Source organism: Camelus dromedarius, chromosome 4 (genome assembly GCF_036321535.1).
Source record: "Camelus dromedarius isolate mCamDro1 chromosome 4, mCamDro1.pat, whole genome shotgun sequence".
NCBI classification, from domain to species: domain Eukaryota; kingdom Metazoa; phylum Chordata; class Mammalia; order Artiodactyla; family Camelidae; genus Camelus; species Camelus dromedarius.
The window spans coordinates 84,331,835-84,476,013 of NC_087439.1; the positions used below are offsets into that span (position 1 = coordinate 84,331,835).

The 144,179-nt window shown below is 42.1% G+C and overlaps 2 protein-coding genes and 1 long non-coding RNA gene across 4 annotated transcripts; 1 reads left to right on the top strand and 2 right to left on the bottom strand.

Moving 5' to 3' along the window:
* Nucleotides 1–28,096: 28,096 nt before the first annotated feature.
* On the bottom strand, nucleotides 28,097–117,954 carry PAX3 (paired box 3). 2 transcript variants are annotated; one of them, XM_064485419.1, is made up of 10 exons: nucleotides 117,870–117,954; nucleotides 116,350–116,585; nucleotides 114,886–115,015; nucleotides 113,593–113,727; nucleotides 56,533–56,738; nucleotides 47,567–47,732; nucleotides 46,479–46,693; nucleotides 28,848–29,094; nucleotides 28,323–28,353; nucleotides 28,097–28,163 (listed from the first exon to the last, which is right to left on the bottom strand). In XM_064485419.1, exons 1-10 carry the CDS (start codon nucleotides 117,952–117,954, stop codon nucleotides 28,097–28,099), a joined length of 1,518 nt encoding a protein of 505 aa, XP_064341489.1. The 2 variants fall into 2 exon arrangements, with proteins under 2 accessions (XP_064341489.1, XP_064341490.1); XM_064485420.1 differs by lacking the exon at nucleotides 28,097–28,163 and having other exon boundaries at nucleotides 28,319–28,353; nucleotides 114,886–115,012.
* Nucleotides 117,955–136,130: 18,176 nt separating this feature from the next.
* Nucleotides 136,131–139,139, bottom strand: RNF228 (ring finger protein 228). Its single transcript, XM_064485205.1, has one exon. The coding sequence runs from the start codon at nucleotides 139,126–139,128 to the stop codon at nucleotides 138,136–138,138; it is 993 nt and encodes a 330-aa protein (XP_064341275.1). The 5' UTR covers nucleotides 139,129–139,139; the 3' UTR covers nucleotides 136,131–138,135.
* Nucleotides 139,140–139,194: 55 nt separating this feature from the next.
* LOC135321165 (uncharacterized) lies at nucleotides 139,195–140,697 on the top strand. Its single transcript, XR_010380701.1, has 2 exons — nucleotides 139,195–139,861; nucleotides 140,518–140,697. It is a non-coding gene; the product is annotated as an uncharacterized LOC135321165 (long non-coding RNA).
* The last annotated feature ends 3,482 nt before the right edge of the window (nucleotides 140,698–144,179 follow it).

The window sequence follows — 144,179 nt, forward strand, 5'->3', positions numbered from 1 at the left end:
ACCTCACAGCATTCTGGGAAGATGGCTTAAGTGGCAGTAGCAGTTTTTGGATCTTCCTGAATCCCTACACAAAAACTAAGAGAGCAACTAGAAAGCAAAATCAAAAGCCCACGGATATTTGCAATAAAACCCAGTGACAAGAATGAATGGATAGGCAAATCATGATATGTATATACAATGGAATATCACTCACCCATAAAAAGTGATGAGGGACAGATACAGGCTACAAAGTAGATGGACCTTGAAAACACGATGCTAGCTGAAAGAAGCCAGGCAAAAAAGGTCACATACTTTATGATTCCATTCACATGAAATGTCCAAAATAGGTCAGTTTATAGAGAGAAAGCAGAGTGTGGTTGCCAGAGGCTAGCACCCAAGGGGAATAGGGAATGATTGCTTAGTGGCTGTGGGGTTTTCTTCTGGAGTGGTGCAAATGTCTTGGAAGCAGCTGGTGGTGATGGTCGCCCAACATGGTGAGTGTAGTAAGTGACACTGTACACTTCTAAATGGTTAACTTTATGTTATATGAATCTCACCTCAATTAAAAGCAAAATGAAACTAAGTAACAAAACAGTCCTACACCCCAAAATATAAGTGGGTGGGGCCAAACTGCCAACAGCCTCTAGGTCTGTGTGTTACTGTTGTCTGAATGGATGAAAGCAAGGGGGAAGCACTAGGGCATCTGGCAAACGTGAGATGAAGAAAATACCACAAGAGTAGAGACAGATATTCTCCGGGAAATGTGGAGAGTCCGTTTGAAATCCACGGCTGGAAGGGGTCATGAAAACAAGGAGCTGTCCGAGGAGTCCTGAAGAGGCAGAGGCAGCGTAGCTCCTGTGAACTCTCACAACTGGCCCCCAGGTTACCATCTGGGACAGAGGTCCAGCCTGAAGAGAAACTACCAGAAGAAAATCAGAACTGAGCAGAACAGGGGAAACAGAGATGAAGGAAAGAGGTGGTTCAGATAAAGCGGGGCCAAGAGGAAGAACAGCCAGGAAATCTCAGAAAACAAGCCGCCAGGTTATTTATCATGTGAAAAACAAAGGGAGAGTTTTGCAAAGATGGAAAGCTCTCTGAACTCAGTTTTTATCAGGAAAACTAAACTCATGTAAAAATGAGTAACTGAAAAGATTAAGGTCAAATCTCATACAAAAGTGCCACAAGGGCGGTAACATGCAGCTTGACAGAAAGACGTGCTCAAAAACCAGATCAACACTGTAATGGACTGTTTCAAAATGAGTTGGAAGATATTACAAAAACAACCAAGACATAAATCAGCATTAGAAAAACTCAAAAGTTATGTTACAGAATTCAAAGGAAGAGTTAGAAATAAAGGGGAAAAATCATCTTGAACGAGCAGGACCTCTTACGTCTCCAAACATTCTATTTCCGGTAGAGGGAAGACGGAGAAAGTGATGTCCAGTGGTAGCACTTCCAGCTTAGAAGCTCTGTTTGGTTAGAGTAACACAAGTCAAAAAACATGTAGATATTTCCTAATATTACCCAAGCAGCCATGGAGGTGATGGAATTAGGCCGTGTCAAAATTTTCTTGGCACCATAGTAGGAAGAGGTTATACCAGCGAGGGTGGGGTCAGCCTCCTCTGAGACACACAGCTGTACAGGATTGACTAAATACCCAAGTAATATCCAAGTTCCATTAGGAAGGAAAGTGGAAATAGATGCTGGGGAGGCCATTAGCAGTGTAACTAGCTAGCAACCGACAAGTGCACCACATAGATAAATCCTCCATCTGTGAACTTTGTTTCTTAAAAGACTCAGTTATTGACCACAGACACTTAGGAGACATGTGAGGAAAAAAAACGTTTTACTCACTCCCTGTTAGGTCCCTGTCCGTACAAGTTTCCTTCATCCACAACTGGTTCAGCAGATCTCCCACCCCAATCACTCCCATCTCCTCCCATATGTCCATTCCTTGGCCCCTGGGATGTCTCGTCCAGAAATCAAGGAGAATTTAAGGACTATATTGCAAAGCCCAAGTTTAGTCAGCCTTATCATTCATCTGCCATTCTCTGAAACCACACAAGCTTCCTTTCTCCACAAGTCCTAATGAGCCAGGCATAAGACCCTGTAACTAATAGTTAAAAAAAAAAAAAATACAAGCTTTGGAGGTAAACAAGTATGGGTTCAAAATCTAGGTCAGCTTTACTTACCATGGGTGTAACATTGCACAACTTTCTTTTTCATTGAATTATAATTACCATAGATGTTATATTAGTTTCAGGTGTACAACATAGTGATTTGATGTTTTTATACATTATGAAATGAGCAACATGATAAGTCTAATTGCCATCTGTCATCACACAAAGTCACTGCAACTTTACTGACTCTATTCCCTTTTCACACGCTACAGCTCCGTGACTTATTTTAACTGGAACCTGGCACATCTTAATCCCTGTCCCCTATTTCTTCCATCCCCCCACAACCACCAGTTTGTTGTTGATGAGTCTGTGTCTGTCCTGTTTTGTTTGTTTTGTTTGTTTTGGTTTTTAGTGAAATCATGCAGTATTTGTCTTTTTCTGTCTGACTTATTTTAGTTAGCATAATTATCCTTCGGATCCATCCATGTTGTTGCAAATGGCAAGATTTGATTCTTTCTTATGGCTGAGCAATATTATATACATATAATATTAATATTATATACGTATAATATTATAATACATATAATATATGTATAATATTACTATTTTAGATAGATGATAGATAGAGACTGACTTAGGTTGCTTCCATATCTTGGCTATTGTAAATAATGTTACAGTGAACATAGGCATACATGTATCTTTTTGAATTGGTGTTTTCATTTTCTTCAGATAAATAGCCAGAAGTGGGATTGCCAATAATATGGTAGTTCTATTTTTAATTTTATGAGGAACCTCCATATTCTTTTCCGTAGTGGCTGTAACCAATTTGCGTTTTTACCAACAGAGCACAAGGGCTTCCTTTTTCCCACGTTCTTGCCAACACTCATTATTTCTTATCTTTTTGATGATAGCCATTCTTACAAGCATGAAGTGATATCTTATTGTGATTTTAATTTGAATTTTCCTGATGATTAGCGATGTTGAGTATCTTTTAATGTGCCTATTGGCCATCTGTATGTCTTCTTTAGAAAAATGTCTATTCAAGTCCTCTGCTCATTTTTAAATGTTTTTTTTGTTTGTTTGTTTTTGATATTGAGTTATATGAGTTCTTTATATATTTCGGATATCAACCTCCTGTCAAATATATCATTTGCAAATAACTTCTCTCATTCAGTAGGTTGCTTTTCATTATATAGACAGTTTTCTTTGCTGTGCAAAGCTTCTCAATTTGATGTAGCCCCATTTGCTTATCTGCTTTTGTTTCATTTGCCTCAAAGGACATATCCAAAAAAAATATTGCTAAGACTGATGTCAAAGAGCTTGCTGTCTGTGTAGGAGTTTCATGGTTTCAAGTCTTACATTTAAGTCTTCAATTCATTTTTGTATACGGTATAAGAAAGTGGTTCAGTTTCATCCTTTTGCATGTAACTATCCAGTTTTCCCAACACCATTTGTTGAAGAGGCCGTCTTTCCCTTATTGCATATTCTTGCACTTTTTGTTAGATTAATTGACCATAACAGCATGGGTTTGCTTTTGGTCTCTCTATTCTGTTGCATTGATCTATGGGTCTGTTTTTGTGCCAGTACCAGCCTGTTTTGATTGCTGTAGCTTTGTAATATAGTTTGTCTCGAGGAGCATGATACATCCTGCTTTGTTCTTCTTTCTCAAGAATCTACAGATTGCTTTGTATATTATGGGCATTTTAACAATATTAATTCTTCTTATCCAAGAGCACTGCGTACCTTTCCATTTATTTGTGTCATCTGCAATTTATTTTATCAGTATCTTATAGTTTCCAGTGTGCACGTCTTTAATCTCCTTGGTTAAATTTATTCCTAGGTATTTTTTACACAATTGTAAGTGGAAATTTTTTTCATTTCTCTTTCTAATAGTTTGTTATTAGTGTAGAGAAATGTAACAGATTTCTGTATACTAGTTCTTATCCTGCAACTTTACTAAATTCATTTATTAATTCTAATAGTTTTTTGGTAGTGTCTTTAGGGTTTTTTTTTTTTTTTTGTATTTAATATGACACTGGAAAAATGTCTTAAGATTGGAGATGATAGTATCTACCTCCTGGAATTGTTTTGATGATTAAATAAAATAAAGCAAGTGGTGTGTTTACCAAAATGCCTGCCACAAAGGAAGCATTTGATAAAAGTTAGGTTTCTTTATCAGTTCTTCTAAGAATTTAATTTGTGCTAATAAAATCATCATGCTGCTTTTTCAAAGTATAACCACCCCTTCATGCATCACTAGCTAAAGTTTTGGGGATTTTTTTTTTTTAGTGCAATAGTAATGACTTAATAAATTTATTGGGAATGTTTCTCCTAAATTAGTACTTGGCTATTTATCCATCACTCCTCATCTTAATTTTATCCATCTATTTTATTTCTTTCTCCCCTAAATGAGTTTATCACATCCAAAAAAATGAAAATTTAAATTATAATATGCCAAAGGTGCAATACATTATAGTTTATTGCAATAAAAGAATGAACAACAATTTCATGATCTAAAATGATGCTTATTAGTGAGGATGATTTCACATCTTAGTTGTCTATGGCTGAAGTTCGCACTAAGATTAAACAAAACTGAATTTCGAATCAAGAAGAGAACTGATCCATGGAGGAGTGATGGAGCAGAGCTGCATTTAGAATTATAGCCTGTGCACAACCTGCACAGCTATGTGGGCAGCCATGTGTCCAAGATACATCATTTCTCTCCTGGACCATTTCAGCAGCTTCCTGGCTCCACTCTTGCCTTCCTAGAGTCTATTCACACAACAGCCAGAGTAATCCTTTTAAAACAATCATTAAAACCCTCCAACATCTTCCCCTCATGCTTAGAATGGAATTCGATGTTCCTACCATAACCAGCAAGGGCTTGCATTTCTCCCTCTCCCATACGCACGTCCCTGACTCTCTCCCTTTTCACTTTTCTCCAGTTGAAGTTGTCTTCCAATATGCCCAGCTCTTCCCCCTTTACATTGCTTTCACGCTTTCTGAGCCCTTCACTTAGAATCTTCTTCCCCCAGGTCATCACATAACTAACTCTATCTTGTCATTCAAGTCTGCCCAAATATCACCTGCCCAGACACACTGGGTCTAACTTCCTACCTAAAACAGCATCCCTGACCCTAATCTCTTGTGCTGCTTTATTTTTCTCCTTACCATTATAACTTGACCTGGCATTTATTTATTGTCTGTCTCCTCCCCTAGGAGGTAATCTCCATGAAGATCCCCAGCTCCTAGATGTGTGCCTGTCACATAGTGGGCACTCAATTAATGAATTTATATACTGGTGAAATTTGGCCACAACACAATCATTTGTAGACAGTGGGAACCATCCTTATTTACTAATAATGTTTGCAATGTAATGTTTGTTAATACAGGTGATGTTGTTATTCTTATAACACTTTTAAGAGTGCCACTGAAATTTCTGATGCTCAAAACAAACACGAGGGGTCTCTAAATCAATCTACAATGTCAAAGAAATTATTGACAGAAAGAGTTAGACAATCTGATACATTGTAAATAAATACACATTAAATATACTGTGCTTTTGCATTAACTTGTTAAGTATTTTAAAATTTACCTGTTTCACATTCATGGGTATAGCCTGTGGAAATAAATAATCATTAACGGCCATCAATGGAAATCAGAGAAACATTCATGTTATAAGTTTATGAATGTTTTCAAGTTATGGGGAAAAATGTCAGCTTTCAACTCCTAGCTTTCCAGTAAAGGATATAAAACAGCAGTGTAATTATGTTCTGCAGATGTTGTGCTAATAATTTTCCCATTGCATATGAACTCAACTGGGAGGTGGGTGTGGGTGGCGAGGAGGGAATTGACATATTCCCATATTCAGTAGTGTTAGTTCATAAAGAAGGGTAAAACGTGTTCTGCTCTACTGCATGTACTCCCGGAGTTAATTCCCAGTGAAAGCAAAAACCCACGATCTTTATAGCCAGATAATATCATAAGTGACAAATTCCTTCAAACTATTCACCAGACTTGATTTGAACAGTTTTTGCTTCTTTTTCTTCCCATAACTTGAAAGAACACAATCCAAAAAAAAGATCCATTACTGATGTTCTCAGATAAATTAGTGGCATGTTCATACTGACTTATAAAAAGAAAAAAAAAAGCCATTGTAAGTTATGCTGCTTCTTAAAAGTTCTTTGGCAAATAAATCAGCTTTTTAGAAAGTCGGTCTTTTTTCTTTTGCTTCAGATATATCATCTGCGTTTAGGCAATAATTTGGCTTATCAGGCTGGAATTAGCTGAATAAGGTGTCTACATCCTCCCTGAGATAGGAACCTTCTACAAGTATTTAGCACAGTATCCTTGTTTCAGTGTTCAAAGAATACTTTCGTCTTCAAAGTAATACTTCTCCGCCATGGAAGGGTCACATTTTTGTTTCAGTGCTCATTCTCATTGAACTCCTGGTAAAGATCTTTCTTTGAAATGGCTTTCTTGGAAGGACTATAACCCAAAAAGACAGTTAATGCCAGGAAAGAGTAAAACAACATGACAAAGAAAATGAAGAAATAGGCATTGTCATATGGTTTGGATTTTGGATTTTTTTTTTCTCTTCTGTAGCATTTTTTACTTTGCTTTCCAGTTTTCTTTCCAGTAGTTGAAAAAACACTGAGAGATGCAAGAATCCATTTCTCTTGATTCACACTGTAAACTTTTTGAAGGATGGAAAAAGGACTTCAGCTTGAGATCAAGCTAGTATCCTGTTTATTTCCTCCTTTGTAAGGCAGCAACTTCCCTACCTGCTGAATTCTGGCTACTTGATCATGGATGGTTTGCCCTAAAGCCCTAAGCACACACAGAAAAATCTCATTTTTAAAACTGAAACTAAAATGCACTTACAGACTGAATACAAATGTGAATTCATTGCAAGTTTAATTAAAACAAGTTTTAACATTAAAGTAACATGCAGACTTGACTACCGCCCCCCCCCCTTTTTTGTTGTTGTTCCAGGAAAAATAAATTGAAGTGGAAAAGGACACATTGGTTTTCTACATAGTATTTTCAAACAAAAATCTGAACATACCTTTCATTTCATTTATGTGTCCTTGGGGAAAAAGAAAGAAATAGAAAAAGCAGATTCCAAAATCTTCAGAATACACTCAAAATTTAATCTTTTCACTTCGATTCCCAAACAAACAAGACCATATTCTAACTTCACTCCCCAGAAAAGGAAATGCTTTCATAAATTTCTCAAGAAATGAAATCATTAGCAGTCCTGAGCAAGGAAACTGCATGGGGACATTTCAGATGTCTTTTTGGTGGAGTCTGTCCCCTTGGTTGATAGGAGTGACCTGGACTTCTGTGGACACTAACTTCCTATTGTGTTTTACCAGCACAGCCACCTAAAGTAAATTGTTGTTTTACAAAGTCGTGAAACCCTATCTCAGCTACAAACATGCTCAAACACACACAAACCTTCCATCTCTGAACAAACGACAATCCCAGCTGTTTCTGCCTGGGATCCGAACTCTCGCGGCCAAGCATGCCCCCTTTGAAGTGGAGAGCACTTCTGCCGACCTGCATTTTGCAAATTTTGCACTGTTTCTCTAAGCCTGACCCCTGAACTGATTGTCTGATGACTAATTCACATGCTAAGCTTGTGGTATATCAGTATCACTGGCCGGCCTGCATTTGTCATTAGGGGTTTGTAGTAAAAAGAAAGATGAAAGAGAAAGGTGTAACATTAGACCAGCAGCCAAACATCTTATGAGTGTGTTTTGAAAATGTAACTTATAAGAGAAATAGGCAACTCATTTTAAATGAGTCTTTTCAAGTTAGGTAGAAGGCCTACATATTTTTATTTTTAACTTCCCTAACATTCATTCCTTTCCAAAATTTTGGCTCCTCTTAAAAGTGTACTTTATGCATGAACAATATCACTGCTATGTGAGTTTCAAAACAGTGTAAGAAAGTAAAGATTAATTCAAAAGTGTCTGCATCTGAAACTAAACTGCCCTTCTGCTGCCATCATCGTCACCAAAGTAGTCTAACAGGAATTAAAGAAAAGGATGTATTTGGATGCTTCTGACTGAAAAAGCTAAGTAGCCTGTTAAATCAATTACCAATTTTTCTGATTTGTTAAGATAACCTTTTGTCTTACCATGTATATGCAGAAAATGAAAAATCTAATGTATTTTAATTTAACTTTTCATCACAAAAAATAATAATTTCATTGAACATCACTTTCCCACAAGATTTATGTTTTGCTAATACTGTGAAAGATAGTCTTTTGGGACAACTTGGCAAATGCTGCAATGAAATTCTTTAAAGAAAGAGTAGGGCCTCAAACTGTGGATAATGGCTCTTTGAACAGACTCTAAAGGCCCATTTCCATAGACTGGACCAATTCTTTTAAAGAAATACATAACGAGAAGTCAAATAAAAGGGGTGGGGCAAAATGAGAAGATTAAAAAGAAAGTAAAAGATTAAAAGAGAGAAAGAATATAAGGAAAATTCAAAAGGAAAAAAAGATCAAAAAGAGGATTAACCATGTTACTTGTTGTTTTTCAGAAATTAAAAAAGTATGGAGGATAAGGAATTTGTTTCCTTTTGGCCCAAGAAAAATGCCAATTATGGTAGCTAAACTGCCCGGATCACATATCAGCATGCTTTGGAAATGTGAGAAATGGATGGGAAATATAAACATGGAGCAATAGCTTGCAGTTATGTTATGAATTAAGCCAGAAAAATATCAAGATTTAGTCACTGAATAAGCTGCCAAGGTTAATTTTCCCTGATGAACTTGAGCAAGATCAGAATAGAAGCGATAGCACTGTAGTTGCATGTTGTGTGCACACCCCCACCGCTCTCCAGAATTAAATTCTTCATTTTCTCATGGAGGGAAAAAAAGAAAAAAAAAAAAAAAAAACCCTCTGGCTAAGAGAATATAGCCAACAATAATGAAGTCATGAAACCCCCTTTCATTTATTGATTTTTATTTGATCAGTGTCCTAGGTTCTGAGTTGAGATCTCTGATACAGTGAAGCCGGGTAGCCAACACTGCCATGTAGAGTCATTTAATAATGGTCTTTATATATTATTGCCTTTTGGCTTTTTTATTATATCATTTTGGAATTGATCATTCAAATTCGCTTTAAAATAGAGAGATTGTTTCAGGTTGTATATGTTAATCAGTTTGATAAAATTAATTTGAACATCCTAAAATAGAATATTCACTTTATTGTTGACTATGTGTATGTGTCAGACTGTTTAACTTATTTCATTCCTGGTGAATTTATAGCCATTTTTTTCATTATGTTTCTTCTGGTCCACACATTTACTTTGAGTTTGGTTTTTTTTAGTTGTTTTTGCCTTTATTTCAGTTAAACCTAAAACTAAGGATTTTTTAAACCACAAATTTGTTTAATTGCCAATATTAATTGCTTGAAACTTGAAATTAAGAAAATTAAATAACTTAGAAGCTCTAAAAGACCAAGCCAAGAAATAGCAAATCGTGAAAGAAAAGCTAAGATGAAGAGAAAAAAAAAGTTGTTCCATTATACTAATGTCAAACGAATTCTAATAAAAATACAGATTTAAATTCCATATTATATGGTGGAATTATCTTTAAAAAATGTTTATGGTATGTTGGTACTCTAATGATATATTTACTGTATTCTTTCTCACACACTCAGGGGTACATACACCAGCAACACAACTGAATGGGACTTTGAAGAGCATTTAGTAGCCACACTTTTCCTCTCCTCTGTTATGAACCATATAAAATTTTTCCTAAGTCCCTTACATGTTTAGTTTTATTCAAAGTCCTCTGAAAGGTAAGTAGTACAGAATACAATCTAAAAAAGCACATGAATTTTATATTAATTGCCCCTTTTGTCAGTGGTCAAAGGAGCAGGCTACTTCTGAGGCGGGGTCACTATGCACAAACAACTTAGGTCAGGAGCCACAACAGCTACTTCACCCCATGCTGTCATCGTCTTGTGTGCACTTTGGTGGGACGGTTGGGGGTGGGAGTCATGATCAAACTAGGGCCAGGAGGGTGCTAGGTTACTGCAGGGGTGGGACGTTAACTGGACATAAAGTAGCTTACCACAAAAATCTCACTTCCGGAAACCCACTCTATAGAAGCAAACATGGAAGGAGATATAAATAGAATTTGGAGCTAGAGATGGTAAAGATATATACATACGTTTACTGCAGTATATCTGCTCGCAGAAAGAAACCTGAATGTTGGTCCTTCCATCAGAAAATGGTATAATGAATTATGACAGATCCTCTGCAGTATTATGTGGAAACATAAAAAATAAAACACAGTAATGTGCAAAAAAACAAAAACAACTCCACATGTGCAAATATGGATTTATGCATTTGTATAAGCAAAAGGAATAAGTAGACAGCTACTGTTAGTATTGGGAGTCTGGAGCAAGAGATGCAGATTCTTAACTTTTTATTTATGTGCCTCTTTCTAGATTGATTATAAGAAGTATACAATTTTATATACATATACTAATAAAGGGCCATAAGGAGAAAAATAGATGAGTTTTACCCCATACCCATTTTTTTTGATCCTTTGTGCTAGAGTCTAATTTTTTGAACCAACCTTTAGGCCTCTGAAGATGACAAAGAAAAATTGGGGGAGGGTTTCTAAGTAGATAAAGGAAACAGAAGTGCTACAATATCTGGATGATCGATGTTTCAGGAAGCGTCAACACCAAGTACAAAGGCCCTGAGGTAGTGGGTGTTTAGAATGCTAAGAAATGGCAAGGAAGCCCTGGTGATTAAGGTTGAGTAAACCAGAGGATCAGAACAAAGACATTGTAAAGGGATCTAGGAGCCAGATTATAAAATAGGATTTTCAATTTTTTTTTTTACTGAAATTCAAAGTGAGGAAAACACTTTATCATCACAAACCAACACATGCCTACATACATGTACACACACACACACACAGATCATAAACTACAGTTTGAAAAAACACTGACTGAATTTTATTCCAATGTGAGAAAACGTCATTAGAAGATTTTACATACATTTAAAAGAATCACTGTGGCTGCTGTGTGGAAAACAGACTTGGGTAGGGTGGCAAGAATGGAAGTGAAGATTGCATTTGGAGGGTACTGAGGTAGTGATCCAGGTAAGAGAGAGCAATGACTATGCTAGAATATTTGAAACAGAAGTATTATGAGATGACTGGATTTAAGATACATACTTTAAAGCTACTGTAATGTACTGTTAATTTGGATGTGCAGCATGAGAGAAAAAGAAGAGTCAAAATGACCCCCAGTTTAGGGGCACAATCAACTGGCTGAATAGGAAAGCCATTTACTTAGATGAGGAGTAGTATGATGGAATCAGACTGGGACTGAAGGGGAGTAAAGAATTCTACTTCAGATACATTAAGTTTGCAGTGAATGACCACGTGGCTTGTTTTGGCTAATGAAATATGAGCGGAAGTGAAATGTGTCACTCTGGTAAATATGTAAATTTGGGTGTCATCACTATCTAGATGGCTAGCTAGTAATGCCATGAAACAAAATGAAATCTTTGAGGGCAGGATTTTGCAAATTGTGAATTTTGGCCATGAAATTAATGTAGGGGTCAGAACCAGAACTCTTTTAATGAAATTAATAGAATAGAACAGGATAGGATAAAACAAGATAGACTTGAATTAAATCACATCGTATAGAATAGAGTAGAATAGAATCGAATAGATCCAAGGACACCACATGCACACTTGGCAAACAATGATGGCCATTGTGACGAGCAGTGTAAGACAGACAGTTTGCAAGAAAAAATGTAGTGAATGCATGGATCAGCGAGTAATACTTCATCCTTTGCTCAACTGCATCTTATTTAATGTTCCAGTAGGTGATGATTTGCCATAACAGGATACTCAACATTGCACGTATTTTCAGTTAGGACATAGGAAGCTGACAGGGAAAACCCTGAGGTCTAAACCTAGCGCTAGACCGTCATATCTCTTTCTTTATGACAGTTTATAACTTACATGAGGTATATAATATTAAAAGGACTGAAAGTCTCAGTCATGACCACCCCTTCCACGGTTATTTTTGTGTGTACTCAAGGATCTTAACGGTGGTGTCATTTTCTGTCTTTATGTCCAAGCCTTTATTCATACTTGTGTGCCTTGGAAATTTAAGATCATAAAATTAACAAACTCCAGCTTCCTTTCTGTTCTTAAAAATTCGAGTTTTACACAACAGAAAAGAAAAAAAGAATGAATCTCCATGGCATCTGCACATTTGAGTGCTCCCTAACTGTTACCCACTATTATAGTAAGAGTCAATATGAATAATCCCTTAAACTCAAGTTCAGCGACTTGAAACACTCACCCACAAATTTTTATTGAACAGCCATTAGGTTGCAGGAAAATCATCCCATGTATTGCTCATGTCAGCACTGTAAGGAATGTGTTAATATCTTCATTTCATAGCTGAGAAAACCAAGACTCATGAGGTCTGATGAGTACCTATTGGGATTCGGGATTGCCAATCAGATCTTTCTGAAGCCAGGCCAGGCTGGTTCTTATTAACAGATATAAAATGTGTCTTGTCTGGGTGGGCAGACGTTTTAAGAGCCAATGCCCAGTTCATCCATTCCTTTCTTCTGTCCCAGCCTTGCTGAAAGCATGTGCAAAGATAAAACCTCCATCAGCCAGAGTCTCTGAGTGACCCTGATGAGCAGAGCTCACTGGACATGCAGAGAGAGTGAGAAATAAATCTTCATTGTCCTAAGACACTAAGATTTGAGCTTGTTTGTTATGGCAGCATTGCCCAGCCTGCCCTGGCTGATACAACATCGAAAAGAAATGCTAATCTAAAGAAAAACATAAACCTGGTAATTACTTGATAACTTTTTAGTATTTTAGATGTTTAAGAGAAAAAAAAAGATGTGTTTTAAAATATAAATCAAGAGGGGAGGGTATAGCTCAGTGGTAGAGTGTGTGTATAGCATGCATGAGGTCCTGGGTTCAATCCCCAGGATCTCCATTAAAAATAAATAAACCTAATTCCTTCCTCCTTCTCCCAGAAAGAAAAGAAAAGAAAAGCAAAATAGAATATAAATCAGTTCACTCATTAAATTAGGCAAGTATTTATTGAGGACCAAATATATCCCAGGCCATTATAGTCACAGAAGTACCATTGAGTAAGAAAGACAAGCTCCCCACTGTCACAATTAACACAAATAAGTGAGCAAGGAGATATCAGGTAATGACGCACCCTCTGATGAAAATAAAGCCATATAATGTATTGGGAGGGTGACTAGTTTGGGACGTCAAAGAGGCATCTGGGAAGAAATCACTTCAGCCGATGATTGCATTATGATAATAGTTCTAAAACCACAAGGAAGCTTTTTTTCTAAACTTCCTTGTAGTCTCCAAATTTTCTCTATATTTCATATTGAAGCAGAATAACAATTGAAATAAATAAATAATAAAAACAGTTAATAAATAATGTAACAGTGAATAAAACGATGGGGTAATAGAGCCCTCAGTTAGAAAACCCAGGAAATCAAGGCTTCATTGGGAAAGTGAGGGACCATATTCAGTTACACCTGCAGATGGAACCGATCGAGTCCTAAGTGGATGCAGAAGCAAACGTTGGCACCTCTCTAAGCAGAGGAGGCCACCCATTGAAAAATGTATCCCATTAAACATCAATCCAGATAGCAGTAAAAGGGGTGAAATGTGTACACACGTAAAAACAATTGAAAACATATTTGCCTAATTATATAGACAAAGATATCAAGATGAGTGCTGAAAGGGGATGAAAACCTAGGAGACACGGAATCTCTGCTGTAATGGAACCCAAGTCCAGAGCTGGCCACATGGCCTCGGGGACAAATGCCACCAATTACCAAAACATTAAAGAGTTAATAAAGCCTGTGAAGTGTTTCCAAAGAAAGGAGGATCTGAAAGAAGGAAGCCACAATTCCGCTTTCATCAGCAATTACTCTTTCATATTTTTGTATCAAGCCAACTTTATTAAATCATTCTGCAAAGGTCAAGCGGGATGTGACTTTCCTAGACTATTTTCATATTTCATGACACAGACTGAGTAACTGGATAATATACACTGCATTTCCAAAGACTGGAAGACATTTGCGCCCAAGTGCTGATTTCCTGTGGTGTGATATTAGTCACTTAGACAATGGAGTTTTATACGATGCTATGAGTGTGTAGTAACTCAGCCAGTTCCTTTTTCGTGCATGAAGATTTTCCAGTTACCAGCTGTCAGAAATGCAATGTAACTGCTTATCACTAGAAAAAGAAATTAGTTCCAATCCATCTCTGCGGCAATAGGGCATCATAAGCTCAGGTTGCTGTGGTCGGTACTTTTTCTTAAATGAAATAAATTATTTAAAAGGCATAAAATCCAATTAACTGCTAGGATAATAATTTATGAGACAGCAAAATTCTCTTCCTCAAGATGTCTTCTTTTCCTAAATATTGGGGCAATCCTTCAGGCTCTGAAAGGCTGACCAGTCCAAAAGAGGACCACAATATTTAAATCTTTAACGATCATTTTGAAAGTGAAAAGGAAATAGCAGAGCATTATATTTATGTGATAACTTTTATCCAAAAAGTTTTTAAACTTTTTACAAATATCTCATTTTTCTTTCAGCATCCCTAACAAGTGAGGCAGGCATTGCCTGGCATTATCATCCTCAGAAGAGGTTAAGAAAACCAAAACATTACCAGTGGTTAGGTTTGGGTTGTGGCTCTTTAAATGTTTTTTGTTTTTTTTTTTTTTTAATTTTAGGCTTTTCTTTTGTTTCTAATTTTTCCTTAATGGGCCTTTAGTATTTTTACAATGAAAACAGAATTTTTAACGTTCTGAAGTAAATACTAACAGACATTGCTACCCCATAAAGCAAGGATTAATATCTTTGTTCTGCCTTATTTTCACCAAACTATGGGCCTCCATGCCACACACATTTCTCCATTGAGAACTAGAGTACTGGATATTTTACACCCAGTAGGGAAGGAAAGAAAATTAACCTTTCTTGAGAGTTCACAATATGCACCAGACGTGTGTTCTGACACATAAAATGAACTTAGCTAGTCTCACCATCTTATGAGCTATTACTCAGTTTTGAAAATGGCGGCTCAAAGGAGCTACTGCCTGGAGGGCATAAGTAAACAATAAGAGGAGAGCGAATCAGGATCCAAATCCACATCTGAGTGATTTCATAGCCAGACTCTCTCCAGTACAACCCATGCAGGTCAAGTCTCATTATGTTAGCTCCCAACGTTTCCTGTTTTGCCTCCCTCCAACACATCCTCCACGGAGGATGGAAATTAGATAATGCCCCTCCTCCAAAATGGAAAGTCCTGAGTCTCTTCCCATTGCATATACAGCATCAAATCCACCTTCCTCACTGTGGCCTCCAGGGGACCAAGCATGACCCAGCCCAGGCCAGCCTCATCTTTTGCCACAGTCCACCTCTGCATACCAGATGCAAGGACCTACCTTCAGTACCTCAAACAAGCAAAGCTCTTTCTCAAATCCAGGCCATCACACATGCTAGTCCCTCTGCTTAGAAAACTTCTCCACTCACCTCCCAAGGCTCATTTCTTTTCATTCCATGCCAGGCCTTCCCTGAAGACTAAGTAGGTCTCATTAATCTCTCTTTTCATCTTATTCTTTTCCTGCCCAACACTCAGCATAATTTCTAATTATATGTTTACATCTTTACTCATTTATATCTATCTTCCCTGCATGAGCTTCAGAAGCCAGGAACCAAGTCTGTTTGTTGAACAAAACATCAAAGACACTAAAACAATTCTTGGCTAGCAGAAGATTCTCAAAAAGCATTTTCCAAATGAGTGAATAAAACAGTTAGAGCCCAGGTCTCAATGACTCCCAGGTCACATTCTAATTATTAACATTATTTTGCGTATTTGCCTCACTCTCATCTTCAAGGGTGTGTCGGTGGTATTAGTGGAAAGCAATTCTTCCTTGTCTCCCCACTATGTCCTGGATTTCAGTGGGTTCATCTGGCTCGGGTACATGACTGTGACACAACTGAACAAAGTTGGGGCTTTTCCAGCAAAGAAGACAGATGGGAATCACCATTTGCATCATCAAACAGTAGACCACCTCCTGCCCTGGATCATGAGGTTAAAAGCCCACAGACTTGTGCCTGCAAAACTCTTCTCACAATTTCCTCCCTATGTATACACACCCCTATAAAATCCAAACCAAAAATAACTAGAAATGGTCCTATCCAGGACCTTCCTGATATCCCCAGTAACTGCTCCCCCAGTGCCATCACACGCTGTAGGAATCAGTCTCGCAGTGAGACATGCCTCTGTGTATAAGCGCAGGAGGTGGGGGCATTGGAGACCACAGTCTCAGACTGACCCTTACTGGTGCTTCCTTTGCATCTTAGAAACATACTTTAGAATGAAACATCACCCTAATAAATAAGCCATCAACAGTAAGGATTCTTTGGAGCAGAAGTCAGCTTATCATTTTCCTGTTTGCAGCTTCAGTTTCATTATTTTGAGAACTCTCAGTGGTAAGAGAGAGTCATTTGAAAACTATGACCATATATGGCAATAAAAAAGAAACTGTGAATACATCTGCTCAATAAATTAAGTTCACATAAAAGGGTTATTTGTGGCTTCTCCTTTTATGGTCATTCAAAATTATCCCTCCATTATTTTAATGACTGGATGGGTTAATGTGCAAGTTTAAAAACCAGGAGCATATTTTATAACCTGTATATTATAATTAATGTGATTAAATAATAATATCAATTGCTAACATTTAGTGACTGTTTACCATCAGCCAGGCATATGCGAGATAACATTTAATTTATCTAACATTTAATTGGACCTCAATAGGGTCCAGCAAAGAAGCTATCACCATTTCTCTTTCTTTACAGAGTTTGAAATTATTTTAGAGAAATTAGATCAGCTCATGAAAAAATTTAGTTTGCCCACTGAGAATTTAAAACCTAGGTTTGGAGTCCTTAAAATCTATAGCATTAGGCTCCACTGCCTTCAGAAGACTACTTTGAGTGACATGTCATTTTTAAGGACACAAAGATGCAAAGGAGTAGGAGGAGGGTTGTCTCAGAGGAATGTCCCCTATACTTTGTAACCCTGACAAGCACAGTAGCTTGGGGTTCATTTTCATTGTATCTGTGGAATCCCCAGGCAGAGATGAGGTCATCTGTTCTCTGGTGTACAGTGGATCCCATCTCGGTTCTTGTCCCAAACACCAAAAAGCAGCTCTCCAAAATGATCTTTCCACCAATGTGTATCAGGTTGTGTTTCTCTCTACTTTAAAACCCTAATCTAGCAGCTTCATATGTATTTAGGAGGAAACTCTTACAATGACCTTCAAAGCTCTGCAAGATTCAGCCCCTTCCATTCTCTCCAGTGAACTTTTCACCACTCTCTCTTAGCTGGTGATGCTGCAAATCCCCCTAAAAGAATCGATCCAATCTCCAGTACACTCAGTCCCTATGCCTGAGCCATGAAGCACAGCTAAAAAAAATCATCCCGCCGTCTCCTAGATGCTCAAGGCTGCTCCACGTCCTCTCTGCGTCCCAAGATTGATCCCTCACTGCTCCACTGATGCCGTTTTAAATGTTTACCTCCTCCCGCTGTGCTCAGCTTCAGAGAAAACAGAGGCAGCAGAGGTGAACTCCTGCAACTTTGTGGACTCCTCATCCACTGCCAATATGTCCATGTTCTCCCTTACTTCCCTGATTTAAGTAGAAAAATGTTTTAAAAGCTTCTCTTGTTTCCTGGATAAGCCAGTCCCTCTCAATGCACACTGCATCTTATTCATTGCCTTCCTACTTTGCAAGGACTTGCTTTCTTCCATCATCGTCCATACCTGACCTCTTTCTTCTACATCTTCAGCATCTCACTGGGCAAAAGTTTTGCCATGCGGCTGTAGGCATGGTGCTTAAACTTTCTGAGTATCAGACAGTGTTACCACATTTTTGAGTTGCTGTAAGGATTTTTAAACATTACATTTTTGCCAAAGCTCAAAAAAATAACTAGTACACTTATGATTTCCTAAGTTACTAATCAGTGGTATCCCTTCGCCTTTAGAATAAAATACAGAGGCATTAACATGATATTACGCAAGGCACTTGGACTGGGCCCTGGCTCCCTCTCAAGCTCATTATTTCATCATATGGACAATTGACATTATGTTTATCAATAAGCTTCAGATGCAGCTTAGACCTCCCTTTCTTCCATTCTCATTGCTCCCCTCTACTCTCCAGCATCTACATCTGCATAATAATTCTGGAACTGCAAATACTGTATGACTTGAATGACTATGTTCATTATACTTTCCACCAGCCAGCTGGCAATATCTTAAAAACCAGTTCTGTATTATACTAGAGGAATAGCCAGTGATTCACAATGCCTTGTAAATAAAACCTAGAAAGCCAGTAGCTCTTACAAGTTTAAATAATATGAGCAGAGGTCTAACAGACAACGATGCTAAGCATTTTGTGGGTATTTAAGTACCCACTGAGGACGTATTCTAACTGAAGCATGGTATTGTGGAGACATAACTAAATAGAACCAGGAAACCTGAGTTGCATTCCTGACTCTACCTTTAGCAGCTGAATGTGAAACTTTGGACAATCACTTGACCTTTCTGTTGCTTAACATCCCTGTTGTAAAATGAGGACTGTATTCCTGGTCTGCCTTCTTCTTGAAGATATTGGGAAGATCAATATAATATATATATATATATGAATATTCCTTGAAACTCTAAAGTGTTATACAGACCATCGCAGATATGTAACTCCCACTCCTCAAACTCTTTGATAGCCACAATTAAAGAGAACGACTACAAATATAGAAATATGTACGGTGACATTTTCCTACAAACAATTCTTAAGATGGTGTCTTATTTCCAATGTTAAATTTGACTGTAAGAACAAAAAAAAAAGGGAAAGAGGTAACGTCAGATAAGAAGCCAAAACAAACAAATAAACAAAGTGCTTAAATCTTGCAAAAAAACAAACAGATTTAAGGAATTTACTTATTAGCATTTTCTTTATTGTACACTATAGGCAGAGCAGAAGTCTGAGCACAAAAGAGAAATAGAACACATAGAAATCTCTGTGACTCAGTCTCAATCATGCCAACAACCAAAAGTTGTGAAAATTACAGTGGATACATGGAGAAATGAGACAACTAAGTAAGAGCTGGCATACACAGTGATCTTTCTTCCTTTCTAAAATTCCATTTTACTGTCTAAAAAATGTTGTTTTAAATGTCACTCTAGACTGAATGTGTCCCGCCAGAATCCAGTTGTCGATGTGATGGTATTTGGAGGTGGGAGCTTTCGGGAGATGATTAGGTCGTGAGGGTGGAGCCCTCGTGAGTGGGATTCCTGCCCTCATAAAAGAGAGCCCTGAGAGCTGCCTTCCTCCTGCCGTCATGTGAGAACACAGTGAGAAGATAACCACCTGTGAACCAAGAAGCAGGCTCTTGCCTGACACGGAATCTGCCAGTGTCTTGATCTTGGACTTACCAGCCTTCAGAAACGTAAGAAATAAATTTCTGTTGTTTATAAGCCACCCAGTCTATGACATTCTGTTATAGCAGCTTGAACTGACTGAGATAAAGGTAATTGAATGATCATGAAAATACATTGGTTTACTTGACTAAAGACTGGAAAAGAATACGTAAGGCTGAAAAAACGTCCCTGATGTTGTCAGAACAAAGTGTCTGTCACACTCTCTCTAGAGTTGGACTATCGTCTTTAATTTTTCTAACTGAAGCAAAATTGAATTGACAGACAATTTCTTAAGAAATTTAGCTTTATTATCAAATATGTATAGTAACTTTACCAACAAATGAAATGTTGCCAAGTATAAATTTCTAGTTCTTTTTAAAAAAAAAAAATTCATGTTCCTCTGAATTACAATTGCCATACAACTTTGTTCATTTTCAAATGATTCCTTTTGTGATCTCAAAGACCTGATTTTATTAAGTAGGCTTGTTATACTAACATAATCACATTTACACCATAATTTTCTTAGAAAATCCTTTCTTTACTTTTAATACAAAAGTATACTGAAATTTAGCTATCATCAACTGGACTTACAAACTATATTATAAATTCATCCATAGATTAGGGGCTTCTTAAAGTATAAATTGTGATTTATTTTGTCTTTTTAATTACCCCCCCAACCATGGGAAATAGAGCAGATGCAATGAACTCACTGAAGCCCTAGATACCCTCCCTATTTCTTCCACTTGTGAGGCACCACCTATATTACATTATCTGCAAACTATAAAGACTAAAACACACAATTACAGAATTTAATATTTAAATTAATAACTGAAAATAAGTTAATCTATTATATTTAAGGTATGAAGGACTATTCATGTACTGCATAATGGCCAAGTATAAACAATAAGCAAAAATTTGATTCCATTCAATAAACAGATCAAGTAGGTTGACAATTAGCAAAATAAAGTCAGAAATATAAGAATAACTAAGACACTGCCCTCATTTTCCCGAAACTTAAACTATGGAGGAGATAGACAAGTTTAAAACAGTTGTGAAACTGTTTATGGGGGCAAGTTCGATGCTCCAGATCTCTTGCTATGGAAACTATAAAAGAACATTCTCACGTACTTTTTTATGCCCAGCTTCTTAGAATGCAAATACCCATCCTGCTTCACCCCAAGAAGTCCAGCCTTCGACTAGAGTCCTCTCATCCGAACTACCCTGAGGATTCTTGGTAAATGATTGTATCTCGTGTAAGTCTCACTTTGCCACCTCAGTCAACCCCCTGACCTTGGGTGACTGCTGTGCATGACACCTCGAGCCTCCCCACCTCAGCCTTCCTCAAGTAGCATCTGCTCACGTTGCATCACTTCTCCCCAACTTGGGCATGGATCCTCCTCTTATTTCCCAAAGATGATCGCTAAGGCCTGTCTTTTCTAAAGGGTGGGAGATAGGAGGAAGAGAATGCAAAACAGAAAACTTAACCCTAAGGTACAATTTGTGGACCCTCCCAAGCCCCTCCCCACCCTTTTCCAACCTACTCTCGATGTAGGGAGATGCTATGTGGACCCACATGCTTGACTTTCTGTGCCCTCTGGCTTCTGGGGGGGGGGGGCAGCCAACAGAAGCCCCAGGAGGAAGTTGGGAGAGGAGAGGAACGTGAAGCCAGAACACTTTTCCCTTGGCTCCCTCCCTTGCAGTTGCTTCTGGACGTCTGGACATCCCTTCATCAGAGCCAACTGCTCTCTGTGAGTCTCTCCCTCCAGGTTCCAGTGAGCTCTCCCTCTCCACTGCATAGCAGCTCTGCTACTCTCCCCAGGTTTCTGTATGATCCATCGGGATTCCCCTACACCCCCAACTTTGTAAATAGTCTCTTTATTAACAACCATTCTCTAAATTTCCAAAGTCAAGTGTGGTATCTGCTTTCTGTTGACCCTGACTGATACAGACCATGCTTGTCTGAGAGGACAGCAACCACGGACCCAAGTGCTTCCACCAGGGCTCTCAGCCTGCCACTGTGCTCTGGGGAAGAGTTTACTTCCCTTGAGCAGGTCCCTATTCTTCCAAGCCCAGAAAGAAGTAATTGAATTCTTACAAGTAAATAAAATAGGCAAACATAAAACTCCACCTACAAAGGTAGACTTTGACATCCTTCTGAAAACAGCTCAGCTTCCATCACATGTACATACATCTATAAAGTCTTTACTCTTGATCTCAGAGTAGGGTATTTGCTTTCCCTTTATAAAATGAAGAGACCCATTGGAGTGTGTTTGGGAAAGAAGGAGTAGGGGTTCTGTTTGCTCCAAGGAAGAATTTAAACTTGGAGCTTAAGAAAAGAGAAAGAAAGGCTCTTTTTCCCACTATTGCCTATCAAGGTTAGGCAAAGATATCTTGAGATCCATCCTCGGCCAAGCTTCCAATTACACACATTTGGATAATTAGCAAGAATGGATCATTCCTGCCAGCCTGTAATGAAGGCACTGCAACTACCAGGCTTCCAGCAAAGAGCTCTCCACTGATGAAAATGCAGCTGGGCCAGTAAGAATCGGCATCACACCCTTACCAAGCTTTTGGGGGCCAGCTTAGGCAGGCGATTATCATGGCAGGTAAACGTTCCTTCTCCCACTAGATTCTTAACAGGCCCCTAATGTTGAAAGTCTCTCAATCCATTTTTATGGAAAAAAGAATTGCCCTATTTTGCCTAATCTCAGATTCTCTAGGCCCTATAAGCTAGAGATTTCCAGAAGGTTCTAGCTGTGGTTCTGTCTTACTGGAGATTCAGATTCCAGCCCTATCTGACCTCCCTGGCTTCTTTTGTCTGGCAACCCCACAGCCGACATCATATGAAAATGGAGCTGACACGTCCTTTGCTGCTGCCTCTGCCCTGTAACTTTCTCTTTATCCTTAGAGATTCAGCTCCAGAGTCTCTCCCCTGAAAAGTGTTCTAATGCAGGTGGAGTAATGTATGCTTTCCTTGGGTTCCCATACTAACTCTTCCTTACACATTACTTTGTGTTCCAAGTCTTTGTTTAATGATTCAGAGCTGGTGGTCTTTTGACACCCAGAACTGTCTCATTCCCCATTATAGTCCCACCACCCAGCACACAGTAGGACCTCAATAAGTATCCAACACATTCATTAATTAGGAAATAAAAAACACTGTCTCTACCCCTCACTCTACAAGTAGAGAAAGAAGCTGACATTTGTGTGGGTTATTTTCAAGATTCAGAAACTGTATGAGTGTTCAGCTTCATGGAGCTGGGTGAGCCATCTTAGCAGGATCAAAAGGTTTTCAATGCCATGATTAAAACTCTCCTGAATGGCCTAGAATTACAAGAGCCTTAGGGAACCAGATGTCAACACACTTCTTGGGGAAAAGCCCGAGCGTTACTGACTTTGTGGTGGGGTTTTACAGACCTCCAGCTGCAGGCATGATGGGCTCATAGCACAGTGCCAGCCAAAGAGTAATTGCACAGCTCAGCCTCACGTGGCACCACTGGCCTCCTGCCTCTCCACACTACCCCCTCTGGCTCAAGATGAGGCCATTGTGTCTCCATATGCCAAAATGGCTTTCTCCTCTCAGCCGTGCTGTTGTGTATGACTCTGACCACTGCTTCAGGTCTCCGATAACTCATCCGTTAGTTTTCTGGTCAAGAGGGACCGAGGTTTCAAGGCAGCCAAAGTCTTCTTTCTGAGTTCTTGCCTCATAAATCTTCCTTGCACACATCCCTGTGGATTCTGAGTCCAGTGGTCAAGGCCCAGGCACTAACCTTTTATTTATATAATTCCTCAGATTACTACACAGCCAGGGCTAAGAACCAGTGCTCTAAGCAATAAACCAACTGATTATTTCCCTTTTCCATTCTAATCCTCTTCGAATCTAAAAAAATCACCACCATGGGCACCTGCATCAGTCGGAAACATCAGAAATACAGCTTCTCAGGGATTTGCGAGGCCCTCTGTTAGCCCGCACACTCTTGTCCTAAGACTCTGCACCAATGCCATGTGCCTTTGCTTTTACGTGGGCCAAAAGGCCTGGCCCCTATACCTCAGGGGCTATAATAATATCAAACCTATGCACCCCTATTCACACACCCTTGAGGTTGAGACCCTTCTTCAGAAGATCGTGTTAGGATGGTATAAGAGGGCCATTCACTTATTTGTTCATGTGTTTAACTAGCAGGTGCCGAGTCCTCATTACAGGTCAGGCATGGCACTAGGCCCTGGGGCTACAGGGGTCAGCAGTGTCAAAGAGTGGATCTATGAAGAAGATAGAACTAGCCTACATCACTGGCATTTGGCAAGAAGCCTAAACCAAGCCCTCTTTCCTCCTATCCTCTCATGTATCACCTAACAGTGATTTTGGATCCATGAGTGCTTGTCCAGGGCTGAGGCTGGCCTGTGGATCTCTTTGTATAAATGTCACTTGCCTTTGTTCTGCTCCTTGAGGTCTGACGCCAGCTCTCCTTATCCATAAATGATTAAACACCAAAAATCATTTACTCAGAATGGTTGAGGTCCAAGTCCCCATCCTCAAAATGGATGTCCTTCTACAGAGATCTTGGTTCTGGTTCCATGCAACAATTATGCAGTTTCAGGATTGATTCTTCCACAGCATGTCCACAAAAAGGGCATGAATTAATCCGTCTCCCTCCCCCATTTCAGTCTCTTTCTAAACTCACAACCGTGAGCCAGTGACCTGGTCCATGTCGCTGGTTCCATATGCCAACATTAATGAACATCTCGTCTAATGTAAGGACGTTCCCTAAATATCCAAGTGTGTGTGAAAGTGCATTTCAAAATTGGGCTAATTAAAAGCCTAAAGCAATATGTTTGTTTCCATCACAGATGTAAAATATATCTATCTCTGGGAAATTGCTGCCAAGGAATGACCCGTCCGCTGGCATCAGTATATCCACGATTTAATAATTTTAAACTCTAAATTTCAGTTTTTATATTTAAAGCTTTCGAATTAAATTCTGTAACTACATGGACAGAGGGGAAGCCCTTCGCACACAGTCAGGTTTGAACTCAGTTGAATGCCAAGATGTCAAAGTCCTGAGGGCTGCCTGTCCCAGTGGGCGAGAGCAGGGATCCCGACTGCTGGGGTTAGGACTGGGGGATGTCAGATCCCCATTTCCCTGGAGATGGATTAGACCAAAAAAAAATGTCAAAGAAAAAGTGATCTACAGAGACTGTCAACGTAAGAAATATGAGCAGAGCAACAGATTTCAGAGACATGCAGAAATGAGAGAAGGGTATAAAGTACATCAAAAAGAGAGATGAGCCACACACGGCAAGCTCTGAGATCAGGAGGGAAGGGAAAGTGATACGTAAGATCATTTTCTATTGAATAATCCCGCATCCTGATAGCATGTCTCTCGTGTATCGGGAGTGAATGATTTTTTTTCTTCTAAATGCCTGTTTTCAACCTGAGTTTGGCATGAGAATAGACTGACATAATGAAGTAAGTACTGCAAACAGTGAAATCATAATGAGTTCTGCCCTCAGGTTGGGCAGAAGTCAGAGCCTGCTTCTGCTGTTTCTGACCATGTGTGACTTTGGCCAAACCAATGAACAACTCTGGACCTCAGTCCATTTTTCTGTAAATTGGGGCTAATAATGCCCCCCTCACAAGGATTTTGTGAAGATTAAGCGAGATAACAAAAGTAAGTGTTCAGTAAGGATTACCTTCCTTTCCTCTTGTGTTGTTTTTGGGATAGATAATTGTCAGAAAAGGGGCGATATATTTGGAAGGATGAATGTGCGTGCTAAAAAGACCTTAAAGCATTTAAAGAATTTGGACATTTTTATCTACTGCATGTCTACTCCTTGTCATTTTTAAAAGATGAACTCACATGGTTCAGATCAGCACCAACCAACAGAACTTTCTGCAACAATGGGAATGTTCTTAATCACTGCCCAGTATGGTAGCTTCTGGCCACATGTGGTTATTGCATACTGGGGATGTGACTAGTTCAACTGACTTTTTAATTTTATTTGTTTTACTTTTATTTACTTATTTACTTTTAATTACTTTTAATTTAAATAGCCATACAGCTGGGCAGCACCCCTTTAGATCTTTCTGATTATAAGTTTCTCTCATACCAGTCTGGCCTTGGGGAAGCAGAGAGTGTGATTTTAAGCTCATAGGCTCTGAACTTGGACAGCCTGGGTGTCCCAAATCCCAGGTCTGCCATTGGGCGATCTCACATAGAATACTCATGGCATCACCTGCCTCATGTAAGATGTTGGGAGGAATAAATAAGTTAATACAAATAAGAGCTTCAAAGAGTATTATGATCATTTCCCCAATAAAAAGAGCCCTCATGCTTTCTTGTAGCCATATATTTACTTCTCTGCCTTGCCTACTAGGTTGTAAGTACTGCTATAACACCAGAGCCAAGCACCACACCCTGTGCATTTAGATTCTCATTAACTAAGTGTTTAGAGGGCGAGGGTACAGCTCAAGCTCTAGAATGCATGCTTAGCATGCACAAGGTCCTGGGTTCAATCCCCAGTACCTCCTCTAAAAATAAATAAATAAACCTAATTACCTCCCCCTTCAAAAAAATTAATAAATAAAATGTTTTAAAGAATTTTAAAATAAATCAAATAAAATAAATAAGTGTTAAAGGAAAGGAGGGAGGGGAAAGAAGAGGGGAGGGGAAAAGATGGAAGAGAAGAAAGGAGGGAGGGAGGAAAAATGGATAAAATAGGCAGCAATGTTTTTTTCAATGACGATTCAAGAAAGTTTCTAAAACAAAATAAAACATAAGAACTTTCAGTAAAAATCTCAGTGGATATGACTGTTGGCAATGAAGACGGAATTAAGTACTCTGTGGGAAAACACACTTCCACGTGCCAGTGAAGGGCGCTGATAGCTCTAAGAGAACCAAGGAGAGAGGAAGGTGAGCTTGAGGGGCTTTTCTAGACTCCACATCCGTGAAAATACAAACTTCAGTCCTTCAAGTATGTCCACCCAAGCTGCTTCGAGAGAACACAGTTGTGGGTCGTGTAACCTTATTCGTCCATGTGACAGTCTGATCGAAAAGGCACTAGAAGTGAAGCAGATAGTTTGTTGGTTCCCCATTTCCAAGTTTTTATTAATACTGCATTCACCAGTTCCCCCAAAAAAGCAGTGTTGCGCAAGTTTTCATAACTGTTTATTCATTATAAATAGTAAATATTTACTGCACTTTTTACATGAATGACATTTTTACAACACATTGTTGTTGGTTGAGGCTGCAGCACAGATAGCTCTTCTCTTGATCCATCACCCTCTAAGACCAACGCAGGAACTCAACTCAGGACTATGTCTAGTCTCACTAACTCACTACATCATAGTTCTTAGCTCTAAAAGGAATGTATTTGTGTCTACCTCGTTCATGATTCCAAGAATAGAAAGAAATAAATAACACTGCCTTTCACCTTCTTGTTCCTCTTAACATCTCAAAAAAAATTTATTGACATTCTAAAATGTCACCACACAAACGTATGTAAACCTCAGTTCCTATAATCTTTTAATGTCGGATATTATTGTATAATTTAAAACTGCATGAGAGCCACGTGGACATTTCTGTGGTTGCCCTGCCTTTCATAGAAAAGAGAAGAATGTAAACGTAGTCATTTTAAAAGCATTTTTCTAGAACATGGTCTCTAATCAAAAGGAGCAAGCCGGGTGTTGGTTGTCCAGCAAATGGCAAAGATCACTGTTCTTCATTCACTCATTCTCCCACAGTGAATCATGGGCTGCGAAAATAAAGCACCTGCAAAAATAAGTTCTGATTCTGTTTCCATAGCCCTGGCCATTGCCAAAGCTCCGTGAGGTACACAGTATTGCACACTGATAAGCAGCTGTGGGAATGCAAATCACTTCTTCACCACACCCTACCCCCTGCCCAGGTTGGCTTCCAAATGAAAATAAATTGGGCAAATGTCACACACCTCTCCCACACTGAGAAAGGAAACAAGCTTTTCTTCCCGTTCCCCCACATCCTGTTAACAAGACGTGTCCACCCAGGACCTGTAATTGACAAGTGAATTACAAATGAGGATAAGATAACAAATAATTTATTGGGGAGGTCCTTTACATCTAGTCTAACTTCCTAAAAACGGTGGCATTTATTTTTATATCCATTTCCAGTGTGTAGAAGTCAAGGATTCCTCCGATCCTGCTTCACGGAGTGAGCAGTTTTAAAGTTGTGGACGTGTCAGCGTTGGACATCAAACACATTTTACTTTCAAATTTCCTCTGACTGTATTTCAGAACAGTCTGCTTGCCCAAACCAGTCGCGATAAATCACACGTGTACGCGCGCACATACACACACACACACACACACACACACACACACACACACACACAAATGGAATGTTTTAGCTCCTTGATCATCAGTACTAAAGAGTTGGGATATTTGATATGTAGCCATGTTAAATCATTGCCTTAAAATGTTGCATTTGTCTTTTATTGTTCCGGGTCTTCCTTTTCTCCACTGCTTTTGTCCAACACGTTCAAAAGAATTTGAAACCAACTACTGGAGAAAGAAAATCAATCACTCTCCTTTGTCTCCTGATGAGACTGCCCCCCAAGAGGGTGATTTTTTTTTTTTTTTCTGAGCAAATTCTTCATGTCTAGGCTGTGGAGACTGGAAACAGGGCCAGTTTTAGCTCCAACTGGACGGTTCACTTACGCGATATCTGGCTTGAGATAATGAAAGGCACCTGTAAGAAAACACAGGCAGCTTTTCAGGTCAGGCTGGGACAATTCCCAGCAAGGGGCAAAATCAGCTACAGGCTGACAATGTCATATTTAATACCGGGGTATCAAAGGATCGAGACTAATATTTTTATTCCTGAGACAAGTTTGACAGAACTCTGTGTCTTTGGGATTATACCCCATATGATCCTTGAGCTGACCTCATTAAGAACATGTGTTTCTAATGCCAGGGGTTATTTCATTTGGGCCAACCCTTGTGTTTTACCTAGTGGCAATCAGCTTTCACGTCTCAGCAATTAATAACCGCAAGATGTTGTTGACATCAGTTAAGAAAATAATTATACAAGGAAGCCCTTGCTGGAGCAACCAGCTGGCTCTGCTGCACAACTGATACCGGGATGGAAGGCTTAATCTTGCTGCCACCTCCCCATTCTCAAGGAAGAGTTCAAAGCCTTCACCCTTCCAGGACAAACTACCCCCTAGAAAGTCCAAGGCTTACTTTGTCCATACTGGCCATATTGGTAGCCTGTAACTGGGTCCATGCTGTAGCCCGTGGTGCTGTAGGTGGGTGGACAATAAGACTGAGATGTCGGGAGACTGTCCAAGCTCTTCATATGGTCTAGTCTCTGACTGCAGCTGGCCGACACCGTGGTGGTAGGTTCCAGACCCCCAGTGAGAGGCGAGAGCGCATAGTCGGTCTGGGGCTGATGGGGTACCCCGCCGTGGTTGGTCAGGAGTCCCATTACCTAAAACAAACAGGCAGATTGGGAAGAAGTGAGAAATGCAAGGAGGACCAGACCCTAGCCTGCAGCCAACAGGATAAATGGAAAAGGCCAAGTTTCATTTCTTTGGAAGTCTGTTAAAGAGCTGTCCCAGAGATGGTGACATCAATCCAAATTGGCAGAGATATTACACCACACCCAATGATAACATCTGACTGCCGTTTCAGGAAAAAAAGGAGAGGGGGAAAGGGGAAGGATGGAAGGGGAGGAAGGGAAAAGAAAAAGAAGGAAGGAGAGAGGGTAGGAGAGAGATTACACTGTGTCACAAGTGATAAAATCAGACTGGAAATTCAAAGAAGGGGAAAGAAAGGAAGGATGCAGGGACACAGGGACAGAAGGACAAAGGGACGGAGAAATTGTATCTCTTTGTAATGAATAATGTTTAACCAAATATTACGACTGGAAGTTTTACGTGTCATTTTTTAAAATTCAACTCAGTTTATTTATTTTATTTTTTTACTGAAGTATTGTTGGTTCACAATGTGTTAATTTCTGGTGATTCAGTTATACGTATATATCTTCCTTTTCATGTTCTTTTTCATTATAGACACTACACACGTCATTTTAAACAGGCATTTGGTTGTTTTTTTTTTTTTCAAGTTGAATGAGGCCAAATCAAATTCTTTTTGTGTGTTTTGAGATCTCTGCCTTTTTTCATAGAGCTCCCTCTCAAGAAAATTCCTCTCCCTGTCTTGGCCATCCTTCAGTAATTAGAAGTAAGTACTCCTTCCCTGATATTCCCTTGCTTTTTCCTCACCCCTCCCATCATGTAATCAGTGCTTGGTCACCTACTTTGAATTGTGAGACTTCGGAGGGGAGTAACTTACAGACCTTTAAATCTCCCACACCTGACAGAGTGCTTGGCACATAGTAGGTACTGAATGAATGGATGGATGGTAAATGAGTCTCCGAGGAACTGCCTCCATGACTTAATCCTTTCACTTCTCTAAACTAACATTTCCATAGATAAGAAGTGTTTTTTTAAAGAGCCTGAAATGCAAACATGTTCTAAAATAGTCCACTCGGTTTTTTAAATAGCTCTGGAGAGTAAGAGAACTTTAAAAAAAAAAAAAAAACAAAGCTGTACTAACAGAACAACTTTCCGATTAGCACGGTGACGAGTTTAACAAACTCCAGCTCGCTGACCCTTACAACACCTTGTGATGGAAGCAAGTGGATAATTAATTTTGCAGCTGGAAAACTGCCACCCAAGAGAGGAAGTGATTTTTCTCAACTTTATCCAAGTCAGTGGCAGGGCTCAAAAAGCAACTGCAGGAGAAACTGAAGAGGTGGGTGAAGAGCCTCCAGAAAATGTCACCTGCTTACAAATTATTTCAGTGCAGGGGCCACCATTGCACATGTCCATCCTTATCCTGCTGTATTTTAGGAAGTCTGAGGCATATGGAGATTAAAGGGTACAAATTACAAGCGGAGAGGGCAGGAATGAAACTCAACCCTGACTGTAGGCCTTGTGTCACCCACCAAGGTAACTCAGACCACAGAATCCTGGGTGGAGGGGTACCAGCAAGGCAAGAGGGAGGGGTGAATCTTGCATTCCAGAAATTAGATTCCAAAACCAATGAGGCCACAATCTCCTTTGGGAAAGGTATGCATAATCCTCATAGCTAAACAAAATCTTCTTGAAATAAACTTTAAATTGATCCATCTTCAATTAGCCCCAAAAAACAAAAAAAAAGCAGGGGAGGGGACAAAAGAGAAGCTGTTCACCACCTTCTATGAATTACCCTTTCTTGGTCCATTTTAACAAGCCACGGACTCCTTCACCTTTCCCCGGTCCCTGTTCCCATTTCCTTGCCTCCCTTTCACTTGAAGTCCTGCATGTGTGAGCACATGGGAAGGGGGCCAGGGTGCAGAAAGCAACACAGTCATATTCAAATTTTTAAAGGTATTTCAAGGGATCTAAATTTTCTTGAGCTTGAGTTTTTTTTTTTAAATCTCTAAAAATTACTCATATTCCAAAAAAACCACTATGTTTCAGAGCATAGTTTTGTTTTATTGGGGATTTGGGGAAAATGAAAGCCATAGAATAAGGTAAGAATCAATAGTCACAGCTCCAGGAGGATGGAAAGTCACTGGAACATGGGGCTCTCACACGTTGCTGCTTACAGTAAGTTAATCACTTTATTTTCTCATTTTAAAAATCTGAACCCAAAATGGATTTAAATTTTTTTCTGAATGTTCTTCCATCTATATATATATTTTTTGCCATTCTTTGAGTTCATATAGATGATTTTACAGTACATATTTGGAAAATTCATAAACTTCAATAGATATACTAATTTATTAAATATTTTATTTCAGCCCAAATTACTAATATCTAACTCTTTAAAAAAGATGTTGTTCAGTGCCAAATACACTCCTTTCAAGTCAGGGGTACCTCTCTGTGTACTGGCCTGATGAGCAAGAATGGATAAGGAAAATAAAAATAATAAAAATGTGATTTTTTTTTTAATGAAAGGGGAATTAAGACACAGGGCACAAATATTGTACTGTGTAAATAATCTGTACTAAGCGAAAAATTAGCACTTAGGAAAAGCAGCTCTGTAACTGTATCAATTCAGAGAAGAAAAATATCCAGTGTCCTGGATAGAAAGGAAATATATTTTTAATTAATGTGTCCTTCATGAAGATACTTACCTGAAACTCTGTTAATGCTATGTCACTTTAAGGGAGCAATGGAACACTCCATATAAAGTTACAGTTGTAGAATCAAAGCAGAATCTTATTTAAAACGTGCACACTCTCCCATGAGCTATAGGTACATTTTTGTGATAAACTCATTCTAACCCTCTGTCAGACACTTCTTGTTTGCATGACTCTGAAGGCAGCAATGACTTTGTCCGTGGAAGGGAGAGAACTTGAAGATCCTAAAACAGAAAAAGTGAGTCCTTCCTTGAAGCAAAATTCAGTTTATCATGTTTATGTAGCAACTTTTCGCAGTTGCTGAATTAGAAAATACCTTAGGACAGAAAGACCTTGAAATATATCTACTGGAGGATGGAAAAGACATAGTATTATCCGCCAAGGTCATATTCTAGGGCAAGAGAAAGATGACTCCTTAAAGGAGCCAGGGCACAGTGTCCTGAAGACCCGGTTAGGAAGGATGGCTGCTGTGTGAATGGAACAAGGATGCCTGTTGGATCTTCCTGTCACCATTAATACTGTCACACACCAGAAGTTAGTGACAGCTCCTGCTTTAGCAGTAGCCCTTGACTCAGCAGCCCGATACTTGCAGAGGCTAAGGTCAGGAAATCAAGAGGACCAGAGACCCACTAGCCTCGGTCCCTTTGACTTCCCATACAGAGCCCAAGAGACAGTAATCGTGACTTCTTTCTCAAGAATTGTGTAAGGATGGGGAAAGAGGCACTAATACTTTCCTACATTTGGTCTGAAATGAAAATTAATAAATAGTGATAACTAACAGCAAGTGCTGATAAGGATGCAGAGAAACTGAATAACTCATACATTACTAGTAGGAATGTACCATCATACAGTCACTTTGGATAACAGTTTAATGGTTTCTTAAAAAACAGCCATGCTATTGTTATTCCATTCAGCAACGTACTCCTGGGGATTTGTCTCATAGAAATAAAAACTTATTGTTCATGCAAAAAAGAAACTCAGTTTATTTCAATGATTCACACTGATAAAATCTGAGAAATGTACAACATTTTAACAACTTGTAATTTAAAAATTAAAAAGTAAAACTGTGTTGAAAAAGAAAAATAACTATCAATACAACAGGCATTATTTTCCCCTAACAATTTAAAACCTCAACTCTCTATGGGAGGGTCCCATTACACTTCTCTGTATGTTTCTTTAAAAGCTATTTTGCTATTTCATGTGGTTCAAGATGAGCTATGGAAATTTCTTTTTGCTGCACAAAGAAGTTGCTAAACAAAACTTCTTAGAACTCCCCCAATATGGTCATGGAATGTCTTCCAGTCATATTTTCTTTTTAAGAATATTGTCGGGATTTCTTTCATACATGCTATTCCTACAGCAATTGTAATTCAAAGCCTAAAATAAAATCCTCATTGGTTGCAAAGTAGGGTCTTTTTCCTCATAAACCATTAGTAATCTATTTCTATTACAGGGTTAATGTTTTTGCCTGATTTTATTTTATTTTATTTTTTTAAATTTGAGGTAGGAGGAAACATAATTGCCTGGTTTTCACAATTTCAAAGGAAAAGAAAGAAACTCAGGGCTACTTAGATCTGTCTACTGAACACCAACCACATTCTTATTAAATGTCAGATAAGTCCAGGAGCTGCAATGAACAGGAAACGTTTCCCTTTTATAAAGATCTCTGTTCTGTCCCCTTGGGAAGGGAAGTGGGAGATTTTCTTTTTACTTTTAGTTGAGTACAACTCTTAGATGAGGCATCTGAAAAAATATATATATTAAGTATATCGCTAAATTGTTACCTCCAAAAACATTTCCCAGACATCATTTCTAAACTGTTTTAAAAACAAATTCAACCCTTAGAATCATCAGCTGGGACTTCAGCCGGTTCCCCCATCATTCCCATTATTAGAGATGTTTTTTGAAGGTCTTCTGAAGCTCATTCTCAAGTTTCAGAATTCCAAATAGGTTGTTTATATCTTGATTGGAAGATTATATGGTTCAGGAAAAACTGACTACAATTGCTTCATGCCATATTTCTCTTGAATTAATTTTTCCTATTATAAGATTAAATATAAAAGATAAAAGAAAAAAACTATGAGCCAAATTAAGATTTACATTTAAAACAATGTGTCTGGAAAATATTTGCCTTGGCGTAAGTGTTATGGTTTTGCCGTCAGTCGAAAAGTGCTCAGAGCTGATCAGAAATCTAAAATAATTTAGCAGATTATGCTGTATGTCTAGGTGCTTCTTTTTTCTCCTTAGCAGGAATCCTGGTTCGTGTCTTTACTTTCTTTTTTGCTTTTAAGTAACTGAATGCTCTTCTTCTGACTTAGCAATAATGCACATTGAGTTGTATTTTAGAAAACCATTGTGAATTATAGCTTTGTATGATACAGAAGGGTTTTGGGTTTTTTTTTTTATTTTGGGTTTTGGTTTTTGGTTTTGGGGTTTTTTTGTTGTTTTTGCTTCTACCCTTTTCTCCAAAAGTCTAATGATTATAAACTTAAAATTTGGATATAGCTTATTTCCAGAACCAAACAAAAATATTCAAATATTTATCCAAATTTTTTTGCCAACATAGGTGGTACTGGAGTCATCTAATGGTTAAATTTCAGCAACTGTGTCTTTGAGGCTAAAATGCCTAAAATTGAACAGTGGAGACTTTCCTGAAAATGTCGTCTTCAGATTCAAGTGCCTTAGGAATTATCCTGCAGTTGATTAGCATCTAAATAATTAGATTTTTGCCCTGCCTGTTTGAAAGCTGTAAGAGGGAAGTTGCCTGAAGGCAGAAGTTTCTCTTAAGGTAAGAATGGTGAACTTCTCACCCACGCTCATGGCTGCTGAGTTATGGGAAAGGCATAGGGGACCCTTACCTAACCAGACAGAAAACCAGTGCATGTACAATGTCTGGCTAAATATATCCTTATTTTTTATTTTAATCCTTTGCTAACGTTTTACAAGTACCTAAGTTCCACACATGATGAAAAAGTATGAGTGCCAGACAAGTGTGGTTCATATGGTGCATGTATTTTCAAGTTCTGTTTTTAAAGAGCACAGTGGGTTCTGTCTCAGCTAAACTCTAAGTGTGACGTGTGCTTTCATCTCCAGCTCTGTGACAGTTAGAGAGTGACTTTTACTCTGTCAATTCTTTAGAATACCTATTTATCAATAGATCTAAGCTGTTAAATGGAGAGCAATATTCTTTAGAGACTGATGACTGAAATATAAATTGAGGCAAAAAATTAGCATAGAAATGGCTTGTAAGAGGCATATATACGTATATACATACATATAGCGCTTCCTTCTAAACAACGATGAACAATCACATTGTGTCCACCTATTATCAATAAAACAAAGCCCATTATGAAAAAGCTCATTTCACCTAAATGAAAAAGTACGCCAGTTAATACAGTTGGCATATGACTATGTTAGACCCACCATGGGCTGTAATAAAATTCTCATATGTTTTAATTCATTTACGCATGCCTGCATTTAATATGCTTTGTGACCATGTCTACAATTAATATGATTTATGAGAAAAGAACATGTGCGATACTGGGGGGGAGGGTGTAGCATACGTATTTTTTTCTTCTATGAATGAAAAATACAGCAAAACAGCTCAAGGAAAATTGTTGGCCGTTAGCATATTAAGACGGACTGACAGAGCCCTGAGTAAACTTGGGGGAGTTAATGATATCCTCTTATCTGACCCTGACACATTTGCAGCATGTAATTTACAGAAGCTCTGTCCAGGGAATCTTGACAAATGCTCCTAACGATGTCAGGGCAATGTTCCATTCTAATGTAAAACAGATGTGGGTCAGATACCCTCATTCATCACTTAACACAGAGAGTCTCCAACTCCTTCTGGAAGGAATGACATTACCTGCTGTTAACTCTTCTCATTTCAGGAAATTTCTCACAGCCACAGTAGCCCTCTAAAGTGTAAGCACTCAAACCTACCATCGTTTCAAAAACCTGTCTAAAAACACGACTGTGGAAAATTAAATGTATATCTTGGTTTAATTTCATGATGACTTCATGTTTGCTAAATATTAATTGACAATTTGGGGCCTAGGATTCCAAATATAAAAAAGGAAAAGCTCTACACTTGGGCATCCCATTGTACTTCAATGAGATGAGATTTAAAACTTTATCCCTAATTGCCCATAAGCTAAGCCTGTATTCAAGGAAATGCAGACCTAATTCACCCTAATTACGATTTGGCAAAGGCAGACCTTGCTGAAACTTAACTGCCTACCTCTGTCTGAGATTCACAAAGAACCTTACAATAGCCTAGCTGTCCATAATGCCTCAATAAAAGGGCCTCAGTGCTGCCCCTCTGAAGCAGGGGGATGCTGGGCTACACTGCGTCTTCATTCCCCTGAAGCTTTCCCTTCCAACCTAATACTCTAACCATGTGGAGGGCAGACATTCCAGCTCACTAAGGGAGGAAAAAGTTGCCCAGCTCAACAATGAAATTTCTTCTTTCTTCCAGACCATGTGTGATATAGGATAATATTCCTGTGGCTCCCCAAAGTCCATGTCATAAGACTCCATCGACCAAACACCTGAAGATTTTGGAAGAGAAACTTCCCTAGCCTTCTCTTCATGGGAAGGAAGGTATGTTCTCAGGACAGAGACAAGAGCCAACTGAAAAGATCAAGTGATACTGATTTAATGAGTAGATACAGGAAAACTGTTCCTATTAACCACAGGAAAGCAGAGCACAGCCTTACAAAAGTCTGAGAATGAACTTCCCCTTCAGGAAATGTTTTCTGGCTGGTCTCACAGGTTTCGTGTTAGGGCACAGTAAGCCCTCGTTTAAGGTGCATGGAAACTTGTAACAGCTCCACGGATATGGGACAACATCTGAGAATCGTCTCCCAAGAACCAGAAGCCACTATTCTGCTAAGCAAAAATCCTGCCTACTTTATTCCCCCACCCTTCCCGATTCCAAGGACATTGGACCAATAAAGATGCTCTGTTGCTTTTCCACCTAAACATGTACTTATCTGGGGGCAGTGGCTCTGTCTCCTAATGCATAAGGAGCCCGAAGTAGGCTGGCAATCTACAGAGCCCACAGTGAGGTCATGTATATAGTTCTTTAAGCTACAGAAATTAAATCTGCTCCTACAGATCTTGACAAAACAAAGTCTTCATAATTTACTGATAAAAAGAATACTCCCCAATCAGTTAATTCAAAATTACTTAGTTAGATTTCCCCTCATTTTCTAAAACCTTTCTAGTGCCCATGTTGTTTTGGCTACTTCTGTCTTTTGCTGGTAAGAGAGGAGCACAGCTTATTAGATTCTCCTGCCTTTGAGGAAAGGATCTAATATCATAGAAGCGGGGCTGTCGACCTTTCTAATGTGTTTGTGTCAATATTGTATTTCAATAAATCAAAACAAGAGTAAGAATAGGAAACAACAGGACAACCTCGTCCCCTCCCCACGCTTAGCCCCATGGAATGAAGAACAGTTGCCTCTTGTTTTCATTGTAGTGGGGTCTCATGTGCCTGTTGTCTGAATTAGTCAAGCAAAACCAGTTTTTGTACATTTCTTTCTGGGGACTGTCATATCCCAGGTGCGTTACAATTACTGCAGTCTGAATGGGCACAAATACGAGTCCCTAGGTCTTTAAAATGTCTAAGTAGAATACCTGGAAATACTTCAGTCCACCAAGAAACTGCCTTTCCCTTGATATTATTCAGTTTCCACATTTGCCATCTTTGTCAGGGACAAACAGAAGTATGGCGCTTTTTTGTCAGAGGCCCATGCAAAATTTTAAAGTAAACAATAATAAAAGCCCTGATACAACAGAATTATTACTTTATCAAAAAGCATTTAATTTTTTTGAGCACTGTTTCTCAGCACAGCTCTATAGGACGATTATTTTGGAATAGCTTCCAAGTTTAACAAGAGGATGAAACAGAAGCTGAGACAGTTTAAGCAACTTACCTGAAGACTTACAGTTGGTGAGCGGCTGTTAAGTATCGGGGTCTAGTGCTTTTGACTCTGGGGCTCCTTCTCAGATCAGTAAGTTAAATCTAAACTGCAGTCAGTTCACTAAACAGGAATGCCCTCTTTTTTTAATTCCCTTTTTCTGCCTTATCTACACATTATTAAACGTTTATAGCTTCTGTAAAATTACTCTTTTTCTTGCTAAGGTTGAATACGGAGGGTTGACAATGTACTGAAGCAGAAGGTAACATCAGACACTAAATAGAAGGAATATTCACCAGTGAAAAAGAAAATCAAAAGAACCATTCTAGAAATGGACAAATCATGAGTTGGGACTCTGCTCATTTTTTCATTCAGTACTTTCTAGGAAATGTTCCTCAAAACTTGGTAGTCTGATCCTCAACAAAAGGGATCCATGGTTAAATTAGAGGACATTGAATTAAGCAAACATGTTTCTATACTGCAAGACTTGTCAGAGCCTTTAGTAGGTTAGTGTGCACTGAGATTCTGAAAGATAAAGGAATATAATTTGTAGCGTTTACCGAATTGTTGATTCAAAATCCTTTTTTCCCCCAAACCGCTATTGCAAAGAGCCCACATTGGGGAACAAGCCTTTATTAGGAGACACTGTTTGGTTTCTGCGTGTTTGAAGATGCTTATGACCTAGTATCATGCCTGTAGATGCTCACAGTCAAGGGGGGAATGGGTGTGTTGTAACATAATACAGTGTAGTATGTGTTTAACAAGGTATAAACACTCTAATGTGGCATCAACAGAGACTAAAACAAATTCTGCCTAGAAACATCATGGAAGGGTTGACAATTAACTAGAAATTTTCCCACAGAATCATACAAATTGAGGATCAGCTTAATAGAGAGTTTGTTAATCTGCAATTGTTTAATTAGATTTTTTTTAATGCCAGCTGCCCCAAAATGAGACATCAGTATTGGGGGAGGGGGGAAGATGGTTATTTCTTTAAATAATACCTGTGCCCTTCATTAGTTCATTGCTGAGGACTGCCTACCCAGTTATCTCACAGCTAAGAAATATTCCCTACGAGGTAGAAATACAACCCTCTGATTCAACAAAATGCAAAGTCTCAAAGGGTCTCCCAATTTATCTTTTCCATTGATCACTGGAGAAAATGCAACCACTAATCTCAGAAACTCTAGTTGACTGAACGCTAGCTAAATGTCAAGAATAAATTTTTAAATATTATACTACACATTGAAAAATATACACCTCTGATGAAACCCAGACTGTTTTACAGAGACAGAGTCTTTAAAAAAAAATAACACAAAAAATAGTACACAACTAATGGCCGAATCCAGTCTTCTGTGTCTGCAGTACAAAGCACACATTCAGCTTCTAATTGAATAAATATGCAAGTATTCAGATTTCTGTAGATACTGCCATCTTGCAAATGCAGTAATAAATTAAAAACTTTACAGTGCATCCCGACCACATGTAAAAGGTTGATTCAGACCATTGGCCTCACACTAGACCCCAGCATGGCTTTCCTGTGTTTTACTGACTACAAAGAAAAACTTTTTATTCTAGTAGCTTAGTTATAGACTAAGCAATCACGCTCAATTTTTTTTTCTCCTCAGTGACTAAAGAAATTCAAATGGGCCCCAAAACCATGGGGTTATTACATTTGATGTGTCCAATGTACAGGAGAAAGTAGCTGGTGGAATTTCTATTCAAATCAATTCATCAGACACCAATAAAATTCAATTCACCAAGAAAGGTTTTCTTGTGGCTCATTTCAGTGACGTGATGTAAGATTCAGTCACTGGAGGCTGCTGCTTCCTCCCTTTCTTTAAAAAGGACAGTTTGGCCAAGAACTTGTTTCTCTCACAATTCTCCAAATCTGTAACTGACTCAAGAGGCTGCAGCTAGAGCTGACATAAACCAGGGCTCTCCTTGGACTCTGTAAGGGTGGCAACCACAGCCTTCGGAGAAAAACCAAAGGCACTAGGTCAATTACAGCCTGCACTGATTCAACAAATGGATTAGCAGCAGTGTTTTCACCACTGAGCAGAACATCTTGAAAGCTTAATATGGCAGAATGGAAACACGCAAAGGGCCAAGTGGCTATTCTGGTATAGCTGAAAAGGGCTTATTTATGATCATAAACATCCTTGAGCCTTCATAAACATGTGACGCTTCTGCAGCCCTGGTTTGGAGCTTATGAACTGCTTTGGAAATGAAACAGAAAGGGGCTGAAACTTTGTGGAGAGGCTGCCACTTTTGTATGGAATGTCTCTCTGTCTAAGCTTTGTTTGACACCCAACCAATATCTTTAATCAAAAGCACTCCTTTTTCTTCTGCAGATGAATTTCTGGAAAGTGTAAAGGAAGGAAGTGCCTCTGTGGGGAAATGAGTTGGTGACAGGCCACCTGCTTGTCTGGTTCTTCATGGCAATAAAGGTAGGCTGAGGGCTCCGGATCTGCAGCCTGTGTGTCAAATGGACCAAACCAAGGTCCTGGCATCAAGAGCTTCTGGATGTGTCCCCCAAATCTCCAGAAAAATAGCTGCCCTGAAACAGGAACTGGCCCTACCACCAGGGGCAATCTTACTGCTTTCACATGTATCAACAGAACAAGAGAAGGCGAAGGAACTGCTGTGCCACAGTGAAAAGGATGTTCTCCCTACGTGACACAGAGAGTACCCATCACAGCCAAACTTAATGACTGTACCCCATCCACATAACAAACTCATCTGCAGTAAGCCCTTACACCTTCGATGGACAAAAGATCCTTCATCGCGCCTTGCAGCTAAGGAATTTGAGATAATGGTGAACACTGTGGTCCAAAAACATGACAAGTAAAATCAAAAGCAGTCTGGAGTTCTGTGTACACATATTAACACTTAAATGCTTCTCCCTAATAAGTTTCAGGATTAACAAATGTTTGTCAAAAGAAACTGTGCTGAGCAATTGAAATCAAATTTGAAATGGAACCACGACAGCCTAATACATATATGCATGAAATGGAGAAGCAGCCTAATGAGCGTAGCTGACACCAAATATGCAATTTACATACATTACACACTAATAATCTCAACTCCAATATTATTCTTTAAAAGCAACTGGATGGGTGGCACAGTTAGAGGTTTTCTTTTGTAAAATGTGAAAAAGAACAAAAGTTGATCCTGGTGTCGTCCACCATTAACCACCATCTCATTAGTCTGAAGCTCTATCTGCTCTTTCTTGGGTCTAGTTCAGAGATAGTATCTCATCCCCACAAAGCTGTGATGATTCAACCAGACTTAACAGATGAATGGTCAATAAACTTGATGAGATCTGCAGACCTACTCTTTGTTCCTAAGGTGCTGAGTGCTGAGCAAACACTCAAGCATGTTTAAGCCTGGTACACAAATCTTTACGAGAATTTTTTCTTCCCTCAATAGATTATCCATGAAACAAGACAGGTGTACTGGTTATTCAATTACATCTTACCCAAGACCTGGACAAAATTGGAAATGAGGCCTCTGAGCATAGATCTTACCATGGGGATTTATTAATAACAGTTAAACGTTGTCTAAAACAAAACTTTTTTTGTAACTTAAGCCTATTTTCTTATTTTATCATTGGTTTCACTCGTAAACCAGAAATGAAAATCTGCCCATCTGCTCTAAACATAAAATGTGTTCATAATAATCCAGATTTATACCAAATGTATTTTTAAGTATTGCTGAATTGAGAGAGTACTCAAAATTTATAGCCTCTGAGGTTGCAAAGAGGACTTCCTCTTTTTAAGGAGAAAAATGCTTAAAATGAATGTAGGAAAGGCTCAGAAAGCTTCTTGGATATCAAATGTCTCCATAGGAAAAAAATGTCAATGATATAAGAGTAAATGAATCAAAACCATATGGATCAAATTTTCCCTAAAATACACAGTTGAAAAATTAAGGAGGAAAAGTGCTTGGCAAAATGTGTTTTAGGTTTTACCAAACCCAAAACATTTGAAGAATCATTTGCAATGGTTGATGAACCCTAAATGCAGCCAAGTTGGCCCATTTTTGTCCTAGAAACCATGTAACACACTGATACTGTATTTCACTCAAGAAATCATTAGAAGCTGTCACCCAAAACTGTGGAGTTTGTAGAAATGGGGATGGGGGGTTGAAATGATAAAAGTTTGTTCATTTAATTGGCCTTGTTTTGGGGGTTTGGCTCTGTGTGTTTTGGAGGTGGAGGAGCAGCGAGTGTCATGTTTCTTGCAAAAGAAGGTTAATTAGAAGAACATGGGCTGAATGTTAATTAGTCTCATGTCTTAAGCACATGTTAGTATTGCCTTGGCGCTCTGTATTCCAAGGCGGCATTCCTTTTTCTCTCCTGCACATGCAGGAAGGTGCTGGGAACATACTAGTTGGATTTGGAGGCAAAATACATGATCTCTATTTCCCTGGGTTCTTTCTGTAGTGCCCCCACACCAAGAAAATGCAGCCTTTCAAAAGACGGCTGCTGCTGCAGAGTGGAGCCAGTTGAATGGTTTTCTTCTCGGAAGGTGTTTTGTTATTCGTTATAAAAGCCCCATCTCCTAAAAGGGTTATATAATTCAAAAATCTTAGCAATTCAGAGACGTTGAGAAAATTAGAAAATTTTCAAGGAAATTAGCCCATCCCCGTCTCACCCATCACTAAAAAGAATCTTAAGTTCCCTGACAGATCCAGCCTTTGAGGAAGGGTTGAAGCCGAGACCTGCATTTGTGAAGGCTTTCCACTGTTCCTGCAGGAAAATCAAGTTGAATATCAATATTGGAGCCATGGAAAACTTTCTTCGACGTTATGCTTCTTCCGCAAGTGAAATGTGTAATTTGGTTTATTAAAGAACTAGTAACAACTGAAAGAAAGATAGACTTGTCTTCTAACTCTGCAAGGGACTCTGTGTCACATTGGCCTCAGCTGTTCCATAAATAAAATGGAACTATTCCCCGAATACAGTTGCTAATTCCCTGAGAACAAGATACACGATTAAGTAGTAAGAAGATGGTTTTAGCAACTTGAGGAAAGATATGACCACAGTTTCTAAAATTTTTCATCAGTATCGGAAATTTAGACTGTCACAAATGCATGTCAGTCTACTGCAACTCTAATTTGACCAGCTGGACAGGTGTAACCTGCCTGAGCCAATGGCTCACACCCGTCCCTCCGAGGCAGAGAACTTCTCTGAGAAAAGGCCGGAGGGCATCTAAGAAACACCATTTGACTAACAGCTCTGATTTCAAGCTTTACAAGAATCTTTGCTCGAAGGATATGTCAGAGTACCCAAGGAGATTCAACTAAATCCCACACACAAACAAAGAAAACAGTTCGCTTATCATAATGGTGTCTATTAATTCCTTGACAAGAAACTAGGAAACCAATTCGACAAGAGTCCACACACATTCTGACTCATGATTTCCAAGTCTGAATGGCAAATGATACATCAATCTCCACACTAGGAAAAATAAAATAAAATAAAATAAAATAAAATAAAATAAAATAAAATAAAATAAAATACACGGATGTTTTCAACATGTCAAATAGCGTCGACTAAAGAGATCTACAATGAATTGATTATCATAACCCAAAACCCTTTAGATCCAGGTCAGTTTAAACAAACATGTAGGGAAAGATCTATGATGAAATGGAAAGGCAGGGAAAAGGCAAAAGGCAAAGTTACATATACTTAGTGTCTCAATTACATATTTTTTTTTTAAAGCATCAGACCCAAAGAGAGTTTAAAGGCAATATGCAAAAACATTAACAGTGGCTGCCCCGGGGAATTTTTTTCTACTCTAGAGATACCTTTTTAAGTTCTTTTATTTTTCCATTTCCTACAATAACTATGAAGTACTTTGTATTACTGGGGAAAGTTAAAAGATTGATAAGAAAACTCTGTAAAGCAAAAAAAAAACCATGTAAAGAGTGTACTAGCAAAAAGAATTAATTAACCTGAATCTGAAAGTTTAGAAAACTTAGTCTCTACAAAATGATTTTAAAATACGACTAAAGCCCCATGTCTCTATTTTTCATGAAACATGTCTCCTCTTCAACCAGCTGAGTTCTGTCACAAATGAGATTCTAGACTAGAAGCCGGGAATCCTCCGTCTAGTCCCAGTTCTCTCGCTGTCAGCGCGGTGGCCTCCAGTGGGCCGCCAGCTCTCTGAGACTCAGCTCAATTGTCTGCACATTAGGCCTCCAGGTGGAGGCAGAGGACATGAGCGAGGCAGAGGAGAGGAGGACGTAGTTGTAGGATTAATCCCATTTTTGATGTCACATGATCCGATATATTAATAAGCACTTCTGTATAATAAGCAAGAAGACTAAGGCACCACCATTTCATTACTCTCTTCCCTAGTTAACAGGTAAACTAGCTGTTAGATGTGGACTCTCTTCTTCAAATTTCATCACAATATTTTTAACAAAGCCAAACAATCAAAAGCAGAGAGTAGTCCCAGCTGCCCCAACCCTGCTTAAACAGAGGCGCTCCCAAGAGGCGGTAAATCCTAAAGGCTACAGAAATCTGAGTTCTAATTCCCAGTTCTCCTAATTTTCCCACTCGGTCGTTTTGTAAATATGTTTGGCAAGATACTGATTCACTCAGTATTTTGTTCTCCAACTTTGCCTAGGGAAATAAGGAGGAACCTCATGTTATCTGTCTCCTTTCTAACTGGGGGTGCTGCAAGAACTAAGACAACATGGGTTCCAACATGGGTTCCTAGCAATAGTTTGAAGAGGAAATATACGGTAGAAATACAAAATGTCCTGGATATTTGCAAAGTAATAAGTAAGGAGTTAACATAATATGTCAGAGCACAGTAAAGAAATACAGAAGTTGCCTGTGGAATTTTCCATTGCTTGATATTGGAATGATTCCCGCCCTACCACCAACACTGGAATCATAGCCAGGCTTCTTGAAATCAAGGATAACAGTTTCAAGGTCAAGTGCTCGTACTTCCACTTATATACAACGATATAACACACTTATTATAACATACAAGAGCAGGCACCTCTAATACAAAAAACTAGCAGCCTCACTTAGAGAATACAGATTCGTGCCATTATTTTTATTATGACTGAACACAGAAACGCCAAGAGAATCCTGGGTCTGTCTTACCTTGCAGAAGTGGTTAGAGCTGAATTTTACTTTTATTAAAACTTCCAACCAAGTCATGTTCATAAAAAGCTTTTCTGTGGCCCCAAACCACGTATGTTTAAAACCGCAGAGATAACCAGTTCTGATGTTAGTTCTAAACTGTGGGAGAAGCTTCTACACTACAAATCCAGGCATTTTAAAGAAGAATCTATTAATAAAAAGTCCATGATTTTCATGCAAAATCACATTCACAAATGCCAGCACTTGGAAATTAAATGTACTAAAGTCCTGCAGGAAGCACGTCCATTGTTTTCATGTTGTTATTTTTCAGTTGAGGTTTAAAGCCACCTCTTTTTTTTTTTTTTTTCAGTCCCAGGATGTGCCATAGGAATCTATGAAACTTAATTACATTTACTGTTACAAAAAAAGGATTTATGAACTTTTGCCTTTAGGCAGAAATGTTTATTTCATTGCCTTTGCTATTCATTCTTTTCAACTCCAATGGCTTTGAACTTTTCAGCTGCTCAGAGTTATCACCGCTGTGCAGAGCCCAGGAACTCCACTCCAAAGACACAAACCACAAGTTGAAGAAAACGAAGAAGGCAAAGATATATGAGTCGTTATTTTGGCCACCCTTTGTGCCATTAAAATCTCATTTTCTGCCTATTAGAATGCCCTCTTGGTGCTCAGGCAGCGGTGATAGTCAGTGATTAGTGTGTAATTGAGTATAATTGTCTTTTCACTTTTCATTTGTGTCATTCTGAGCTCCTCTCTGTTTTTCTAACCACCAAGAGGAAAAAGGGGGTTAAGAAAAGATAAAGCTGTTAAAACTCTCACTCTCAGCCCTGAAGAGATTCTTGATTGCAATTATAGATTGCAACCCTTCGTGACATTTCTCCAAATTTAGCGGGCAGCTCTCCTCACCACCTGGGCCAAGTGCCCTCTAATAAAATCAAGTGATCTGTATTTAAACAACTGCTAATAATGTCAACCTCAGACAGATGCCACATGTAGGAAATTTAACCAACCCTCTGACATGCAATTATCAAGGCAATTTATTAATATAATCTCTCAAGAAAAGCTCATAGTCCAATGCAAATTAGAAAAACAATTACAACATTCAAATATCTATATATTCCCAAAGAGTGGTAATTCTCCTAATTTGTGCATTTATCACTCATTTATCCCAGAGTTCTGTAGGCATCAGCTAGGTCTCTCTCCACACAGCTTGTTAGCTTCCTCTCCGAATGTTGTATAAAAGCTTTGGTGTTTTCTTATTAGGTGTTCTTGCTCACAACCCTATCAGCTGACCAAATACCACTTTAAAAAAAAAGAAAAGGTGTGTGACTTTCTTACCCAAAGCCCAGAACTAAGACTGGAGATGATGAATGCCTTGACGACTAAGTATAAACATAAAATCTCCGTGATTACATTAAAAAAGTCACTGGGATTTTAAGTCTAAGCTACAACTTTTGATACAGCCTGTGGGAAGGGTGGAGAGAAAGGAAACCAGAAAACTGAAATCATGTGGCTTGTATAAAGAATACATTATGGTTTAAATTTGGCAATTCATTATATGACCGCCTCAGGGAATTGACTATTTGGTTCTGGTATACAGCAAATCGTCTGTCTGAAAACACGGGACTGACCTGAGGTGAAAGGCCATTGCCAATGGCGGGGTTCATGGGGTTGGAGGGCCCGGAAGGAGGCACAAAGCTGTCTGTATAGCTGGAAAATCCATGCCTGGTGCTGGGGAGGCAGTAGGCAGAGCTGCTGTCCGGGTTGGAAGGAATAGTGCTTTGGTGTACGGTGCTTGGAGGAAGCGGTTGAGGTCTGTGAACGGTGCTGCTGGGATCAGACACGGCTGCAAGGAAGAAGATTGTCAGCCATAAAGTCCCTTTGGAGGCCAGCAGAGAAAGTTCAGTGCAAAAGTTCACAGCCCCCAAGCCATCAGCAGTATCTACTGGTCAACCAAACGTAAATTTCAAACTGCATCTCTTGATGTGTGGGTATAGAGCCATTCATAACAAATACAGCCACATCTCTGCACATATGTGCAAGTACATAATTTATTTATATACTTTCATGGCACACTCACCTGGAACAGGAATTCAAAAATCACATGAATAGCGTGAACCAACCTATTTTGGTGATGAATGTTACTAATCAACACGAGAATTAACCAGTGTAATAACTGCGAGTCTCAAGTTTCTTAGCAAATATACTTCCAAAGCATAGGATAGTTTTGAATGCCTAGAATGCGATCTTTCATAATCCAAAATAATTTAGTCTTATCACTTATCCCATTCACCTGTATGCAATAACAGAGAGTGACTTTATCAAAGCTTACTTTCCCTCTATTTCTACTGCAGTTAGGAGCCATCATAGAGCTTCAGTTAATTGCAGACTGGAGCACAAATGTAGAGGTGAAGTTTTAACAAACAAAAAGCAAATTGCATATTTATTTAGGAAGGTTGTTTTGTTTTATTTCATTGTTTTGTTTCATTTTAAAATATTGAAACAGTGTTATATTACAACACAGTTTACCTAGAGAGATTCAGGCTTGTCATGGAACAAACTATGTTTCTGAAATGTGACAGGTACTTTCAGGACAACCTGATGTAATGCAATTAACATACAAACAGACACAATGATATCCCGATGTCACTGCATAAAAGAAGCAGCAGGGAAAGCAACTGGGAGTTACATTTTAACCCCTGACACCCTTCCTCCATACCTTGTGGAATAGCTGTGGGCTGGTAAGAGGTCTCTGACAGCTGGTATGTTGGCAGGGTAGGCATGGCCGTGGGAGGGAATCCCCCCGGAATGAGATGGTTGAAAGCCATCAGCTGATTGGCTCCAGCCTGCTTCCTCCATCTTGCACGGCGGTTGCTAAACCAGACCTATGGATTTAATTTAGAATTTGAGGATTTCATTGATGAAATAATAGTACATTCTTAATGAGTTTTTCATGCTAAAACAGATTAAAGGCCCCTTACTGACAGGGCAGATAGATGCAAGAGCCCGCCACTTTCTGGGCTGCATTGTCAGGGGAGAAAGGAGAGTTAAATGTCAGGGGTCAGCAGAGGGACTTCAGGGGCTTTCCTTGGTCCTACAGAGCCCCTGCAGAGCATGGGCAGGGATGGCTGAGCAGGAATGGGGACAACAGGAACTCCGCGTTATCACCATCAGTACCCCCCCTCCTCCCTGTACTACAGCATGCTGGGGAGGATCCAGGAGCTCTGTAGGCCCCCACGTAACATATGTCCTAATTCAGCCTTGCCTGTTACACTGAACTTTGTATGTTATAGTCTTGTCAGTGTCCCTGTATTTCTAGGGATATCATTGGCATCGCTCCTGGAGAGTCATATAAATTGACCCAGAGGATAAACAGAGCCATTTACCATCCCTTCCAAAGTGTGAGACTTTGTACTGATCTCAGTGGAAATACATGCTGAAGAGGTAAGTATTTCAAGAAATGAAAGTATTTTATCCATGAAGATCCCTTAAATAATGTTAATTATTTCTTTTAACAACAGCTGTAAGCACCTTTCTTTTTATCAGAGGGATGAAGAGGTGGATAAGACAGCACCCTGTGCCCTTGTAGCTTACAGTCTTGTCCTCAAGGAGTTCACAGAGTAGTCAAGGTAGCCAAAACAACGGCTCACGAGAGGTAGAAGCTCCGTGTTTGAAAATTCAGAGAATCAGGAAAAGTGGAGAGTGGAGACAGAGCTTCAACTAACTTTAAAGTTTGGATATGACTTAGAAAAGGGGTCCCTCCAGTTGGAAGTGATAATGCAAGAAACCAGCATGTCTAAGAAAAGATGAGACTTGATTTCCTTATGGAACAGGGTTAGCAATTGTACAACGTAACTGTAACTTTAAAAATCACAATGCTTTAGAAAGAGTGGGGGAAGGAAAATCTCTCTTCTGGAGCAAGAAAGCCCAGTTCAACAAATGCTTTGCCAGGGCATCTGCTTAAAGTTTTGCTATTTATTCAAGCATTTGTCTGAAAAGGAGTTTGGTCTTCTCTAGCTATGCTGCAAGAACTGGTGAGGGAAGTTGTGTGAACTTCCTCAGAACGCTAACATTTAATACTCCTTAAGTTTCCAACAGGAAAAGAAGGTAAGTCAATATTTTCCCATGTTGATGCCTAATTGAATTAGAGTTTTACTTAACTTAATAAATTGCCACCTGGGATAATAGAACCATGAACAGCACTCAATTTCAGGTCTGCATCAATTGTGTTTTCTCACTGGAAGTCTAAGCGTCTGTTAGCATGACTCCCAGAGTCACCAGGGTAAGAAAACTGTTTTCAGAGAAGTGCTTGGAACAAGCTGGTTAGCCTGAGGAGCTGAGGGTGAGAAATTAGGGTAAATTCATGCCTGAGTACACTGGACCATACCATGCCCTGTGAGCATATTTTATAGTATAAAACCTTGAGATTAATGAGGCACACCTGGCTCAGGTGAAGGGGTCCCCCACACTTATCTAAACCAACCTGTGTGCGGTACATCTTCTGCTTTAAGTACTAGGCTGGAAGGAGAGTTGAATTTCCAAAAGTGCTAAAGTGACTTCATTCATTCAGACTTACTGTCCTCAAAATCTACTGATGAGATTCTTTATGAAGAATTTAGAAGCTTGCACTTCTGAAATTATCAGAGCACGCTGCCAGTCTCTCTGTGCCAGCTCCCTGCTGTAGCCTTCAGATAAATAAAGCAAATTTGGTTTTATCCAGTGGGTGGGCTTTGCCTGGTTGCTCCATCAGTCTCAACCTACTGTTGATTCACATTCATGCTAATTCCTCCATAACCCAGTTTTGAAAATCAAAAATGTCTTTGCTCAAATAATAAATTAGGAAAAAAGCTATCGTTAACTTTCTACAAATCCCTTCAAAAGATTCAATCCAAAAGGCTAGAGGGATAAAGGTTTTTCCGTTTTGTTTTCATTTTTCCAAAGTGATACAAATAAATATTGAAGACATTGAGTAAACCCACCAGGCATTGGATTTAAAAGTTCTTCTATTTGTGATACAATATGTATTATAACTACAATAGGAGATGAAGAGAAATAATTGGGGAGCGAATCTTCACTGGAAAACAAACCTTCAACAGGAGGTTCAAGAGTTTCCCAAAGGAAAGAATATAAATGTTGTTTAAATTTAGGCTAAATAAATGCAGAGGGCTATAAACCAGGGCTTGCTGAAGACTGGGCTGCCTGTCTCTGGCCATTTAATCACTTTCTTCTATCATCTTGCTGCTATCAGTCTCTGGGTTTCCCAGAACCAGCTGAAACTGCCAAAAGAAACACTAGAGGAAAAACACACTGAAGTCACGAATTGGAAAGTGTTTGAAACTCATAAAGCACAACACACCTTCTACGTTGAACAGAGAAAAGTGCCCTTGAAATAATCTTCATGTGAAAAACCCAAACTGGCCAAGCACAATGATCCTGGGATGTGGTTATCACCCCACCTTTGACTGAAAGACAAATCCTTGGCACTCAGAAGTCTTGCCTAACCCTTCCAATACTGCATCACGATCTCCTAACAGACAGCAATCTACTGAGTGACACGTGCACATGTACAACACTGAAAAGTTCATCTAAAATGGATGGAAGCCATTTATGACTCGGTTGTTACAATGACTGGAAACGTCTCTTTGAAGCTTTGAAAAAAAGTATCAATAGCAACAGAGACAAACAGGCTTTTGATCTAGAGGAGAATATGTGTTCCACCAATTTCCTAGCCAGTAGGGCAGGAAACAAACAAGCTGTACAAAGTCTGCTCTATACCTGTTAAGTGTCATTTTCCAACCTCTAATTCAGTGTGATTTCACTCTCCTCGTGCAGCATTACCTGGCCCTCCACATCACACTTGGCGTGGTAAGGAGGTAGGGGCAGGGGACATACATTGGTGAATAACTACTATTAGACAGTTAATTGCTTATAATTGCCTGTATAATATCACTCTACATCAAAACCTTCCCTCACGGCAAGTTCTTGTCTCGTCTGATGAACTGCAGCCTGATTCATCTTCGTCTGCTCCCCGGATCTTTCCCTGCTTGTATATCTGTCTTCAGAGCCCTTCCACAAAGCCATATCCATGCCTTTCAGAAACGATCTTTAGATCCATTCTGGAGTAACACAATATCCAGTTGTTGTTTTTTTTAATGCAAAATTGAAATTGATTGAAAGACCCCCATAAACATCCTGATACCTAGGAGGGGAAGATAATGAATCACAAAAGAATAGGTTTTCATAACTTTTCTCTTCGGTAGTAAAATAAGTAACCAATTTGTCCAGACTCTCAACAATACACGTTGGAAAAAACTTAGTATTTTAAAAGATAACAGTAGTACTTTTCACATGGAAGCAATGTAGACCAGGCAAAAATTGAATCCCACCTTCCCCCCGTCCCTCATTAACTCTGTGACCTTGAATAATTTGCTTAATATCAGTGGGCCTCTGCTTTCTCATCTGCTAAATGGGAGAAATAAAAAATTTGTTTACAAGATTGAATGAGACAATATGATCAATTAAATGAGACAATACAATCAAAGCTTTTAAAAGAATATCTAAGAGGTATTGTGTTCAATAAACGTTAGTTATTAAGTAAAAAATGTCACATTGACACCTCTGCCTGAGAAATCCAAGAATTAAAGCCTTGCTTTGTTTTCTGGGCTCTGTGGTCCACAGCCAAAGCCTTTTGTGCCCATGAGCAAACAGGAAAGTGCCCAAACAACACCTCGAATAATTGAAAGCAGTTTGGCTTGAATGGAGGCTCAGGTCCAAATTGCTTCCAAGTTTCCTGGATTAGTGCTAAGTGTCCCAGGGCGTAAGCCTAATTTTGCCCATCAATAAATTACTGGTTCACATTTTTGGTGTGGTCCTCTAAGGCGATCTAACCTACATTATTCCAGATGGTTTATTTCAAATGAGATTTGAAAAATAGGAAGAGAATGTAATACTTAATCCTTAGAAAGAGAATTCACAACAAGATTATAAAAACGTTTCCTTAAATACTAGAGCTGATACTAAAGCGCCAATTACAGTACTTTCCAAGTAGGTAAATTCGGGACAAGCTGCCTGTTTCCGGGCCCTTCTTGCTCACTCCACCCCCTCTCTCCTATATCACACCCACCCAGCCCTCCTACCTTTCCTGCTACGGGCCTTGACCACTGTATGGAGCGCAGGTTGGGGAGAGGATAGGCCAGTTTGACGAGGAGAAATGTCATGCTTCCGTGAATGTCAGAGGATCATGACCTACATGCAGGCAGGCATAACCAACTACATTTCGATACATCCCAAAAGCAAAGTTCTAAAGAGAATTGTAGGGGTGACCATATTTTTCCTTCGTTATAGAGTTCAGGGCCAAATATTCCATACCTATCTTAACTTCTGAACTATACAGATCTGTTAGATGACTTTAAACCACCATTGGGCTTCCCTGAGAATCCCAAATTACTGATGCCAGAAGGCGGCTGAGAGATCGTACACCCCAGGTGTTTTAAACTGAAGGAAAGAACACGGGAAGGTGATATTTGAAAATATGATGAGAACTAGGGGCCCTCTTCCTAGTTAAGACTTGGTAACACACACACACACACACACACACAGAGGCAAAGGCACAATGTTTGTCTACACATCTCAAGTTTCCCAGATCTCCTGAAGTCCATCCACGATTATCCTGGTAGTCCACAGACCCAGACTGAGATCATCTGAGATCATCTGATCCAGATGCCACATTTTAAATGAAAATTAAAAAAAAAAAACCTGAAGCTCAGCAGGATTACAACAGAATTAAGTGACTTGTTCAGCAAAACACCTTTGGCAAAGCTGAGACCAAAACCCACATCTTTTGACCCCTAGTTAAATGTTTTTCCAACAAGCAACTCTCTCTCCTGTCTTCCACTGCCTTGATGGTAAAACAGAACAATGCTCGCCTGCTTCATGGAGTTCTTGGAATATTTACTAAAGCTTTTACACATCATAAATGTTTGCAAGTCATTCTTCCCCACAAAATTTTAGTGCTTGCCATTATTTGCATAATAACAGCTATTCAGGAGGTGAATTAGGCAAATTAGCCTTTGCTGTACAACAGTTCTTAGATTGTGTGCTCAGATTTAGCTCTGATAAATGTAACGTAGCTACCGTCCAAATTTGTATCCAATACCAACAAAGGCCTAAGCTATTAAAGCTGTAGTCTCAAGTCTACCCAGAAGTGTTTAGAGTTTATTTTTTCCTTAGAGGGGAAAAAAAAAGAAATGTAGCTATGTTTGGTTTTTTGGTTTTTTCGTTTTGGGGTTTTTTTTTTTTTTTTTTTTTTGGTTTCATGTTGGGTTTTCCCAGGTGCCCCAAATTAAACGAACTCACACTCTCTGGCTATCACTCAAACTGAGTTGACTCAGCTACTGCTTTCTCAGATCCTTCTAAAAACTAAAGGATTTTGTTCTGGCATTTTAATCAGTGATTAACTACTCCCTTCTTTTTCCCGCTGGGTTAAGTAAAAGATCCATATGCCGGGTGTTGTAGGGAATTTGTTTGGCTGTAGATCATAGCTGTGGTGCAAGATGTGATGTGTCTCAAGGGAACTAATGAAGCCATAAGGAATGTAAAGAGTCACCGGGTTAAAGCCACATTAGGACAGCTGCTAGGTTAATGAGGGCCCTGCTTTAGAGAGGAGGTCACTGTATAGAAAAATATGAACCACTGTTTATTGGTTTGATCCCATGTCCTCTGGAAGTTAATGGGCCATTCTTATTCCCCTTTGACATTCACTGAACCAGATGCGAGTGCCGGGCACTGTACAAGCTGCATGCAGTTGAGATTAATTATGCCCACCACCCCCCGCCGCCAGTCCTCGTCTTTGGCCAAAGCAACAATGAGATAGAGCAACACTAGACACTCTTTTCAGTTTTCCACCACTTTCTTTGTTTGATTTCTTTACAGCCAATGTTTATGTCTTAAGGACAGACACAGTATGTGGGCTTGGCCAGCCAGGGAGCATAGAGACCAAATCCCGGAACAGAGTGGGCACTCAGTAAAGGTTTGCTGAAAGAAAGGAAGAATGAATGGACCTCACTTCACTTTTAAACCAGGTGATCACGGAACTACAATAAAGGCAAATAGATTCAATGTATGTTATATTTGTAGCATTATGTAGCATTATTGTTATATGTATTATAATATGTACACTCTGTATATTTTTACAGAATAATATATTTTTTATATATATATAGCATCATGATCTGTGGTTAGTGGTGGTCATTTCTGGGAAGGAGCACTATACTCCAATATAATAGAGGGATTGAATGGTTCCAGCTATAAAACATCCACAAGAAACCCTGGCGTACCTGTGACTCTGCACTCACCCTTTCACCCTTCTCTAGCTCACACAAGTAGCTGCCTCCATCCCACCTCTGAATACCTTTCATGGCATCTCTCTCCTTTCTATCCCACTGCCACTAACCTATTTCATGCCCACAGCCTCCACTGCCCTTTGCATAAGTTTAGCCCCCTCGCCTGAAACCCAGGCTCTCCACAGAATGTATATAAGCACTCGAGGTTTTGCTATTATCTATGCACCATCCCTAAAGCCCACAGAGTGCCTGGTACGTAACAAGTATTCCCAAAAGGAATGAATCACATGGATCAGCACACTTCCATGTGCCTATCTGATAGAGTCACGTTCTCCTCATAATGATAACCAACGTCTAAAATAAGTACCAAACACACACACACACACACACAAAATACAAAGAAAGCAAATTAAATAGATCACATGTTAAAATCTAGATTTCCAATTGTATTTCTTCCTGCCACTCTACCACTCCCTGTCCTCCGATCAAATTGAACTGTTCACTGTTTCCTCAATGTGACTTGAGCAAAAATGAAAGATCATCTGACAACTCTGTGCTTTTGCTTATTATTCTGTATTACTAACTCTCCCACCCTCCCTGTGCAATGAATATCTATCTGCCTGGACTCAACAGTCCATCTTGACTCGCCCTTCTTCATGAGTCACTCTTGTTTACTCCAAGAAGGTCTCACCCTTCCCCAAGTTAGACACTAGCTCCTTGAGAAACTTGCCTTAATTCATCCTCACATTCCTTGGCTTTCCTAGCACTGTGATGATCTGATACAAAGTCAAATTGAATAAAACAATCCCTCTGCCTTGGCTTTGCAGACTGGAAGAGAATATTCCAACACAGTCTGCGACAGGAAGGGTAATTAGATGCATATGAGAATGTGTTGAGCAGTCTAGAGACCACATCAGCTGACTAGTTCATTGCTGAGTTCCCAGCCTCACCCTGCAGAAGTCAGTATCTGGGACTAACAGACATTCCCAGACAAGGTAACTTCTCTCCTGGGCCAGTGAGGAGTTCCAATTTACCCTGAGGCTTGTGTAATCTCTCCAACTGCGCTTTTCTACCTTGAGGAGAAAGTTCATTTTTCTACCACTCAATACAAACATAGGACACCAAAGCACCCTTCTTTAGAGGGTTCAGGGCACTTGTAACAGTGAAAAGATAATTTTCAATGTTTTAAAATAATACAGTTACCTGAAGGGGGAGGATAAAACTCAAGTGGTAGGGCACATGCTCAGCATGTGCACAGTCCTGGGTTCAATCCCCGATACCTCCCCCAAAAGTAAATAAATAAACCCAATTACCTCCATCTCTAAATAAACAAACAAATAAATAAATAAAACAATATAAAATAATACAGTTACCTGAAACGCTTCCAGACTTAAAGGAAGGGATTTTTACCTTGTACCACTTTGCATATCTTCATAACTGAAAGGCTATATATAGAGGGGAAATTTATGGCACCCAATTGCCTCAATCACTTACTAGCTATGTGACTTTGGGTAATTACTTGAATAGTCTGAGTCTCAGTTTCCTCATCTGTAAATTGGAGGTGTTAATCATACCAACCTAGGGTTTTAATGATGAGTAAATGGGTTGATTCATGAACAGCACTTAGAACAGAGCCTGGCACTAAGTAACCAATCAAAAGTTTGCTTTAATCTGCATGCCACCCCCAAAGTCCATTTAGTGCCTGCTATATAACAAGAATCCCTGAAATGATGAATGAAAAATGTGAATTGACACACTTCTCTGTGTTATATCCAATATAATTACATTCTCCTTGTAATGATAACCAAAGTCTAAAATAAGAATGTACATTTTCATAAACACACACACACACACAAAATACTAGGAATACAGAGGAAGCTAATTAAATAGATCACATTTTTAAATCTATACATATAGAATACTTGTATCAAACGACATAACGGATAAGAAGCCAGCTATCCTGTCAATAAATTTAATTCAACTGACCAACCTACTAAGAGGAGAAAGAGAACGATTTTCTGACTGGCTAGCAAAGTAAAATGTTGCTGTATGCCACAGACGTATCTAAAACAAAAGAGGTTGGTAGAGGTGGGGGCAGTTGGACCACACAAATGCAAATAAAAAGAAAAAAGAGGCCATGATATGGTTATCATGACAAGGCAAAATATAAAGGAACGAAATTGGAGGGAAAGGAGGAACTTTATAATGTGAGGGGGCTCTAATTCTTAATGAAGGACCATCCCTACTATATTTACTTTCTTATTTTGAATTATGCTTTCGAGGAGAAGACACTCTTGCTTCCTGTCTGGATGTAAGCAGAATACGGGTGTCTGGACGTCTGTACCTGCACTCGGGCCTCGGTGAGCTTTGCCCTCTGGGCCAGCTCCTCCCTGGTGTAAATGTCAGGATAGTGAGTTCTCTCAAAAGCCCGTTCCAGCTCTTCAAGCTGTTCTGCTGTGAAGGTGGTTCGGCTCCTTCGCTGTTTCCTCTTTAGTGGCAAATCGGGTTCAGAGTCGATGTCAGAGCCTTCATCGGACTGGGGTGCTGAGGCTAAAAGCACAGGAGAAAAAAAAAAAGTGATTAATTGGAATCAAAAAACAACTCTGACCAAACTATAATGACTCAAATCCTCATTTAAAGTGAATTGCCAAAGTCCTCCCAGGGACACCAAGCCCCTCCGTGCACTGTAACATTATTAAATGGTATTTCATCTCTGCCTCGACTCCCATCCCCAAGCCCCCCCAGGCAGAAGTGTTTGCTCTCTGCGTCTGTCATTCTAAGCCCATTATGGGCTCTTAGAAAACAGGGGCAAACCTTACTCCCTTCCTCTGGCCCTTGTCCTTAGCATTTGATGGGTACACTTTTTTTGTCTAATGAATGAATCATATTTAGTTTGGTTCCTGATAAATTTTCACCAACTTTTACACCAGGAGGAAATCCGTTAAAAATGATTTTTTAAATAAATATTACAAAACTGACTTAGTATCTAAAAAGGCAATAATACTAAGCCATCGCAGGATTCTTATAATACTTCCTGTAATGTATTTGTATATATTCTTATAATATAATTGTAGACTGTACAGCTCCTATAAGAAAATCCACATTATGTCTACTATCTCATTACCAAACAGTAGGAAATGAGTGAAGGAGAGTTTAGATATTGTTAATGCAAATCTCAAGAACAGACTCAAGAAGAAGCAAGCATAGTTGAGTAAACTGTTTCTAAAGAGAAGTTCCGAGTCTGGGTCTCTGCTGAACAGGTGGGCAGCTGCCCAGGACTGCTGCCTAATTTGAGGAACTCAGTGCAAAATGAAAAGGCACTGTGTTCAAAAGTTATTACGAATTTCAACATGGCAACAACAGAGCATAAAAGCAAGCACAGGGCCTGGGCGACTGCACAGGTCACATGTCCCTGAAGCCAGCCTGGCTGCAGCTCCCTCTCCACCAAAGCTTAAATTTGCCTACATTTGCATGTAGCATCAGGGAAGGAAGCCTTCCAAATTTAGTACGGAAGTGCCTGCAAAAGGGAAAGAGGAGCTGGAAACTTAATGATGCAGTTTGGTGTCTGTGAGTTGTGACTGTAACAGAGCACTTATTGGCCAATAGTGGACTCTGCGGTTTGAGGATGCAGCCAGACACAGGGCTCTCAGTTGGAAAGCAGCCCTCTCGCAGAGGCCCTGGACCTCGGGGCAGCAGCAGAGGGCCGACGGCGGGCTATCAGCCACAGACTCAGCATAACACGGGGGCCTGAGCAGCCTTGCTCCTGACCACCTCCAGATGCTCTCAGAAAACTCTCTAAATAACTGGGGGAATCCTCTGGGGAAGAAGACAAGGTATGCTGTCCACAAGTGAGGAAAGAAAGCCAGAAAATTGTAGATTATTAATGTCAATGTCAAGGTAACTCATTTGCACCCTCAGGCAGGTAGGACCTGGGGAAATGCAGGGGCCACTAGAAGCAATGTTAAAATGCAGTATTACCTGCTCTACTAATTCTCTTTTCTCTTGAACTCAAGCCTAACTCTGCCTTATAGAAATATATAATTTCCTTCTACTTCAGTATAAGTTATAAGCTGCTCCAGTGTACATCCAAAATAGCCCATAAATATAATTTAAGTTTTCTAATATTTTAATACTTCTACATTTTATTCACATTCAAATACTGTGAAATCATGAGAGTGTATTAGTAATATACATGACAAATTAAAGAAAACCAATATTTGTGCATAACAGCAAAAGGAAACTGTAATATATAATGCGTCTACTGTTATGTTAGCCATTATGCTTGGTTTTTCAATTATGTTATCTAATTTAATATAAAATGGTCTAACTTAATATAAATCTTATTTTAGGATATTTTAATATTAAAGAAAGTAAAATAGACTTTCTTTAAGTATAGGAATATTTTACAGGAGTATTAACATGCTAAGAAATATGTCATGCATGGCATTATAAACTTCAAAAGCAGCCAATACAACTTACATGTGTACACCTTGAATAAATGTGAACCAAATTAAAAGAGCAATAATTTGTGCATAATTGTGGGGGAGTGGTTCTCAAATGTCTGGAGCATCAGAATCACTGAAAATGCTTGTTAAAACCCGGGTGACTGTCCCCACTTCTGATTCCACAGGTCTTGGGTGGGTTCTGAGAATTTGTGTTTCTAACACACTCCCTGGTGATTGATGCTGATTTTACTGACCCTAGACAGACACTTTGAGAACCATCTCTATAGAATATTCCAGATGAATTATTCATTTCCCCCTCAAAATTCCCAAGTATATAAAATATTTCCTGCCACAATTGATCTAAAAAAAAAAAAATACTTCCACCTTTATATTTTTTCAATGATAAATAATATACTCTCCAAGAAACAAATTACTCATTCCCCTAAGAAGAAAATTAATTTCCATAAAATGTTTTCCTTCTGTGCTTCCAGCTTCCATTGCCCTGACTTTTCCATCTAATCTGAATTCAGGTGAAAAACTCAACAGCATTTAAGAGCTAGCCAAAAGCTTCCTCTGCCTATGAGAACCTTAAATATTTGTTTGCATTTTCTCCTACGATGATCCCATTAGGAGAACAGTATTGGAAATTTTCATGTTTCCTTTGGGAGTCTCTGGGGCTATTAAATCCTCCCAAGTAAATATGATGTGCCATGCACTGTCAGGTCAATTAATCAAAATCATCTTTGGTTTCTGGAGAAAAGGCGCTGCTTTGATGTACAAGTACCAGCCAGCGTCGATTCTGAGGGTCAAGACAACTATGTTTCACCTGAACAACTAGCATCCCCTAGAATATAAGCTCAAGACCCTTCCTCTGCCTGGTTCATTGCAGGAGCCACTGCTGGAACATAATAGGTGTTCTATAAACACATGTTGATTGAAGAGAAGAACAGGGTAAATTTTAAGTTTTGAACTAACGCTGACTTCCCTGCCACCATTTTACATCTTTTAAATGGAAATTCTGCTCTTTTGAGCCACCCAGCATCCATTCAAATGATCTTTGAGTGGGGTTGGGCCCCCGGGAGGTGAGAGGGTCTGTGAATCCTTAAAAATGACTTGGAAATTATTGCAAGTATTTTCATGCTTGCATTTTTCTAGGGAATAATTATCAACTATTTCAAAGACTATTTTGATTAAAAAAAAAAAGATGAACCATCAACAGCCAATAATTAAAAAAAAAAAAGACTCAGAATATCTAAGAGTTCAATAGGACAGTTTTTACCACCAAAAATAAAATTTTCTTTAACAAGCCAGCAAATCACTACTTTTATTTCTAGACTGTTTATTCAAAAGCAATCCAAAGTTTGCCACTAACTAGAAAAACCTCCAAATAGCATCATTTCAAATGACACTGAGGAAACCATTTGCCTGATTTTTCTACTGGAAAATTATCTGAACCAACTGATCATTTTTAGCAATATGAAGCCACAATCTTACAAGTTAATCCTGACTTTTCCGCCTCTGTAAACTCCAAAAGGATGTGGGCTTTAAGATATAGTAAGTCAGCAACTCAAGATTAACCTACCAGTTGGAAATACTAGCTCTTTCTAAAGATGGGAATACCACCATTTCTTACACCGTTCAATAGAATTAAATTTTATTATTTACACAAAACATGATTCTCAATAATGTCCTGAATTTGAATCATTCAGTTTTTACCAAAAACAGGTTTAAAACTTAAATCCCAGTTTAATAGCACAGCCTAAATCATTCCATTGAAGTTCTTCTATTTCACATATTTAACTTGATAGCAGAACAAGTTAGATACAAGACACCAAGTATCTAATCTTGCTAAATATTACACCAAGTGAAAACAAGGCCTTTTTCAGATAGTGTGACAGAAAGAAATTGTGTTATTTTTTCTGTGTAGAGTATTTCAGCCATGACTTGGAAACTACAAGCTGTGTGAGCAAGACAGTTATCTAAATGTTAATAAATTGCCAGGATATGTATGTGACTAGATGAAATGTAATTTCTTCAGGCTATTTCTAGTCTGGCCTTAATACTAAAGGGAGACTTTCATACATTTAAGTTGCTCAGTCACTTTCTACATATGCCTTTGCAAAGTTTGCTTTATTATTCATTAAATAGAGATATTTCCCCCAATTTGAAATTCCAGAATAGTTCTCATAAGAAAATTCATATCAATACATAATACATGGTCTTTTAAGTGGAAATTGTATTGTTTTAAATGTCATTAAAATTTTCAGAGTTTAGCCCAATCCATATTTGACTTTGAAAATTTTGACTCTCTTACCAAGACCCCTTCACAATGCATTCTCTGACTTACACGTTACTATAACTCAATGTCGCCAATGAACCTGGCGCAGACCTTACTAAGAGGATGAGAATTTCTCTCCCTTCCTTATGTAGCTACACAAAAACCTGTGAAATAAATACTTACCCCATTGTACAGAAAAAGGAAACAGACTCAGAGAGGTTATTCACGTCACACAGCTGGGAAGCTAGGTTTTGACCCAAGTCTGTGGGACTTCAGAGGACTCTCTTCTAGCCTGGAGTGTCCTAAATAGGTGTTGAGTTCCTTACACACACGCACACACACACACACACACACACACACACAGAGCCCTTTTGAAGAAGAATACCAGAAACAGACCAACACAAGAATTTCAATGTAAATCATTTACGTACTATTCTCATTTGTCCCAAGTTTTCAAAACTTCTTAGAATGAAATGTAATTTACAGAAGTACAACAATTTAATCGCTATTACACGCCAAATCAATTTTCCATTTCAATTTAATTCAACAAATATTGATTGAATATGAATGCTTCATATATTCAAGGTATAGTTTTCAACAACAAGAAAGCACTAAGAAACGAATCACTTTCCTGCAGCACTGAATGGATTTGTCTAAGAAATCAGAATAGTCTGACCATTTGCAGTCTCCATTAAGAACCATCACAGACGCTGGGTCGTAAGATCCAGGGTGAACCTGGAGATTACTACGGATCACAAGCAATCTAACTGACCACTCAGTTTATATCTTTATTAAAGTCGTTTTTGGTATTAAAGGTGCCTTAGTGAAAGGATATGAAAAGCTGTAAAGAAACCTCAAATTCCTTTCAGACTAAAATGCAGGAATAAATAACTTGAAATCTGTTGGAATAGTCAAAAGGTTTTCAGCAAAAATGTCCAAGTGATCACAGGAAGATATCACTTCTCACCAAGTGCCTGAGCGTTTCAAGTCTGTGCTTTATTCTTATTTCAAAAAGAAGTTTGTTGCTTCTTTTTCTAGCTCAAGTAAATTGTAGGTCTTAGGAGCAAAATTTTTAGTTATCCCAATGATTTCACGTTAACTCACAAAATCAGCCTTTGGAAAATGGACATTTTTCAGCTTAAAAAAAAAAAAAAGATCAAGCATAGACAACAATCATACCCACAGGATTACAAAGTCTTCCTTCGGAAACAAATCAAACTGGGAGGAGAAGGTAAAAATATTACCACCAGCGGACCAACCATGAAGTTTAATTAAAGAAGGAATTACAGAATTAGAGAGTATGTCTTTGTCCGTTAACCCCTCGTGACCTCTTCAGTAGCCTCGGGAAATATTTCATCCTAGTTAACTCTATTATACATGCGATCTTACCCCAATTTTATAGGGATTTAGTCACGTGGAATTCTATAATTATTGGTTTCCAGACCAGTATAATTCAGAGACAGGAGACAGGCAAAAAATGGAAAAACGAAAAAATTCACAAGCACACATTTGGCACACTGTCTTTCTTCTCAGCAAGACCTTTTCATTTGAATAATTAAAGAATCAAAACATGACAACCATTTAAAGTCTGTGTTTGCCCCAGATACAGCACAATGCGGTTTACAGGCGCGGGAGGAGGTGGGGGGAGTCCCTCCCTGCGGGCCTGGAGGCTGAACTTCCTTGGTCATCAGTCATTTATTCTAAGATGACCTCAGACCCAATCAGATGGTCCTTCCGTCTGTACTGATCTTTCTGAGCTAAACCTGTCCGCGTTGGTACTCAAAGCTGTGTTCCACTGATAAAAGAACAAGATAAAAATAGAAATCGTTCCTGAGGGCCCCACGAGGCGGTTTCACCCTGGGTCTGACAGTGGAAGGGTATTTCAGAAGTATATTATATCCACGAGGTCTTCAGAGGGTCAGCGGGAAGTTGGATGCCCTTACTTGGCTAATTGTAGAGTGTCTCCTGGGTTTGTGAGTTTTGCCATTCAACATGAAGTGGACAATGGGACAACTAACTGGTTTCTGATCTGAAGTGGCCCTTTTAAGCTGAGAGAGATGCGAATGACCTCTCCCGTGTTTACTGGGGGGAAAGCAAGGAGGAGTCTGATAGTCCCTCACAGACCCCGAGTAAATGACAAATGACATTTTCCCTTTGTGATCTTTGGGATTTTTGTTGACTTATTTGGAGGCTTTTGTTGGATCCCAAGAAATGGCCTGTGGCCGAGGCCTATTCTACCGATTTCCACGCTCCATCTGTGGAATCCATCAACGGAGCGTTTACCCTCATTCAGGGCTCTGACACCTGCCTGGCGGGGAGCAGCAGACACAAAGGAAGCCGAGTGGATGAGAAAGGGGAGGTTGGCTGTTTTTTTTTTTTTTTTCAGGGGAGGGAGGAGGGGGAGGTTGAAATGGATGCACAGTAGGGGTTAATCCAAGCCAGTTGAGAGACTTCAGCACCTGGAAGCTTCTCTTCCACATTAACTCACAAGCTAAGGAGTAATCGGCGACATTATTTTTTCAATGTTTTTAAATTGTGAATATGTCGAGAAGAAAAGAAAGAGAGAGAGAGAGAGACACCACTGAAAGGAACAAACCAAAAATTTACAACAGAATCCTAAGGTATATCTACAAAGCGTGTCTGACTTAACAAATGATCAAGCCATCAATTGAACTTCCCAACGTTCATAACTCAGTGGGAGAATTTGAGTGATTGTGACTGTGTTCATTGATATCCTAGGAGAGACGTTTTATAACCTGATCGGTGGCTTACTGGAAGGTGAGAGGGTCTTGTTCTGTTTTTATTGCCTCTACAACTTCTCTCCCAAATATGCCAGCCCGAGAATCTTTAGAAAGTGCAAAAAAAAAAAAAAAAAAAAAAAAAAAAAAAAAAGCAGGACCGTTTATGGCAAGACTATTCTGGGTTTTCTCTCAGAAAGGCTCTTTTAAGAACTCTAAATCTAATTAAGACCCTCCAGCCATTCACCTCCTCTTGTTCCTGCCCAGCAGTCCCCCCCATTTGGAGGCTGCAGAAATGTAACGCTATTCCCCTCCCCTCTGACCCAAGTCCTTCCCTCGGAAGCCGCCTTCTCACAGCACGGGGTCATTAGAAGGAAAATAAGCTCCTGCCAGGTTGGTGCTAATCAAAATAGCACAAATAAACCCTGACACTCAACAACTCCCTGAGTCCCTGCTGCCCTGGGAGGAGAGTACAGATTGGTTATGAATATGGCCAGCCACGGGGGCAGTCCAGGAGGGCCCGCGTGTGCTCCAGGGCCCTGGAGTGACTTTAAATGCACAACGTGGACCATTGGGGGTTTATTTAAGATAAGAGCTGACGAGCAGAGGCTGGCAGGACAGGCAAGCTGTCTCCAAGGCATTGAGCTGCCTGGGCCAACAGACACCCTGGATCCTAAGGTTCCAATAACTTTGAATCTCATGTGTGTGCTGGGTTTCTATCCACGTTGCTTTGAGGAAAGTTACTTGGGGTGGGGTTCTCTCCCAACAGCCACTACCTCACTGTTAGTCATGTAAAAGGCCCCCTTTGTAACAACACAGCTAGAAAGAAAGGCTTATTTCTCCTTCGTTCATTTCAGCCCCGCTGGTGATTATTTTTAGGAGCTGTATATGTTAATGTGTTTAAGTAAAAACATGCTGTGTCCCTTCTCTTCCTCTGACACAAATAATATTTTGCTCAAGGGAGCCAACAAAATCCCAAACTACTGTTTCAGCCAGCACCTCCTTCCAAAAGCATAAAGTGAAGAAGGAATCACTGCTAGTTCTGGGGACCCTGCCAGTCACCCAGATTAACCCAGTGGTTTCTTCAACCCTTTGCGACTTCAATGTATGTAACAAGAATTCCTTTTCACAATGAATCTCTCTCATCCAGCAAAGATCCAGTCACACTTCCCCACCCTACCTACCCCTGCAAGGGATTCTATTTGCAATTTTTGTTTGTTTGTTTTAAATGGTTTTTTAAACTCCTTGGTAACTGCCGCCAGAGCATTTCAAAGAAAAAAAGAGCCGAAAGCCCCCAGAAAAATGTGTTGCTATTCAATTAGGAAAACTGATTAGTTAACTAATTAATCAGCTAACAGCGTTCTAAGAATAGTCTCCCCTGATAAGAACTTTCCTCCCTCAAGAGCTTTAAAGTCAGTCATAATTAAAATTAAGAGCCAGAGCTCTCCCTCTCGGTGCTTAAGTCTCCATGTTTCTAAAAGAAGTAAGCTAGGTTCTGGTGTCCTGGGATTGGATCGCAGGGAGCAAAGAAAGGTAATTTGCACACTGAAGGGGAACAGGAAAACAGTAGTTCTCGTGAAAGGAAAAGGGCCAAGTGACTTTTATTTACAATTGCCAAGAGAGAGGCCATTATTGACCATATGGGCCACAATTGCCCTCTTATCACGGGCTGGCCATCATGTCCTTTGGGAGCTGTTAATGAACTGGGTAATTGAGCTGCTGACATGTGTTACCAAAACAAAACAATAGGAAGAAGAGACAAATGAACATTTTATTTGCCAATCAGAGTAGGTTCAGCTTTTCACAGAGCTGCAGCTAAGTAACTGACTGAATACATAAAACAGTGCATTGAAAGCAAGCAGATGCAGACACAATAATGTTAACTGACAGCTTATGGCCCATCTGTGCTTAACATTTTGCTAAAGAAATTACTTGACTTGCTAAAGAGACAAATCACACAGCTGCCCCGAGTGCTGCATTATAAGAGATAAATCATTAGCTAAACTATTTCATGCTTAAAATGACAATGCTTATTAACAGTTACGTTGGGATATTTTGTCAGCACAGCTTGACATAGTTGTTTCTTGCTAAAAATGTGACAACTCATAGATAGTCAATGGAATTGAGTTAGGGGGAAGAAAATCAGAACACAGCAAACAATTCTAAAGAAAAAGAATTTTTAATGTCTCAGGATTAAATATGCATTTCTAAGACGCTGTGAATGGGAAAAAAAGAATAAATCCAATGAAATAGAATATAAGAGCACGTTCCATATGGTAATTTATGCCTTTCTTCCATTTACACCTTATCTATCCAGCATTGCAGAATATTAGAAATGCTCTCATTCTAGGTTGCTTACCATTAATAGCACCAATGATATCAGTTTAAGAAATTATTGTGTCAAGCCACTTTATTTTCACCTTCGTTTCCTCCTTTGGAAAAATATTTCTTTAAATGGGGAAAGAAAAACCATGTTGCAAAACACCCACTTTATGAGGAAATTTAGCTTAGTTTTTTGTTACTGCATCTGAATTGAAACCACATTTTTTGGTCCAAGTGTCGTTCATCCACTGCCACGTAGAGCAACGTAATTCTGAAATCATTTCTGTGTCAACTGGTTAACTAGAGGCAGAACATGGACCTCTCAAAGCCCATCTTGTGATAGTTACCTCAACATTCTAGGCAAAATTAACTCAGTAATAATGATATAAGATAGCTTGCCAAGCCCTGCTTTCTTTATGTGCATTTTCTTTCATCGATACCAAAACCCTGCTTTGATATTGTCATCCCCATCTTACAGATGAGAAAAAAATAAGGTCTCAAGGGTGAGGTAACCTACCTGAACCATGAGAACTAAAAGAGGCTGCCCAAGTATAAGATCATATATTTCAAATACACAGCTTTATTAGCATTGTTATTTGAGGAGTAGGTTGTTGCAACCATTGATAGGAGTTGAAAAAAAAGAAAAAAACCTGTGGCCAGTATCGTCACATTTTTTTTTTATTCCTGGCCACAGTCAATCCTGTAAACCAGTTGTGAAAACATGACCATAAAGAATGAGTGGTATTTTCCACAGTAGTTGGTGTATGTGAAATTATGTTATGTACAGTTACTAAGAATTCTGGCTATGAAACCTAACCTTAGCCAAATTTACAGAGCTTTAAATAAGACACAATTAGACTCGTGAACAATTGACAAAGACATAGAACCACCCTGTCGTAATCTTTATTTTCCCCTATTGAATATTTGTGCTATTGTGTGCATCGGTCATTTAAAAGTCAACAAATAAACTAAGGCAGAATATGTAAAAAAGGTGACAAGTTACATAGAGAGTCTTTCAGAGGGTAGAAAACAAAAGAATGCTTTTGCCACCCTTATTAAGACAAGACAACCCAAGGACACACAAAACCTAAACAGCTTTAGCCACAACTAAACTTTGTCAGGATTAGCATGACCGGAGATGTTTGAAAAAGAGAAGAAAGGCAGTTTTAAGTAGGAAGTTAAATACTACACTTTTTGTGCCAGAAACCTACCAAAGGAAGTAAGAAGATAAATGACAAACAGACCAGAAATAGAGGGCAAAACATTTACAGAATTGCAGAATCATCAGAAGAAACTCGAGGCCCCTCCCTAGTTGAAGCTCAGAGAGAGCAAGTGAGGTTGCCCCCAGTCACACATCTTTCGGTAAACACTCACCGAACGCCTGAGGTGTGGCTGACGCTGCCCTTGGCACCAGGGATACAAATATAAATAATGTTTGGAGCTTAAACTCAGAAAGTAAAACTTAATCAACTAACTTCCCCTCCAGTGCTCTTTCCACTGAGTCAAGCTGAAGTATGTAACAGAAGGAAATCCAACCCTGCCCTGCAGGAACAGAAAGATTAAATGGTTTCTCAAGGCTGAAAAGCCTAGATACATTATTTAGTAAACAACAGAGCCATAGATTCTGTGAGCCTGTGATCCTTAATACAGAGATCAAATATGCTTTAACTGACACCGCCCATATGGCATTTCGAGGTTGTTTCTTTGCTTTTGGTTTTCTACTGGGTTCCATAAGGAAGAAAAGGGGCTGCACAGGAAGCTTGTTTTGAAAATCCAAATCTTATCTGGGTCAATTATTGCTTGTTGGAAGATAGAGAGGGGTAATACCTGAGCACAAATGAAAGAGGAACCATTTCCTGGAGGCAAGAGAGAAGTCTGAGCTGAATTCTCGCTGGCAAATGAATTAGGAGCAACATCAAGGCCATCAGAAATCACGCATGGATGCCTACCGTGCAAGGAGGGCTTTTTGCTAGAGGCTGGGAGGAAAGGAATAATGAAGGAGAGAGGACGATTTCTCTCCTTCACCCCGTAAAGGTATGATGCTCACGTCTGGAAGGCTGGTTTCCAGAATAGTGTCTTCTCCCACCAGAGGACTCCAGGAGGAATTGGCAAACCAGTCAAGGTGACTAAGCAGGTGATACGAGTGACTTGTCACTGTCCTTAGTTAGATAGGGACAGCTGCTTTTTGAAACTTTCTTTTCTTCTCTTTGCCTCTAAGCAACAGTCAGTCACCACTGAACTCAGAAGAAGTGATACCAAAGGTCTGGGCAAACAAGGCTGTGAGTCATGGTAGAAGGAGACCTCGGAGACAAGCCAGTCTGTTTCAAATGCCCACCTGGCCCCTCCTCTCTGATTTGGAGCAAGCTGCTTAACACTGAACCAGTTCTTCCATTAGTAAAATGTGGTTTAAAACACCTGCTTCAAAGGCGGGTTTTAAGGGAAAAAAGAGTTTGTAAAGCAAACAAGAGCTCCCAGTGTATGATATGTCCTCCAAAAACGTAGCCCTCTGCATCCTTCCGCCTTCATCGTATCCAACTTCACCAAGCATTTTAAAAAATAAATAAATAACGTGAGAAAACTGCTCTCCATGTTCTAAGACTGAGAGAGAAAAATGGTCACCAAAGCTTTGAAGATGTTTGTAGAACTTCCCAAAATTGTGAAATAAGAGCGTTATCCAATCTCCCATCTGCTACCTCCTCTGAAGATCCTGCCTGTAATCAGCCAGTATATATGTATCCACTTAAAGGGGATTGGTCCATTTCCAATTCCCTTAAAAATCTAAAATATAGGCCTGGATACTCTGCGCCTCCTGGTCCAGGACACATGTCTCTGCTGTGGGATTAATGATTAAGGTTGGTATGAAGTAAATAAATTCTGTGCACCCAGATACCTCAGGGCTTAAATAAGAAGGCTGAGCTTAACAAAAATCAGGCAAACTGCCTAAAAGAAATTAAGTATACTTGGCCTCTCCGTTTTGCCAACATTCGTTTTGGTTTCCATGGGAAAGAACTTGGAGTATGTGTGCTTGGAGGCAAATTCTCATCTTCACTTGTGTTTACTGATATGAATCTATATCAGCAAAATGAAGTATAGTGTTGAGCAATTTACTGTCTGCTCATTTTGATTAACGTCCACAGTCAATGTGAATAGGTCAGGCACCCAACTCCAAAATGTAAATAAATAAAAATCAAGAACTCCCTCAAAAGCAAGCTTCTCCATGAATTGTTGGGCAGTTGCCTTGCCTCTCCACATTGCCTTTTCAGGAACTATCTTGCAGAGCTGGAGGGAAATGAATAAGGAAGTGCTAGGTAGGAAAGAGTAAAAGGGAGGGGAAGAGAAAAGAGGAGAACAGAAGAGAAGCAGCTCAATGTTCCTCCCTAGCAAAGAGGAATAATAACGCAGTAAGCGATTTCCGAGTCAGTGGGCTGATCCCAGGCACTCCTTTCTCCAAAAGGCTCTGATGACAAGTCTTTTTGACTTAGGAAAGCCTACTCCGAGGGACTGGGGAGGGTCGGGGGTGAGGGTCCAAAAATATGTCCTGATCCTTGGCAGCGTTTAATAAACTAAGGACCCTCCTGGATGCAGACCAAAGACAGTCCTACTCATCCTTCCCTCCCACACCAGCCAGTAATTTTGACTGGAAATCACCCCATCAACATGTCAGGACAATGCCAACACCTAAAGAATATGCTGCCAATTTAATGCAAAGTCAAGCCCTAGTCTTCACCACCCAGTCATACATTTATTCCTAAGAAGAGTTTCTTGGACAAAATAAGTTTCTTATTTTGTTTTGCATTTTTGACTTTACATTATAAAAGTATATTACATTATAAAATAAAATTGGAGCAATGTCTAAAAGTAAAAAATAATGATAGTCCCAGAATCCAGAACAGTAGCTGTTGGTTTTAAATTAGGGACTAGATTATATAAATGGATGGGTGGATGAATGCATGGATGGATGGATGGATGGATGCATGGATGAAGAGAGACAGATAGATTTGCCAAACTCCTTTACTGGGTTTCTTTCCATTTGTTTGTTCTGCATAGTTTATTAACAAAACGTAAGTTTTTTAAAACTTTCTTGATTAGATACACTTTTAAAAAGTAAATAAAATTCTTTCCTCCAGCAAGTAGTCAAATGAATTTATCTTTGTTGTTTTGGTAATAAGAACAAAATTGTTTGGTTGGTAGTATTTTTGATATGTGAAAATTTCACTTGGGTTCTGAGATTATGTAGGGTGCTGACAATTTGCTCATCTCCCCTTGTAGATACATTTGAATGTACAGATAGAAGCACTTGTCCATCTCTATATATGAGGACCAAGATAAACGACATGCACTCACATTGCATTCATTTTAGGCAGGTATATAATTCATTCAAACGAGCACTGAAGCCACTCTCCCACATGTCTCTCTCCACTCCCACAATAAATAAGCCACAGTTCAAAAAACAAAAGCTTGTCAAAGGCCTGAGGCATCAGAGGTGGTTGCCTTCCTGACCATTCCTCCCAAATCCTCACACCGTGATGCAATTAAGTAAGAAGGGGCCCTTAAAAACTCTTCCTTCTTCCTAGTAGAAGAAGCCAGATCAGGATCAGTGTGTGAACATCTGAGCATAAGACTGGGCATAAAGAGAGACAGTGGCTAGAGAAGAAAACCCGCTGAAGCACAGGAAGACGACATCCCAGGTAACTAACAATGTACATTGCAGGGGCAGAATTAGGGATATATCACTGTTTAAAATATTTTTCCACTACTTGCTAGAGATGGTCATGTTTTATGTTAAATGTGCTGCTTAAGCTCACAGGGAAAAAAAAAAGAAAGTGACAGTGAATATATGTATGTTCCTGTATAACTGAAAAATTGTGCTCTACTCTGGAATTTGACACAATGACTCTACAATGACTATAGCTATACTATAGCTCTACAATGACTATAGCTCAATAAAAAAATGTAAAAAACAAATGTGCTGCTTAGCATAGAATTTTAAAAGCTAGAAATCACTTTAAAGATCATCAGACCACACTTTAACTTACAGATAAAAATAATAATAATTCTAACAAATGGATGAAGTGGTACTTCTATCATCACCTGGCTTGTTAATGGCAGAGTCAAATCTCAAAACTAAATTCTAAATTCTGGTTCTTTCCTCTTTATCACACTCATAACTTTCTGTGCATCTGTGGGTGAACTGACTTCTGTTTTCCAATCAACTGTGTAACTAGAGTCCTCCTCCCAGACCCACTGAATCCAAAACTTAATGAAATGAGATGAAGCACTTTGGGCTCAAATTGGCCTTGGAGAGGAAAAAAAATTAACGTGTAGCATCTCAACCATTTTATGTACATTTGACGTAATGTGGTGCTGTTTTTATTTCCGATTTTTTAAGTTGGATACCTCATTATACCTTTATAACAGTTCTGTGAGTTAGATATTATTATTCTTGTTTTTAAAAGGAAGTTGACACTCAGAGTGTTTAAAAGACTTGCCCAAAGTCTCAGCAAGCCAATTAGGTGTCAGAGTTAGCAAGATAATCCCCAGTCATGCATAAAAATGATTTCTAGATCATCTTTTTTTTTAGTATTATTCACAAATTTCATTGCTCAAATAACATGTATTTCCAAATACCAAGCACTAATAAACAACTTTTGCAGGAAATAATGATTAATATATTCCCGAGTAAATCAACTTTAAAATGTAGGAAACTATTCATTAACATGAAGTTGAACATGTACACAAATATCTGCTAAGAGTTCAGTGAGTAGAGTTTAGCGTTTTCATTGAACTGAAACAAACCAATTTCCCAGTATCCCATGCACTTGCCAAATGGACCAAGTATTGGTCATATCCTGATTTTTCCACCTTAATTCACTGTCTGTTCCACCTAGAATGCCCTTTCTGCCCATCTTTATACAATGTTAGTTCTCAAAACCCGGTTCCACAAATCCTTCCCTGAACCTCCCAATCCTAAATATCCCACCTTTCTCTGTACTGCAGGAGAACTTCATCTTTTCCATCCCATCAGCACATTTCCTTCTTAATGGAATAATTGACTAAGCATTCAGGTCAACTTTTCTGCAACCACACATTTCTCTGATTGACCACTTCCTTGAATGTGGATAAATTTAGTTGTATGTCCCGGTGGTGCGTTTTCATTTAAAGGGTCAAACAGTCAGAGGTCAGCAAAGCAACTAGTAAGTTTATACAGACAAATCTAACAAATGCCAACACTGCCTTACTAAGAACAGGTTTTGAGGGAATATGGTTGTTTGCTTGCCAGTTGAATAGTTTTGCAAGCAAAAAATTAGAAGCCATTTGAAGAGAAATGGCTTTGTGTGTCAGAAATTTCAATGGTTATTTTGACTGCCATGATGCTGAAGAATTCACAAAAGAAGAGAAACTGACTGATGGTGTCATGGCTTTATTACAAAATAAGGAAGGAATAATTAAGAGGAGCATAAAGACCATTCTCCCTCAGTCTTTCACAGGATTCCAGTCAATTTTGGAGGCATCCAGAGGCCATAAATAGAGCAACTCTTTCTTGGCTTCAGTAGTTACCAATGAGAGGAAATACATGAAAGTGTTTTGTAAATGGTAACATTCATGTAACATAGGTGTTTTTATCTTTATCATTATGACCATATTGTCATCATGATCATAGCAGATAATGCAGCACCAAACTTTATGAGCCAATATTAAATTCAAGAGGCATTAAAGTAAGCCTTTCACTTTATACAGAAAATAAAAATGAGTATATGAGGTTCTTCTCTGATCAACTAAAGATAATTGCCCCTCTTTTTTTCAAACTTCCTGATTTTTTTTTTTTTTCGTACAGGAAGACACCAACAGGGTCATTCCTCTCTAAGCTTCATGCTCCTTTCCCTGAGAAAAATCTTTACTTTCCACAATGTCTTCTTCAGTCTTAGGTCTTAGGGAAGATTCACTCTCAACTTCCAGAATCCTACATATCTACCAACAAGGATATTTTTCTTCTCCCCTTCCAAAAAGGTTTACGTAAGCCTGAGCCTGAAAATACAGAACCAGAAGCAGATTCATATTTCGTGGGGTCTGAGGCTTTTATATTTTGAGGGAACAGAGTTCCTTTAGAAGAAGAAGGAAGAAGAATTAGAAGAAGAAGGATTAGAAGAAAGAATTAGAATTAGAAGGAGGAGGAGGAGAAGAAGCAGGAGAAGAAGGAGAAAGGGGGGGAGGGGGAGGAGGAGGAGAAACTAGCTTACTTTTGCACATTTTACAAAATCACTTGACAATGTGATATATTCTGGGGGCCCTTTGCAAAGATTTGGAGGGAATCCTCGTCAGTAAGGGCTCACTGTAAATTCACTTTTCTTCATGAACCTCTGGTAAAACCACAGAGTCCCTAAATGGAAAGCACACGAGAAAGATACCCTGTCTACATCCGCCTTTCCTGCCATGCACACAGTGTAAACATCCCTAGACAACAGCAATGACAGCCCAGTCTACCCCCCAAATAGCAGCGGCAGACCAGTCAACCAGTACTTATGACTGTAAACTACCTGGCGTCTTTCGTGGGGACATGGGGTTTCTTCCTCAGTTCCACAGAAGCCAACCCTCGGGGGTAGCTACTTCCTCAGCCTATGAGCAAAGCCCATTTTAGAAACTGTGATAACAGAGACATACAGGTCATGGATAAGGCAGAGAACCTCATGAGAAGTACAGGAATCCATTTTGCTTTGTTTTCTAACCTTAAAGAGACATCTTGGGAACCTGGAACACGTTCTAGGTAGGGATCTCATGGGTCTGGTTCTTCCATGTGCATGTTCCTTACACTCATGAGCCTCAAAAGGAATGCAATTCAAACAACTTGTGAAATTCTACTTTAAAGATTATTGTTTCTGCGATGAACATGTGTTACTTTTATAGTAATGGAAGTAGTTCCAGTATTGAGAGGTAACCCCTGTAAAGCCTGGGTATTTTTATGAGAATTTGCAAACAACCTTGAGTCAATTCAACACTTTAGCCAGCATGTGAAACTTTCCTTGTCCCTAAAAGATGACACTACTAGCACTCTCTTAAACTTGGAAAAAATCAAAATAATTATAAGCACAACTAAAAATTCTATGCACGTTAATTAACATTGTAACAACTTGTATAGGAAATACTGGCACCACAGAAACTTGGAAAAAATTATTACAAAAAGAAAGAGGGACTTGCTCTAGATTTAGGCCAGATATAATACCCCAGAAATTGAAGTAGAAGGAATGGAGTGATTACAAATTTATAAGGAAAAATAATACTTTTGCTTAAACTGGTTGGTATTTCAAGCACAATTGCCTTAGCTTCTCACTTACCAAATGACTCATTTGGGACTAAATTTCTTTAGATTTCTTCATACTTTTAAATAGGACAAGCACTAATTTTCACTGATCTCAGTAGTTCCTAACACATTATCATTTGAGAAAGATTTCTTAAACGTGAAATTTTGAGTTGACTTTACCAACACTCCACAAAATTGAAAATGCACATTTGCATGGAAAGGACCATCTATTTCATCGCTTCAGTTGTCTCCTAGGCGTGTCCCACCTCGATCTTAGGTGAATGAAGAAGGGCTGTCGACACCCATCACAGGCTTTGCTGCAGAACCAGAAGTTGCCAGCAGAACTCTAATAATGGGAATCACCATAAACAGAGATGTGGCACTAGGGAATAAATTAACACTTCCAAATTGAAGATGTGAAGGTCTTTACCAGGGGTCAGCCACACACGACCTACTGCCTGTACTTGAATTGTCCTGTGATCTAAGGACGGTTTTTACATTCTTAAATAGATGGAAAAAACTAAAAGAAGAATGACATCAGCGCATGAAAATGAAATCAAATCTTAGTGTCCATAAATAAAGTTTGTTGGAACATAGCCATGCCCATTCATTTATGTATTTTTTATGGCTACACGCTACAAAGGCAAACTGAGTAGTTGTGACAGATACCAATAGTCCACAAACCTAAAAATATTCACTACATAGCCCTTTAGAGAAAAAGGTTGATGCAACAGTACTTGGTCTATACAATAACCAACATGTTGTGGGTACTTACTGTGCACCAAGCACCATGTCAAACATCTTTACTTGCTTTCGTTTATCTAATCTTCAAACTAACACTATTATTATTCCCCATTTTACAGAGGGAAAAACTGAGGCACAGAGAGAGTTACATAACTAGTATCAATTTGATATACCTTTCTCACATAGATGCTTGTGTTTATGAATTCTGTGACAAATTTCATCCTCTCATTCTGTCACCCCAAAGCCCACCACCACTACCTTCACCCAGGGTTAGGCAGAATGTAAAACCCAAACTCTCGTTTTTCCATAGCATGAGGCAAGTCCCAGTTCCTGTCTGCAGTGTGGATGGAGGGATGCCTTTCTGTCTCCTGCTGCTGCCATTCCCCCATGTCCTGGCATGAATGAAGCCAGAGTTTTGGGGGTTTTTTTTTCCCATGAGGGTCCAGGTCCCTGTGATGTTATTCAACTTTATAGAGCAGGTGCTGAAACTAACTCATGAATTAATTACACCCAAGAACCAGATTTATTGCTTGGTTCACAAGGAGATCAAAAACCAGGCAACTCTTTTAATTGAACAGCAGTTTTCTAGGTAGTCTGAAGTCTTGCTGCTATGGTCACTTTACCTTAATGTTGACCTTTGCTTTGACTTCAGACTCTTGGATTGTCTTGCATCTCCAAGCCATGAACACAGTGACCTCTGACACAAGCCACTGGCTACACCCTCAGAAATGCTAGACTTATAGTTGTCACCTCACTCCCCACTCCTCTGCCCTGATGCCCCATACACCACTCACATCCTATTTATCTAAGTGGCCTACGCCAGGGCAGCAAATTTACCTGCTTGGTAAAAAAGAAGCTAGAGGCAGCTCAAAAAAAAAAAAAAAAAAAAAAACTAGTATTCTACTCCCAGGATTCTTTCCTCAGCCCTCTGCTCAGTTGGACAAACAGTTGACTGAACTGTATTACTCAGATTTACCATCTGTTAGAAGTAATAAAAATCCTTGGGTGATCATGAGGAACAGATTTACAGGGGTATGAATAGACTTTGAAAAATGTAGAGTACTGTAGAAATGTAAAATAAAAGTAGATTATATTTTGAAGTATAAAAAACATATGCATGTTTGACATGAGTATGCTAACTTTCTCAAACACTAAAGACATTCTGGGATGTGATTCACGATCCAAAACTTCATGCTAACCGAGACCCTGTTTATACAAATAACCCTAGATGATGCCCCACCAGAAGCAGCAAGAAAACAAGTTGTCAAAGATTTAACCAGAGCCCAGCTAACAGGACATAACCTACACCATACATAGGTTTAGTCATAGGTTTATTTCCCAGGGGGGAAAAATAGAGGTCAAAGTTTTTAATAACCTCATCACAAAATTGTTCTCTATTTCCTCATTTCTTTACTCACCAAATGTTTATTTGGTGCCACTATATGTCCAGGTCTGTGCAAAGCAGTACATGCAAAAAGGTGAACAGAACAGAGCTCACAGTTTAGCAAATATCAAAAAACAAAACAAAACAAAACAAAACAAAAAAAAACCTGACATCCAATCTTCAGAAAATGCCAGTTGCAATTTTTTTTTTAAATGGAGAGTTTCACTTTAAGTTTTCAGTCAGACGTGTTAGATGGTTTGCTAGATAATGGTTGTACTTCTAATCCCATTTTCTGTTCCGTAGATATACTTCTGCCTGGGGATGGGGGTGAGTAGCTGTCAGAGTCTTCTTTCACTTTACATGTTGTCAGCCTTTTCTCACCTTACATTTAGATTGTTTTTGTTGTGCTGAAATGCACTTGTCTGTTCTGACATGCTTCCTCCCACAATAAATATTGCCCAAAACTCCAGACACACATGGTTACTCTGAAGGTCTAAAATTCAGGGTCTCTTCGATACCAAGAAAGCCCTTTGGAAATCTGGGTTTCCTAGAGTCTCTGAGTATTATTTTATCACAAAGGCATCTCTGAGACCCATCTCAGACCCTGCCTCTAAACTTGTCTCCATCAAGGGCATGATTATTTAGGATGGAAGAAAGAACTGTGGCTGGCTGAGACCACTTGACGTCTCTCAGAGGTCTTATTTTCATACCACCTTACAGTGTAAGCAGGTCAAACAGCTCAGTTAATATCAACATGTATTTATCATAAACTCTCATAAGCGTAAGGTTTACTTTTAAGCTTTCTATTCTCAGCTCAGTTAGTTGGGCAAGTTGCAGCACTAAGAGACACGGAGATTTTGTTTTGTTCAATAGCCAAATCCATTTACAGATTTTCACTGGGGAGAGAGGGAACGTATGATCTTCAAAAACGTGAGGCATGGGATTTGGTTTTAGTACCGAGGATGAGTGAGGCAGTCCCACTCTTGAGGTTATGTGGTAGAAAACGTCTGCCCTGCCTAAATATGGTCAAGGTCTCGAGGAGACAGGAGGAGGGGGTCTCAGGACCGCCTAGCCGCAGAGTCCTCGTTCGGTGATGAAGTCTTAGCATGGGGATATCATGCAAACCATCTACCAGCATCTACATCAGAATCACCTGGGATGTCTGTTTAAAAGATTATGATTTCTGATTTCCACCCCAGATCTGCAAAATCAAAATCACTTGAAGATGATCCCAGAAACGTTCTCTTAAGCAAGAAACCCAGAAATTAAATGCAATGATACTAACACTTACCTAGCACTTACCATGTCAGTCAAAGTTCTGAGCATTATGTGTATATATATATATATATATATATATATATATATATATATATATATATATATATATACACATACACTAACTCAGGTTCTCTATGTATGACTCAGCTTCTGTGAAGCTGGACCACTGGGCTAAGGTGCACCTACAGGTAAATCCTGGATCTGCCATTTTCCCATCAGTTATTTAACTCCCCCGACCCGAGGGAACTCAGGTGTAAAGCAGGGATAACACTTCCTATTTTGCATGGGGGCGTGATGATGGAGTCCCTGACAGACACAACGCGCCCAGCAGAAGCGCGCTGGAACTCCGCCGGGAACTGGCCCAGGCGTGCTGTCTTACAGGGGGCGCTCAAGTGCCCTTAAGGAGCCGTGCACCCTTGCGCTGCAGTGACCAGCCCAGTCACGTTCTTTCCTCGCCGCAGTTGTGAGAACCTGCCTTGAGAATGAGCAATCCCTTCCCTGTGGCTCGCGCCAGACCCTGTCCTTGGAAGCCACAGAGCCGGTGGACTCTCTTCTGGAATCGGGAGTGTGCTGGCATCAGTCACATTCCAGGGGGGCAAACGGGCTGGCAGGCAGAGCCTCGTAAGCATTTTCAGAGTTTCCACGAAGGACTTTCTCTGTTCACAGAAAACCGTTCTTCCCGTCCTACCATCCCCGAGGACTGTGCTCACCACCGCCTGGAAGATGCCTGGATGCGGGCAGGACCTCCTGGCGTCCGCCGACGCCTCCCTCCCTCTCAGGGCCCCATGCGGTCCTGCTTGATCCCTCGGGCTCACGCCGAGGCCGGCACTTCCTGATCTTCCCCTCTCCCTCTCCGCTCCCACAGAGACGATCCCCCAGGCACAGACTCCCTTACCTCCTCCAGGCCCTTGGCCCGGGAGATTTGGAAGCTGCTCTTTGATTTCTCTACTGCAAGGAATTAACTTTTCTTTACTAGTAGCCTGGAAGTCTCGTTTCTCAGGAATACAAAATTAAACACTGTGTGTAACGGCGATGTTTAAACTAATAATCTTTTAAATTTCCGTTTCCTAAAAATCAGAACGTGAGTACGAATATGGGATTCCTAATGTTCTGCTTCAACTGCACGACTTGTTTTAGGGAGAGTAACCTGACTCCATGTCAGAAAGCAGGCGTTGAATCTGATGAATTGGCCCTCCGGTCCGTTTTGAAATTTTACACTGTCCCTAGACGACTCTGCCTCTCAAAGTGCAGATGGGTCCGCCCAGCACTAAACGTCAGCTCGACCTGCATCATGGAAGCGGACCCTGCAATTGTGAGAGAGTTTTGTTTAATAAGGCAAATTGGAGATAGTAAATGTAACTAGTAATATTTATAATATACTGTATAACATGCTGGTAAAGCCGGGGAGAATGTTCACGTAATAGGCTCACACAGGCACACCATTCCACGGGCTCTTTTTTTTTTTTTGGTGAGAAAAAACTACGAAATGGAAAAAAAAATCTTCCACGTAGATACACATTTTAAACTGATTCCACTTTGCTTAAAGGTCTCCAGATGCCTTCTCTTAACAAGGACACAATTAATATTTGTTGACTAAAGGTCTCAGCATTTTTAGACCTTCGGATAATGTCTAATTCTTAACAGTCTTTGCCCAACTATTGAGGTTATGACGTCATAGTAATTCAAGGTGTATTTTGTTTTCTTTTGCTTTTAACTCACACAGCCAAACTGCCAATTAACAACAGGAGTTTATGTTTTAAGCATAGTAATACACTAGAACAATTTTTTCTGCCTCCACAGCTACCAAAAAAATTAAAACCACCATAGCTTGTGAATTTTTTAAAAATTATTTGAGGTTTTATCATCCTAATTGTAGAGAGTTCTGTTCTGAATGACTTCCACTTGAAACTACCTATTTTCCAGACATTGTTTCAAAAATATTATTTTGTGTAGAAAAAGTAATCATATTAACTTCCTGTCTTGGTTCATCTTTTTGAATGCTGACCAGAATGCCTGCAAACAAACACTGATCCGAATGCCCTCCTGCAATATTTTCCTTAAAAAAAAAAAAAAAAAAAAAAACCAGCGAGGAGTAGTGAAGAGTGAAAGGCCGTTCTCATCTGAGAAGGCTGGAGGCTGGGCAGGGAAGGGGCCCTTTTGTGTCCTCCGGGGCCTCCCCGCGTCGCCCCGCCGCCGCTGTCCCTGTCCAGGTCCTGTCCCGGCTCGGAGTCCCCGCACCACCACGGCCGGGAACGTCCAGAGGAGGGACAGAAGGGGCTTTGTAACCGCGTGGACGGCAAACGCTTCTGGGGAAAAGGGAAGGAAAAAAGAACCGCTTCAAGGAAGAGAAATATTCAAGAGACATCCTTCCATCCTAAACCCGACGTGATTTTCTGCTGGGCTCTCAAGAACATTTTTATTTGATGTTAAATCAAATTAGGACTAATTCATTTCACACCACCCATTTTTTTAAAAGAACTATAGTGGTGGAAAGAACAGTAAATGTATCTGCCCCTTACTGTGACCTTAGAAGAAGTGTCCGTGTGCCTAAGCCTCGATTATTTCATCTGTGAAGTGGGAATAACAACATATATACTTCACAGCATTGTTTTGAGAATTAAAGCATATAATAGATGTGAAGCTTTATTATTATTATTATATTATTATTATTATTATTACTCCATATTAATTTAAATGAGAACAATTTTCCGATTCGATTGTTAAATAATATGTAGTAAACCTAAATAATATTTAATAAACCTAATATTTAATAAAACAATATTCAATAAACCTAATATAGTATTTTTAACTGAATACCTTGCCACAAATTTACTTAAATACAAAGCTTATATTCATAGCCTGAATGATGACACCTCTCCCCCCTTTGCATTGACCTAGAGATAAACTTTGACCTGTTGTTTGATAATCACACTTTTTCTGAAGACCCCTTGTTTCTTTTAGGCAGGACAGCTTGACCTCAGAATCTGGAAGCTAACAAGCATCAATATACTTCTTTCCTCCCTCTTTTGCTTGCCAGCAAGAACCTTTAACCTTTGGACTTGATTTCTAAACCTTGCGTATTGTTTGCAATTAGAGAATATTTGGGGCAGATGGAGGATTCTTTTTAATCTGAGTTTTATTGGGTGCTGACTGTATCTTTCTGAAGTGTGGGTCTGAAATTTGGTTCTTAAGAAAAAGAAGTTCTCTTACTGGTAACGCTGAAATTTCTTTTCCCTGAGTCTTATTCTCTTGGGTCGAATCTCGAATTGACTTCATGGCACTGATTTTATACACACTATAAAAAATCTCACACCCTGAGGCATACTGTGAAGTGAGCCACTAAACTGGCCTCAATAAGGGAACTGGAATAAGAAAACTTCTTCCTGCAGATTTGTTCCTCGGCTTCCTTTTTTTTTTTTAATTAAAAACCTTAAATTTTAAATTTTTCTAAATGATATTTATTTTATATTTTACTCATCTACAGCTGCCGAGATCTATTTACCTTCCAAGAGTGGTTTGTTGAGAGAGGAAAAACCTACTCTTACTGCTTCTAAATGAACACCCACATGCACACACACACACACACACACTCACACACACACACAGGAGCAACCAACACAATACATCCAACAGAACATCATTGTTGAATAAGCTCATTCCCTGCTTCCTGGTACATTCTGAGATGGAAATTCCTAATTCCCAGAATCATATTGCATTAAAGGCAGGACTCTCATTGCTCCTGCCTGTTTTATATCTAGATCAAAAGGTAAGAACGAAAGATTGTACAAAGCAAATAAGCACTTTGCAGGTACTATAAGATGTATCCAATACAAAGACTAGGCATAGCATTATACCAATATCTATTAAGAACATCAGAATACAAGGGCTTATAACTACCAGTCCAAACAGAGAAATTACACTGCGAAATAACATTGATTGTGTTTAGAGAGAGAAAATTGCAAGTGCCTATGTTTTTTGAAATATTTCAGAGCCAGAGCTGGTGCTACAGAGTTCAGCATTTCTGTCTTTTTTAAAATTTTTTTAATGGAAAAAAATCCATAAATCTAATAACTTTTGCCTCAGTACTTTGGCATCATCTGTTCCCTTTTCTCACAGATTTTTGTTTTAACTAAACGTAGAATGTCCTCAGGAGAATGGTGTTGTCATGCTAATTCTGCCACTTGCTACCAGCTAAGTGGCCTTGAATCAGTCACTGAACTTTTCTGAGTCTCACTTGCCTCTCAGAGGTGGGGAAACCCACGCCCTTCTGCAGCACATCGCAACCGGAAGAGGCAAATAAAAACTACGTGTAAAAGAACTGTAGAAAAATAAAACATTATAATTTGCTGATAATTGTGATCGTTTTACTGAACCATATTTCCCTCTGTTCTTTAAGAAATCAGAGAACTAACTTTTGTTTACACGTGGCTATGTTTCAACACCGTAAGGTCTTGGTTGAGGAATGAAAAAAAGGATTTCTGGAAGCACAAAATTTTTAAATAATGCTCTCCTTGTAACAATAGAAGAATTATCTAGAGCCACTTAGACTTTGTATAAATAATTAAAATGAACTCAAGTAGCCACAAATGTTCAGCACTGCATCCTTCAATGCAGTGCAGCCTCAATGTAAATTTCCTAAGATTGCTTAACTGATAAACTTCAACCTTGGATATTCATCTCCATATAGAGTTTTTAAGGAGTAACCAAAAATAAGCAGACTTTATCTAACCCAAAGTTTCCAAAATTAGATCAACAAGCTGAACTGTTCTGGCAGATCTCATATGCACATAATGAGCTGCCAACTGGTCCAAGATGACTGACTTTAACAGCCTCCTTCGAAAAAACCAAAAGTTTCATGACAACCTCTGCCAAATTTGAGACTCACTTGTTGAATCCCTGATTATATTTTAAGCTCATTTTCATAATGCTCATACTGACTCTGTAAGTGTTAAATGTTCATTCTATTCTAAATGTTAAGAAATGGGTAGGTAAGACATGCTAAATACCTGGCATACATGCCAATGTGTGTAAAACATTAGGACATGGCAGTCAAAGTTCACTGGAACTTTGCAGTGAAATTCTAGACTAGAAGGAAAAAATGCCAAGAAGATTGTAACATCTTTCTAAGTATCCCCTGCTGAAGCAGAGCAGGGGGTAATTTCTTTTCTCACTCAAAGCAGAAAAAGAAAGCAAAATGTCCTACCTTCTACTTTCTTCCTTAGTTCCTAATCTAGTTTTTAATTCATGGGATAGAACACTGGCCTGGAAACCCTATAATATTGCACATTTGCAAATGTTTTTGAAAGGACCCAAAGGCTTAAACTATGTAAATTAAATAAATGATACAAAAGCCAAGGGCAGGTTGACCTGTTCTTCATGAACATACATTAAATGTTTTACGTATGCCTTCCTTGTTCTCTGAGACTGATTTTGAGTGTTGCGTGACCAATTCGAAAAGCAGGTTAAACATGTGTGGTGATTCAAAGTTTATCTCTGGTGTAGACATGATTTTGCTCAATCTTTCTGATGTACAGCCAATCTTTTCACTAAAACTGAACACTTTATATAGAGGAAGAGTTCGTAATAGAGTGACATCACCAATTTGGTACACAGTTTCACTCATTTTTCATGTAATAAAAATAGATTCATTTTATTATCACTCTCTGATTACCAAACCTCTTAAGAACCAAAACACTTTTCACAAAATAAATTGTTCCCAGTGGGAATTTCTGTAGATATAGCAAGCTGATTCTAAAATGTATGTGGAAAAGCATTAGAATAGCTAAAAACAATTTTGAAAAAGAAGAATAAGGTTGGCAGAATCACATTACTGGACTTTAAGAATTACTACAAAACTACAGTGATCAAGACATTGTGGTATTGGGAAAGGAATAGGTACATAAATCGAGGGAACAGAATAGAGAGTTCAGAAACAGACCCACCCAAATGCCACCAGTTGATGTGACAGATGTGCAAATGCAATTCAATGGAGAAAGGATAATCTTTTCAACAAATGCTGTTGGAAAAATTGGACATCTATATGAAAAAATAAATAAATCTTCCCCTAACCATAAAACCATGTACAAAAATTAACTGAAAATGGATCACAAACCTAAATGTAAAATCAGTGTTTTATAGGAGAAAACCTACATGAGCAGGGGCTAAGCAAAATTTTCTTAGACATAGTACTAAAAATCACCACCATAAAATGAAAAATTGGCAAATTGGACTTCATTGAAATCAAAATATTTTGTTCTTCAAAAGACACTGTTAGAAGAATGAATAGACAAGCTAAAGACTGAGAGCAAATATTTTCAAATCATAATATTTGACAAAGGAGCTATATCCAGAATATAAAAAAAGAACTCTCAAAATTCAGCTATTAAAAATAAATTAATAATTTTAAAATGAGCAAAAGAATTGAACAAATGCTTCATTCAAGAGGATATACGGATAGTAAATAGACATGTGAAGAGATTCTCAATCTCATTAGTCTTCAGGGAAATGTGAACTAAGCCATGATTAGATAGCTCTACACGTCTAATCAGAACAGGTAAAATTAAAAATACTGATATTACCAAGGGCTAGGACCAATACAGAGCAACTGGAACTCACATCCATTGCTGGTGGAATGCAGAATGGTACAGCCATTGTGGAAAAATCTGGCAGTTTCTTATAAAGTTAAACATATACTTAACATATGACCCAGCAATCCCACACCCAGGCATTTACTCTAGAGAAATCAAATTTTGTTTTTGAACAAAACTTTTACACAAACACCTATGCCAGCTCTATTCATAATGAATCAGTAGTTGTCAGGAGCTAGGAGTGGGAGGAGAGTGTCACTTCAAAGGGTTAGCACGAAGGGGTCTTGGGGGTGATGGAACGATATCTTGATTGTGATGGTCACTACATGAATTGATACATGTGTCAAAATTCAAAAACAAAAGAACAAATATATGTACACACATGTTCATAGAAGCACTATTCATGGTAACCCAAAGGTGGAAATAGCCCAAATGTCCATCAATGGATGAATGGATAAACAAATGGTGGTATACGCATACAATGGAATATTATTCAGCCATAAAAAGGAATGAAGTTCTGATACTTGCTACAACGTGAATGAACCTCTAAAACATTATGCTAATTGACAGAATGTAGACCAAAAGGTCACATGTGGTATGATTCTATTTATATAAAATAATCAGAATTATTAAATCCATAGAGACAGAATACAGATTGGTGGTTGCTAGGAGACAAAGAAATGGGGGGCAATTGCTTAATGGGTAGAGGGTTTCCTTTTGGGTTGATGAAAATCGTTTAGAACCAGGTGGTTGCATTACCACTGTAAATGTACTAAATGCCACTGAATTGTTCCCTTTAAAATGGTAAATTCTATGTTGTATAAACTTCACCTCAATAAAAAAAAATTAAGTCTATTTTACTATACGATAATTTTTTAAATAAGTTAAAAGTCACAAAAAGAAGGAAACTAGGGGGGAAAACAGTAAAATTTCCATTCTCAGATTACCCCCTTGAACAAGCATGAAAGAAGAGTTAGAGTTAAGTTTGTTACGTTCCAGAGGGCTTCCCACTTCTGCACCTCAGACTCTGTTCTCCCCAAAACTGCCCCTGCAAAATGGCCGCCTAACTTTTAATTTTTAATCCCATAAAAAACAAACTCAAGTTTATGATATTCAATTTCTTTTTAAACAGCCCTTACTTGATAACAAATGTTGAAGTATCTGTTTTGACAGCATGGATGGACCTTGAGGGCATTATGCTAAGTGAAAAAAAAAATCAGACAGAGAAAGACAAATACAGTATGATCTCACTTACATGTGGAATCTAAAAAAGCCAAACTCGAATATAGAGATCATCACCCCAAAAGGAAACCCTGTGCCAATTAAGCAATTGCTCCCCATTCCTTTATCTCTTAGCAACCACCAATGTGTATTCTGAATTGTTTACCAAGGACTGGAGGGTGGGGGAGAAGGGGAGGTGCTGGTCAAAGGGTCCACTCTTCCAGTTAGAAGATGAGTAAGTTCTGGAGATCTGATGCACAGCACAGTGATTATAGGTAACTATACTGTATTATAGACTTGAAAGTTGCTAAGAAAGCTGACCTTCAGTGTTCTCACCACAAAGAGGGAAATATTAATTATGTGATGGGATAATTATTCTAACTGTGTTTTTACTAACTCTGAACTGGTAATCATTTTGCAATACATAAGTGTATCAAATCAACACGTTGAAAACCATACACTCACACAATGTTATATGTGAATTATATCTCAGTAAAGCTGGAAAAGGGGAGGCAACCTCCCTAGCCTTTGAAAATGTTGTTGTGTTTTAGAGTCCATTGCTTGTTCATTTTTGACACACAAAAGACTAAACCAAAGAAGGGCTTGTTTTGTCTTTTAAGACTGAGCAGTGCCATGATGGGACCCCTTGTCGTCTTCAGCTGCTTGCCAGTCCCCACATACACTGTGTGTTTGACTGCTCCATGCCTTTGCCCTTGCTCTTCCTGCTGCCTAAGATGCCTTTCGTCTAGTCCTTCTTGCACTGATCAGCTCCTGGTCATCCTCTAACACTCAGCATTGAGATCTTCTCCTCCAGGAAACATCTCTGAACCTGGAGATGGCCAGATGAATTTCCCCTGCATTGCCTCAGTGCCCTGGACTTTAAAAGCATCTCCACACATTAAATTGCCATAATCTGCTCATGTGGCTGTCTTCCCTTCCAAGCTATAGGCTCCTGGAGAGGAAGGGGGTGTATCTTACTAATCATTATTCTCTCCAGTAACTTAGCATATAGTAGGCATTCGTTAAGTGTGGTTGATTTGCGCTGATTGCTGTATGGTTCCCATAAAACAGTCTGATATGGTTTCTGAACAACTGGTAGCCTCTCCTCATTCATATAGGACCTGTTACCCTTGCTTTAAAATGAATTCCAATTCCCCAGGTTCTATGCATTCCCAGTTGTTCTAAGTTAGCCTCCTGTGGATTCTTAATACTTGGGGCAAGATTCTACCTCTGACCCTTTCAGGATCCTGGGAATTAGAACATTTAGCAAGCCAGACTTCAAACAATTCCAGAATAGGAAGGTACTTTTGACATCTCTAGTTCATGCACATATGCATAGAATCTGACAGGACAGGTAGAATTCTCAGTTAATGCCTATGAATGAATCAAACCCTTAACTAACCAATCAGTACAGTAACCATCTCCTACCTCATGCCAGAATCTGGCTCACCAGTGCCTGGAGAGGGTATCTCTCCTCGGGTTTTAAAGCAGGGCCAACCCAAAGGTGTGGCAGCAGCCAGTAGCTGACCCAGGTTTGAGGGGACTCTCTTAAAAAGAATATAAATTTACAATGACAAAATCCAGGTACAAAGTAAATATTTGTTTAGAAAGGGGTGGGGGGGATCACAATAAGTTACTGGAGGTTACCATTTGTATTTATCCAAGGCGATTTGTTAGGAAAGCTTACATAAAAACACAGCCTGATTTCCTCTCCCCACCAAGAACACTCTATAGCACCCAGCACACTCAACACTCTCAGGGATTCATGCACATAAGAACCCTAAAGTTGAAGCTTTATTAGCTTCCTGGGAAACCCATCTCTGAGCCACACCCCACAAATAAGATTAACAAGGACAAACACCTGATGCTTCCTGAGGAGCACTTGTGCCCCTGTGTATTATCTCATACAATATTTATCACAATTTTATAAGGCAAGTACTATTATCATTTCATAGACCTACCAGCTGCAGAGGTGCTAGGCACACTCCCAGAAATCAGACCCCTTCTTCAATAATTTCTTAATGCCGTATGTCCTCCCAGAAGCCAGAAGCCAGTTACATAGTGTGGCAATTAAGAGTGCACGGTCTGGAGTCTGGCAAACCTGGATTTCCAGCCCAGCTCCACTGTCTTACTCAACCTCTCTTAACAAGCTGTGTTACTCAGCTTCTCCAAACGTCTGCATCCTCAATCAGAAAAGAGGAAGTACATTATATTGTTGCTTTGTTGTTATCTGCCTGGCCTTTGAAGGACTGATTTTTGATCCAAGGATAAATTCTGATTTGGAAGAATCCCAAAAACCATGAGAACCCGAAGATTATACAGATAGATTCCAAGAATTCTTTGTGGACTTCTAAGAAGCAACTTAGGGGATGACAGAATGGGGTTTGCTACATTGTAAACCTATGAAAGAATATGGCATTGAACCTGAATGTAGCAGGGGCTACAAGTGTAATAACTATAACACTGCTCTCTAAGCTAGATTCAGCCATCTCAATACACATACTCTAAGGTACAGGCAGAGCAAATGATAAAATTTATCTTGACTTCAGAAACACAGTCTCACCTCGAGATCGCACACAATTCTGAGTTCAGGAAGATGGGCAACATTAACATGGGAGACCAAAGGGAACCGAAATTGTCCTTCCCCTCCACTGTTCCCCAGCCTTTACTTCTTGCAACAGAAATTTGGGGTTTGTGTGGGAAACAGAGGCTAGAAGGGTAAAAGTTGGTGGAAACTTGCAAATTACCCAGGATTAGGAAGAACACAAAGAAAAACAAAAATGCTCCCAGTCTTTCTTCCTCCCTGGAGCTGATTTTGACCTGAAAGTGATGTCAATATTTTCAGTATCCCAAGATCATGAACATTTCTTAAATATTTCCAGATACTATGGTTTTTAGTCATCCTAAAAAGAACATTAAAATGAGCTCCATAATTTTAAAACTAAAATAAAACAATTTTTCAAATTAGTGTGAAAAAAAAGGGCCTCTTTCTATAAGTGGGAAAGTTTCCATGGTTACTGCTGGGGAAAATGTCCTAGATTATTCTATTGCCTGAGTTTCCCTTTATTTGACAATTACTATTTAACTAAGTTTTTATTATTATTTAGGGTATTTTGTCTCCAAGACAGGACACCTAAGGAAATTTGCAGATTCACTGAAATTTCAGGTTCTTAAGTAGCTACTGTTCTGCTACCTTTGTTTCCACATAGAAATGCCTGTCAGCCCCTCCAACATTGTTCTGACCTATGAGGTATTAAACAGGGCAGGAGAGAGTATTCATGCATTGGTTCTACTAAATAGTTGAAGTTATTAATATGTTCAAAAATTAACTATATAATTTGTTTTCCTAGCTTTGTATACAATTCCCCCTGAATTTTGGTTTTGGTTTTGGTTTTTTTTTTTTAGGAAGAAAGTTTTCAAGTGCCAGTGCACGATGGGTGTGTTAAAATGCAGAGGAATTGAGTACTTAGTTCAATAATGGACTTTTTACAAAGGCAGAAACTGTTATATTAATAGATGCATTCTGGAACAGTATGTCCAAAAGCTGCGTAACAGATCCTTCAGATCTATTACTGTCCCTCCAAACAAAACCCATTATGCATAAACCCAACATCAAACAACAATCTGCAACAGGCTATGTTGCAAAAGATCTGAATAGAGTCCTCATGGGCCCCTTTAACAGGCAGCCACATTTTGCAATTCAGAGACAAGTTCAACCTATCTGCAGACAGTCCTAAGGGTGCTAGGGGTTTTCCCCTCTCTTACCTATATACCCCCGAGGGAGTTGGAAATCTTTTTAAAATCAGTTTGCGCACACGGTCAAAGAAGCGGATGGCTGATTCTGTTCTTTTGTGTCTTATGATGACCAAGAAAAGTGGAATCCAAAAATATCCGTCCAAACCACACAAATAGAAACGAATCCGGTCGGGTGCTCCTCGCCCTGCGGGGGAGGACTTTCTGGCCACCTCGTCACCCTGCTAGGGTGTGTCAACAGCCTGGCGGGATGGGGAAAGCTAGGATCTGAGTGCGGCTTCACTCAGTTTCCACGGAGGCAGGGGACGCAGCCCAATCCTTCATATTATTTGAGCACAGCTTTTGCAGGCTAATTTTTTTTTTCTGAAAAAGAAATTTCTTGCATGGGTAAACGTGTTTGTCTTTAAGGGTTGTTAAAGGGGAAATCATGCATATTTCAGCCAGCTTCAGATGAAACGAGTTAAGTGATTCTCCAGCATGCTGATGTTTGAAAATGCCATATTTGTGCCATATTTGGTCCTTTTACTAGGAACACAACTTCACTGTGGGCCCCCGCCCCACTCCAGCCCCCTCCCACCCCTTCCTCCTCCTTTATGTATATATGTTGCATAATTATGGAGCAGTGAGTATTTATCACCTTTTCTGGGCAGTAAGCAGAAAGAAATACAATACCATTACTTCCAGTTACTGCCTTTCCCAAGATAATTAGGTAACACAGTGGACAGAGCTGCGTAGGCCTAATGCTGTTCAAGTTAAGTGATTGACATGGCTCTGTCTGGCTGCTCTATTAACTGTTTCATTTTGTTGCTATTTGCAGTTTGCTTGGCTAATACTCCGAACAAATACAGACTGTTTCTTTAGCCCTTTTTTTCTCTTTGACCTTCTCCTGCCCATTTTCTTTGACTCACTTCAAACTGTCTTGAAAAGGCCTGTTGAATACACACAGTCCATCAGAGGCCCAGGTTCATCCCTACCCTGGCCCTGAATGCCTTACTTCAAAGATGGGCCGCATTCTTTAATTGCCCTTTGAATTAATATCAAAGGGTCACAATGCGAGTGCCAAAAGAGAAAGGGGCTTTAATGAAGCAAAGAGCTACCATTCATTTGCAGATAAGCACGTTTTTATGCCTGAGCGGTCACCGCAGCTCCAGGCTTCGGGAAGAGGAGGCCATCCCCAGAGGACTTTTCCTTAAGTAGTGATTAGTTCAAACAAACAAGAGTAAACAAATAAAAGAAAACGTCTACAGACAACGACAACGTACGATAAATAATAAGACGAAAATCGGGAGCCGCACCCCCCATCACACTTCCCTTAAAAAAAAAAAGAAAAGAAAAGAAAAAGAAAGGAAAGCTGCACCTAATTAGCAAATCCATTCACCATTTTTAATCCTACATTTCAACATTGAAATTCCAAGGACAGGTTCAGCAACACGCCAGAGATGAAGTATTTTCTGTCTGAAATTTTGCACCATGGGTAACGCAACAGAGGGACAAGGTTATGATTTTAAAATACAGGAAAGAAATGTAACTTTCCACAAAAAAAAAAAGTCCTAGTGCACAAGACATAATTACTTTCGATACGGACGTTCGTGCTTCAATTATTGATTCATCATTAACTCTTTCATTACAGAGAATTTCATTTGGGTCTAAAATAGTAAGCCGTATCTCAGTAGCTTTTTATGCATGAAGGTCCATATTTTCTGTTTCTGCCAGAGAAATGTGGCCACTGTCTTCCTTGTCCCCCTGTAATACGGTAGCTGCCAAGCATAGAACAAGTCTACTAACAGCACCAGAGGTCATCGTAAGGTAAAATACAGCTCAAATCATAAATGATTACAGAGTGAAACAGTAAGCCATGCTTTCCCTCTTCATCATTCTCCTTTCGGAGAGGTTGGTGATTAAGGAAGGATTTCAGTCCTGCTGAATTATCATCTGAGCTAAAGCTCAGACAACATTCTTGGTGCCCAGCTACAAAGTAGATGGTTGGCCTCTGGTAGACACAACATTTGGACCATCGCCTGGACATTTCTCTCCAGCGAATGCCTTGGTAAACAGAGTTTATGTTACTCTCAATGACGTAACAAGGAAGGTCCTTGTTCAAATGTTCATCTAGTCTCCAAAAGTGACTTACTTGCCAGTTTTGAATTCATGCACATAAAATTGCCATTGCTGTGTTAAAAGAAAGAGAGAAAGAAAGCGTTCTCCCTTATCTTTGAAGACGTTAAAAGCATCTTCTCTTCACTGGCCTTATTTTCCATGAGCTTGTCCATCTGGTTCAGAGTTGCCAAAATAAGAGTGAGAAAGGGCAGCAAATAAATGTCAGAGAAGCAGCCAATCTGCATAAATCTCCAACTCCGTCCAGAGAAACTCCTTCCTGCCCTGCTGGGACTTCCAATCTTGTGACATGAGCCAATGGGCATCAGAACAATGTGGAAATCAAAAGACTTACTTTGCCCAAATCCAAGCCCTTAAATGCAGTTTCTCCCATACCACTTTTCCACTAGATGGGCACCAGTGTGCTGCTTTATAATAAAGCAATGTTATCCCAGCAACTAGGTGTCGTATGACCTGGGTACGGAATTATTTCAGGGTGTTTTGGACCGACCACAGGAAGAGCCACTTTATTCTTGTTAAACTGTACTCTAGGAAAGCATTAAAACAAATCAATCAGCTACCAAATCTTTTTTCACCAAATATGAAAGCAAAGGGCAGATTATAAGGAAATAATACTTAATATTTGTTCGGAATTTCAAATGTGTTCAGGGTGACTAAAACATCACAACCATCCTCTGAGGTTATGGAGCAAGTTAGTACCACCCCCACTTTGGAAGAATCCAGCTCAGAACAGCTAGCGAGCTTCCCTTCATCACACAGCTAGTTAGAGATTGAACTGGGGCCAAAAAGTAAAGTCTTTTAACTCCAAAACCCTTCACAAAAACCACAGTTATATCTGGTGCAGAACTAGATCAGCAGTCCAATGTGCTGTGGTTTCTTTACCAAAATCCACAAGTGGAAGAAACTTTAAGAGGCTGCAGATCCAGCTTAATGAGCCGCAAGAAGAGTGTTCAGAGCATGTATTTCAGTGCTTCCCCAGGATGCTACAGTCATTTAAATACAACCGGTGATAAGCTCCATTCAAACGCAGCCATAATATCAGTACTAATGCTAATGATGCTGGCTACATCCTGCATTTGTCCGGGGCTTTGGTCTTCCTAAAGTATTTTTCATACCCACTGTCTGATGGAATTATATGATTCTTTGAGATAAAAAAATTTTTTTACTTTAATTTTAAGCACCAAGGAATAATAAGGCAATATAAATCTCTAACATGCCTTCATGTCAGGTGAAGTAAAGCAACATGAAGTTTTTAAATCTGAACAGCCTAGTCACTAATATGACCCAAATAATAGGTTTCTTATTTCTTATGTAACTCTCAATAAAACTAAGGGGCACTCGATACCCAAGTAACATTTGTATTCCCAAGAGACAAATTGTTCATGATAGCCTTCTCTTTTCCAGCCACCTTCTTATTTGCAGCTTCCGAAATTCAGGTCCATGTAAAAGACCCCTCTCTGAAGCTTAACCTGCAAGCTGGGGGGAAAAAAAAAAGCAACAGGAAAGGTACTCCAACTTCACAAATAGCTGTTTTATTAAGGGCTGTTTAGACTTAAAAGAAAGCCTTGTCCAGAGGCCGGCTGAATCTCTCTCCTGAAGGCTTTCACTTTCTCTGTATCAGCAAGTCATAACCAGAACGCTGCCGGCGTCGCATGCAGCCCTCCGCCCAGACGACACGGACCTGGGGTATGAGGATTAATTAGTTCAGGAAACGCAGTATACATAGTAGCCTCTGCTGTTGATCCCGGTTGGGAACCAAAAGCACACTTGGAAGGAGCTCTCACCTTCCACGAAGAAAAAGCAGAGCGAGCTGTCCTGAAATTCGTAGACTTACAACAGTGGTACTAGCTTGACTTCTTTTAAAATGTTCTGTACTGTCACTTCTCCCAAGAACCAGCCCGGTGCCCGAGCCTGGAGTAAGTGTTATGTCAACTAAAGAGGCTTAGAGGGGAAGAAAATGTGATCTAAACAAACCTCTCTGAGCAGACATCCTGCTGTAGGCTTCAATGGGAAACATTTGTTATGAAGTAATAAGAATTTGCATAATTTTGGGGAAGACTTTGTTTTCAAAGTAATTCTCTTTTTCACCTGCTTAGCCCTTTGCCGTGTATGGCTTTGGTTAAGTTTTGTTGATGGAGGCTCATGTTTAACCAACTGTTTTTAATTTACAAATTAAACTTGTCAGAAGTAGAAATCCTTCCCTTGGAACTCTTCCAATATGTCAAGAATTAATTCTAATGAAAACGGCATTGCCTCAATGCAGGATGGCCAGTCACTTATTTTATTTACACAAAGTCCTTCTCAGTTTCTTTGATAAAAGCAGCTAAATCTTTTTCCTCTTTCATGTTTTGTCAGCACTTGATTCCTTTTGTCCCTTGGCTATTTGCCTAGCTGTGGACAATAAGGCAGGAAGAATAGAAGCAGATTGTTGGAATGGCCCTCAATAAACCTAATTATGACATGTTGACTGCCCTCACCATGACACAGTCAAGGGACCCAGGCTTATTCAATTACCCTTGCCAGGTTTCTCTTTCAGACCTAAAGTTATCCTTTGACTGTTTGTATTTCTGAACAGTATTCATGTTCATTGTGAAAGAAAATCCCCTGGACTTTGAGGGGTTTTTAAGTTGACGCTGTTATTGTAGCTAATTTTTATTAACTGAATGATAACATGATAAAGAAATAGACTTTTGTTATGTAATAAGAACAAATCAGTGTGTGCTTAAAAGTTACACCTCTCTTTCCTTTCTCTTCCAGCCAGCCCGGCAGGACATGTAACCTGAATTAATAAACAAAATAATTTCTTCAACCTGCATAGCCTTTACAACGTGACACAGAGTCGAGCGCGGCAGAACCAGACTGTTGCTTCGCTGTGATCCTTCTTAAGCTAAGAAATAATCATCACATGATTTGGGGGAAGGTGTTATTTCAGGGTTCTTTTTAAAACCACCAAGAAGGTTCTTTGCCCTATTAGCACCAAAGAACATAAGTTCATTGGTACCTTTACGCCAACAGCTATTTCTTCAGCTGTTTGAGATGGACAGGATGCACAGTATTTAATTAAAACTCTGGCTGCTGGTTGGAGGAGCCCTTTCCCCCTCCAACAGATTGTTTGGAGATCACGCCCGTGGTTCCCGCAAAGCCAGTGTATAAAAGCTGTGTGTCAAGTGAACAAAAGAGTGGAAAAATGAAGGAATGCCAAAAATCAGCTCCTGATCCATCCTGGCTTTTAAGTCAACTAGGTCTGATAGAATTAATATTCAATTGTATTTAAGCTTCATGAAGCTTAGCAGGAACAATTGTTTTGTAAGTTGCAGCATCTCTGGGTAATTTTCTTTTTTCTTTTTCTGTTTTTCTGTTGAGAAACTCATTGTCCCCTTTAGGTAATTTGACAGCTCTTGGGACTATAATAGAATAAAAATTCAACCACAGTATAACAAAGTAGGTGCTATAATTCCTTGAATTTGTTGCTCAGTTCACTTCCTTCATTACAAAATTCTCATCATTTGAATAAAAGCAAATCTAAATTGTAATCCTCCCTACAAATGAATTTGGTGTTTGGTGGGGGTTTGGGTTGGTTTTTTTTCCTTTGGTTTCTAGGGAAATTACCTTTTTGATCTTAATGTGAGAAATCAACTTCACAAAGGACTTATGAAGTAAAATATACAAAATCCTTAGCGTTTGAAGAATGTTTGGAATAAGTACTGTCTAGAATAAATTCTGCTCTGCTGTTGCCTCTCCTTGCAAACGGCAAGTTTCAATTTCTCCAAATTCTAAAGGGATATTTTTAATCTCAAACATCCAAATTGAATTATAGAACAAAGTCTTTAAGTATTATTAATATAACTACTTTTAGTGGAATGTATGTTTACTTTATATTACAGAATGTCATTCTACAGTTTAGTTTTAGCATTTGTTGATTTCATTTTCTTCAATGTGTATAAATTTGCATTCACATTGACTTTTCAAAATTATCCCTCTGAACAATTATAAAAATAATCATCATGGTACTCTACCTATAAATAAAAAAACACTTCTTTTAATTGCAGCATGGAAAACAGTGAATGTCTCACCACCAGAAAGTTGAAGTGTCCTTCCAATGTGTTCAAATTACTTTAACCAGCAAATGTAACCTCTTGTATAAAGGAATTTAAAAAAAAAAGAAAGTCTGCTTTTGCTACTTCATATTGGAAATGTTATTAAAATATCCAAGATGTCTCAATATTTTAACCTGAAGCATATGTATTTTTGCATTCCCTAAAATATTTTAATGTTTTTATATAGTTAAACAGAATAACAAGTCTTCTTCGAATCTCAACTAGCACTTCCCTAAGAAAACATGCAAAAAAAATAAGTAAAGGAAATAAAATATTCAGATCAAATACCGCTCACCACCCCAAACTTGGCAAAGCATTATAAATGCCTGCTGTTTTAAAAGTTATATGGTTATCTTGCTATTCAAACTCTGTTAAACAAATGACTGCCATAATGCTCGCAAATTCACTTCTTCAAACCTGCTGGAACCCAATTCATACGTCAGTGTAAGTCAGAGGTTTGCTTATGCGTACGATAAAGGGGCGGCAGTAACCTGAATTGTTTTGTTTGTACGCAGTTACTCAGCTAAACTTCTAATGTTGACTAAAAGTAGCTGAGATCAGATTTCTTCTTTAATCTATAGGTCAAGTGGTGACTTTCCTATCAAATAAAATTTTTAATTTGCGATTCAAAGTTCAAAACTGCAATACATTTGATCTGAGTACTGAATAATCACTAAGAAAAACAGAAACAAACTCTTTCGTATGGTAAGCAGTAGTGCTTATTATTCGGAATGTATAAAGGGGTATGGTTTTCTCTTCCTGATGTTCTCATTTCATAATGTTCAGCTTCTACTTTTTAAGATGGGTAGATATTGTGTAGCAGTATTGGCTTACGTATGTTTCCGTAAATCTATTTGCTTAAGATTTTGAAAAACTACAACAAAGTTTGAGCCACTGATATCAGATGAATAAGAAAAATTATGCATGTAAATATTAGTTTGGCTAGTTTATATGCTCTAAGAATTCCTCAAACCAAAAAAAATGACTTTTCACAATTCATTTTACATTGGCAATTTTATCATTTGATCTTTGTGACTAAGGACTGCAGCATTTGAATGAATCATTGTTTTCAGAATACATATTAAAAACTTGATATCTAGTAGATGTTGGCTTTTGAAATAATTTTCCTCAACAAAAATAAGAGTAAAAAAGTGAGGAGGAAAATTATTAAAATCTCCTCTTGTTAGGCTGTGACATCTTGCCTTGAATTGTTTTCAATGTAACACACAAAAAAATATTTCTTATGTTCTCTCCAAGCTTCTAAAATACTTCATAGCAAAGCCCTCAGGGAAAAAATTAAAGTTTTCAGACTTGGGATTATCCCTTATGTAATCTTTACAGGTTTTCTCACAAACTCTGTTTTACGTGGCAATTCTTCAATGATTCAAATACAATTTTTTATTTGTAAGTGTATATGCATTTATTTTAAATTACAGTCAAGAAAAAAAAATCTTGTTTATCTGATTGATTCAGTTTCTGAGAACTATATTAGTGAGGGAGCTAATTTAAGTTTAGGTTATGACAGCAGAATCAGATGAAGTGAATGCACCATTGTCTGATTCTCTCCTCAAGCCCAGACAGTTTCTAGCTTTGACCTCATCAGTTACCAGAAATTTCGTGTGTCCCTCTCTGGGCACTGGGGGAAATGTCTAGGCACAGATGATTTGAAAGAAGGATGTTACCGTCCTGCTTAAGCAACTCTAACTCAAGGAGAAGTTCTCTAACCAAAACCCCCAGGCCTTTCCAGCCTCATCTGAAACCACAGCTATGATGGGGTGCAAGAAAGCATGCATTTCCCCACCTGGATGGGGAAGAGCCAATGTGTCCACCTGCTCAATGGCACAGCAAGTCCCCACCCTCACTATTCCATCACGAAGGGCATCCTTCTCCCCAGAGACAAGACCGGTGGGAGCTGCTCACCTTCTAAGGCATTGAGGGGCCACAGGCTTCCCCATTCTTGCCCTGATTCCCCAACTGCCTGGAGGCCCCACTGTTTGCTCAAACAGCTGTCTGGGGCTTTCAAAAGTCCACTGAGAGCAGGACATGGCTGCAGATGCCACAGACTGCCAGATGTAGGGGAGATGGTAGCCTTCCTGACCAACGATCCCATTTTTCAGAGGAAAGGAAAATGAGGTCCGGAGAAGGAAAGCAGCCTGGTCACAGAGATAGTTTCAGAGACCTACAAGAAACACCTAAAAATTGCTTAATGCAGCCTTGACAGCTGAGGGAAAAAGCCCCCAGAATTAAGGGCCTTACCCATCTGGCCACATCCAGGGACTGGACGAGAGGTCCCTCATCTTCTTGTGAGGACTCAGTCCATGATCCCTTTAAGGGGATCCTTGCAAGGACTGAGCATGTTGTGTATCATGAGGGCCGCATGGATAAATTCTCAGCAGCCCTGGATCGCCAGACCCAGGCTTTGACTCTGTAAGTAAACAAGATAAGGCGCGAGAAATCAGGAAGCATCATGCTAGAAGCTCCAAAGTCCAAGACACAAGTGGAGGGTAATTGAGTATTATTATCAGTAGCAGTAATGGCAGAATTTTGCTGTCACACACGGCCGTGCCAAACCCATACTCCATGCACAGGGAGCCCGTGTCTCCTCACTCTGCCTTTCCCACCCTAAACTGAATGGGGACAAGGGTAGATGCAGTTTTGAGGGACCTAAAGGTTTTTATAATTTCAGGAGTGCCTCTGAAAGGCAAGCACACAGGTGAGGGGCCCTGGAACTAAGTGTTCCTTAGCTTCATGGTAAGCCCACCTCTACCAAGGGCTCCTCTTTCATTCTCCACCTGAGAGGGCCTGGGGGAGATGGGGCTGTTTCTAGACGCTTGTATCCCCGGTTGTTATCTAGTACTTACAAAGCATCAATCAATTCTAAGTGCCAACTTTGGGGGCTTAGCAGGAATCCAAGATCATGAGAGTCCACAAACACAGCAGGCTGTCTCTGAGCCCCATAAATTGCAGGTGAATGGGAACCTCATGGCTTACATCCTCCAAAGCAACGTGTTTCTAAAGCTCTCCAGAACCCCAGTACTGAGAGTCCAAGAGCCTCTGGCTTTCCAGAAGACTCCTGGAAGTCTTTCAGACTTCAGAGCACTTTCCAGAAGCTCTTCTAGCCAGTGGGTCCATCATGAATGCCACCCAGCCCCAGGCCCTACTCCTTTTGTGGAAGAGAGCCTCACTTCTTCTGACCTCTGACAATGATCCAGCCGCCACTAGAAGCACGGACACTCAGATCAGATATCTGCTCCTTGGGAAGGTTTTGAGCTCTGAGGCAAGATGGGCCCCACAGCGCCCTCCCTGTCCATGGCTCTAAGCCAGAACAGATCCTGTATGTCTTTCTTCTGGCCTTGCTTGTTGCCAGGAAGCCCAAAGGACACAAGCTGAGGCCCTTCCCTGGCATCCAGGAAGTGCGGAAAATCTACCTACAGGGGAGAACGCTCTTGGCCTCACCTGCCTCATCCTGGAGAGCTCAGTGGGGTACCACGCCATGGCAGAGTGTGCTCACCAGCAAGGAGCCTCCTTAGTGTGGAACTGGTTCTGCCCATTCATGGTGAAGCTGGGATGCACAGGGGTGTGATTTGAGGGGCATCAGGAATCTATCTCTTGCCCTCACTCAAAAGTTTTCCTATGTGGCTACCTGGAATTCTGCCATTAGGGATTCATTCCTTCATGCCAGGTGCCTTTTGGAAACTGTAAATATCCTTAAGAGGTAGGATCAATGTGAGAGAGGTAGGGCTCAGTGGAAGCAATGGTATATGTGTGCATGTGGAGTTGGGGTGCACAAGGGGAGGATAAGCCAGGCAGAAGCAGGATGGGGAGGGGAGATAGGTAAGGAGACAGGAAAGCAGCTAAGGCTGACCTCCCTCTTTTTACCTAAAGTCAGCTCATAGAACCCTTTGTGAAAGGAAAGTGAGGAAAACATTTTCAAAGGGTTTAGGAAAGGAGGATGGCAGGCAGGAAGATTTTCGAACATCCCTGTCCAAAAAAACCCAACTTTTTCCGGTAACATTGCTTCCTATAAACTACAGTCTGAGTGACTGTCTCCTAAAATTTTTCCAAAAGGATTTTCCAAGCCCCAGAAATGTCACTGTGAAAGATACTCATTGTCTTTCCTAATAAATTTAATTTGGGTTTCCAATTTTAAAAATAAATAAATAAAAAGGATTCATTTCAGGGGAGAAAAATCGTTACTCTAAACTCGTAACATTAAATTACAATAATTCAATAAAACGATGAAAGTTAGCCAGCCAGCAAAGATTCAGACCAAATTTGGCTCTCTATGTCATTTGTCTTTTGTAATAAGGAAATTGTTCCTCTCCTTATGCGTCTAAGTTATATGCTGTTACTGCACTAGGAAGAAAAGCCTGTCTAGTGGCTTAGTTTCAGTTTTTCTAAAAAGGGCAGACCCCATGACACAAGGGTGTGCCAGGGAATGAGCACCTTGACCTACACAAGCTCTGTGTGTTTCCACACTCTCTGACCACTTATTTGAGGCTCTGATGACACTAAGATGAGGTAGGTAGCCTTTCCTAGTCCCCATCTGGCTTTGTGCACAGGGTGCCCCCAAGAAACCCCAGCTGACACTTTCCACGGGCAGGAAGATGACAGGCAGGAGTCAAAGCCCAAACAATTCACTGACAAGAGCCCAGAAGCTGAATTCAAAGTGGGCCAGGCCTTGAGTTTCCACCCTGGCCTTCTACATGGAGCTGATTCCCTGTAGAGCGGGCCACTTTCCACACCCCAGGCACCCCCTCGTGCCTGCACTCTTAGGTCAGGCTCTTTGCAATTTCTGACCTGATGCTAAATCCTCAGCCCTCCATTTGCCTTCTTGTTTGAGACAAAAATTCAGCAAGTAGTCAGAGCTTGGCAGGGCCAGTGACCACAAGCAGACATTGGCTTCAAGTAAGAAACGATAGAAGCTGCCTTTCTACTGCCCTCTGATAAATGTGTGTTGCGTGCATTCAAGCCCCGGATGTGCCTCGTCTGCGGAGAAGCCAAGCAAATCTACCACCTGGAAAGTTTCCACCCTGGATAGCTTCCTAAATCATATTCTGCCCTGGCGCAGTGTAGGTTCCCCGGAGGCACTGTGACGAGACCTCATTTATTCCCGAGACCTCCTGAAACGAACTCCCAGGCCCCTTTAGAAATGGTCTGAGAGGATGTTAGAAGTTCCCCCAAATTTCCAAAATATAACCAACAATTCCAGACCCTGAGATCCCATTCACTTGGGAATCATGCAATGGAAAGTTGAAGTGTTTCCCTCAAATGAATTCATGGGTCTCTTTTTATTTTAAGAAGTTGCAGGTCTAAAAATCAGAAGAGAAGGGACAGCTCTCCCACCGAAACCCCTGCTCCCTGATATTCAGCCAGTTCCCCAGAGAATGGCTCTGCCTGCTCCCTCCCTGCACCTGTGTGAGGAGACCAGCACGGCTGCCTGAGCGTGTGTTGAGAATCGAAAGTTTGGTTGCTCTGCTGATGTGGACTTGAAACCCACCTGCTTTATATGGTCTAGCTTTCTGTTGAGGACATCACAGCAACTTGACAAATCTCAATTTTCCTCGTTGGGATTAACTCTCCCAAGCCCCTCCTTCCTACATGGAGTGCTGCATACTTTTGCAGATAGTAATCAAATGTCACAAATTATGGGTCTGATTCAATCCAAATTATGCACAGAGCTGGGAGGTGGTGAGTGGGGGGGGGCGCTTTTGATTCCTCTCAGCTCTTCGCAGATGCTCTAAATGCCAGCCTGTTCACATCCCTGACTGATCCCTTTAGATTTCCATAAGTCAGAGGAGAAGCAGAAGGAGAACCCAAGGCACCCAGCTAGCTGTTTCTGTTGAAGCACAGACAAAAGTTCTGGCGTTAGGAGAGCACGCCTTCCTGCCTCGTGCTCTGTAGAACAGCGCTACACGCTGTGAGGCTGGCTGCGGGAACAGTCAAGAAAGAAGACTTGTTTCTGTTTTTCCGTTATTTTTAAAAACTGAATGAAGATTTTGATTTTCAAAAGTAAATCCTTAGCCCCAAACTTGTTCTCCTGTTTCTGAAAGGCCCAGTCCTAAGAAGGAATGACTTGAAACATTGATTTTATAATATTTGTTGCTGTTCACAGCTCCAGGTTTCTCAGGGGAGTTTGGAGAGGGTTGTTTTTCTCAGTAGTCGGAGCACAGTTCTTTCTGGCTCACTTTGTAGACTTGAACTTCCAGCTTAGGTAAGCCAGGTACTCAGCAGCATCAACAACTGAATTCCTGAGCATCAGATTTAAGGGAAAATAGGTTGAAATGATTTGAGGGAGGCAAGGTATGTGCAAAAACATAAGAGGTCTTTTGTGCCTATAAGGGAATGCATACATCCCCCTAAAAGTTCATAAAATTAAAAACTAGTCTTTCCCGAACTCAAGAAACCCCTAGAGCATCAGGCCAGCACTTTTCAAAAATTAGGAATACAAACTATGTTTTATTTTTCATAATCTGCACTCTTACTCATTCAAACCTAACTTGGTAACCCTGAAAGACAATTTCTCTTTTGTAACTAAACAATCAGAATAAGTTGTCTCTGAATAGCTCTAACGCTAGCCATCACTTTTTCAGCACAGAAAGAAAAATAAGTAAAGATGCTTAAATTCATGTACCATTTTTGATGGAGGTGAAGTGAAATAAGCAGTAGATAAGAAAAAAATAAAAAAAAACAAAAAGAGGAACCAATAAGGCAAAGCAAAAAGCTCTCCTTGGATTTAGAGAATGTCCCGTTTAGAGAAATACCAGAATATTAGAGGAGCTTCCTTAGCAGAAATTTCAAAACCTTTGCCCCTACCAACGTACAGTGGTAGAAGGAAGTGTCTCGTTTTTCTCGTGCAGGTGGCCACAGGCAAACATGCGCACACTCCATGTTTGCTAAGCATTTCTCCACCGTTTGTTCCCAGTGCAGAACCCAATCCACCAAAGCTATCAAAATCACAGATGCCATTCCCTTTGCCTCTCCCACAGTGGAATTATTTTGCAAATAAACTCACACATGTGCCAAATGGTGCTGTTAGGGCAGAAACACTCTAAATGCTGTTGAATGAACAATCATTTGTCAGTAGGTTGGAGTACTATGCTGCTACACAAACAGGCTGAGGAGACCCTCAGATCCTGACATGGAGTGACTGCAGAGGTATATTCTAAGGTGGGGGTGGGGGAAGCGAGGTGCAGAATAGTTTCTACAGTGGACTACCACTTGTGCAAAGGAGGAGAGACTATTTTTAAGAGTGAGAGAGAGAGAGAAATTTAATTGCTTGTTTATGCAAACTCTCTGGAAAGATAGCCAAGATATTGAGGGACCCGGGTGGGAGGAAAACATCCTTTTCTATCTTTAAAATTTTGTTTTCCTTCCACTTTTATTGAGATATAATTGACATACAGCACCGTATACTCTTTTTTTCAGTGAGGGTAGGGGGTTAGGTTGTATGTATTTTTTTTTTTAACAGAGTTACTGGGGATTGAACCCAGGACCTCATGCTTGCTAGGCACACACTCTGCCACTGAGCTATACCCTCCCTCTCTTCTATCTTTTGAATTATGTACAGAGTCAAGGTTTTACCCAGCCAAAAATAAATATGATGATTTAAGAATACAATCTGACAAAGCACATATTTTTCACTTGAGTGTCTGGATGGACAAGAGGGCAATCCTTGGGATAAAAGAACACTTCCCCTTTGAGGCTGAGAGTTGGCCCCCATAATCCAGGAGTCCCCTTGCCTCTCAAAGCCTTCGGGGGTCCAGCAGAGTCCAGAAGGAAGGCCCAGGGCTCGCCAGCAAATTTTTATCAGTTCACTGGGGGCCGGCCGGCCGGCCAAGGAACCCGGGCTGCCTGCTGTGACGCCTAAGCCGTGACAGCTGCGTAAACTGGCGGTGCCCCAGCCTGACCTACTGCAGAGACAGGTCAGCCCAGTGCATGCGGGGATAAGAAAACAACCTTCCTTCTCTCCAGCGGCTCCACTGCCAAGCTGCTCCAGCGGGAGAACCACAGGGCAGGAGCCCGCCAGCCCCCACACGTCTTACAAGCCAGGCTACTCTCTATTCTCCCTCGCATCACACCCCAATCACACAGAAGCCCCAAGCGTTGGGGGCTGGATAGAGGGAAACTGAATAGAGAGGTCACTGAAATGTATCCTCCAGCTTAACAAATGCTGTTTTGCAAAGTTTCCTTAATATTTCTGAACGCAAATTTTAAAGGAGAGGGATTAAGAAGAATCACGCAGAAAGAAAGAATGCACACAATCTCACTTGAGGAGCTATAAAGACATTTACGAACAATGAAGCCGGCTGAAGAAGGGATGAAATGAGACATTATACAAACACAGTTCTACAAAATGAAGGCTTGCAACAGGATTTCAGGAGTAAGAACGTATGTGTGAGATCCGTTTTCCAAAAGCAACTTGTTTGTCCATCCAGCGGGGGGTGAGGGAGGGAATCTGTGCAAACAAATGCACAAACAAAACAAAGAAATGTTTGATTTGGAAGAGTTTTAAGTAACCAAGTTAGCCTAAGAGAGAAAAGTAATCTTTATAGAACTGGGAGAAAAAGTGACTAAGAACTATCTTTTGACATCTCAGTGGATGGTTTTCGAATTTTACTATTTTTTTCAAATCTATTAAATCAATAAAGCCTATTGTATTAAAGGGTTTCTTATCAACTCAACTCAATTTTTTTGACTCAGTAAAAGTGTACTTTGTCAGGGGGTTGGGGAGGCGATGTGCGCGTGCGTGGGTGCATGTATGTATGTTGGTCTTCATTGTTGCTCCTAAGCCTGAGTTAAGCTTTTATCTGCCCTTGGGCAGAGCCCATCTGCCAGGAGACTAGTCGCTTTCTGCATGTTCAGAGGGTTTTTTCCCCCAAGATTTTGAGTTTTCCTATGAGAGAAATATAACTTGCCTCTTCTCATTTTATTTTCATATCACCCTGGGAAATTGGTATGAGGTGCCCCCATCTTACCAGACATCAAAACTGAAGTTCAAGGGGTCACACCTGAAATATGCTTGGTCTCAATGTTAGAGCAAAATTAGGGATGCAAGAAGAGACCACTTTTACCTTGGATACAATGCTCTTATAAGGCAAGCAAAGACATGAAAAAAGACTTTGGGGTGTGTTTAAGTCAGGCAAGAAACATTTAATTGCTTAAGGGAACCTCAGTCAGGAAACTAGCCAAGTAGGAATCCAGAAAGAAGGAACCTGTTGCTTTATTTAATAATAAAATGAATTGGACCAATTAATTTTCTCTGGTTCAGGTTAAGCTCAACCATGGTAATTGGGAGACACACATACACACCCTCTGGCCAAGATTTTCCTAATCATGATACTGTACTTAAATATTGGAAGAATTTTAAAATATATGTTTGAAAGTAGACTCTATGAGTCTATAATTGTTTTAAAATAAGATTTAAAAAATAGACCCTGTAGAGGAAACAAAAATGATGTTAATATTCCCAGACAATGCCTAAGTGCATGCTAACTGGGTAAGGTAATGCTTATATTAGGGTTTGCCGAAATAATAATAATACGAAGAATACGAAGAATACGAAGAATACGAAGAAGAAGTAGAAGAAGAAGAAGAAGAAGAAGAAGAAGAAGAAGAAGAAGAAGAAGAAGAAGAAGAAGAAGAAGAAGAAGAAGAAGAAGAAGAAGAAGAAGAAGAAGAAGAAGAAGGAGGAGGAGGAGGAGGAGGAGGAGGAGGAGGAGGAGGAGGAGGAGGAGGAGGAGACGATATAAGGGTATGGTAGCTGTCCTTTTAGCATATCTGTGTACCTCTAAAAATCACAAGCCTACAAATGTAGGCTTTTTGTTAAAAATGTAAGTTTGTACGTGACCATATAAGCATTAACTATGAAATTATACCAACTCCATGTTGCAGGATAAGTTACACACAGCAATTAACTTTCCTTTCTTAGCCATTCTCTCCTAACTTACTTATTGTTTCCATCTAATGACATAAAGCCAAGTACATTTAGTTCTGCAGTTGTTTCCACAAGTATGCCTACCATCCAATTGTAAAATTTTTGAAAATTTACATTTAATCTACGTAAAACTATACCATTCAAATTCTCAATATGATCCTGAAAAATTTTAAATGCTGAAAATTGGTGATATTTCTTCTCCCTCAATACTATACTAGTTAGCCAAGAAGAATCTCCCATCCTTGTCACAAAGTATTTTGATCAGCTATTTTAAAATAGAATCCAATGGAATTAGATCCAGAATGAGTGGGAAATTGGCTCCTAGAATCAAGAATTTATATTAATCTACTGTTGTAGATGTAGTAAATCTGCACCTCCCCCCCCCCAAAAAAAACCACAAGAGTCAAAAAATCACTAAATGAGGTTAAGGAGACAAATATATGGCTAGTTGGCCTATCATGATTTCTAATTTGTTTTACTGGCGAAGATTCATTTCCTAGTCACTGCAGTAAGAAGGAAGACATAAAAACTCAGACTACTTTGATCGAGCTGCTTCAACCCAAAGAAAAGGGATTCTTTGTTGTCTTTGTTCGTTTGTTTTTAACTTAAAATGCAGCAGCAAAAATTTAAATGCTACAAACTTTGCTGTATTCGATGTACAAGGTAAAATCCTTTCTGATGATTTTTTTTTCTAGGAGATATGTGCATCAAATCAAGTTCTAAATTTGATCGCATTGTCCTTTGTTGACATACAATTACTTATTTAAAGAAAAGTGGCTGTTTCCATGGCAGGAATTATGTTAGTCTCTTCTTAGTTTTTATCAGGAAGGAAGGGAAACAGATAATTAAAGAAGAGACTTCATAAAGCCCATTATTCCTCAAGTGTCTTCAACAACTACTTCCCATGGTTTTCATAGCTCCCTTTGACAATGGTAACGTTTCAAATTCATCTCTCTTAAATAAATGGTTTTTAAATGTTAATGAGCATTTTGATAACTGTACATGTCCCAGTTACAAACTGGAAATTCTATATATTCTGTTCATTAGAGAGCACAACCTCAGTGGTATTGGAGATCAGTGTTTGGCCCAATAGTGCAGAGTAGAGCTGAAAACTGAGCTGTAACACTCTCTACCTGAGACTGGCAGGAATGGGCAAGAAAATCCTTCTCAACAGAGCAGAGGACTGTCCTCTGTTCCCACTGTGCTGTGCATCTTCCAAGAGAACAGCAACTTCTGAAATTCCCTGTCACTTTCTCTGACCACAATCCCCTAGCTAAAGGCAGCTAGTTTTTTTTTTTTTTACTAATAATATCACATTTTTATTTACTGTTTTCCAGCCTTATTGAAATATAATTGACATAAGCCAGTTGTTGAGTCAGTAATTCTGCCTTGGTATTGAGATCAGGCCCCACTTGGAGCATGACTCTGCTGTCCCCCTGGCAGTATATGAACACATAGCCTGATATCCAAGGGGAAAAAGTCACTTTAACTCTGCAAGTATATGAAATATACATGTACATGGAAAATACAACAGAGAACTCTCTAAGGCTGCATCTGGACCAAGGACAAAGTAACCATAATAGATCTGAGCTGATTCACTTCCAGCTTAATCTATTTCAGGCAGCTGTCCCACATAGCAATGGTTGGGACTATTTCAAAGAACATTTGAGCACAGGTAGATTATTAATTAATTGGGAGACAATAATAGAAAATATTAGAAAATACTCACTAATGATTCTGACTCTGTATGTCAAGATTTATCTTGTTCAATAGTGAACAAGGAAGAGTAAAAAAAAAATAATTAAAACAAAGTGAAATAAAAATAAAACCCTATGCATAATTATTTAATATTGAAATAAACACAGTTGGGGAAAGGGATTCAGAAAATCCCCCACACAGGCAGATCCATGATGCTCAGCTGAATATTCAAAACCGGAATCTGGCATAAATTTCACAACCTCAGTTAGAATGATTTGTTGGAATTTGCAAATTAAGCACAGAGATGCTATTTCCAAAGATCCTTTTCAGGAATTTCAGCTCTCATAATAAAAGAGAAATCAATCCAAATATATTGAATTCTTAAACCAAAAAAAAGTCAAATAGTTCATCTAAAAATCAACAGCCAAAAAATCATAAAATTATTCAGGGAAATTTTTTCCCTAGCATTCAACAGCACTGCTAAATGTGAATTGGGAAACCGTGCTGTTACCTCAAATCCTGATGATTCTAGAAAGTGTAATCCATAGAACGAATAAACTATAAACTTTTTTGTGTGTGCAACTGGGTATAGTTTACTGCCAGTATAATTTATAGTGACCGACTTATAAATAAACTTTAACGATGCACAAACTATACACACAAACAAACGCATATCTGGTCCTACATTATAGGAGGTTTAAAAATATACATGGGACTCTATCTATAAACACAAAAATTGTGGAAACACATGTAGAGAAATGCAGTCAATATAACTCCCAGTTTCCTGTGTATTTAATTATTCCCCACCTAGTTTTACATAAAACTCTGACATCTTTCCTTTACATCATTCTAGTTTGGAAGGCAATTTCAGTGAAACTTCCATTTTTTAGAAAGTTAGTGACATGCGATCTTAGCTTCCATGCCTCCCACCACCTTCCCCAAAATGAGGATCTATATGATGATAAACTCACCCTCTTCGCCTAAGTTCTAAACAAGAAATCACCATAGGATAATTAAAAACACTCCATGAATCTCTCCTCTACAAACCTATGACATGTAACTGCTTTCGGTTCCTATTTCTTAAAGAGAATTTGGTCAATCCTCCTTAGCGGTTTCAGAGGAAAAGGAGGATTTTCCAAGACAGATAAGTTGAAATGATCCCGCTTTGATCTCAGTGGTTAAGAATCCCACACAATGGAAGATGGCCACTGAGGGGCCTCGATCCTGGCCTTTTAATGCGTAACAATGGTATCAACAAACAGCTACTTAATCAATATTTGGCCAGAGCTGCTGAAAACTTCCTTTTCAGATTTTAATTCCTAGTTGTAAAACAACCCCAGAGCAGCCAGTGAGATAAGGCATTAAACTGACTGCTTAATTGCCTTTTAGTGTCTTGTTAGTTATCTATGTACATTCTTAATGGTTCTTTAATCTTTATTTACCCGCATAAATAAGTTATCTGTTGTAGGACCCAATCGAACTGAATCGTCTCTGCCCTAGCCCTGGCCAAACTCTCCCAGCGTTTGCATGATGTTCTTGTTGAGGCTTTTAATATTCATCGGCCATTTATTTATGTACAACTTAAACATTTAACCTCCTGGTTAGGAAGGATTTTTTTTTTTTTTTGGTCCCTAAAATATATCTATTCATGAATGTTGAACCTGGGTTCACCTGATTGATTTCCACATATTCCACTCCCTGAACCGAGGAGCACTTGCTGGTTCCGCCTCACCGCCCCCATGGGTTTTATTGCGCAGCCCTGGGGACTCTTAAATGACCCTTCAGTAATTATTACGCACTTGAAGCCCCTACGTCTCCGTTCCGGTGCTATCAACAATCAAATCAAACTTCAAAATAAACATACAATTTCAAGCATTAATTAGAATATCTGCATGTTTTCAATAAGGCTAGAAAGCAATCATGCAGTAGTCAACCAAACAAAACAAGCCAGCGAAAAAGAAAAGAGCTACGCTCCGAACTCTGGTGTTTCTTTTTAAATCCTCCCATCAGGAAAATCGTTGCCGCTGCATCCTTGTAAACGCAGTGCTGTGTTTTAATCCAAGTTCTGATACTTCCAATACATTTTAAAGTGGGTGCTATTTCCTTGTTGAGTACTGTAAGGGCTTCAGAAAACAGGAAATTTACCCAAAAGACTAGAGACGACTTGGGAATTAAATTCGTGATTCTGACAAGTGGATTTGGGGAGTGGGCCGTCCACTTTAATAAAGGTTCCAATGCCACGAACGTAAGATCTTACAGCTCATGATTTTTAATCTGTGTGAAAGTTCCTCCCTCACCCTCGCCTGCCTCTCCCCCTCCTCCATTCCTCGCGCCAAAACTCGGGGGAGGGAGAAGAGACGGCCTTCGGTTCCCCTCGATTTCAGTAGCCTTCCCGTTAAGGATAAACTGCTCTTTTCATGATTCCACTGGAAATGAAATACTTCCAGGATCTTTCAAACGTCTGTGCGTTTTTAATTGCTTTAAATTATGCCCTGCTGAAAAGTTGATCTCGCCCTCGTTAATTTTAGAAACGCTCATAAGTTTATAAACTGGAGCAAAACTTTTGTCACTTTTACTTTCTCACATCCAAAAAACAAAACAAAAAAAAAGTACTGTTTTCCATAAATGTCAACTAGAAAGGGAGCGATATGAAAGGAGTGTAAGCTCCAACAGACCTATGCCTGGGGTCTCTTGGCTCAATCTTTGAAATTGTTGCAAACCTCCCACGCTCACTGGTGATTCTTAAAAGGAGTAGAGTCCCATGAAAGTGTATCTCCAGCCCCAATCAAAACATCAATTTGGCAATCTGGCCTCTCTCCCCCTGCACTCCCGAGCTGCCACTTCAAAGCCACTGCAACAAGTCAGTAATTGTAACTTTGCATCTAAATATTTAAGCGAGAGTCTTGCAGTCGCGTGTCCATTTACAGTCCTCATCTGTCCTCTAATTCCATTACAGCACAAAGCAAAAATGTTTCCCAAAACTCACAAACAGGGAAAGCGTCACCCTGCTGGTGGTGGTGGTGGTGGAGGAGGAGGAGGAGGAGGAGGAGGAGGAGGAGGAGGAGGAGGAGGAGGAGGAGTTGATGAAGGAGCAGTTTCTATTGATTAGTCACTGCTTTTGTGTTAAGGGCTTTCTTTAAAATAAGAAAAAAAAAATGGGGGGAGGTTGCAGAAATTTCACTAATGTGAGCCTCGGGCAAGGAAGGGGGGAAAAAGAGGAGAAGAAGGGGGGGAAAGCGGGCTGTGTCTAGATGAAAGTGAGAAGGACATAAAGGAGGCAATTGAGTCGGCTGCAGCCCGGCGAGCTAAGCTTCGAGCCGGCCGGAGCGCAGGGGAGGGGGCAGCGCGGCGCTTTGGCTCAGGGCGCAGGAGTGGGGGCCGGCCCATTGTGGAGGCGCCCGCGGGCCCGCTCGGCCGCGCCGGGGGACGAACAGAGGCGCCCATTGAGTGGCCGCAGCGTGGGCCTTGCCCACAGCCCCCGATGCTGCGACCGGGGTTTAGTTCCTCCGGCTGCGCCTGTTCGGCTCTCGGTGCTGACTAGGGGCGAGAGAGGGTGGGTAGGGGGGAGGTTAAGGGAGGGCGGTTCCTGGCCGCCCAACCCTCTCCTTCCACCAGAGCAAAAGAGCTGGAAGGACAGACCCAAGAAGGGCGCAAAGCGTCTATTGCGCGCCAGGGCGCACGGCCCAGAGCGCGCCGGGTCCCTCCGCAGCGCTGCTCTTGGATTGGGCAAGGGACAAGGGAAAGTTGGGAAGGTGAAAGGGGCCATCTAGAAAAAAGGGCAAGACGCTGGAGACAAGAACGAGGGCGGTTCGATCTCCTTCAGGGTACCTCTGTGTCCTAGTGTCTGACAAGTAAAAAGATGTACCCGAGAAAGCCAGTCTCTCCAACATCCGGCAGGCCGGAAAGGAATTTGGAACCTCCAGAGAGAGAGCACGCCGCCCTGGTCAGGCGGACCCTGGACCCAAACGTCCCTCCTCAGCCAGGCTCTTCCCACCTCGCCTGGGCTCTCATAGCCTTTTATCGACATTCAATCTATTTTCCAAACGGGACAGCCTGGGACTGTTTGAGTCCCGAACAGCAGAGGGAATTTTGAGAGGGTTTCTAAACTTCCCTTCAAACTCCACTCCACTGTGTCCTTTCTCTGGGCCCCTCTTGCCCTCCGGGGCTCATCTGGAAATGGAGCTAGAGGCACTGAAGAGACTGACGCTGCATCTTCCTTGACAGCCCCAAATTAAATTAGACTTCAGCCTCCGAGGTGTGTATAAGTGTGTGTTTTCAACGGTTCAGCCCCCGCTGGGGAGAATACTCTGATTTTAAAAATGGTAGCAATTGCCCTTGAATGGCAGCGGGCCCAGCTAGACGGCCCAAAAGACTAGAAACATTTTGTAGGTGAAATGGCCACTTTTTCCACGCTGGAGAGTCCATAAAACTTCCTGGCGCAGCAGCTATTGGGTCTCATTGAATAATTCATCCCTCATTGCAAGCCCATAATGTCTATTCTCGGCCCTTTGTGGGGCTGTTTTCTCTTCTTTTCTCCTTGAATTATAAAAAGGTTGCCTTCCTTTGTTCACATCAAGCTGCTGGGAGCGGGAGCTTTGTCTGGGCCGAGCTAAAGTGTGAGTTTCAATGGACTCTCCAGGCTTTGTCTCCCAAGTTCATCTCCAAGTGTAGATTGTGTAGAGAAGGCCTTCTTTGTAAAAGCTGGAAAAGTTGTACAAATGTTTGACCAGCTCATTTGGGGCGTTTTGTCTCCCGGTCCTCGGATGCTGGTGCTGCGAGGGAGCTGCCGGTCTGCCGCGCAGGCGCCTCCAGCAACAAGTAGCAAAGCCTTGCCCCCTCCACCTACCCTCCCAAGCCTCTCTTACCCACTGGGCTCATTGCCCCGCTGCCTTCAGGGGCCTGTTGGGTTTCAGGTTGGCTGGTTTCTTGCCTTCATCCCTCCCCAATACCTCCATGTTGCATCTAGACCTGGAATAAAAGCCGGGGTGTCTTCTCAGAGACCAAGGCAGAAACTCACCTCTCCAAAAGGAGGGGCTTAAACTGAGTCCCTGTGAAGCCCCTACTTTAAAAGGAGGGAGAAAAAAAAAAAACAGCATATGTATCTCCCTGCTCAACCTGCCTTGAGTTTTGGTGTCTTTTCTTGATTGCCTGTGTGTGCTAGAATGGCCAGGCTTCTGTTCATACCTAAAATCAGTGGTTTGGATTTGCCACATCTAAATTTAAGTGTCCTTTCGAGGTTGTGTGCAAATTTTGCATTGATTTGTAAAGCTGTGGCTCGGGGGACCAGCGGTCTGCCCAAGAGTTGGGAAAAGAAGCGACCAGCTTCCCGACCCACTCTCCTACCTTGGACGCCACTGGCTGAGGGCTCAGACCCAGCTGGTCGAAGTGGGTGACCGCTCCAATCCCCTCTGGAAAGCCACCTGCCCTTCCACAGCAACTCTAAAGTCAACTCAGCCCAACTAAGTCCCGAGTCCAGGCACAGGAAGGCCGCGCGTGGGCGGGGGCACCCGGCGACTCTCCGCGCCTTTAAAGGGGCGCAATCATCCCCAAGGCTAAAAGTGCTGAGACGCAAAACTACTGAGACCCTCCTGCTGCCCTGAGCCTTTCCCAGTTCAACTCCCACAAGGCTGACTTTCTTTTGTGGGAGTGGGGGGTACCTCTAGAGTCTGAAGATAACCCACATCTGGTCAAAGGGAAGCAGGCTGCACTTACGGCTCCGCGGAAGAGATTTTTCTCTCGAGGCTGGCAGATCGAAGCCAACAAGAAGCCAGTGGTCTGCACCCCTGAGCGGAGAAAGGGTGCTAGTTCTGCCCTAGAACCCAGATCCCTTCGGTTTGTAACCCAGAACTTAGACTTGTTTGACTTCCCAGACACACACAGCTCAAACCCTACCGAATTTGAAAACCAATTTAAAACAAAGGAAAAAACAGCCAACTTAACACATACACACTTCTAAGGCAATCAATGAGGTGCAACTTTGGAACGCCACTGCCTTAAAGAGTTTTGAGTCTCTCCATCTCCCGGTCGGGGTCCCAGCCCCCGTCCCTCTCCCTTTTTCTCTCCCTCCCCTCACTCTTCTGATGCAGGAAATTCTTTGGAGACCAGCGCCTTTCCTAAGGGCGCAAAAGTTCCTTTAACCTCTAGAGGTTCAACGGACAGTCCCCAGCCCCCCAAGCGCTCAGAGACGCCCAGTCCCGGATGCCTGAGGGCAAGAGGGCAGCCCCGCACCTAGAGCGCAGTTCGAAATTCTAGAGTCCGACAGGCTGCAAGTGGTGCGGAACAACGATTTATAAAATAGAAAAAAGAAAAAGAACAGAAAAGATTTTTGTGTTCATTGTAAGTGAGTCTCTGGTCTTTCACGTGAAGGCTCTTACCGGGGTGCAGTGGATGTGAGCGGGTAGAGACCTTCACACGAGCGGGGCCGCGCCGCCCTCAGGGCCCCCAGCGTCCGAGCGCCGTAGTCCGCCGGGTGCAGGCCCCCCGGGGCGCCGCCCCACGCGCCGCAGCTTACCTCGCTCGCTCAGGATGCCGTCGATGCTGTGTTTCGCCTTCTTCTCGCTCTCCTCTGCCTCCTTCCTCTCCAGGTCGGTCTCCTCCTCTTCTCCTTTCCCGAATTTACTCCTCAGGATGCGGCTGATGGAACTCACTGGGGGCGGGAGGAGGAAAGGAGCGCATACGACTGAGATTGCGGGACTGTGCTGGAGGGAGCCCCCAGTCCGAATCGGGGTGGGGGCAGGGGGCCTAGAAGGCCTGCCCTGTACAGCTGGCTTCTGTCTCCTTCTGCATCTTTGGGCATCCTCGCCCTTCCACCCCCTCCCCACTCAACACCCTCCACCCCTCATCACACAATCGGCTTGTAGGAACAGGGAGGCGGGAGCCTGGAAAGCTCGCACCGCCCCGATAGGGCCAGGAACCGCCGACTCTGTCCTCTCTCCCTGGTAGGAAGCGTTTCCCTTCTGGACTCCACAGACGGTTCTCTAGATCTCCAGACTAAGAGAATTCTCCTGCCAGCCCACATCCCCTCAACCTGAGGGCATTGAGCCCCGCGGTTCGCGTTGAGGGAGGAAGAATCAGAGCGGACCCGTCCCCTTCCATTCTATTCTTTTTGAGGCTATAAAGGGTTTAAATTTCAACTGCAGAATCGTTTCCTATTGTGAAAATCAAAAGAAAATGCACTCTCCCCCGTTTATTTTTTCCAGATTCCAGTGGAGTAAACAAATCCATGCTCTGAAATATCTTATTTTCGCAGGGGAAAAAAATGAGTTTCCTTTTAATTAAAAACAAACCCGCGCGCCCTCGCACTAGCTCTGCGCTCGCCCCTCTTTTCCCTCCGCCTCCCTCCCCGGCAGCCGGGGGCGCCGGCTGGTCCCTGGGACTCTCGGGGTGGGGGGAATCCCGGCCGTTGCCGAAGCCTCCCCTTTTCTGCGCACACGGCGAAGTCTGGATTGGTGCGGCCCCACTTCTCCCTTCGGTTGGGGTTACCAAAACATTTGTTTCTCTTTAAAAGGGAACATCAATATTAACAAACGCTTGGCCTCCACCTCGAGTTTCCTGCCGTGCCTTCTCGACAGAAATCCTGTTTGAGGAGCCCTCAGCGGCGGTCTCTCAACCCCAGGATAAGCAGCTCATCACCCCTCCATAAAACGTCAAAAATGTCTAGTTCATAAATATTTAAGAGACTTGGGAAGGGCCGGTCGCCTCCAGATAGCCTAGATTGATCACTGGGGTGATTATGGCTCAAACGACCTGCCTGGGTAATAGCGACCAACACTTGAGCCTCAAAAGACCTTAATGGGCCTAGTACCTGAGGGTACGGTGTTTCGATCACAGACTGCATCCTTGAGTAATTTGTCTCGAATTTCCCAGCTGAACATGCCAGGGTTCTCTCTTTTGTATTCCTCAATTTTCTTCTCCACGTCAGGCGTTGTCACCTGCTTTAAGAGAACAGGCAGGCAGGCGTTGGTACCCAGTCCTCTGGACCAGATGTGGCAGCCTTGCCGCCTCCGGGCCTGGCCAGACGCTCCTTCCTGTGCCCCGTGGGAAGGTCCCTCTAGTTAGCAAAAGGACCTCAACTCTCTGAGACAGTTTTCTTTAGAAAGGGGCAGACAGGAAACAATCCCACCCCGCAGCAGACTGGGCACTCTCCTTCCCAAATGAGCTCTCATAATCAGGATAAATTAAGAAGCATAACGTATTGCGGGAGAGTGCTATCTGATCCATGGAAATAAAGAAAGGCAACTCCTTACACTAAATCAGCAAGAAAACGAAACTAAAAAAGAAATGCTTGAAAGAGGAGCTGAAAAATCAAGTTAGATCTGCAACTTGTGCCTTTCCAAAGGAGCACAAGATTTTAGCTAAAGTGAAAAGCAAAATGAAATACAAAAGGTGAGTATCTAGGTTTTTTTAAACTATAGCAGGCAACAAATACGGATAATTTAAAAGACTGGCTCCTTTTTTCCCCAATAAAAGGAGTTTCCAGAGATTCTTAGAGAGGTTGCAAATGGGGGTGGCATTGGAGGAGAAGAGGCGGGTGTTTGGAAGTCTTCAGTTTACCAGAACTCTCCTTTGGTTTTGCCCTGTGGCAACCAGAAAATTATACTGAATTTCCCCCACATCCAGAAGAAAAGGCAGGCCCTATATGCCCCCCTCCCACTCAGCTCTGGCCTGTGTGGCTCTCTTTCTTTTTTTAAAGAGAAGCAAAATAATTTGAGGATAGCATCAAACTTCTTTTTAAAAAGTAAGTGGCTCATTACAAAGAAAAATCACTTTAGCTTTTGACTGCTTGAAGACACTTTGGACTGGAGGCGCCTGGGGACAGTAGTTGGCAGAGGAATCATTAGGGAACCAAAAGTGGCTCCTTGGATTAGTATTGGAAAGGGCAGTGCTGGGAGCTGGGAGGATCCTTGGGGAAGAACTCAGCAACAGGTAGGCACACACAGCTTGCACGCTTTAGGTTTTTGCCTGTTAAAATAATTTGATGAGGCTTTCAGGATTCTAAGGCATGAACAACAAATGTTTTATCCCTTTTGCAAAAAGGCTGGAGTTTTTCCTTAGCATTTATCAAGGAACACCAGCTCAGAGAGAAATCTAGTCCCTTCCCTTCACCTCCCAACACACACACACACACACACACACACACATACACACCTTCCCGGACTAGGAAAAATCTCCTCAGAAAGCTCCAGATGGCAGTCCTTGCCCCAGGGCTGCTCTTCCCTAACTCTGGACACCACAGATCAAAGGCCTCAGGGCCAGGCGGTGCACTCACCTTGGGCTTGCTGCCACCAATGGCACCGGGACGGATGGAGCCCGTCTCCTGATACCTGCACAAGATCTTAGAGACGCAGCCGTGGGACACGCGCAACTGGCGGGAGATGACGCAGGGCCGGATGCCATGGTGGGCCATCTCCACAATCTTGTGGCGGATGTGGTTGGGTAGTGGCCTGCCATTGATAAATACACCGCCGAGCTGGTTGACCCGGCCCTGGCCGAGGGGAGTGGACACTGGGAGCAGAAGGCGAAAAGAGAAGCAAACGGAAAGTCATTTTGGGAGAGGGGAGATGAACCCAACTAATTTCATACTCTTCTGGCCAATCGGCATGTTACAGCCTCAGCATTGAAACTGCTCAATTCAGGCTCCCAGAGCCAGACCCTATTCCAATCAACTTTGTTCAAATTATCAAGCAACTTGGAGGCACATAATCTTGTGTGAAGGGAGCAACCGGGGCAAAATAACTCTCCCCAGTGAAACTGCCCTCCCTTTGGGCCTAAGAAAGGGGAGAATTGCGGGGAAAGGAGACCCTGAGGCTGGTATAAAGTATATCTAATTCAAGGAACATCCTCCTGGCCAGGAGGCACTGGCCTCCAGTTCACACTGAACTCTGTCTAATTGGGGTGGCTTTCTTTCTAAGGGATTTGGAGGAGCTGACAGTCCTTCAGGTTTCCAGCTAAGAGCTAAGAGTGTTCCAGCCAAAGGTCAAAGAGGCTCCTGGAAGCAGGCCGCAGGTGGCAGCACGTGTCACCTGTTACACCTCGGGGACAGAGAAGACAGTCAGCTCTGCTTGCAGGCGTCCTCACCTCCTATGGTGCTCTGGGTTTTACGTTCTACTCTGGACCGACCGAGGGCCAAGGCCAGGAGCCTCCCCGTCAGCATCCCGACTCGGGCGCCCCAACCTCGTAAACTATCTAGAAAGTCTCCTTGCAAATCCTCCTGACTCCCCGGGATTCCAGAACCTTCAGGTTGACTGAAAAGCAGTTCCCCCGACGGGTTATGACAACTTTGAGATGCCTCTGGAGATGAATGGAACTCTAATTAATGAATCAATTAATACTAAAATTTCCAAGCACGATGCTGCGCGGCGTGTGCCACCACAACTTTGCACCGGCAGGAAAATCCTTCCGGAATTAACAAGACTTCGGCAAATATGGGAGCAGCTGGGACAGTTTTGAAGTGCCTTTGGGTGGAGAAAATGCGAAGAAGTTCCTTTCTGGTGCTCAGAAGTCGATTGATCCCTTCCCCACCACGGCATTTCCAAAACAACAGGGGAGAGCGGACCGGCCCCGGAGCAGGCCTGGTCTCCAAGCGCTGCGAGCTGTTACGAAGAGAGCGGCGCCCCGTTTGCCCAGGAAAAATCGAGTTGGGGGATCTCCCCCCGACTGCTCCCTCCTGGGTGGAAGTACCCCGGGAATGGGCTCCTGGACGCTCAGAGGAAGCTGCAGAGGCTCCGGGCCGGGTGGCGCTGCCTGGCCGCGGCCCGGGGTCCGCGCGGCGCTACGGCCTTTTCTTACCTTCCAGCGGGAACCCGCTGCGCGGGTAGTTCTGCCCCGGGCCCGGCCGCATCATCCTAGGCACAGCTCCGGCCAACGTGGTCATCCTTCGAGCAGCTTCGCTCGGAAATTATATTCCAGGTGAAGGCGAAATAGAAAGACGAGCTCTGCGCTGGTGACCCCCGGCAACTCCCCCGAGCTTGGGGAGCCCCTCCCCAAAAAGGCTGGAGAGAGAGGGAGAGACACGGAGAGGGGGGCTACTCGCTCCTAGTCCAGAGAGAGGCTCGAGATGGAACCGGGGAAAGGGGCGGGCAGGGAGGCCCAGAGTCCAGGGTCCTGAGCCCGAGGCGGAAAAGTTTGGTGCGAGTCTGGGTGAGCGGCCCCGCGGCTGGGGGCGCTGGGGAGGGGGTTCCGAGCGCCGCGACGAGCCGGGGAGTGGGGGTGGGAGCGGGAGGGCGGCCGGCCTGAGTCTCCTCCCGTCGTGACACCGAGTGCAGGGATCCGGGCTCGGGAGCATTTATTAGTTCTTTCACCCAAAGCTTGGTCAGGAGCCCTGAGCTGCGATTGGCCGACGGGGAGACCGTCCCGGGTGGCGGAGACACGCGCTGATTGGGCGACAGCGGCCACTTTCTCTTCCCATCCCCGGCGGTGCCGGGGCCTCTGCCGGCCCGAGAGAGGGACCCGCGCGGCGCCCCTTCCCCGTAGAGAGGAGGGTAGACCCACGGAAACTGGGAGAGACAGTCCGAGGGTGATGGCAGCTCCTGGGAGTGCAGACGGGTCCGAGTCTCTCTGTCACTCTGCGTGTGTGTCTCTTTCCTTGACTTTCTATTTCTCCGTCTCCTTGTCTCTCTCTGTGTATTTCCGTGTGTCTTTTTCTGTCTTCGACTCTTCCTCTCATTCCATCTCTCTGTGTGTTTCTATGTCTCTGTTTTTCTACCTGTGGCTCTTCCCTGTTCCCATTTTTCTTGGCTTACTGCCACTGAAGGGGGCGCAATTCCAATAAGAAGGCACTGGAGCCCCAGACATGTTCAGTCTTCCTTCCTCTGGTCCATGCCCCCTGGCCTAGGCTTGTTATGGGGGTCTTCTCAGTGGGGTTCCTCCCAGGAGGAGCCCAGGGTGTGCTGATCAGTTCTTTTGTCTCCTCAGTCTGGGGGCAGGAATAGTGTGAAGCTTAGGTAATGGCTGGAGGCCCTGGGACTGGCTAGTTGTAAGCTGGGGAGGGGAGGAAAAAGAAAAGGGTTTCCTCTTCTTGATTAAAAAACCCGCTCTAGGAAGCCCCAGCTCTAAATCTGGAGGTATAGATCCCCCCAATGCATCGGCAGAAATGCGTCTGTATGTTAAAGTTTTGCCCCGCTGCAGCGTTTGTTCTCAGGAATTTATTATGGTATTCAGACTAAACTGCTGGAAAAATAAAAGGAGCGAAGTCTTGGCTAGGAGCTGAAGTGTCCCCAGCAGGATATGACGCCAGGAGTGTTGTAAAGACTGTCTGTCCTTAGAGAAGGTGCCATTGTGCATAGCCTTTTATTTATAACTTGGTAAGTGCCAGCGAACTCGCCTCCTTTACACCCCCGAGTGCCAGCCCCGCGCTCTGCACTGCGCTTTATTCGCTCGGGTCTATTCAGGGACTGTCACTCCGGGGCTGCGAGGTATTCAGGGCCTTAATCAATCAAAAGGATGAGAATCAGGCAGGTTTTTCCCTTTGAAATAAAGGAAACAATGACTTCTGGGCTTCCAGTTCCCCCTTTTCCTTTTACAATTTTTGAATATTTTTTTTTCTGGGCTGGAGTTCTCCACCTCTCTTTCTTGTCCCCACTTCTCTTAACTAACTCCTGACAGTTTTTACGTGAACTCAGGCCCCCAACCCCAACTCCCCACCTCCTAATTAAGGAAAACTAAAGTAAAATGGGGACGGGGGAAGTCTAGCTGCTCAGCCGTCTGCGAGTTGGCTCTTTAAAAATTCACTCGCAAGAGGTAAAGGCAGGCAGCTTTCGGCCCGGACCCAAAGTTAAAAGGCTTGGTTGACCCTCTGAGCAATGGATACAGTCCTCTGGAAGCACCTGAAAAAGTTTGGACATCCCCTCACCCACCGCATGTGCATCCATAGTACACAGGCAGGATGCTTCTTAGAATGCAGCCCTGTTTAACGTGGTTTGACATTAAATGATTCAATTTGTCAAAGGGAAAACTTTCTCATTTCCTTTTTGCACACTTGGGGGCCACCAAAGCCTGTGTTCTGTTTCCTAAGCTACTTTCCAGAGAGCTAGGCTTTTTCCAAATTTTCTGTCTCCAAAGGTTGAGTGGAGCAGCCAGAGCACTAAGTTCAGTGGTCCTCGTTGGAGGAGGGAGGTACTCAAAGTGTGTTTCAAGAGGGCAAATGCAGACTCAACTCGCAATTAAAAGGAATCCCAGGACCCGCGGTGGCGAGGGGTTAGAGAACGTCCAAGGCTGAGTCTCATTCGTTTTGGAACCGAGGGCTCCATCTCCAAGCCATCCCCCCCACCCTGGTCCGGCACTCTCCCGCGGGGCGTGCTCTCTCCCGAGAGCCTGTGGATCCGTGAAGGGACGCGCTTGGGGCAGGCAGACTCGTTCTCCCGGGTTGCGCGTCCATGGCCATCGTGGAGCCGGGAGGACCTTTGAATAGAGGTACTAACGGGTGAAATTGATTTTGAGTGCCCATGGGTGCCAGTCCATTACTCGCATCTGTAAGCCAATCGCCACCTGCTATGAAAATGTACAAACGGAGACCAGAGGGTGTGGAGAGTGGGAGCTTGCATCTCAGGGGTCTTTCTTTCCCAGCCTCTCCCCTTGGAAGCGCTCTGAGTACATTTGAATGTAGCCAGAAGAATAGTCCGTCCCTTCCCCACCCTAGCAGCGGACAGAGGACCCTGGAGACCCAGAGAAGGGTGGGAGGGCACCCTCAGGCTCCCGGCAGCTGGGCCTGTAGGGCTCTGGGGTTACTTCCAAATTCCCTGGAGTCCAAATTCCCTGAGTTTGACATCCCCGAAGTCCGAGGCCGGGTTGGCGGGGTAAGGGACGGGCAGTGCAGGACAGCGATGTTGGCTAAGGCTCCTGGGCCGGTGGCGCCCACTCACAGCCAGCCCAGCCCAGAGCAGGCCCAGAGCCTGGAGCAGGCACTACCCGAGCAACAGGTCCGCGGAGGGCGGGTGGTTCCCGGTTTCCCAGACTGGTTTCAAAGACCGCACCTCGATTCTAAACTCCAGCCACTCTTTCCCTATCTCTGAAGTTTGGGCCTCCCCTTTACTTCTTTCCAAAGTCTCTGCGGAAGCCAAAGATATCGCTGTCCCAGACTCCCCGGAGCAGGCCCCTTCCCCAGCCCGGAACCTGTGGGCCACAGAGTCCCCATTCCGCTAACTGGCAAGAGAGTGACCTCTCAGTGTGGCTTGGAAGGCAGATGCCCGGGCCTGCAGCCATGAGCACAAGTTGGGAAGGCAGCGTCATTTCCCCAGGCTGACAAATTACCTAGAAAGCAACCAAGGGAGTCTCCACCACAGTTTTGTGAACTAACGTGGTGTCCACCTGCACTATCTGTGCACATGGAAAATAAAGCTGGAGCCTTGAGGACAATAGCAGGATAATTAGACAAAAAAAAAAAAAATAACTTGCTGCTGCTCCCTCTGCCCCCAGTGTTAGAGACACTTCAGGTGAAATGGACAGCTGCTGCCCCTCCAAGCCTGGGGGAAGGATGCCCGGTTCCCTAGAGGGCTCTCCCTCTAGGCCGGTTTGGATGCATTTGTCCATAGTCCAGCCGGAGTGAGTGGAGTCTGCTTGGACCAGGTGAACCTCCAACACACTTGTGGGCCCCAGGCACAAGCGTTTCATGGTCCATGGACTTCTTGGGGCTCTGAGAGGTGACCTCATTGAGCCAGACGCAGGCCTTAAGAGGAATGTAATTTCTTCTTATTTTCTGTCCCTGAACTGGAGGGAGGGTGGGGGCACCTGCCACCCAGATCTTTTTTGCCTTATCTGGAGGGCGTCGTTTCACGGGGATGTGCCTGGCTGCCCACTGGGTCCCAGGCACCACTCTCAGGGTGTAGTCTGATTATTCAGCAAACTCGACGAAACCCTCAATTCTGCAGAACGGCTTTCCTGTGTTCACCAGGACGAAATCAAAACGCCAGGTCCTGACCTCGCGTTTCTTGGACGGATTCCAATTGGTGATTGCTGGGTTAAACCTGTGGCCCATGTAGCACCTGGTTTAGTGACTGTCACCAGCCCCCTCTCCCACCCCACCCCGCCCCACCCCTGCAGTTGTTCGCAAAAGCTTTGGCGCCGCAATTCTCTCCCATTGGAAAATCGGTTGGAATGGGGTTGGATTTAGGTTTTAAGGACTGGATGGGGATCTGGGCGTCGCACTGAAATGTAGTGTGGGCCAGCCGCAGTGGTTCTGCCCCCTCGGTGCCCCTGCAGCTGGGGCAGTGACTCCAGAATGTGTGAGTGGGTTCTCCATAAAGACATATGGTTTGTGAGAAAAGAAAGAAGGAGGGAAAAGAGGAAAGGAAACAAGGGAGAGAAAGAAAAGAGATGTAAAAAAAATTTTTTTGAAAGACAGTGAGGGAGGGAGAGAAAGGATCTCATGGCAACTTGTCTCCTACAAACGTTCATTTGGTTCTGCAAAAATTATTTTTATGCAAATAAGGCAGGCAAAATGCCAGGGTCGATTTATCTTCAAAAGATGTTCTGTCCAACTCGGTAAGAGTGAGGAGGGAGGTGTTAAAGTTTAGAAGAGAAATTGGGTAACTGCTCTGCTGGTGTGTGTTTATGCGGTGGGAGCACGCAGGGCCATGGGTAAAGGGATCCCGGGTGGGAGGTAAGGACTGAAGAGTCTTGGGAAGAGGGAGACTGAGTGGCATTGGGGGCAGCCTGGGCCTTGGGGAAGAGAGGAAGTAAGCGGGCCAGGCGGGGGATCTGAAGAGGGGTGGACACGGAGCTGCGAATGTGAATGTGAGTGCTGAGGGAAACAAGAGGTCTGCTGGGTTTCCTTGAAGCCTGGAGCAGAAAGAAGGCGAATGACCACTCCAGGAACTCCTGCCCCAGGGTATCTGGGGGTGCATCAGGACATGAAGTGCTGGGACTGTGCGTTCTGCTGGTGGGGGAGGGAGAGAAGTGGAGGGGGTGGGGTGGAGGGAAAGGGGTGGAGTGGGGTGTGCTAACAGGCCTTTCACTGTGATCAGGCCCTGTCTCTCTCTGACTTCACGAGGCCCCAGTGCCTGAGCCACCGTCACAAAATGCCATCGCCTTTCGGCCTGAATCCCTTCAATCCCCGCAGGAAATTTCTCTACGAGGTGGAGTTCAGAGGGAGACATGGGAGGCTGGTGAAAGATCTGGGAGAATATTCAAACCCAGGGGCTCTAGCTGAGCCACAGTGGGGTCCTGGGAGTCTATGGCAGCAGAACTGTGAGTGAGCCCTCGGACACTGAGTCCCCAGGTTTTAAAAGTGCTTCCAGAGCTGGAGACTGAGTGGCCAACTCAGCGGGGTAAACGCAACAGGCGTAGAAGCTGGAGAAGTCCGGGTCGCCACAAGCTGCATCGGGTGTGATTTGGCCAGAGCCCCGAGAAGCTCAGACAGGGTCCGGGGACACATATTAGGAAGAGTATTGCGCACACCCTGCCCCCAGCAAGCCACCTCCCCCAACCCCGTCCCAGTCAGGGCAGCCCCTGGGAGCCTACCTGGCACGGAGGAGAGGAGGGGGGCCCCCTGCCTTGAAATAGATCCTCTCCTGACCCCTTCCATCCTTTCAAATGTGTGGGGGGGCGGGGGGAGAAGACAAGGAGAGGAGAAGGAGCAGGGAGAAAGGAAGGAAGGAAAGAAGGAAGGGAGGAAGGAAGGAAGGAAGGAAGGAAGGAAGGAAGGAAGGAAATGAAGTTCACCACAACCAAAACAGGATGCCTTAGCTCTTCCAATCTCTAGATAGGAATTGCACTAAGTTTCTTCCTAGACCTTAAACTTTCTGTCCATCTCCCTTTCCACAGGAAAACACCTATTTTCTCTTCTGAGAAAGTTTCCCTTTCTGGAGATGAAACTTTGATCTAGTCTTGGGTTTGGGGGCAAGGAGTGGAAGAAAAAAATTGATTCAGTTGTGTAGAGATGGGAGAACTCTGAGGGAAAACTCTAAAAAGATGAAAACTGACCATCTCGAACACTGAAAGTGATGGAAAGGAACTGGTCAGGCAAAGTGTGAGCTGGAGCCAGCGCCAGACAGAAATGCAGACCCAGTGCTGAACCGGCTGCCAGGAGCCCTGTCACAGAAAGCTGTCCCTAATCCTCTCTGTGGCCCCGCATGCCGGGCACCACCTTGGACTTTCTCCTCCCTCCCCCGGAAAACCCCAAGAGAGGCATCCTGGCCCCCAGACCCTCAGTGCCCAGCCCGGACAAGAGTTAAAACAAGTAGCCCCAAGAGGAATGAGCTTCAGAGAGCCTTTCTTCTTCTTTTCATTTATAAACGAAATCCAATACTATCTGGCTGCAAAAATATATGTCACTGGCCCAGAGTCTGAAAGATTAACATTTGGATATGTAGGAAATGTAATCTGCATGGCTAATTGATTTCTAGCGTATCAGTTTAAAGGATAAAGATCAATATCTACATGATGGATATTTTATTAATAGGGGCATAAATAAAGGCCGAAGAGTCGTTACCGAAACCTTTGAAGCCATTTCCCGGCTCTCTGGCCCTCCACGCGGCCACTCGGTGTCCCCCACCTGCCGGCCCCAGCCCCTGCTGGGTAGGAAATACTTGAAACACTCCACCCAGAGGAAATGTCTCTGGCTAAAGCGGGAGTGTTTTAATTCTAAGTGCTCAGCAAAAAGGCACTTTTTCCCCTGGGCTGTAGCAGGTGGACAGTAAGGCTAGAGAGAGGGTGGTATTTTAGCAAAACGCACCACTGAGATACTTGGAGACACAGACACAAGACCACAAGTGGACATAGTCACACACGTTTCACACACTTGTTTGCACACACGCAGACACATAGAAATCCACACACGCAGCCATGCATAGCCACGCAGATACACAAACATCTGTCCTTAGATGCATTCACACAGAGACACACGCACGCAATCACACACGCACATTCACACTCAGGGGATGGATTCCCAGCGTTTCCAGCGCGCCCTTGGCCTTAGGAACGCGGAGCTAGCGCGTCTTTCCTTCTCGGAGCTCCCTCCCGGAAAGCACCGATGGGAGCCCCGGCAGAGCCCAGAGGTCGGTGATCCCGGCTCCCGGAGGTCCCCTCTGGGGGAGAGGTAAGGAGACGCAGCGGGGAGGGGCAGGAGAGGAGCAAGAGAGGGGAGTGCCTGCCAGGTCCTGCAACTTGCTTTGAGGGAAGGGAAGGCCACCCAGAGCTAGACTGACTGCAGGGGTGGGGGAGGAGGGTGTTCAGTCCCAGAGAGTAGTCCCCCGAGACAGCGAGGCCAGAGGAAGACGATGGGGAACACTTGGATCCGAGAGGAGGATGACTCAGTTCTTGGTGGCCAATTAGCCCTGGGTCCCAGGGGCCGCCTCCACCGCAAAGCCCGTGCCGCCGAGGGAATTTTCCAAATGCAAATAAATCACCCCTTGCTCCCTCCTCTTCATGCGTTAAGAGGGACATTTCCACAAAACGGACGTAATCTTTATTAATTACGCAGCCCTGGGTGCGCGGTTCGCATCAATCAGGCCCAAAGAGAAAGTACAGGAGGCGCCTAATCCCCTCCCAGAGCGCCGTTGGAGAAGGAGCCGAGAGGCCGGCGTTGCCCGCATCACGTTCACCTTTCCGGGCTGGTGCTGCAGTGGCTGCCAGAGGATGCGCGGCCCTCGGAGCCACGCCGGGCCTTTCCCCGAGTCCAGAGCCTGCTGCGCGCTGTCCCGACGGTTCCCGGAGACCCAACGGAGCCCGGATGCCTTCCTACTCACGTACCTCCCCCATCTGGGCACCCGCCCGTTCACCCACGCACAAACACACACAGACTCGTGTGAACACCCCTCACGGCCTGTTTCCTTGCCCTCCCCACCTCCAGTCCCCCGCCGGGCCCACACAGGTCCCCACCTTCCTCTTCCCTAAGATGCTCCCAGAAGAAGCCGCACAAAAATTGTGCTGATCCCATTTCCGGGCTGAGCTGCGGTCCTGCGGTGTGAGGATCAGTTTACTTCTGGGGCTAGGCGACAGTAATGGAGAGCAGAAATCTCAGGCCCCCCGCACCTCTTCCCCCCTTCCCAGAAGCTCCCCTGGGGGGCGGGGAAGACCTTAGAAGCCGTCCTGAAGGCCAGCTCCTCCCGGGCGCTGGAGGGTGCTAGAGAACGCTTGCAACGCTCCGGAGTGGGTGGGGGTTGAGGGGCTCCAGCTGTTGGCAGAGAAATCCAGGAAAGCGCCAGGCCTCCAGGTCCTGTGAGGGAAAGCTGGCTGGAGATGGGGGTCGCCCAATTCATGTTCCTTCCCTGCAGCCCCGCTGCACCCTGTCCGCTGGGTGCACTCTGTAAAGCGTCCTGGGGCAGGGTGTCGGTGCGACCACCCCTCTCAGCCTGGCCAGGATTGGTCTGGGCCTGAGCCCCTCTAACACCTCACCTCTCTATCGCCATCCTAGCAGATTCTGTCCTCTCTGCACCTTGAACCTGGATCATTGGGTCTCAGATTCTTCCACTTGAGCCCCTTAAAGAGATTCTGCAGGATTAAAAAAAGGGGGTGGGGGGTGGGGGAGGCGGAAGGCGATTCAGGGAAGAAGCCCTAACAAGGCAATTATTTCCGAGGCCATAGTGGCTGAAGTGTGTGTTGAGCAAACCCTCTTCCTGGGCTGGGACGGCAAGGATCCGACCCCGAGGGACACAAGATGCCCCTCTAGTTGTCTCCCTTGGTTTTGCAACCTCAAGCCTGGCTTCAGCCGATTCTGCCCCAAAGGACTGGTCTGCCCACCCTTGCATCATTGAGCGTTCTTGACCAGCGGGCTTTTCCGAGCCTTCCCAGGAGGCGAAAAGTCTCACTCTGCCATCTGAGCTTCTCTCCTGAGCGCGGTACCTGGAGCTACAGCCCTGTGGACCGGATGGCCGAGGAGAAGCCCGATCTGCTGTCCTGCTCTGAGGCGCGCTGGCAGAGTCAAGAGGTGTGGAAGGCAGTGGCCAGCTAGCACCATCCTCCTGGCTTTCACAGCGCCTGGAGCATCGCCCTCTTTCCTGCTTCCTCCATGCAGAGGCTGGGCACACTCCGTGTCCAACACTCAACATTCATTCTCCCCTCCGAAAATTCTCATTAAATGCTCAGACTCATTGGTTAACTCATTGGTTACCCCCAGGGCCTGCAAAACTTGCAAACCTGGTCTTTGAAGCCTTTCCCTGGGGCAATTTTGATTATCCTCCTCTACCACTGCCTCCCCCACTGCATGGTCGGCCTGCTTCCCCGCTGTGTCCTCAGAGCCAGTCCCAGAGCTGGCACACAGAACTCCACATTCATTCCACACATACTTACTGAGCTTCTACTATATGCGGTTCCAAGGGCTAGGTCTACCCTAATGATGGAAATAAAGTCCTCATTCTGGCAGAGCTGACATTCCAGAAAATAACCAAAAAGAATATAAATGCAGCCTGTGAAGAGATTGCTTGTAAGGATGAAACAGCCCTGGAGAAGATCGAAGGGCTTGAGGGGAAGGGCATATGCAACGCTGGGCAGGGTGGGGGTGTTGCTGTTTCAGCAGAGAGAGTCTGGACAGGCTCAGCAGAGGTAAGTTACTGCAGAGAAGGGAGGGCAGGAGGGTGTGGCTGCTGAAGGAAGGAAGAGGGTGAAGGGAGAGAGTGAAGGAACTGCATAGATGGACATCATCTTAATGAGTTACTGCTGCTGATGGAGTGAACTCAGGGCAGGGCCTGGGCAGGCAAACCTCCAGATGTGCTCTGGAAACCTGGAAAGAGGCAGCTGTTGGATCCCCTTGGGGCTCAAAATTCCTCTAGATGTTCCCATTGTCCTCTTTCTGAAGACACTTTATTCAGTCTACCGTAGGGGTTGCAATGGGGCTGAATCTTCCCACCAACAGAGAGGCTTCCTTGAAGTCACCCCTCTTCCCACCTCTACAAGAAAGGTAGATGTCCCTGTTGGAGGTCAGGAGGTTGAGACTTCCCTGCCTCCTCCCTTCTTGTGTCTGTGGCTCAAAAATCCAGCGTGGGCTTGGGCATCTGCCCTTCAGTGCCATTGCCTGCAAATTGCGTTTTCATTGGAAAGAAAATGAAGGTCCAACTTCTTGGTGTCCAGGCCCCACAGTCATCTGGACCTGTCATTCCCATTCCCCAAATGGGAGAAAGTTCCCTCCAGACAAGGGAAGTATTGAACGGACTAAAAATGACCTGGGCAATGGGGGCAGGTATGCTTGTCCCTCGTGAGTGATTACCAGCAGCTGCCACCACTCTGAGAGGAGGCGGAGAGGAAGGACTCCTCTAAGAGAAACCCAAGACCCTAGAGAACCAGTCATCATTCCCCAGAGAGGTAAATGGGAAAGAAACCAGCAGGGCCATTCAGGAAAGAAGGTCTTCACAAGGCTTCACAAATTATTAATATGAAGGCTTTGAAAACATCTTTCCCTGTGATGGTTTGGTATCAAGGGACCCAACCTATGGGGTGGAGGCAACAACACATAGCCCTGCAGTGGGGGCTTGAAAGGAGGCCGTGGCTTTCTCAGAATATTATGCAGAAATACTGCTTAGTCAAAAGGGTGCAGCTCTTACTTGTCAGAAAAACTACGGATAAAGCAAAATCCACTAGATTTTAGAGCTACGTAGCAGGGGAGAAAAAAACAAACATTGTATACCAGCAGCAGAGGTAAGAAGGCCCACGTGGAAAGGGAATCCCTATAGCATCTCAGACCTAAGTTTTCTATCTCCAAAGCAATCTGAGGAGGTTCTCAGAAAGCCCTTGCTGTCCTGTCACAATGAGATTCTAAGTCATTCCTGTAATAGAGATAATAATCACTGGTCTCTCAGAACAAGATCGCATTTTTCAAGCTGGGGAGGAGGCATGTACTCTATTTCTCCGATTGGAGAGGAAGCCCCAGCTTCAGAAGAGCAAATGGTGTGGTCTCCCTGGGGAGGAGGACCAGGAGGGCAGGAGCTAGGTCCTAGGGCATTGGAAACTCTGTGATGGAAGTGGTAGGTCACTCTGGGCAGGAGAAATCAAACAAGATTTCCGAACTCAAAAAGCAGGAAAGTGTCTTAAATATTGAAGGTTTCAGAGACAGAAAAAAGAGAGAGAGAGAAAAAAGAAAGTGAAAACTCCTAGAAGAAGGATTGCTTTAAGACTAAAAAAGGGAGGGGGAGAGAGAAGAGCAAAGTACTGAAAAAACACTATGACTAAGCATTTCTGATAAAAAGCATCCTAACTGATGTTAGTCAAGGTGGGTTCATAGTAGACAGCAAGGAATAACTCTTTCTGATTTGCAGGACACGTTTGTCCTGGGAGAAGTGATCTGAATCCCCATTTCATTGTTCCAGAAGATGTGGTCATGAGGGAGCTACTTGTAGATTGGGGATAGCAGGATACAGGGGGTTGAAAGCAAGAAAAAGACATTCGGAAGAAAAATACAGTTGTTATGATTCTACTCTGTGCCAGACACATCCCATACATCCTTACTTAGTACTGACTTAAGAATAAGTCATTTAGCTTACTCCCAAGATTTTAACGTTTATTTATGTTAAAAATAAAGTGAAATAGAAGTTGGACTTTGTCAGCTTATGCATTACAGAAGTGCAGGGTGATGGGAGAAGGGATGGATAAAATCAACACTTGGAACAAACTCTTTTAAGGTACCAGTTGTCTAAGTGCTAAGGTGGGGAGACCAGGTTTTCCTGATGCCACCATTCTCTCCCCACCACCACAGGCTGCTAAGCTCTCTCTCCATCACCTGTCCCAACCTCCCTCCCAGGAGTCAGACTACACAGTCCAGGAGACTTCTCTGAAAACATGCCCAATGTCCTGGGTTTGGCAGCATGAGTGCTCAGAAGGCCTGGTGCTCCTTGGTCTAGCGGCTTGGTTTCCCCATCTTGAAAAAGCTATTTGGGGAGAACTGGGGAAATTGGCTATGTGGTGATGACAGCACATGATGATACTGGTGCATTATCATTTATAATTATATAATAGTAATATATTATATAAGAATAATAGCATATATTTATTGAAGACTTCATATGTACTGGCATAATTCTCAGCTCTTTGCAAAGACTAATTTACTTACTGCTTAAAACAACTAGATTTTACCAGTTAAAATGAAAAAAAAAAAAAAAAAGGACCAGGAAGATTACTTAACTTGCTCTAGGTCACACAGCTAGGAAGCAGCAAAACTAGGATTTAAACCCCAGACAATGTGGGCCTGCTATGCCTGAACAGTTAGAATGCCCTACAGGTTTCTCAACACTCGCATCAGACCCCAAAGAAATGACACCTCAGAGCTGGTTACATACTTTACCTCTCATTGTTTGCCTTGTACTGGTTGTAAATAAATTTCAACGAAATTTACTTTTAATGCCTCTGGAAGGCACTGAACTATCTTATCTCGATTGAAAATAAATGGGGAGTTTATTCCATTTCAGTTCCCCTTTAAAACACATCCAGTGATACAAAACTACTTTAAATTTTTTGCTTATATTAAACAACCCTTTTTCGTTCTGCCAGGGGGAGTTTGTTGGCCTGTATTTCTACGCACAGAAAAACCTGAGGCACGTTAGCTTTATCCCTCCACCTCTAATTCTGCCGGAACACGTGGCAGGCAGCTGGTGAATATTTGCAGGAAGAATCCAAATCTTGCCTTTCTGCGGATCAACGCTGTATTTGGAACGTGTCGCTTCTCGAAGTCCCTCTAGGTGCCCAGGCGAGTCGCGAACCTAGCCTTCTTCAGGACCACCTCTTGGTGGTGGAGGGGCTGGAGAGGGATGCCAGCTCCGCCTCTGAGAACTGCGAAGAATTTCCAAAAGGAAACCCGAAGACACCCAAGGTATTTCCAAGCGCCCATCCCTTCTTGTCCACGTCTCGCTGACCCGCCCCCGGACAATGGGAGGGTTTGTCAGGACCTCCTTTGCATCTTAGAAATATGTGGGGTAAAGGGGGGGACCCAGCGGGCGAGGGGGGCGGGTTTTCGGAGCCCCGCGAGGCTGAGATTCGCGGAGAACTCGAGCTGGGGGCCGAAAGCAGTGGACAAATGAAGGACGAACAAGCCGCTCCGCGCTCCGCAGCCACAGCACTCGGTGTTTCTTTCTTCTTAACCTGTGTATTTGGGACTGCTCTGCTATTTTTAAAAACGTATGTCGAAAGCGGAGATCTGGGGCGGGCGCTGGGAGGGGCCCGCGGACATCCAGAGATGGTAGCTACACAGTCGAATTGTAACTACCTTTCAGACACTGCAATCGGGGCGTCACAAAATCCGGACAGTCAGGGCTAAAGGCCAGTTTCTATACAAAGACAAAACAAATAAACAGACAAAACAAGCTAGGCGGGGATGCTGAGTGGCTGAGTTGACAAGATGCCTTCCCAGCTGATCTCACTGCGCAGGACCAGTGGGCTGGTGACAGCGTCCTTCGATTTCTCCCCGGCCCGCTCCTGCCCTTCCGGATCGCAAGTGACGGGGTGACGGGGGTGGGCCCTGGGTCCGGGGGCTGCGAAGGGGACACGCTCGAGTCGTTGTCCTTGGCCCAGTTGTGCGGGGACCAGCCTGTCGCTCCAGGCAGCCTCGAGTTCTCTCCAACCCAGGAGACTGCGGGGATGCGGGCACAGGCGGGCCCCAGGACCCCGATTCCACCGCACCCGCCCGGGATCCGCCCGGAGAACCTGCCTTGGTGGCTGCCCCCAGAGGTCCCCACGAAGTGGGCAGGGGCAGCCTCGACGCCCCGCGCGCCCATGCTCTTCCCGGGAGAGTCCTTGGGATCGGCCAGGAGCTGCCGCGGGCGTCCGCTCCGAAATGGAGAGAAACCGAGGTCATCTCCCGCCTCCCGCCGCCCACCGGTCGACGGGTCTCTGGGCAAATCCCTTTACACCTGGACCCGAGAGTGAGGAATTGATTTGCACGCAGAACGGCTACTCGGAAGGGTCTTTTAAAGGAATTGAATAACTCTCCCGGCGAATATTTTAAACACGACTCTGCGCTGGATCCGCTCGCATGTCCACACCTGCTGGCGGTCAGCAGCTTCACTCTCAGCTGTCACGGGCGAGGACACCCACAGCTGTCAAATGGCGAGGTTTTGTTCATTTAACCTCGAGACTTTCCTGATTATCCACACAACCAGCCTTCAAATCCCCACATTGTCACTGAATTTTGATGACTCACGGGATTTGGAAAGTACACACCTATTCTGAGGGGCGAAGGAGAGCCCACGGAGAAGCCCGGTAATGCGGGGAGGTACAGACGCCACCCTGGCCTCGTTGGGGGAAATCACAGCACTCGGGGATGTAAATATTTATTTAACTCTCCTAGAATACAAAGTCAACAGGAGTGTGACTCCTGTGGGCGCGCGCGTGTGCGTGTTTGAGAGAGAGAGAAAGTCAGAGACCAGAGCAACGATTAGTTACCCAAAGTAAGGTCACTTAAAAAATCCAAGCGCTGCTCCGCGATCTCCCAGTTTCTAAGAAACATGGCGGTGTTTAGTTCATGAAAGTGAGGCTAGGGAGAGCATCACATTTCAATGAAAATGTTCTGAAGTATAATAATGGCTTTCAAATCTTGCTGCACAGTAGAATCACCTGGGGCACCTTTAAAAAAATACTAGTGTGCCTCCCCCCCCCCACCTCACCCCCACTCCCAGACCAATTAAATGCTTGTCTCTGGGGGTGGGACAGGTGCTTCCGCATTTTTCTTATTTCCTTAAGTCCTCCAGGTAATTCTAACCTGGGGCCAGAGCTGAGCTAAGGCTCCAATCAGGAAATAGTTTGCTGCGTGTGAATTTAATAAGAAGTTGGCTCTAGAGCCAAATCTTTTACTTGCAGAGTTCAGTCCCAAGTTTTCTTCTAAGCAAAAACTGTCTACTTCTCACTTGGAGTTAATCCTTTCCCAAAACTGCAAGTCAGATGCAATTGCTCCCTACCTCTCATGTTTGACCAAAGACTATTTTTAAATGCACACACAGTAGACGTATAAATCCTATCAATGAATCATTTCCATATGATGGAGGGTACTCTGTCGTGGTGGTGAGAGATAGCTGAGCCACTCAAGTATTACCATGGTTCTTGGAATAATAAATATTGAAATAAAAGTGTTCTATTCTGTAAGTGATTAAACACTTTCTCCCTCATTTATTTTGGGATGTGTGTTTGTGATATTAGGAGCTAGGAGAACTTTCTTGCACATCTTCTCTAGTCTCTTTCATCCCTCTTCAGCATTTCCTCTCTTCCACCCCATGGAGAAGTGGTATTTCTAAACCAAAGATAATCCAATTTTACATGCAGAGACGATCTTTTCTAAAGGAAGTGTGCACATTCTTCCTGAGCTCCTAGGAATATTCTTGGAAATCGAACATTGAACACTCTTACTTCCCTGAAAGTCTTTTATGATCAGGAATGACAGTGAATCTATCACAGAAACAAACTTGTCTTTCATTGGCATGTTCTAGTTTTGCATAAGAGAATAGAAGCCACAAGTTTGGATACACTTATGGATAGACAACACTAATAGTGTACATTACAAAGCTTTCCTTAACTGGATGGTGAAAAGATATCTAGCAAAAGACAGATAAACTCTCTCACAATTTCTTCATTCACCTAACTTGGAACTAAGATCTGGCTACAGTTGTTTCTAATACTCATTTCAGAAACAGTTCAGAAATAAAGAATGTTAGATATTCCTCAAACAAACATGCTAACATATACAATAAAAACATATTATTTCAAAGAAAGAAAGGGAAATCACATACTTGACAGGGATGCAGTTCAATGCCCATGACATGAACTTAATCACCTTTATATCATAACATAAATTTAAAATACAAATATTAGCTAATGAGAATTAAATAATTAAAGAGGATGATCTGGATCACAGAATAATGGGGGATTACTCAGCTACTGAGATTATAAATTTAGCAAGTCCAGGAAGGACAATTTATTTCAAATGGCAAATATTGAAGAATTAATAAAACAGGGAGTAACAAACAATGAGAAATCTAATAGATCTTGATCTTAATGTGGTGGCGGAACTCCACTGCAATGTAAAATTATCCCACCTGTGTAGGTTCTGCTAGCTTTGGAGGGGATAGTACAGACGGGCTCATAAAGAAGGAAGCCAAAAGGAATCATAACTTGAAATCTTACAGTGCAGAAAATGACAGGAAATGGAAGCCAGATATCCTTTAGTCTCTCCAGTATTTCCTGTCACTGACTATAGTGCAGTTTCCCTCTGATGGAACTAATTTTCTCAAAACTCAAGGTGCTTTTTGGCAAGGTGCATTTGGCATATATTTTCACCCTTCATGAATCCTTCTGAAGTTGGGGAGAGCAATTGTTTACCTAAGTGCCCCAGAGTTTCTGGAGTTATTGAGTGGCAGTGTGAGTAAAGGGAGCCAAGTCGCTTAATATTCAGTCCAGAGTTTCCCATTAAACCAGTTCAACAGATTATCTGCCACTTACCATATGTTGAGAACTGGCTAAGGCTTTGTGGATAGAGAGGGCGACCAGACAAGGTTCTGTTCTTGTTTTTACATTCTGATTTCAGGAGGTTGAGATAAAGCATATAACAAATAAATAAAACCACTGCAGGTAGTAGTAAGTGTTAAGAAAATAAAACTTCAATAGATGTTGGGGATAGAGTGGTCAGGGCCAGCCTCTCTAGGGGGGTGATATTAGACCCTTGGAAACCTTCATGAAAATAAAACTATAGATCCATATAGGGCTTGTTTCCAAAGCATTTTCATCCATATAACCTCTTGTGTATACAAATCCTTATGCCAACCCCAAAAGGAAAGCTGGGCTGATTATTTTTGTTTCCATTTTATAGATGAGGAGCCTGAGGCTCAAAGAATTTAAAAGACTTGCCAAGGTCTTTCCAAGAAAGGAGAGAGCCAGTCTTCAGACTCACATCTGTTGGTGAGGTTATTGGTCTTTAGAACCCAAACCAATGTTCTTTATGGATGTACACACTGTTCACCAAAACATATTACTTTCATTGGCTAAGTATTTAACCTATCACCCACAAGATGAGCTTCTTTCACGTGAAATTTAACTCTAACCAGCAGTCTCAGAACCTAAGCACAGCCTGGGCGGTAGGAACCACGAGTTCTTGAGCAGCTGTGCATGCCAGACCAGGTCTGATTTTTGCAGTGATTTTACTGGTTGTTCATACTCATGAGCTAGAGAGTGTCCAGGATTGAGTCATTCTTCCAAAAAGATAAGAATTTCCACAAGAAGGGGGAAAAATACTCTACCGTTACAGGAACCCTCCAGACAATTCACTGATCTTTCAACAATTTCTGCTAGACTCATGTTCTGTCTTAGATTCTTGTGTACTAGGACTTTCTGAGACATATAGGAATGATTAAATCACAGCTGCAAAATGGAGGGAGAACTGAATGCCAGAAAACCACTAGCAATGGGACAAATGTCTCCCATCACCTCATCCTGCCACTCAATTCCTGATACATTAAGTCAGAAATTAGCAATAAAGCAAAGTGAGGGAAAGAAAAAAAAAAAAAACGCTCCATGTTCAGGTACTAAGCTACTAATTGTATCTATTTGATTTTAAAGCATTCTAACTAAAAATTTTTGTTACAAGAAATTTACATGTGCAACTTACGAAAGAAGCAAAATGTGGCTGGGACTGTGACTCAGGCAATTCAAAGATCTCTTTCTCATTTATGAGCAATAAGTCAGTTTATGTCACTGGTGTACCTTCCTCTGAGGAACATAAACTCTATCAGAAGCAAGCTGGCCTCCAAGTAAATTTACACATACTTCTAGGTTGCCAATTTAAGGGACTGAAATAATAAACACATGTGTGTGCCCACATGTACACATGGATACATGCACAAAGCCAAGTTCTGTTACTAGCACATATACACACACACACAATACATACACATGTGTAGATGCACTTATACAACTAAACAGTTGTGAATGCTAACAGGATCTCAGCACTGGAGGTAAACAAAGAATAAAAGATAAAAGTGAATTCAGAAATAAAAATAACACAAGTTTCTTGTTGGAGGTAAAAGTAAATTAAAGACAATCTCTGAAATGTGATTCTTAGTATTAGGAATCTGAAAACATTTTGCAGAAACAGAAACTCAGAACAAAATTTGACAAGAGAGTTTAAGTGTAGGGGATGTTATAGTAGTGGATAGGTAAGTCTTAGAATACAATGAATCTCACTTGGCCTTCAGGAGTCCCATTAATCTGAAAGAGAAGTAATTCCATGAAATGCCCACCCTAGTAATATGTTCGCACGTGTGAGATACTTCTCTCTCAGCCCCATTCAAAATGTGAAATTAGACATTTGGATGGGGATGTGTATTTCAGGAAGAAAAGTGTCACACAAATAACTTTGACCAATTTCCCCATAAGTTTCACGAAAATGATTTTTCTATAAACGCTTCTTATTTTTATTAAGACAGTGCAAACATAAAACACGCCATATTGCAATTACTAAATTGTAGCCATACCACTTATCAATGGCCAATAAATTACTTCACTCTCTGATAGATACAAATGCTCCATTCAAGTTCAGTTAATAGAACAGTGTCAGAATATCATGCAGACGGCTTGCATAAATAGACAAGGAATAACAGTATATCCTTAGTAACTTCTGTGGTTTTTAGGCATGAAAACGTTGTCTTATTCCAAACTTCAAAAGATGGAATAAGGAATGTTTTCATATAAAATATATTTGGAATATTTAGGGTTTTTTCTTTAAAAAAAGCATCTAACACTCCCAATGGAACATACACTCCCAGCTCATCTTTTTAGTTACAAAAAAATCGGATAGATATGTATTCTTTTTCATCTAATTGGATCAGATGTGAATATTTCAGTGATTTCTAACAGTATTAAACAGCTAAATTCAAAATAATATTCTTCTGATAAGTGTAATATGTATTTGTAATTAAGGGAAGAAAGACTTGTTAGTTGACTTGTTTCGTCTGTGAGCCTTATTTTCTATTTTATCAGATAACTGAAAGTCATTAGTTGCTTCACAGCATAAAATCTTGATTCAATTACCAACACGCCTTTACTTTCTGCTCCTAATTTTGAAATGTATTTGGACTAGAGGTACCGGAGAAATATTACTGCTTATCAAACAACTTTTCTGGAAATTTTAATTCACAAGATTTCCAGATTTATATATTCGAAAATAAATAATTTTTAAAATGAAATTAAGAAAAAAGGCGGGGTGGGAGGGAAGCCTACAGTTTCTATTCTGCTTCAATAGTTTTCAATATCTTCCAGGTGGGGGCAACAGTCAGTCAGTTTTGAAAGGAGAAGAGAGAACGGGCTCTGAAAGCTCCCTGAGTCCAGTTACAGAAGATGAAATGATTTCCAGGTAGCAATAATGATAAAGCCACCACAGATTTCCAGGAGCTGGGACTTTGGACTCTGCTCCGCCGCAAGCTAAAGGACCCACCGCCCTGTGCGCGCCACCACCTCTCTTTTGCCAGGAGTCGGGAGGCAGATCCCAGCGCGCACGCGCGCTGCGCACCTGCCCAATCTCGCACAGACGCGGGCGGTTGGTCTGAGCAGCCCCACTCACGCCGGCGCCGTGCCCCCGCGGAATGTACATCATTCTCAGCGTTCCGGCTCACTCGCTCTCCAGGACCTCTAAGAAGCAGAGAAACCTTCTCTCTCATGTTTACATCTCATTAATTCTTCCTCTGGACAATTCACGCCCATCCACAATTGCTGCAGAAGTGCGCGCAGGCACCTATACCCTGAAAAGAAACTCAAGTCACAGCAGCCAGACAACCAGCTTCCGGGGGGGCGGCGGGGTTCCCACTCCTCTTTCCTCCTCTCTTTGCAAATCCTCGGACTCCAGGGAGGGACAGCTGTGCACTCTGGAGAGAATGAGGGTGGTGCATGAAGCGGAAGTTGAGTTTGCACAGTCCGTGGAGACCGGGATCCTCACCAGCATCCCCGCCTCCTCGGGTTCCCTCTGGCCCAGCGCGGAGTAGGGGGCGTGGAAGGCCACCGAGTCGGAAAACCGAAGCCCCGAAGTGGCCGGGCGATGAGGGGGTGTGCGTCCTGGGGTCGCAAGTAGAGGGCGGAGAAGCTCCAGCGCATCGGGCCAGAGGGCCCCTCCTCTCAGGCCGCTCTGGGCTGGAGGTGCAGGCGGGAGGCCAGGCCTGCCGCCCCGCTACGTGTCGCTCCTCCGCGCGCCTCTTGTCGCCGCTGCCCGTGCCCTCAGGCCACTGCCGCCGCCGCCGCCCCCAGCCGAGCCTGCGGCCGCGCCCTCGGGCCGGTACTTGAGCCAGCAGATGACCCAAGTGACGACGACCGAGAAGAGAGCCAGGATGCTGGCCACCGACAGACAGATGGGACCCACGGGCGAAGGCGAGGGCGAACCGGCTGCCGGGGCCGCGCCAGGGGGCGCCCCGCCTCCGGGGGGCGCCCCGCCGCCGCCGTAGTGGTTGACAAAGATGAGGCCGGTGAAGAGCAGCACCACCATGGAGAGGAAGGAGAAGACGACGCACACGCAGCCGGCGGTGAGCGCGGCGCGCTTGCAGTTCTGGCAGCTCTCGTAGGCGCGTGGTCCGCGGGCCGCGTGCTCCGCGGGCGGCGGCGGCGGGGCCCCAGCGGGAGACGGGGCCGCGGCGGGCACTGGGCGGCGCGGGGGCAGCGGCGGTAGGCGGTCCTGGGGCAGCGGGTCTTGAGAGGCGCGCCGGGCAAGCGGGAAGGCCTCGGCAAGCTTGGTATTGTTGGGCAGGCCGTGGACGCGGCTGTCGGGCAGTGGCGTGCGGTGGCGGCACACCGGGCACGCGATGGCGCCGGGCGGGCCGTGCCAGGGCGGCGGGCGCAGCGGGCGCTCAGGCGCTGCGGCGGCGGCGGCGGCGGCGGCGCGGAGCTGCAGCTGGCTCAGGCACTCCTGGCAGAAGGTGTGCAGGCACGCCAGCAGCTTAGGCGCGCGCCGGTCCGCGTCGAAGTAGTTGTAGCAGATTTTGCACTCGTAGTCCTCGAGCGGAGGGAGGCCGGGCACTATCACCGCTGCGCTCCGGGCTTCCGCGTCCCCGCTGCCCCGGGCTCCCGCCACGGCGCCCCCGGTTCCTGTCGAGCTCCCGGGGCTGCTGGCTGGGCTCCGCTCGCCTCCGCCGCCGCCGCCGCTGCTGCTGTCGCTCGCCGGCGCTGCCATGGCATGATCCGCCCCTCATCGGGGGCAAGGTGAGGCGCCTTCCTCCCCCTGCGCCGCCGCTTCGGCTCCGGGCGGGGAGGAGGCGCTTCTGCCTCCCCCCTCTGGCGGCTGTCGCCTGGCGAGGGAGGCACCGCTGGCTGGGCCGGGCGGGGGCGCAGCAGCGACCGCCTTCCCCCGACTCCCCCAAGAAGGCGCGGGCACAGCCGTCCCTCCCAGTCCCCGGGAGCCTCTCTGCCGTCCCCCTTGGGCCTCTCAAGGCGGCTTCCCTGGTCGATTTGGATATCGGTTTTCGCTGGACTTGGAATTAGGACTTGAGGGCGGCTAGGGGGCGGGGGGCGATGCGGGAACGGAATCTGGGGTGCGGCTGCTTAAGAACTTGGCGCCCGTGCAACGCTCTCCCTCATACACACACTCAGGGTGGTGGTGGGAAACCTGGTCCTGCTTTTTCCTTCTCCCTTTCCCTCGCCCCCTCCCCCTCTATCCTTGTTATTCTATGTTTATCTTCCTTGGGCTGGGGCTGCGTCTCCGGCAGACCCTCCTCTCGCCCTCCCCGCAGGAGCTCTCCGGTGATGTAATGCGGGACCCGCGCAGAGAGAAGCAGCAGCAGCCTCGGCAGTGGCGGCACCGGCGGTTCTTGCCCTTCGTGAAAATCGTGATCTCATTTCTCCGTCCAAGGGTGAAAGCCAGTCATCACCAGTCCATTTACACTTTCCGCTTTTATTAGCAAGCCCAGGTAGCCCTGCAACATTCTTCTCGGGGTGGAAGCCGAGGGATGACATTTTCCTGTCGCCATTTGGAGAAAATTTTGGAGCTGAACAGTACCTTTGTCCCCCTTGAAATATTGTTTCCTGAGATTTAAGGAGGCATGAAGACAGATTCATAGCCAGATCCTGCTGATTTCCTGACGCTGAGCACAGGGGATGGAGGTAGCTCCTTTGCATGGGGTCACAGAGACAGAGAGGGGGAAGTGTTATTGTCAAACAGGTTCACAGAATTTCAAGGTCCACCTTAAACCTAGCCCCTGGCATCACTCATCCCCTTGGTCCACTTTTAACATACACATGTAGAGAGCTGAAAACTCTGTAAATAATGTGAGATGGATCTTCCTGAATTTATTAAAGCCAATAGAATCCCATCTGAGCAGGTTAGCAAGAAGTAGCACTTCTTCAAGGAATGCTCAGTAGGATTCAGGTGTGGGGGGGCTGGGGCCCACCTGAGGAGTGATGTTTGGATATTCCTAATAAGAAAGTCCTGTTTCCTTGTTTCTCCAAGTTAGTCCCCACCCTGAGAAGAGAGCCTCTCCCACCGCCACAAGGAAGGGAAAGAGGATGTCTCTCTGGGTTCCCAGGAGATGTGACTGTTCCCACTTTCTCTCTGGATTCTCTGCAGAAGACAGCAAGATCCCGCAGGGAGTATTTGTGGAGAGGATGAACGAATAAGAATCAAGCTGAAGGAAGAGAAAGAAGGAAAGAAAGATATCAATAAACCACCAATGTGTAGACAAGAGGAGGAACTGTCATAACTATTAAGTTTCTGTGACATTTGAAAATAAATGTCCTTTTTAATCTGTGTGAATAGTGAGTGTGATTGATGTCTTAGGTTTGAGAGGACTTTACGTGAAGCTCATTAAAAGCCATGAGCTTTCCATTTCTTAGTTTCAAACTTTGTAAGTGTGATTTAGGGGGATACTGTTTAAGTGTATCACTTTGTGACAAAGGCTGTGATGATCAGAGGGCAGGGTGATGGGACTTCAGAAGAAGACTCTGGTCTGGCCTTGGAATATTACAAACTTACACAAACCTAATGATCGCAGAGGAAGTCTCGTTCCTGTCCTTCTCTTCCTGTTCTCTTTCCTCCTTTAACTGTTTGGTTGTGAAGAGCCTGGTACTGTGCATTTTAGACACAATTTTAAACTGGGTCCTTGTACTTTAAGCCCTGATTAGAGATAATGATGATATGGGAAAAGGTTTTAAACAGGGCGTGGGGAGAAGAGAAGTTCAGAGACAGGAGGGGCTTGTGTGCATTTATGTTCGTCCCTATCCCTCCCACCCACTTCCTAGGACCTGTGCAACCTCTGTGCCAAGGAGGACTGAAAGAAATCTGAAGGTCTATGTGTTTGCATGTGGCATGCATTTGGGCAAAACATTTGAGATTTCAGAATTTCATTCTATTACGCATTCTTCCCATTGAATGGGAGAATCGAGATGTGGAGCATGGGTCTATGCCAGGGCTTCTCAGCCTCAGCCCTGTTGACATTTTGAGCTGGATCATTCTTTCATGGGGGTTCTGTTGGGTACATTGTCAGACGCTTTACAACATCCCTGGCTTCCCTGCACTTGATGTTAGTAGTGACCCTCCCCAGCAGTGATAACCAAAAATGTCCCTCCCCCTGGTTGAGGATCTACACCTCAGATTTAGCTAAATTGAAACCCACAGCAGAAACATACCCAATTCATAACTGTGCAAGCAAAGTTAGCATTACCGGTCAGAGTAATTATTTAGGAGTTATGGTCGTTTCTTCCATAGCTCATGGTAACTTAGATACCACGGCACCCTCTTTGAGGGGTCCAGGTACTGATTTTGTCGATAATGCATTCTGTCGATGAGCTCATAAACAATTCTCAGAATTTGGTTAACAAAGCTGGAATTTACTCTCTGTGTTTGACTAGTATTTTGCGGGGATCCCAGCATCTCTGATTATTTTATATCTTAGGACCAGGGCTCACAGACTGAACATGTTGTACACATAACATACAGACACATCCCCAGCCCCTGTTAACACTCATTACTGTTTACAGCAGGAGTTTCCGATCTCAAAATTCCTCTCAAACGCCCTGTGAGAGAGGCCCAGAGGGTTCGTGTAACCAGCCCAAAGTGACATAGCCAGTAGTGACAGAGTGGTCCAACTCTTCCATTATGTCAAAGATAGGGATACAGGTAGCATCTCCTCCCGACCTACGAATCTCACCACACATTATTGATCTGTCAGCTGTAATAAATAAAGCACTGTATAAAATATGAGGACAAGGCAAAATCTCACTGGTAATATTGGAAGAATAGATGTATAGGCAGATAATGCCACTCAGAACCAAGTAGTAAATGAGCCGATCAAATAGTTGACATTTTAAAATAGAAGATGGGTTGATTCAATTTGACATTTATTGAGGTCCTTCACTGGAATGTATTATTGCTATGTGATAAGATACTTGGCCTCCAGAAACTAACAATTTGATAGAGGATATTAAACATATGTGCAAAACTGAGAGGCAGGATAAGGCAAGTTTGTGATCCAGGGACAAGATCTGGTGAGAATAAAGAGGAGAGAGAAGTTATTTCTGCTGTGGGATATGGGAAGTTTCCAGACTCATGGTCAGTAAATTGGGGATTGAGACAGATGCAGAGAGAAAGACATTTAAAGAAGCTACAGGGAAAAAGAGTGTGTTGAGGGCATGGTGAGTGGCCTGCTTCAACAGTGGCTTGTTATCCAGCAAAGCTCAGGACCATACTAGCAGGGCTAGACTTGATTCTGCAGACAACTGGGTGTTCTGCATCAGTGCATGACAGGAGTGCCCATGGGAGTATTGAGTTGGCTGGAATTGAAATTGCCTTCATCAAGAAAAGTATATCAATTAAGAAATTACTTTAGGAGATAGAGCTTATTGCTATATACTGCAAAGATAAAGCTTTAAAATAATTAATGCAATAGAACTACCATATGACTAGCAATTCCACTCCTGGGTATATATCAGAAAAAAACCAAATCACTAATTCGAAAAGATGCATGCACCCCAATGTTCATAGCAGCATTATTTATAATTGCCAAGATATGGAAGCAATCTAGTGTCCACCAACAGATAAATGGATAAGGAAGGGATGTGTGTGCATGTTTGTGTATATGCACACAATGGAATACTACTCAGCCATAAAAAGAGTAAAGTTTTGCCATTTGCAACAACTGGGATGGACTTGGAGGGCATTATGCTAAGTGAAAAAAGTCAGACAAAGACAAATACCGTATATCACTTACATGTGAAATCTAAAAAAATACAACAAACCAGTGAATATAACAAAAAAGAAGCAGAGTCACAGATACAGAGAAAAACTAGTGGTTACCAGTGGGAAGGAGGAGTGGGGGAGGGGCATGATAGAGGGAGGGGATTGACAAATACAAACTATAATGTGTAAAATAAGCTACAAGGGTGTGTTGTACAACACAAGGAATATAGCCAATATTTTATAGTAACTGTAAGTGGAGTATAACCTTTTTTTAATAGACTTCATTCTTTTAGAGCAGTTTTGGGTTCACAGCAGAATTGAGCAGAAAATGCAGAGAGTTCACACATAGCCCTCCTCAAAAATGGAGAATAACCTTTAAAAATTGTAAATCACTTTACTGTACACCTGAATTTATGTAATATTGTACTTCAACTACACTTCAATAAAAAATAAAGAGCAAAGGGGAAAAAAGAATGGGCTCTCTTTATGGTGGTAAGTTCTCTCTCCTCCCACAGAGGCAGTACGGTCTAATGGTTAAGAACAAGCACTCTGCTGCCAGATTGCCTGTGCCACTTACTAGCTATACAAACCTGAACAAATTACTTAACTCTTCTGTGCCTGAGTTTTCTCCTCTGTAAAATGGGAATATAGTATCTACTTCATGTGGTTATTGTGGAGTTAAAATGAGTTAATGTATGTTAAGCTTCAAACAGTGTCTGGTGCATACTAAGTACTATAAAAATGTTAAAGAAGAAGAAGAAGGAGAAGGAGAAGAAGAAGAAGCTACCCAAACAGGCCTAAACTGCAGTGATTCAAAAGATGCTCATTCTAAGGAAATTATTATTTCTTTATCGGTAAATAAAAATGATTCAAAACAAAAATTCTCTTGACCGGGTGATCAAGATTAACATCAACAGTGATAAGTCAAGTTGGTCACACATACTGTCGATACGATGTATGGAGATAGGCATTTAATGTGATATTCCTCTCAAAACCCCATAACCCATCTAATCATGGGGGAAAACATAAGGCAAATTCCAACAGAAGGATATTTT

What these genes read in the sequence shown, in the direction of transcription:
- PAX3 (XM_064485419.1), bottom strand. Translation starts at nt 117,954, where the DNA reads ATGACCACGTTGGCCGGAGCTGTGCCTAGGATGATGCGGCCGGGCCCG. An exon ending in TTGGTGGCAGCAAGCCCAAG is followed by an intron (nt 115,016 to 116,349) that starts GTGAGTGCACCG and finishes GTTCTCTTAAAG; the next exon opens with CAGGTGACAACGCCTGACGT. An exon ending in CGGCATCCTGAGCGAGCGAG is followed by an intron (nt 56,739 to 113,592) that starts GTAAGCTGCGGC and finishes CTGTGCTTTTAG; the next exon opens with CCTCAGCACCCCAGTCCGAT.
- RNF228 (XM_064485205.1), bottom strand. Translation starts at nt 139,128, where the DNA reads ATGGCAGCGCCGGCGAGCGACAGCAGCAGCGGCGGCGGCGGCGGAGGC.